The 144,179-nt window shown below is 45.2% G+C and overlaps 1 protein-coding gene across 2 annotated transcripts; it reads left to right on the top strand.

Annotated features, from left to right (window-relative positions):
- The first annotated feature begins 54,144 nt into the window (after positions 1-54,144).
- On the top strand, positions 54,145-143,788 carry LOC139368729 (sema domain, immunoglobulin domain (Ig), short basic domain, secreted, (semaphorin) 3B). 2 transcript variants are annotated; one of them, XR_011627012.1, is made up of 19 exons: positions 54,145-54,422; positions 111,794-112,162; positions 113,272-113,429; positions 114,726-114,788; positions 125,096-125,215; positions 125,709-125,802; positions 126,222-126,341; positions 128,655-128,797; positions 134,019-134,133; positions 134,310-134,379; positions 134,549-134,693; positions 137,532-137,751; positions 138,064-138,155; positions 138,276-138,317; positions 138,543-138,700; positions 139,008-139,063; positions 139,603-139,742; positions 139,924-142,312; positions 142,411-143,788. XR_011627012.1 is itself a non-coding variant. In XM_071108022.1 (18 exons), exons 2-18 carry the CDS (start codon positions 111,976-111,978, stop codon positions 140,422-140,424), a joined length of 2,424 nt encoding a protein of 807 aa, XP_070964123.1. In that variant the 5' UTR covers positions 54,193-54,422; positions 111,794-111,975; the 3' UTR covers positions 140,425-143,788. The 2 variants fall into 2 exon arrangements, 1 of the variants encoding a protein (XP_070964123.1); XM_071108022.1 differs by having other exon boundaries at positions 54,193-54,422; positions 139,924-143,788.
- Positions 143,789-144,179: the final 391 nt, after the last annotated feature.

Genomic DNA, 144,179 nt, shown 5'->3' with positions numbered 1-144,179 from the left:
GGACAGCCCCATCAAGAGAATCCTCCTGGATGATGTATTTTGGGAGAGAGTAGTTAGCAGCCTGAAACTCCTGAAACCTATAGCAGTAGCCATTGCACGGATTGAGGGAGACAATGCTATCCTGTCTGATGTTCAGACTCTGCTTGCAGATGTAAGAGAAGATATCCGTACTGCCCTGCCCACCTCACTATTGCTGCAATCAGAGGAAACTGCAGTTCTGAAATACATCAAAAAGAATGAAGCCCATACAGTATGCATGCTGGCAAGAGCATCCTGTCTGGCGCAGAGATCAACAAGGCCTATGGTGTCATCACTACCGTGTCTCACCACCTTGGCCTGGACGAGGGCAAGGTTCTTGGCAGTCTGGCGAAGTACACTTCCAAGCAAGGGCTTTGGGATGGAGATGCAATATGGCAGTCGTGCCAACATATCTCATTAGCCACCTGGTGGAAAGGGCTTTGTGGATCTGAGGCTCTTTCCCCTGTTGCCTCCATCATCCTCCAAACCCCACCAACATCAGCCACCTCAGAGCGCAACTGGTCCTTGTTTGGGAACACACACACCAAAGCACGCAACAGGCTGACCAATCAAGGGTTGAGAAATTGGTGGCCATCAGGGCAAATCTGAGGCTTTTTGAGCCTGACAACGAGCCATCCTCAACAAGGTTGGACAGTGAAGATGAGGCCTCAGAGTCTGACGTTCAAGCGGTGGTTCAAGAGGAGGTCCATGGAGAAGACATGGAAGCCTGAGAGGAAGACAACCAAAGCTTTAGTTTCTAGACTATCATTTTATAGATGTTTTTTGGAGATAAGATGGATCGTTGGGGATCATTCAATATTCCCTTCTTTTGTTGTTCAGTGAAATCATCCCATGTGAAGAGTCAACTCATTTAATTAAAGTTCAATTCGTAATTAAATTGTTTTTTAAATTCTATTGGAAGGATTTTATAATTTGCAAGTATGTCTACCTATGATAAGGTTAAAGGTTTATGTCTCGGTCTCCATATGATATGGTAAATATATCCATTGAAAAAAACATCTGCATTTAAATGGTATTAATATTATTCGCATATATTCCCGTAAATTCACATACAGTGCTTTGCGAAAGTATTCGGCCCCCTTGAACTTTGCGACCTTTTGCCACATTTCAGGTGGCGCTACAAAGTATTAACTTAAGGGGGCTGAATAATTTTGCACGCCCGATTTTTCAGTTTTTGATTTGTTAAAAAAGTTAGAAATATCCAATAAATGTCGTTCCACTTCATGATTGTGTCCCACTTGTTGTTGATTCTTCACAAAAAAATACAGTTTTATATCTTTATGTTTGAAGCCTGAAATGTGGCAAAAGGTCGCAAAGTTCAAGGGGGCCGAATACTTTCGCAAGGCACTTTATATTCCCACAGAAAGTTTCCACCTCTGAATATACCCCAAAACGTGCAACCCTACTCTAAACCCACTATAATTTGTATTGCGTCCCAGCATATCCATGGATGGTGCAACTGTAGTTGCACTGCACACTGCACTATCCCACCTGGACAAGAGGAATACCTATGTGAGAATGCTGTTCATCGACTACAGCTCAGCCTTCAACACCATAGTACCCTCCAAGCTCATCACTAAGCTCAGGGCGCTGGGTCTGAACCCATCCCTGTGCAACTGGGTCCTAGACTTCATGACGGGCGAACTCCAGATGGTGAAGGTAGGTAACAATACCTCTGCCACGCTGATCCTCAACACAGGGCCCCACAGAGGTTCGTGATCAGCCCTCTCATATATTCCCTGTTCACCCATGACTGCGTGGCTATGCACACATCAAGTTTGCTGATGGCATAACATTGATAGGCCTGATTACCAACAACGATGAAACAGCCCACAGAGAGGAGGTGAGAGCCCTGGTGGAGTGGTTCCAGTAAAATAACATCTCACTCAACATCAACAAAAAAAAGGAGCTGATCGTGGACTACAGGAGACAGCAGAGAGAGCACAGACCAATCCACATCGATGGGGCCGTATTGGAGAGCGTCAAAAGCTTCAAGGTCTTTGGAGTGCACATCACTAACGACCTGAAATGGTCCTTCCACACGGACAGCGTGATGAAGAAGGTGCAACAGCGCCTCTTCGACCTCAGGAAGCTGAAGAAATTTGGTTTGGCCCTTAAAACCCTCAGGTACTTCTACCGATGCACCATCGACAGCAATCTGTCAGGCTGTATCACCGCCTGGTACGGCAACTGCACCGCCCACAACTCCAGGGTTCTCCAGCGGTCAACCCAACACATCAGTGAGGGCACACTATCTGCCCTCAAGGACATCAACAGCTCCCGGTGTCACAGGAAGGCCAAGACGATCATCAAGGACCTCCCAGCCGAGTCACGGCCTGCTCACCCCGCTACTATCTAGGTGCCTCAAAGCTTGGACTGAGAGACTGAAAAACAGCTTCTATCTCCAGGCCATCAGACTGTTAAACAGTCATCACTAGCCAGCTCCCGCCCAGTACCCTGCCCTGAACCTTAGACACTGCCACTACCACTCTGTACTCTACCCTGCACCTTAGAGACAGGACACACCCTTTCTATTCATATACTGTCCATACTGTCCAGTGTTGTGGACACGAGTCACGTGACTTGGACTCAAGTCTGACACAAGTCACATTTGTCAAGTCACATGACTTGAGACTCGGCTTGATAGAAAATAAAGTAACTTGAGACTTTACTTACACTTGGAGCCTCAAGACTTGAGACTGATGACTTGAGCTTATATGTTTTGTCACTCATTTTGTGGCACAGAGTCTATGTGGATTACTCTACAGGCATCCAGAGACAGTAGCCGCTGCATTGCCCTTGCAAAAATACCAGCAAAAAATTGGCTAGTTATGCGCACACTCTGCACTCTGATTGGACTATAAAACTGTCAATCAATACAAGTCAGGTGGTGAGCTAGCCAACAGTTTGCTGATTTGTTGTACAGCTAGCATCGGGTGCAGCACACATGTCAAATTATAAGAAGAGAGGATTGCCATAATAAATATGCAGCTCCAAAACTTGTTTGGTGATCAAGAATATTAACTGTTTACTTTGCAAGCTCATCAGCAATGGGGCAACAATTACTAGCATAGGCCTACTGGTCTTTTGAAATGTAACAATTACTTAAAATGTATCATTTACTTATGAAGCTTGCATTTGGAATTTGTTTAAAATGAATTATTACCGTTGCAAGACGCACCATAGGCACGGCTCTTCACTTGTGCTCTCCAATCTCCCTCCAGTGGTTGAAATATTTGCTGTTGCTTTCACACGTTTAAATTTCCTAGGCCCTATGTGGTAAATCTATATCCCATCTAATACTACGATAATTGCTAGCATTTCGTCATTACATCCCCTACTGTGTATTGCAATACGTAGACATTTTTGTTTTATGTTTGATAGGCCTACGATACATTTTTATTTAGCCAACCATTTCTTACCTCTGAGTGGGCCCGATGTTTATTGTGCAAATTAATGTTCACAAGACTCATGGGGTAGAAGTTCTGCTTATTTAATTCAATGTATGTTTTCCTTTGTTCATATTTCTTAGGTTATGTCGGAGTTCCGTGTGTCTGTGTCCTATGTCTCTGTCATTCTGTAACAACGGATGTGGAAATGGCCTTTTACATTGTAGATCGATGGTTCTATGGTCCTGGGGGCCAAGTGCTTATATTATGTAGGCCTACCTGTTTGTGCTCCTGTTAGACAGATTAGATTTGGTTTCTCAAGTGGAGGCTGTACATTCTTGCCCTCTACCGGTGTCCATTGAGATAGGACAGGTTAAACCTGATAGAGAGGCTATTACTTTTGGGCTGTTGCCTGTGTATATTTGGTAAATCTACTTGTATATTTTGTATGATATGGCACTTTCACCATTGTTTCACCGAGACCTGTAAATAAATCTACACTCTGAGCACATCAACACTCTGAGTACAAGATCCATATTTTACAATTACATCATCAAAATGTGTTGTAGACAAAATAATGAAAAGGGCTGTCTGGTAGCCTCAATAAATAAAAAATAAAAATCTTTGTCTATATTTTTAAATTTCACCTTTATTTCACCAGGTAGGCGAGTAGAGAACAAGTTCGCATTTACAACTGCGACCTGGCCAAGATAAATCAAAGCAGTTCGACACAAACAACAACACAGAGTTACACATGGAATAAACAAACAGTTAATAATACAATAGAAAAAAAAGTATATATAAATGAGGTGAGGTAAGGGAGGTAAGGCAATAAATAGGCCATAGTGGCGGTAATTACGATTTAGCAATTAAATACTGGAGTGATAGATGTGCAGAACATGAATGTGCAAGTAGAGATACTGGGGTGCAAAGGAGCAAAAATAAATAAATAAATGCAGTATGGGGATGAGGGAGTTGGATGGGCTATTTACAGATTGGCTATGTACATGTGCAATAATCTGTGAGCTGCTCTGACAGCTGGTGCTTGAAGTTAGTGAGGTAGATATGAGTCTCCAGCTTCAGTGATTTTTGCAGTTCGTTCCAGTCATTGGCAGCAGAGAACTGGAAGGAAAGGCGGCCAAATTAGGAATTGGCTTTGGGGGTGACCAGTGAAATATACCTGCTGGAGTGCCTGCTACGAGTGGGTGCTGCTATGATGACCAGTGAGCTGAGACGAGGTGGGGCATTACCTAGCAATTACTTGTAGGAACCTGGAGCCAGTGGGTTTGGCAAAGAGTATGAAGCGAGGGCCAGCCAACGAGAGTGTACAGGACGCAGTGGTGGGTAGTATATGTGGCTTTGGTGACAAAACGGATGGCACTGTGATAGACTGCATCCAATTTGTTGAGTAGAGTGTTGGAGGCTATTTTGTAAATGACATCGTCAAAGTTAAGGATCGGCAGGATAGTGCGTTTTACGATGGTATGTCTGGCAGCATGAGCGAAGGATGCTTTGTTGCGAAATAGGAAGCTGATTCTAGATTTAATTTTGAATTGGAAATGCTTCATGTGGGTCTGGAAGGAGAGTTTACAGTCTAACCAGACACCTAGGTATTTGTAGTTGTCCACATATTCTAAGTCAGAACCGTCTAGAGTAGTGATGCTTTGAAGCTCGAAGTATACAGAATGATGTTGTCTGCATAGAGGTGGATCAGAGAATCACCAGCAGCAAGAGCAACATCATTGATGTATACAGAGAAGAGAGTCGGCCCGAGAATTGAACCCTATGGCACCCCCATAGAGACTGCCAGAGGTCCAGACAAGGCCCTCTGTTTTGACACATCGAGAAGTAGTTGGTGAACCAGTCGAGGCAGTCATTTGAGAAACCAAGGCTGTTGAGTCTTCCGATAGGAATGTGGTGATTGACAGAGTCGAAATCCTTGGCCAGGTCGATGAATACGGCTGCACAGTATTGTCTCTTATCGATGGCAGATATGATATCGTTTAGGACCATGAGCTTGGCTGAGGTGCACCCATGACCAGCTCGGAAACCAGATTGCATAGCGGAGAAGGTACGGTGGGATTCGAAATGATCGGTGATCTGTTTGTTCACTTGGCTTTCGAAGACTTTAGAAAGGCAGTGTAGGATGGATATGGGCCTGTAGTAGTTTGGGTCTAGTGTCTCCCCCTTTGAAGAGAGGGATGACCGTGGCAGCTTTCCAATCTTTGTGGATCTCAGACAATATGAAAGAGAGATTGAACAGGCTAGTAATAGGGGTTGCAACAATTTGGGCGGATAATTTTTGAAAGAGAGTGTCTAGATTGTCTAGCACGGCTCTTTTGTAGGGGTCCAGATATTGCAGCTCTTTCAGAACATCAGCTAGCTGGATTTGGGTAAAGGAGAAATGGGGGAGGCTTGGGCGAGTTGCTGTGGGGGGTGCAGGGCAGTTGACCGGGGTAGGGGTAGCCAGGTGGAAAGCATGGCCAGGCCTAGAAAAATGCTTATTGAAATTCGCAATTATAGTGGATTTATCGGTGGTGACAGTGTTTCCTAGCCTCAGTGCAGTGGGCAGCTGGGAAGAGGTGCTCTTATTCTCCATGGACTTTACAGTGTCCCAGAACCTTTTTGAGTTTGTGCTACAGGATGCAAATTTAGCCTTAGTTTTCCTAACTGCCTGTGTATATTGGTTCCTAACTTCCCTGAAAAGTTGCATATCACAGGGGCTATTTGATGCTAATGCAGTACGCCACAGTATGTGTTTGTGCTGGTCAAGGGCAGTCAGGTCTGGAGTGAACCAAGGGCTATATCTGTTCCTGGTTCTACATTTTTTGAATGGGGCATGCTTATTTAAGATGGTGAGGAAGGCACTTTTAAAGAAAGACTCTACTCCACTGGCCGGAGTGGGCAGCGTTCATCCCCTGGGCAGAGATGGCCCAAAACTCACTCCGCCACTCCTCCACCTACCTCTCTCCCTTCCAGTGCGTACTGGGGTATTAGCCGGTTCTGGCACCTTGGCATCAGAGCCAGATCGAAGCTCCTGCGGTGGACGAATGGTTTAACATCTTGGTGACAGAGGGGCAGTATCGAGTAGCTTGGATCAATAAGGTGCCCAGAGTAAACTGCCTGCTACTCTGTCCCAGATGCTAATATATGCATATTATTAGTAGTATTGGATAGAACACTGAAGTTTCTTTAACTGTTTGAATAATGTCTGTGAGTCTGTCAGATTATTGCATGGTTTGCATGTAATAATAAAGTAAAGTTTTTTTTAAATCTGACACAGCGGTTGCATTAAGGAGAAGTACAGTGGGGCAAAAAAGTATTTAGTCAGCCACCAATTGTGCCAGTTCTCCCACTTAAAAAGATGAGAGAGGCCTGTAATTTTCATCATAGGTACACTTCAACTATGACAGACAAAATGAGAAAAAAAAATCCAGAAAATCACATTGTAGGATTTTTAATGAATTTATTTGCAAATTATGGTGGAAAATAAGTATTTGGTCACCTACAAACAAGCAAGATTTCCGGCTCTCACAGACCTGTAACTTCTTCTTTAAGAGGCTTCTCTGTCCTCCACTCGTTACCTGTATTAATGGCACCTGTTGAACTTGTTATCAGTATAAAAGACACCTGTCCACAACCTCAAACAGTCACACTCCAAACTCCACTATGGCCAAGACCAAAGAGCTGTCAAAGGACACCAGAAACAAAATTGTAGACCTGCACCAGGCTGGGAAGACTGAATCTGCAATAGGTAAGCAGCTTGGTTTGAAGAAATCAACTGTGGGAGCAATTATTAGGAAATGGAAGACATACAAGACCACTGATAATCTCCCTCGATCTGGGGCTCCACGCAAGATTTCACCCCGTGGGGTCAAAATGATCACAAGAACGGCGAGCAAAAATCCTGAACGAGGTATGCTACAGGTTACAATTTCCCCCAGATTACCGTATTAATCCCTCGTTCCATGTGTCTCTCCTCAGGCCGGTGGTGGCTGGTCCACTCCAGGAGTCTGAGGTGCGGGAGGTTTGTCCGCCCCCTCTGGACATCAAGGGGGCCCCTGCGTATGCTGTTCGAGCCATCCTGACTTGAGGCGTCGGGCGAGGGGCCTTCAGTACCTCGTGGAGTGGGAGGGTTACGGTCCGGAGGAGAGATGCTAGGTGCCGGTGGAGGACGTCTTGGACCCTTCGTTGCTGCGGGAGTTCCACCGTCTCCATCCGGATAGCCCTGCGCCTCATCCTCCGGGTCGTCCCCGAGGCCGGTGTCGGCGTGCTGCTGGAGCCGCGCGTCAAGGGGTTGGGGGGGGGCTATTTTCACGACTTCCGCTGAAGTCGGTCCCTGTCCTTGTTCAGGCGGCGTTCGGCGGTCGACGTCGCCAGCCTTCTAGCCATCGCCGATCCACTTTTCATTTTCCATTTGTTTTGTCTTTGTCTTACACACTTGGTTTCAATTCCCCAATTACTTGTTCATTATTTAACCCTCTGTTCCCCCATGTTTGTTTGCGAGTAATTGTTTATTGTATTGCAGACCTTATTTGTGGCCTTGTATTTATACTACGTGTATTGTGATATTATTGAGTAAAATTGCTTTCATTACTCTTATCTGCTGTCCTGCGCCTGACTCATGTCACCAGCTACACTCAGACGCTTTACAGTTAGAGCGTTGGACTAGGCCCAGATTCCAACTAGCTGAAGAGGTCCATCAGCCACTCCTTGGACTACAATACCTATTTTGCCAATTGGCCTGGACCCCTTTTACTACACGAAGCCCTGCAAATCCATCATGACTGGACTATCGACCTAATCTGCCCGAGGGTTCTTTTTCCAACAGGCCCCTCTTTCGCAATGTCCCCTGAATGCCCATATGCTAGCCTGCTAGCCGTCTAGAGCATATCGGACTGTTAGCTGAATAGGTCCATCGGCCAATTTGTTGTGCCACTATACCTATTTTGCCAATTGGACTGGGCCCCTTTACTACACGGAACCCTCTCAGCGATAACTGGCTCATTGCCTGCATCCGTAATAGGTCTGCGGTCAAACGACCACCCCTCATTTATTTATTTTTTAATTTTATTTCACCTTTATGTTTAAGAACAAATTCTTATTTACAATGACGGCCTAGGAACAGTGGGTTAACTGCCTTGTTCAGGGGCAGAATGACCGATTTTTACATTGTCAGCCCGGGGACTTGATCTTGCAACTTTTCGGTTATTAGTCCAATGCTCTAACCGATTGGTTGAAGACAACAGAGGTGTATTTGGAGGGCAAGTTGGTTAGGATGATATGTATGAGGGTGCCCGTGTTTACGGATTTGGGGTTGTACCTGGAAGGTTCATTGATAATTTGTGTGAGATTGAGGGCATCAAGCTTAGATTGTAGAATAGCAGGGGTGTTAAGCATGTCCCAGTTTAGGTCACTTAGCAGCACGTGCTCTGCAGATAGATTGGGGCAATCAATTCACATATGGTGTCCAGGGCAGAGGGTGGTCTATAGCAAGCGGCAACGGTGAGAGACTTGTTTCTGGAAAGGTGGGTTTTTAGAAGTAGAAGCTTGAATTGTTTGGGCACAGACCTGGATAGTATGACAGAACTCTGCAGGCTATCTCTGCAGTAGATTGCCACTCCGCCCCCTTGTCGGAAAATGTTATAGTTAGGGATGGACATTTCAGGGTTTTTGGTGGTCTTCCTAAGCCAGGATTCAGACACGGCTAGGACATCCGGGTTGGCAGAGTGTGCTAAGGCAGTGAATAAAACAAACTTGGGGAGGAGACTTCTAATGTTAACATGCATGAAACAAAGGCTTTTATGGTTACAGAAGTCAACAAATGAGAGCGCCTGGGGAATGGGAGTGGAGCTAGGCACTGCAGGGCCTGGATTAGCATCTACACCACCAGAGGAACAAAGGAGGAGTAGGATAAGGGTACGGCTAAAGGCTATGAGAACTGCTTGTCTAGTATGTTCGGAACAGAGGGTAAAAGGAGCAGGTTTTTGGATGCGATAGAATAGATTCAAGGCATAATGTACAGACAAATGTATGATAGGATGTGAATACAGTGAAGGTAAACCTGTGCATAGAGTGACAATGAGAGAGATATTGTCTCTAGAAACATCATTTAAACTAGGTGATGTCACTGCATGTGTGGGAGGTGGAACTGAAGGGTTATTGAGGTATATTGAGCAGGGCTAGAGGCTCTACAGTGAAATAAGACAATAATCACTAACCAGAACAGCAATGGAGAAGGCATATTGACATTAGGGAGAGGCATGAGCAGCCGAGTGATCATAGGGGTCCAGTGAGTAGTTAAGCTGGCTGGAGACACAGCGATTCAGACAGCTAGCGGGCCGGGGCTAGCAAGCTAGCAGAAGGGCCTTAGAGGGACGTCGCGACAAAATAAGTCTGTTGTAGCCTCCTCGTGCGGAGCCTCCTCGTGCAGTTCCGTCGGCAGACCAGCCATGATGGATTAGTAGGGTTCCGTGTCGTAAAGGGGCCCAGTCCAATTGGCAAAATAGGTATAGTGGCACAAGAAATTGGCCAATGGACCTTTTCAGCTAACAGTCCGATATGCTCTAGACAGCTAGCAGGCTGCGGCTAGCAGATGGGCATTCAGGGGACGTCGCGACGGAGGGGCCTGTTAGAAAAAGAACCCTCGGGCAGATTAGGTCGGTAGTCCAGTCGTGATGGATTAGCAGGGCTTCGTGTAGTAAAAGGGGTCCAGGCCAATTGGCAAAATAGGTATTGTAGTCCAATGAGTGGCTGATGGACCTCTTCAGCTAGCTGGGAGATGGGCCTAGCATGGGCTAGCTCCAGGCTAATTGGTGCTTGCTTCGGGACAGAGACGGTAGCCAGGAGGAGCCATTCGGATTGCAGCTAGCTAGCTGCGATGGTCCAGGTGAAAAGGTTCAGAGCTTACGGTAGGGATCCGGGGATATGGAGAGAAAATAATTCCGGTATGCTCTGGTTTGAATCGCGTTGTGCAAACTGGCGAGAGATTTCTGAGCTAGAGGTTAGCTGATGACCGCTAGCAGTGGTTCGCTGACCTCTAGCTAGATAGCTGGCTGTCTGTTGGGCGATTCCGGTTCGAAAGTAAAGAAAAATACTTTAGAAACAGCAGATCCACACCACATTGGGTGAGGCAGGTTGCAGGAGACTATTTTGAAGTTGAGGTTTAGAAAAATCAAAAAAAATGCGAAGAAAAAAATATATAAAAATATATATTCACGACGAGGCGAAGGACAAATACGTCTGACTGCTACGTCATCTTGGATGCTGATCGTAGTTGAACAAGTTGTACCTTGTATAGATTTTTTTTAACTTGACTTGAGACTTGACTTGAAAACTAAGGACTGGACTTGACTTGCTCTTAGAATGCACAACTTGGACTTGACTCAAGTCTTGACCCGTTCTACTTGGGACCTTGTGACTTGCTTGTGACTCAAATCATAGTGATTTGGTCCCACCTCTGATACTGTCTATACACACCATTTATATCAGCCAGGTCACCCGTGATCTAAGCCAGTACTCGACATCCATTCATGTCTGAGTCGTCGGGACATGATGTGGAAACTAGCCGCTACGGGCAACAGTGAGCGATGTTACCTTCCAGTAGGTTTCGGTTTTGCTAGGGCGTTGTGGACGGGGTTGGCGTCAAAAGTTGCATGTTCAAATCCAGATATTTTTGTTTTAAGCCTATCCCAAACCTTAACCCTTACCTTAACCATTTAGAGTTAATGCCTAACCTTAAGATTTGAGTTAAACTCAACCCTAAGCTTAAAAATGTTGAGTTAATGTTTGGAAGAACTTCAAAATGTAACTTTGGAGATACATGGATGAACAGACATGAGACTGTGAGAGCTAGTTGATTTAAATATTTATATTCCGGACTCTGATACTTCTTGATCTGATATTTCAGATGTAGATTTATTTTTGTGTGGATTGTTTTTGAATTGCTAGATATTAATGCTCTGTTGGAGCTAGAAACATAAGCCTTTAGCTGCACCTGCGATAACAACCGAACATCTGTTTACATGACCAGTAAACTTTGATTTGATTTGTATTTCGAATCTGGTTCCATTGGATGGAGCCATAGTGTTACGAATCCCTTTTGGCCCGACAGTCTAGGGGGGATGGTAATGAGACCCGTAACATAACTCATGTAAATTATAATAGTGACAAAGTAAAAGTGAACGAAATAACCACGACAACTGAAATAATACCGTCAAACTCAGGGTTTATTTATAAGCACACGGTAATGGGGGGAGCAGGAAAAGGGGCTGAGCTGGACCCAAGGAAAGAAACAATAAATATGCAAAAACACCCCTAAGCTAGACTAGCCTATTTCAACAACAGCTAACTAACTAACCAAAATACAGTGGGTGGTCCGCCCAGTTCTAACTAGTGTATTTAACAAAGTTCACCTACGGGTAGTGTATGCCCATGGGCGACTTGTCTTGGTTTCCCCCTTTTCCCACCAGCAACAAACAAACACCATAACCAAAACAATACTCACAGGAGATGACAAAGTGATTTGGAGGTGCTCAAACAAAAGAAGAGGTTAAGACGCAAAGAGAGAGATCTACATACATGGCATTTACAAAGAGATTGAGCTACTGAAATCTATAAAGAACAGAGATCTACCAACATGGCATTACAAAGAGATTGAGAGCCTGAAATCTACAAAGAACAGAGATCTACCAACATGGCATTTACAAAGAGATTGAGCTCCTGAAATCTACAAAGAACAGAGATCTACCATCATGGCATTTACAAAGAGATTGAGCTCTAGAGCAAACAAATGATGGGGTTTTTAAACCATGGGGAAGGAACTGTGATAGGGTAGGAAACAGGAGGAGGTGTGTCTTCTGATTGATGGGTTGATTGTTGACTGATTGGGGAGTGATGATTTTCACCTGTGAGGGGAGAAGGAGAGAAAAGAAACACACACACACACAGGATACACACACAGGATACTTGTATCCGTAACACATAGCATGGAAAAGGCCATTTAACCTAAATTACCCTTGAGAAGTTTCCACCCCTACAAAGGGAGTGTGGAGTAATCCCCCTAAATTGCAGGGGATAAGGGCATCTACTAAACAAAGACATAATAATAATAGCAATATAATAACACAATTTCGCTGAACAAATTCCCCTAAGCTCCACGGAATCCGCTTACTTCTCCGTCATACAGTTTGTCTATGTTTTTATGCCCCTGTCCCCAATCTCCTTTACCCTTTCACCCCTCCTGATCATTGGATCAGCCCATACTCTGCATCCCGCCCCTTCCCTCTGGACCAAAGGTGGGCATACACAGAAAAAGGTAATGACCTTTTGTCCCATTGGTCAGCTCCAGCCACAAGGTATGAAGCCACTACTGGCCCTCCACTGAGTGGCCTGGTGTGTTAACCACCCCTCCCAGAAGCCATTCGTCTCATTCTCTTCTGTCTTTTGGGGGGTTTAGTACAACTTAAACGCTCCGGATTAGTTAAGACGTGAAGGATTTTCACCAACAAATAATTCTTTATTTTCTGTGGACATTATTCCTCTCCCTCAGCAGAAAGGAAAGACGGAATTAGAGAGGCAAGGAGGGAGAGAGGGGAGTTAGAGGAAGGAGAGCAGAGTGTGTCAGACATGCTTAAGTTTGGTGTGTTAGGTTAGTTTTGTCAGGAGCGCTGGTATTGTGTAGATGAGCCAGGTTATGGCTTGTGTGTTTTTGGGGTTGGCCTTATCATAGAGTGGGACTTGGGATGTCAGTCACACCCTTTTGAAAACAGGCTCACCTGTTTTAGCACACACACTGCTGTCAAGTGTAAAAAAAAGGAGCAGTGCCAGGTTGTGCAGAAGTTCACTAGAAGTCTCTGACCTACAAATGCAACAGCTATAACGCAGATTGGGTGATTGTGGTTTAAGTGTCGAATCTGACTGTTAATATTAATCTCTGCTCTTTCCATGGTTCAGTCCATTCACACATTCCCCATTGTGTGTCTGTCATTGCCTGTCAGCTTCCGGGCGACACGTTCACCTGTCTGTCACTCAGCTCTGTTTATTTAGTTATGATGATCTCTCTCTAAGTGTTTTTAGACCCATCACTAGGCACAAGGTCAACCACCTCTCATGCATTCTGACCCTCTCCAAAAGCATATCTGTCTGTCCATCCGTCTGCCCATCTGTCCGTCTAGGTTTTACAGAGATATGGTACATATGCTTATACTGTAGCAGCTGTACTTGTCTTTCTTGGTGTACCTGAGTGTGTGTGTTCTGTGTGACAAATGTGTTTAATATACTGCATGTGACAGTAGGTTTTTATGAAGCTGTTTATTAATGTGTCAGCCAGATATCCAGAGCATAGCTTGGCCATGACTACTTGCAGGTAGCTTGTAATAACATGAAGCCGCATGCACACTCCCAGGCCATCGTTCACCTCTCTCTCTCTCACTTGCCCCCCCCCTTCCCTAGACCTCAGGTGAGTCATAAAACCAAGGTGGGTTGAAAGATACGGAGAGTAAAGGATGAAGAAGCCAGGGATCGGGAGGTGTATTGAGGGATGAGTGTAATGAAAGAGAGAAGGAGAGAGAGAGAATTCTCCCACCTCTCAATGGTGTAATTTAGATTGCTGTATTGGAGAGCAGTGGGTTCTAGTCAGAGCTGAGCGCGTGTGTTAAGGAAACAAACCTTCTGAACACACCCCGAGGCATACTACAGGCTTGTATGGATCTGTCCATGTTTAGTGCCAGCTCAGCTCACTCTGACCCCTTAGAGTATGGACGCCAGTTCGACGGTTAAAAAAACTGAAGATTGTCTGTGTGCGTATTTATTAATGTACACAGTGAATGTATATTTATGTATTTATTTGTTTACTCCTGTATGGAATCTTTTGTATGGAGATTTTCAGTGTAACTCTGACATATCCCACCTAGCACATTTGGTTCCTTGGAAGTTGTGGGAATGTATGTTTTTGGTTTCACATTGGTTGTGGGAACAAAGCCAACGTTTTAAAATATTCTGAGAACAGAAGTGAAAATTTCCCTCGTTCTTTGGACAATTTGAGAGCATGACTTTAAATAGAACCATAAGGAAACCTGCAGAAAAGGTTATGCTGAAGTACTGAAATTCCCACAGAAGAATGCTGTTTCTTAACATTCTCTGAACTATTTGAGAACATTCGCAATGTCAAACCAGTTGGAGAACGTTCCTAGAACTAATAAAATGTAACCATGTTTGAACTTTTAGGAAATGTTCTGTTAAAGTAATGAAATACCAATAATTACTTTTTTTTTTGTCAAGTTCCATAAAATTTGCTGATAATGTTCCAAAGCCAAGCATCTATCCTATAACATTCGCAGAAAGTTGTAGAAAGGTTGTATGCAAAATAACAGGACAACCATGATCTCACCAAGTTCTGAGAAACATATGGTTCTCAGAACGTTACATGTTAACTTTTTACAGATCATTGGGATGCTAGCGTCCCACCTCGACTTTATCCGGTGAAATTGCAGAGCGCCAAATTCAAATGACAGAAATCGTAATATTAAACATTCATGAAAATAGAAGTGTCATACATCATTTAAAAGCTTAATTACCGCTTAACTGCCGCTTTGTCCGATTTCAAAAAGTCTTTACGGCGAAAGCACACCATGTGATTATCTGAGGACAGCACCCCGCACACAAAATCACGAAAGGCGTCACGAAAGTCAGAAATAGCAATAAAATAAATCCCTTACCTCATATTTCAAAAAACAAGCTTGAAATTCTTTCTAAAGACTGTTGACATCTAGTGGAAGCCCTAGTGGAAGCCCTAGGAACTGCAATCTGTCAGGTCTTCCTTTTATATTCCCATTCCCAGCCATTGTAATCAGTGGTGAGCTGAAAAAAAAATTCTGGATGGATTGTCCTTGTGTTTTCGCCTGCCATATCAGTTCTGTTATACTCACATACATTATTTTAACCGTTTTGGAAACTTTAGAGTGTTTTCTATCCAATACTACCATTATATGCATATCCTAGCTTCTGGGCCTGAGTAACAGACAGTTTACTTTGGGCACCTCATTCATCCAAACTTCTGAATACTGCCCCCTAGCCCGAAGAAGTTAACTGGGATACAATTGTGTTTGTCCACTGGTGTTTTTATGTGGTACAGTGCTTTAGTTTAGCCTACATGATGCAGACGGAGTCGGACAGTACAAGAACTACAACCAGGTCAGCCCCAGCCACCATTCCACCACCCTCCTCTCACCCATTCTCTCCCTTCAAGCCCATCTCCAGGGCCACACTGAGATTGATATCCCTGTCAGTACCACATGGGACGTAAAGGAGGACAGGTTGGTATCCTCTTCCCCCTGATGAAATGAGCTGGTTGAGTAACAGGAGTGGTTTAATATACATGCTGCAGAGAGACCGAGGAGAAAACACAGAGAGGTGAAGGGCTGCCTGCAGGCATGCTACTGTATGGATTGTAGGCAAAGGAACATACATAGGTTACATACCAGTAGGACATCCTGTTACTGAGACTCCATGGTTTAAAGACAAGCTCGGGAACTTTGGTGACTACTAAGTATTTTTTAAACGTCCTGCTTTGGGCTAGATGTGTCAATGTGTAGTTCATGCATGCATAATCTATGAGCAGAATTACTGTCTTACCTCAATTAGCCATGAAATCCCTAAAATCAAACATAATAAAATGTTATTGGTCGCATATACATACAGTATTTAGGAGATGTTATTGCGGGTGTAGAGAAATGCTTGTGTTAGGCTGGACAATAGAACAAGTCAAAATTCACCCAAGGCGGAAAAATGGCAAAAGAACGTTGGCTAAGCTGGAACACTAGCGCGAGCCCATAACAAATGAATGGAAGTGTACGTGTGTGTGTGTGTGTGTGTGTGTGTGACTGCTAAGCTTGCACATTGGCCTTTGAGCTACTGGGGCAGGGCATTGGGTTGAGGCTGGGAGAAGGACAGGGGCAGAGCAGGAACATAACTGTGAGAGTGAGGCAGTGAGTTTGTCATCCATCACTCCTGGCAGCCTGTTTACTGTATATAGTAGAGAGGTCTGACATGCAGTGCATGCTGGAACTGGCATAATGGGCTACCAGGGGGAATAAAAAAACTGTTAACCATGTTAAAGCCAACGTAAACTGATCAACCAAACTGAAGCTCTCTCAAGCCCTATCCCTTCCACTCTCTCACTCCTCTTCTCTGGCCTCTTTCACCCTCTCTCACTCTTCTTCTCAGTCCTCTTTCTCCATCCCCCTCTGTATCATTAACTCTCCTTCTCTTCCTCCCGCTCCTCTCTCTCCATCTCATTGCGTGGTACGGGCTGCTAGCCCGGGGGCAGAGGAGACAGGGAATACTCAGCATTTCTGAGCCTGCGGAAGCTGCCAAGCCTGCCTGTAATCTGTCCTGGGCCGCAGGGAGAGAGGGAAGGAGAGATTGAGGGAGGGAGGGAAAGAAGTTGAGAGGGAGTGAGGAGTGAGGGAGGAAGGAATGCCCAGGATTTACTAACAGGATGGAGTGAAGCCAACCAGATACTCTCTCACTCTCTCTGTCTCTGTCTCTCCTTATCCATGTCAAATCCATCTGTCTGTCTCCCCTCTCTCTTGTCCTTCCTCCACACTCATCATCCTAATTCTTCCACATAAGTATGCCTACACACACACACACACACACACACACACACACACACACAAACAAACACTACTAATGCCCGTCTTTTCTTGTGTCTAGGTCCTGACCTAAGATGCCCTTGTCTGTAGTGGCAGTACTTTCTCTCCTCTGCTGAATCCTTTGCCAGCCTGCCAGTTTCTGTGCCAGCTGTGACTCCTCGCAGTGCCCATTTAAAGAACTGCTTACAGAACGACTGATGTGGGCTGGAAGGTCACCATATCCAAACAGAGTCAGAACTTACTGCATGTGCTGCATGAGAGAGAGAGAGAGAGAGAGAGAGAGACTCTGAATCATCTTTTCCTGTGTTTTCAACATAAGTCTATCTAGCTGGTGTAATCCTTCATCCTCATCAGACAAAAGTTTCCTCTGCACTCCAGCGATGTCACTGGCTGCTTAGAACTGACGCTGCTGGAAAAGTCTGACCTATTTGTAGATCCATAGAGTTCTATATCTTAAACAGCTCATCCAGGAAGACAGGCTGCTGATAGACACACTTAGTAGAGGGAAGGCTGTGGAGGAACAGCTCAGTAGGACAGTGACACACACACACACACACACACACACACACACACACACACTCCTGTGGGCCTTGCTTAATGAACTTGGTCTCTGGTAGGGGGCGCGCAGTGTGACCGGTAAACATACAGGTGGTGAGGTACCCACTCACTGTCCCTTTCACATGTCACAATCAGGGGTCACATGGAAAGACTCCAACCCTTCCCTTCCCTGGGCAGGTGTGATGGCTGCCTTTGCTAATTTGAGATATTGTGAGCCATTTGCGGTTCAGTGCACATACACACTCAGTAAGGCAACGGACCCCTGAGAAAAAGTTTATTCTCAACAAAACGTCTGAAAAGCAGAAAGGAGACCCATCATGTTTGTTTGGAAAGGCAGAGAATCGGGGCAGAACCCCTGGAGGAAGAGGACAAGAAAAGAGTGTGGGGGAGAAAGGAGGGATGGAAAGGAAAATAAAAGAAAACAGGTTGGGACAAAGGCGGGGTTTGAGATATGGGAATGCTGTCGGAATGTGTTGGCCTGGAATCCAACTGGATACAGAGACCCAGTCCACTTGGTTTACACTAATGCCTTAGACATCCATGCACACACACACAGTATATCTATTGACACACCAGAGACACTTCCGTTTCGCATAAGGGAAACATAAACTTGTTTAGGTCAGCAAAATGTCCATTCAATCTCAGTTGCACTTCAGGCTCTATAGTCTTTTCCATAGAAGTGAGTGATGGCCAGACCTCACCTGTATCTGAACAGTAGCTGAATGCCATGTAGCTCTCACTACTAAGGATCACTCCTGCCTAGCTCCAGACACAACCTGTGTGTGAGTGTGTTTGGTCAGGTGTGTCAGTGTGTCTGGTCAGGTGTGTGAGTGAGCGTCTATGTGTGCGTCTGTGAGTGTGTGTGGTCAGGTGTGTGAGTGTGCGTCTGTGTGTGTGTGTGTGTGTGTGTGTGGTCAGGTGTGTGAGAGTGTGTGTGGTCAGGTGTGTGAGTGTGTGTGGTCAGGTGTGTGTGTGTGTGTGTGTGTGGTCAGGTGTGTGAGAGTGTGTGTGGTCAGGTGTGTGAGTGTGTGTGGTCAGGTGTGTGGTCAGGTGTGTGAATGTGTGTGGTCAGGTTAGCCATATCTCTGCACCTGCACAGGTTACTTTGACACTTAACCGTCAGTTAACATTGTATGTGTGTGATTGAATGTGTGTGTGTGTCCATGTTCAACGGTTGCGTGACGAAATGTAGAGATGATGAGAGCGAGAGTATGGTGATTAATGTATGTATTAAGGATTAAGAGACAGATGCATTCATGTAAAAACCATCATTTATTTATCTGTGTTCTACATGTTTCAGCTGTACTGGAGGCCCTTGCCTTCTTAAACCAGGCAATGCAGAGATAGATGAAATGTGTGAAAGAGGAGTACATAGTGAAAGAAGGATGGTTAATGGTTGTGAACAAAGGGGAGAGGTGTGGATTGAAGAGGGGATCAAAGAGGAAAGAAGAGATGGCTGTATGTTCATCTTCTTCAGGGTCGAGACAGGGGATTATGGACTAAAGAATTATTATTATCACACACACACACGCGCACACACACTCCCTCCATACCCCCCTTTCCCTCACAAACACAAATAGCTTGTTATTTTCTCTCTCTCTCTTCATTTATTTACTTGTTACATTGCCTGTCGGTTCATCAAGGATTTACCCCAAAGGGCCATGAACCCAAACACTGTGGAGCTGATGCACGTATCAAGGCCAGTCAGATGGTGCATGTGTCAAATGCACATACACTATATGGATTATAAATGAGCATGGGGAGGATGGTGGGGGGGGGGGGCTTCACTGGAAGTTCACATGGTTCTACTCTCATGCCTAGACCAGCACTCCCTACTCCCTCCCCAGCCTGCCTGCTCTGCCTGCTAACTGACTAACTGCTAACTGAATACGTACTTTTTTACATAGCAAGGATGTTTTTGACGTAAACAGATGATGATTTTGAATAATAAGATAAATCTTAGCTATCAAGATAGCTATTATTTAAAATAGCTATGTGTGATGTGTGTGGTATTGTTTGTCATGTGTATGGGATTGTTTGTCATGTGTGTGGGATTGTTTGTCATGTGTGTGTGTGTCACGTTCTGACCTTAGTTCCTTTATTAAAACTTTGTGTTAGTTTGATCAGGGCGTGAGTTGGGGTGGGTAGTCTATGTTCTTTTTTCTATGTTGTATTTCTGTGTTTGGCCTGGTATGGTTCTCAATCAGAGGCAGCTGTCAATCGTTGTCTCTGATTGAGAATCATACTTAGGTAGCCTGTTTTCCCCATCTGTCCTGAGCTGCCAGAGCCGCCCGTCTGTCCTGAGCTGCCAGAGCCGCCCGTCTGTCCTGAGCTGCCAGAGCCGCCCGTCTGTCCTGAGTGCCAGAGCCGCCCGTCTGTCCTGAGCTTCCAGAGCCGCCCGTCTGTCCTGAGCTTCCAGAGCCGCCCGTCAGTCAGGAGCTGCCAGAGCCGCCCGTCTGTCCTGAGCTGCCAGAGCCACCCGTCTGTCCTGAACTGCCAGAGCCGCCCGTCAGTCAGGAGCTGCCAGAGCCGCCCGTCAGTCAGGGGATGCCGGAGTCGCCCTTCACTCCGGCGCTGCCGGTATGGCCTGGTATGGTTCTCAATCAGAGGCAGCTGTCGATCGTTGTCTCTGATTGAGAATCATACTTAGGTAGCCTGTTTTACCCATTTTGGTTGTGGGTGATTATTTTCTGTGTCTGTGTTTTCCACACAGAACTGTTTCATTTTCATTTTGTGTAGTGTTCAGTTTGTTCAATTAAAAATATGACTTACCACGCTGCGTATTGGTCCGATCCTACCTACTCCTCCTCAGAAGAGGAGGACGAAAAGCGTTAGTGTGGTGTGTGAGGGATTGTTTGTCATGTGTGTGGTGTGTGAGGGATTGTTTGTCATGTGTGTGGTGTGTGAGGGATTGTTTGTCATGTGTGTGGTGTGTATGGGATTGTTTGTCATGTGTGTGGGATTGTTTGTCATGTGTGTGGGATTGTTTCATGTGTGTGATGTGTGTAAGGGATTGTTTGTCATGTGTGTGGTGTGTATGGGATTGTTTGTCATGTGTATGGGATTGTTTGTCATGTGTGTATGGGATTGTTTGTCATGTGTGTATGGGATTGTTTGTCATGTGTGTGGTGTGTATGGGGTTGTTTGTCATGTGTGTATGGGATTGTTTGTCATGTGTGTGGTGTGTGTATGGGATTATTTGTCATGTGTGTATGGGATTGTTTGTCATGTGTGTATGGGATTATTTGTCATGTGTGTATGGGATTATTTGTCATGTGTGTATGGGATTGTTTGTCATGTGTGTATGGGATTGTTTGTCATGTGTGTATGGGATTGTTTGTCATGTGTGTATGGGATTGTTTGTCATGTGTGTATGGGATTGTTTGTCATGTGTGTGGGATTGTTTCATGTGTGTGATGTGTGTATGGGATTGTTTGTCATGTGTGTATGGGATTGTTTGTCATGTGTGTATGGGATTGTTTGTCATGTGTGTGGTGTGTATGGGATTGTTTGTCATGTGTGTGGTGTGTATGGGATTGTTTGTCATGTGTGTATGGGATTGTTTGTCATGTGTGTGGTGTGTATGGGGTTGTTTGTCATGTGTGTGGTGTGTGTATGGGATTATTTGTCATGTGTGTATGGGATTGTTTGTCATGTGTGTATGGGATTGTTTGTCATGTGTGTATGGGATTGTTTGTCATGTGTGTGGGATTGTTTGTCATGTGTATGGGATTGTTTGTCATGTGTGTGGGATTGTTTCATGTGTGTGATGTGTGTAAGGGATTGTTTGTCATGTGTGTATGGGATTGTTTGTCATGTGTGTGGTGTGTATGGGATTGTTTGTCATGTGTGTATGGGATTGTTTGTCATGTGTGTGGTGTGTATGGGGTTGTTTGTCATGTGTGTGGTGTGTGTATGGGATTATTTGTCATGTGTGTATGGGATTGTTTGTCATGTGTGTATGGGATTGTTTGTCATGTGTGTATGGGATTGTTTGTCATGTGTGTGGTGTGTATGGGGTTGTTTGTCATGTGTGTATTGGATTGTTTGTCATGTGTGTGGTGTGTGTATGGGATTATTTGTCATGTGTGTATGGGATTGTTTGTCATGTGTGTATGGGATTGTTTGTCATGTGTGTATGGGATTGTTTGTCATGTGTGTATGGGATTGTTTGTCATGTGTGTGGTGTGTGTAAGGGATTGTTTGTCATGTGTGTGGTGTGTGTATGGGATTGTTTCATATGTGTGGTGTGTGTACGGGATTGTTTGTCATGTGTGTATGGGATTGTTTGTCATGTGTGTATGGGATTGTTTGTCATGTGTGTACGGGATTGTTTGTCATGTGTGTACGGGATTGTTTGTCATGTGTGTATGGGATTGTTTGTCATGTGTGTACAGGATTGTTTGTCATGTGTGTACAGGATTGTTTGTCATGTGTGTACAGGATTGTTTGTCATGTGTGTATGGGATTGTTTGTCATGTGTGTATGGGATCGTTTGACGTGTGTGGTGTGTGTATGGAATTGTTTGTCATGTGTGAGGTGTGTCTAAGGGATTTGTTTGTCATGTGTGTGTGGGGGGGTTGTTTGTCATGTGTGAGGTGTGTCTAAGGGATTGTTTGTCATGTGTGTGTGGGGGATTGTTTGTCATGTATGAGGTGTGTCTAAGGGATTGTTTGTCATGTGAGGTGTGTCTAAGGGATTGTTTGTCATGTGTGTGTGTGGGATTGTTTGTCATGTGTGAGGTGTGTCTAAGGGATTGTTTGTCATGTGTGAGGTGTGTCTAAGGGATTGTTTGTCGTGTGTGAGGTGTGTGTGGTAGAACATGTGGAGCTCATACTTCTGATTCACCTCCTCCACTGGGCACCGCAGCCAGTCAGTTCAGACAATTACACATGGTCCATGACACGGTGACAAGCATCATAGTTTGTCCCGGCCCTGTGTGTGTGTATGTGCGTGTGTGTGTTTGAGTGATATGTAATACACCTTACATTTAGCTTTATACCTGCCCTTCGGGCTGAACAACACACTCTTGTGAAGAGAAAAGATGTGTGACTGTAGTGTATAGCTTTGGGGTTAGATGGCAGGCTCTTTATTCCGGGCCACGCGAGGCTCACGGAAATGTAATATCCTGCTGTTTATTTGGCCTGATTGGTCACAGATGATTCACCCTGCTAATACTCAGCACATGCATCCACTGACACAGCTAGGGACATACGGAGACACAGCTATAGGGACATCACTCTGATGAATAGACCCTGTGGACAGGGGCAGGGTTCCCAGTGTACTATTAGTTCTACTGTGGTGGCAGTCACTATGCTCCCATTTACTATGTAGTCAAGAGGGGCAGAGAGGAATTGAAATGGGGTTAGCACAGAGGCTACAGCACTGAAGTGATTCCCCTATAAGATGCATTTACCGTCCATTCAGTCCATTCAGCAGAATATAGTGCTCAAGCAGAACGTAGTGCTTCAGCGACGTGTCACCTTGTATCTGGGCTTCTGATTTTCAGAACCCAGACAGTAGCAGTGACAGGACTGTGCATGTTTAAAGGCAAATCGGTATGTGTGTGTGTGTTTAATGACACTATGCTGCATTCATGTCTGTGTTGTTACAGTATGTGTTAATAACATTTAGACTACGTTACCCAGCAGGCTGTGCGGGAGGGAGATGGTTAAAGAATGCCTTGCATGGCTAAACATGGAGTTTTCTAGCTGAAGGATATGTTCATTAAAAGTAGTTCAACCTACGTCCCGGTTTGTCATTGTATAAGGAACAAACATAACGATGTCCACTTTAAATGGAGAATGTATGAATATATACAGTGCCTTCAGTAAGTTTTCTGAACACCACATTCTGTTGTGATACAGCCTGAATTCAAAATGGATTACATATGTTTTTTCTCAAACATCTACACACAATACTCCATACATGATTTTAGACATTGTAGCACATTTATTGAAAGTGAAATACAGAAATATCTCATTTACATGTGTTGGTTCTCAGTGATGTGTTGTGTTGGATTTGCCTCATACCTAACGCTGTCACGCCCTGACCTTAGTATTCTTTGTTTTCTTTATTGTTTTGGTTAGGTCAGGGTGTGACATGGGTGATGTATGTGTTTTTGTCTATGTCTAGTTGCCTGTGTCTGCACTAGTTTTATATAGCTTCACGTTCGGTTTGTTGTTTTGTATCGTTTGTTAAGTGTTCTTCGTCTTCATTAAAAAACATGTATTCATCTTACCTTGGTCTCCTCCATACGACGAACGTGACAAACGCTTTGTATTCAGGACATAAAGAGTAGACTACATTACCCAGTTTAATGGCTTAAACTTTGTAACTGTTTTAAACTCACCATTGGCCTCGTTGTGAATTCCCTGAGCGGTTTCCTTCCTATCCGGCAACTGAGTAAGACGGGTGCCTGTATGTTTGTAGTGACTGGGTGTATTGATACACCATGCAAAGTGTATTTAATAACTTCACCATGCTCAAAGGGATATTCAATGTCTGTTTTTGTTTTTTTACCCATCTACCAATGGGTGCCCTTCTTTGCGAGACATTGGAAAACCTCCCTGGTCTTTGTGGTTGAATCTGTGTTTGAAATTCACTGCTCAACTGAGGGATGCTAAATATAATTGTATGTGTGGGGTACAGAGATGAAGTAGTCATTTGAAAATCATGGCAAACAATATTATTGCACAGAGAGTGAGTCCATGCAACTTATTATGTGACTTGTTAAGCACATTTTTACTCCTGAACTTAAGCTTGCCATAACAAAGTGTTTGAATACTTATTGGCTCAAGACATTTCAGCTTTTCATTTTTTATTCATTTCTTAAAACATAATTCCAATGAGACTTTATGGGGTATTGTGTAGTAGGCCAGTGACACAAAATCTCAATTGAATCTATTTTAAATTCAGGCTGTAACACAACAAAATGTGGAACAAGTCAAGGGCTGTGAATACTTTCTGAAAACACTTCAAATATTGCAGAATGACCTGTGATAGGACTGCACTTACACCCATCACTCGCTCCACACACACACACACACACACACACACACACACACACACACACACACACACACACACACACACACACACGGAAGGAGATAAATATGGAGAGGGTTAAGACCTGCTATTAATGGAGGGTCCAGGCACACATCTGCTTTACCAATGTGGGTCAGACAGAGAGAGAGTTTAACTGCTTCAACACAGAGACACCATATACACCCATCACAGCTAACCACAGAGGGTGTGGAGAAGAGAAAGGGGAAGGAAAATGGGAAGGAGAGGAGAGTAGGAAGGGTGGGAAAGAGGGAGACAAGGGGAAGGAGAGGGAAGGTGGAGCCAGAGAGAGATGGGAAGGGAGGAAAAGACGAGCACGATTGCAAAAAACAAAGAAAAAGTGGCCAAGAAGAAGGAACTACTAAGTTTATGGAAGGGTCCCAAAAAAGACTAATCAAAACAAAGAAAGAATAGGAAATACAGCAAATGTTTAAATTATGACGCAGATTCCTATCAATGTGGAGGACATGTGATGCTCTAGTCATTTGTGTATCATTGGTTTCACCTTGCCGGCCATCTGGTGGGAAGTATTTGCCAGACAGGAGCAGGGTCTTCCTCTTGATAGGAGCAGCATGTCTCCCTGGCTTCTGATTGGCTGACAGACAGGAAGTGTAGCAGAGGAATGTGTCTGGTTTGAGGATGGAGACCAAGTGCTCAGTGTTCAGCTCTACAGTTATTGAGTTATTATTATGGAGTAATGGAGGCTGGTCTGCCAGGAAGGACTAGGCATAAACTGTGGATGAAACTCAGGGAACCTTCCCAGGTGTGTGTGTTTACTGTGTTTGTGCGCGTGTGCATGTGTGTGTGTGTGTGTGTGTGTGTGTGTGTGTGTGTGTGTGTGTGTGTGTGTGTGTGTGTGTGTGTGTGTGTGTGTGTCGGGCGGGGATGTGTTGATGTGGGTTGTGTTAGAGTGTTTGGAGTGCTGACAGGTCCAGATGGACCCATAAGTAGGAGGCTCCCCAGTAATCTAAAGGAGATCAAGGGGGTAGAGTGGTGGTAAGGTGGTGGTTGGGTGCGGGGCTGGGGCTAAGGCTGGGGATAAGACTGGGATAAGGCTGGGGCTAAGGCTGGGGATAAGACTGGGATAAGGCTGGGGCTAAGGCAGGGGATAAGACTGGGATAAGGCTGGGGATAAGGCTGGGCTAAGGCTGGGATAAGGCTGGGGCTAAGACGGGGGTTAAGGCTGAAGGCTGGGGCTAAGGCTGGGGCTGGGGATAACGCCAGGGCTGGGGTGAAGGCTGGGGCTGTGGCTAAGCCTAGGGCTAAGACTGGGCTGAGGTTGGGGCTGGGGCTGGGGCTAAGACTGGGCTAAGGTTGGGGCTGGGGATAACGCCAGGGCTGGGGTGAAGGCTGGGGCTGGGGCTAAGCCTAAGGCTAAGACTGGGCTAAGGTTGGGATAAGGCTAAGGCTGTGGCTGGGGCTAAGGCTATGGCTGGGGCTAAGGCTGTGGCTGGGGCTAAGGCTGGGGCTGGGGATAAGGCTGTGGTTAAGGCTGGGGATAAGGCTTGGGCTAAGGCTGGGGGTTAAGACTAGGGCTGGGGATAAGACTGGGGCTAAGACTGGAGCTGAGGACAGGGCTGGGGATATGGCTGTGGCTGGGGACAAAGCTGGGGCTGGGGATAAGGCTGTGGCTAAGACAAAGGCTAAGGCCGGGGATAAAGCTGTGGCTGTGGATGGGGATAAGGCTAGGGCTAAGGCTGGGGCTGGGACTGAGAGTAAGGATGAGGCTGAGACTGGGGCTGGGACTGTGTGAGGCTGTTTGTGTCAGGCAGAAGGTGCTGAGTGGTGTGTGTTGGTAGAGAAACAGCACCAGGTTAGGATTGGTATCAGGAACAGGTCAGGAAAACAGATTAAAGAGCAGAGAAGAAAAGTTTGTACAATGTGATCGAAAAAGACGGGGGGGGGAGGGAGGGGGAGAAAGAAAGAGAATGATGAGGAAAGCAAGGTGGGTAGAGGGATTAAAGTGAGAGAAAATGGGATGGGGATGGATAGATAGAGGAATGAATTTGAGGCGTTTGATATCATTGGTCCTTTCCCCCTGCTGTCATGATGCAGGTAATGTGCAAGTAAGGAAAGAAGGAAGGGAGAGAGGAGGGTAGAGTAAGGGGGAGAGGGGTCAGGGATGTGATTTCTGGGTGTCTGAAGTCTGGATTTGAGGTTGAGAAATAAAAGCAGCTGTAGTCTTTTAAAGCAGCACATTAAAACACATAGCAGCACTGGTTCCGAGGGGCGAGGAGGGTAAAAGAAACCTTGAAGTAACGAAAGAGAGAGAAAATACCTTATAAGACAGTGTTTCCCAACTCCAGTCCCTCAGTACCCCCAATAGCACACCTTTCTGTTGTAGCCCCAGACAAGCACACCTGACTCAACCTTTTGAGGGCCTGATGATTCGTTGTCCAGGGTTACGATAAAAATGTTGAGCCATTGGGGTACTGGTGGACTGGAGTTGGGAAACACTGGTATAAGAGGTTAAAGGTAGGAGCAGGGGAAACAAGTCAAAATAAAGAGGATTAGAGAGGAATATACTGGAGTTAAATGGATCCTTTTTTATTTAACAGTAATGTAGAGAATACGGTACATGTACTGTATGGTTGGAGCTGATTGCTCAGATATTAACAATGAAGTGAGTGGCTCATTGATTGTGGTTGAAACCACATTTAAAGCATCACGTGTCTTTCAGTGTTCCTTTTCTAACTCTTGTTTATTGACTTGCTATTGGTGGTTTCACTATGAGTCACCCTCTTACATCAGAGTCACTCGTTAAACACGTTGGGTTTCATTTACTATGCAATGAGCTCACCAGTGTGTGTGTGTGTGTGTGTGTGTGTGTGTGTGTGTGTGTGTGTGTGTGTGTGTGTGTGTGTGTGTGTGTGTGTGTGTGTGTGTGTGTGTGTACTATAAGTGAGGGGAAGTCACAGGGCAAGTCACTGTGTGGTCTAGTTGTGGTCCAGTTGAGTGGGTGTCACGATCCATGGTTCCACTGATCAACAGAATAAAACCATGCAAACAGACGCTGTGTTCTCTGAGGGGTGACAGGACAGTGGGAGGAGGTGACAGTAGTATTCCTCAGAACAGACAGACCACCAGTGTGTGTGTGTATGTATGTGTGTGTGTGTGGACGTGTTTAACTATTCTTGTGGGGATCAGAAGTCCCCACAAGAATAGTAAACAAACAAACATTTGACCAATTGGGGACATTTGGTTGGTCCTCACAAGGTCAAATGCTATTTATAGTGGGTTTAGGGTTAAGGTTAGAATTAGGGTTAGGGTTAGGAGCTAGGGTTAGATTTAGGGTTAGGGTTAGGGATAGGGTAAGAGTACGGGTTAGGGTTAGTTTTAGGGTTAAGGGTCAGGGAAAATAGGATTTTGAATGGGACTTTTTATTTTTTATTTCACATTTATTTAACCAGGTAGGCTAGTTGAGAACAAGTTCTCATTTACAACTGCGACCTGTCCAAGATAAAGCAAAGCAGTTCGACACAAACAACAACACAGAGTTACACATGGAATAAACAAGCGTACAGTCAATAACACAATAGAAAAAAAGAAAGTCTATATACAGTGTGTACAAATGGTGTGAGGAGGTAAGGCAATAAATAGGCCATAGTAGTGAAGTAATTACAATTTAGCAAATTAACACTGGAGTGATAGATGAGCAAATGGTGATGTGCAAGTAGAAATACTGGTGTGCAAAAGAGCAGAAAGTAAATAAAAACTATGGGGATGAGGTAGGTAGATTGTGTGGGCTATTTACAGATGGGCTATGTACAGCTACAGCGATTAGTTTGCTGCTCAGATAGCTGATGTTTAAAGTTAGTGAGGGAAATATGTCTCCAGCTTCAGCAATTTTTGCAATTCGTTCCAATCATTGGCAGCAGAGAACTGTAAGGAAAGGCGGCCAAAGGAGGTGTTTGGGGATGACCAGTGAGATATACCTGCTGGAGCACGTGCTACTGGTGGGTGTTGTTATCGTGACCAGGGAGCTGAGATAAGGAGGAGCTTTACCTAGTAAAGACTTATAGATGACCTGGAGCCAGTGGGTCTGGCGACGAATATGTAGCGAGGGAGAGCCAAAGAGAGCATACAGGTCGCAGTGGTGGGTGGTATAAGGGGCTTTGGTGACAAAACGGATGGCACTGTGATAGACTGCATCCAGTTTGCTGGGTAGAGTATTGGAAGCAATTTTGTAAATGACATCGCCGAAGTCGAGGATCGGTAGGATAGTCAGTTTTACGAAGGGTATGTTTGGCGGCGTGAGTGAAAGATGCTTTGTTGCGAAATAGGAAGCCGATTCTAGATTTCATTTTGGATTGGAGATGTTTAATATGAGTCTGGAAGGAGAGTTTACAGTCTAGCCAGACCCCTAGGTATTTGTAGTTGTCCACATATTCTAAGTCAGAACCGTCCAGAGTAGTGATGCTAGTCGGGTGGGCGGATGCGGGCAGCGAACGGTTGAAGAGCATGCATTTGGGTTTACTAGCGTTTAAGCAGTTGGAGGCCACGGAAGGAGTGTTGTATGGCATTGAAGCTCGTTTTGAGGTTAATTAACACAGTGTCCAACGAAGGGCCAGATGTATACAGAATGGTGTTGTCTGCAAAGAGGTGGATCAGGGAATCATCCGCAGCAAGAGCGACATCGTTGATATATACAGAGAAAAGAGTCGGCCTGAGAATTGAACCCTGTGGTTCCCCATAGAGACTGCCAGAGGTCCGGACAACAGGCTCTCCGATTTGACACACTGAACTCTGTCTGAGAAGTAGTGGGTGAACCAGGCGAGGCAGTCATTAGAGAAACCTAGAATGTTGAGTCTGCCGATAAGAATGTGGCGACTGACAGAGTCAAAAGCCTTGGCCAGGTCGATGAAGACAGCTGCACAGTTCTGTCTTTTATCGATAGCGATCATGATATTGTTTAGTACCTTGAGCGTGGCTGAGGTGCACCCGTGACCAGCTCGAAAACCGGATTGCATAGCGAATGAAGGTACGGTGGGATTCGAAATGGTCAGTGATCTGTTTGTTAACTTGGCTTTCAAAGACTTTAGAAAGGCAGGACAGGATGGATATAGGTCTGTAACAGTTTGGGTCTAGAGTGTCACCCCCTTTGAAGAGGGGGATGACCGCGGCAGCTTTCCAATCTTTAGGAATCTCAGACGATACGAAAGAGAGGTTGAACAGGCTAGTAATAGGTGTTGCAACAATGGCGCCGGAAAACTTTAGAAAAGGGTCCAGATTGTTTAGCCCAGCTGATTTGTAAGGGTCCAGGTTTTGCAGCATTTTCAGAACATCAGCTATCTGGATTTGGGTGAAGGAGAAGCTGGGGAAGCTCGGGCAAGTAGCTGCGGGGGGTGAGGAGCTGTTGGCCAGGATTGGGGTAGCCAGGAGGAAAGCATGGCCAGCCGTGCTTTAGCCAGGACTAAATTGTGTGGTTCCACAAGGTTAGCTGTACAAGAATATGTGTGTGAGTGCACACGCGTGTGTGTAAAACAAAGATCAATCAGGATGATAATGTACCTTCATACATACATCTTTGATCTTTGTATCATACATACACTCACTCACTCACTCACTCACTCACTCACTCACTCACTCGCTCACTCACTCACTCGCTCGCTCCCTCCCTCTCTCTTTCTCATGGCATGACATCATTACACACAAACATGTGGACAAAATACCCATTCTCCCCCTCACACACCCATGATGGTGCCTCTGTGGGTAACTGATGGTCCGTCTTCTCTCTGTGTCTTTGTTGCGTCTGTATCAGGTCTGTATCAGGTCTGTATCAGGTCTGTATCAGGGTTGATGTGAATAGTTGTGTGACTGGCAGCCTACAACATACTGCCTTCTCTTACACAGCACATGGTAGTATTTACCTTCTCTAATCATTCCCAGTCCTTCTCTTCTCTCCTCTTCCCCTCTATCTACATGAATGGAATGATGTCATCCGCTCCCGTTTTGGCTTTTGTGGCCAGTCTGTGTGAGTGCAGCAATTCAAGTGTTCAAGTGTGGTGGGCAGTATGGGTGTGTGTGTATGTGTGTTTTGGATTTAGACAACATTAATAATTATGATAGAGCACTGATCTTCAGGACTGGGGAGTGATGGGGTGTAGTATAGAGGTAGTTGGGTTGGGGTCTAGTATAGAGGTAGTTGTGATGGGGTCTAGTATAGAGGTAGTTGGTTTGGGGTGTGATAGGTGTGTAGTATAGAGGTAGTTGTGATGGGGTCTAGTATAGAGGTAGTTGGGTTGGGGTGTGATGGGGTGTAGTATAGAGGTAGTTGGGTTGGGGTGTGATAGGGGTGTAGTATAGAGGTAGTTGGGTTGGGGTGTAGTATAGAGGTAGTTGGGTTAGGGTGTGATGGGGTGTAGTATAGAGGTAGTTGGGTTGGGGTGTGATAGGGGTGTAGTATAGAGGTAGTTGGGTTGGGGTGTGATAGGGGTGTAGTATAGAGGTAGTTGTGATGGGGTCTAGTATAGAGGTAGTTGGGTTAGGGTGTGATAGGGGTGTAGTATAGAGGTAGTTGTGATGGGGTGTAGTATAGAGGTAGTTGGGTTGGGGTGTGATAAGGGTGTAGTATAGAGGTAGTTGTGATGGGGTGTAGTATAGAGGTAGTTGTGATGGAGTGTAGTATAGAGGTAGTTGGGTTGGGGTGTAGTATAGAGGTAGTTGTGATGGGGTGTAGTATAGAGGTAGTTGGTTTGGGGTGTGATAGGGGTGTAGTATAGAGGTAGTTGTGATGGGGTCTAGTATAGAGGTAGTTGGTTTGGGGTGTGATAGGGGTCTAGTATAGAGGTAGTTGGTTTGGGGTGTGATAGGGGTGTAGTATAGAGGTAGTTGGGGTGGGGTGTGATAGGGGTGTAGTATAGAGGTAGTTGTGATGGGGTCTAGTATAGAGGTAGTTGGGTTGGGGTGTGATGGGGTGTAGTATAGAGGTAGTTGGGGTGGGGTGTGATAGGGGTGTAGTATAGAGGTAGTTGTGATGGGGTCTAGTATAGAGGTAGTTGGGTTAGGGTGTGATGGGGTGTATTATAGAGGTAGTTGGGTTGGGGTGTGATAGGGGTGTAGTATAGAGGTAGTTGTGATGGGGTGTAGTATAGAGGTAGTTGGGTTGGGGTGTGATAAGGGTGTAGTATAGAGGTAGTTGGGTTGGGGTGTGATAAGGGTGTAGTATAGAGGTAGTTGTGATGGGGTGTAGTATAGAGGTAGTTGTGATGGGGTGTAGTATAGAGGTAGTTGGGTTGGGGTGTAGTATAGAGGTAGTTGTGATGGGGGGGTGTAGTATAGAGGTAGTTGGGTTAGGGTGTGATGGGGTGTATTATAGAGGTAGTTGGGTTGGGGTGTGATAGGGGTGTAGTATAGAGGTAGTTGTGATGGGGTGTAGTATAGAGGTAGTTGGGTTGGGGTGTGATAAGGGTGTAGTATAGAGGTAGTTGGGTTGGGGTGTGATAAGGGTGTAGTATAGAGGTAGTTGTGATGGGGTGTAGTATAGAGGTAGTTGTGATGGAGTGTAGTATAGAGGTAGTTGGGTTGGGGTGTAGTATAGAGGTAGTTGTGATGGGGTGTAGTATAGAGGTAGTTGGTTTGGGGTGTGATAGGGGTGTAGTATAGAGGTAGTTGTGATGGGGTCTAGTATAGAGGTAGTTGGTTTGGGGTGTGATAGGGGTCTAGTATAGAGGTAGTTGGTTTGGGGTGTGATAGGGGTGTAGTATAGAGGTAGTTGGGGTGGGGTGTGATAGGGGTGTAGTATAGAGGTAGTTGTGATGGGGTCTAGTATAGAGGTAGTTGGGTTGGGGTGTGATGGGGTGTAGTATAGAGGTAGTTGGGGTGGGGTGTGATAGGGGTGTAGTATAGAGGTAGTTGTGATGGGGTCTAGTATAGAGGTAGTTGGGTTAGGGTGTGATGGGGTGTATTATAGAGGTAGTTGGGTTGGGGTGTGATAGGGGTGTAGTATAGAGGTAGTTGTGATGGGGTGTAGTATAGAGGTAGTTGGGTTGGGGTGTGATAAGGGTGTAGTATAGAGGTAGTTGGGTTGGGGTGTGATAAGGGTGTAGTATAGAGGTAGTTGTGATGGGGTGTAGTATAGAGGTAGTTGTGATGGGGTGTAGTATAGAGGTAGTTGGGTTGGGGTGTAGTATAGAGGTAGTTGTGATGGGGTGTAGTATAGAGGTAGTTGGTTTGGGGTGTGATAGGGGTGTAGTATAGAGGTAGTTGTGATGGGGTCTAGTATAGAGGTAGTTGGTTTGGGGTGTGATAGGGGTCTAGTATAGAGGTAGTTGGTTTGGGGTGTGATAGGGGTGTAGTATAGAGGTAGTTGGGGTGGGGTGTGATAGGGGTGTAGTATAGAGGTAGTTGTGATGGGGTCTAGTATAGAGGTAGTTGGGTTGGGGTGTGATGGGGTGTAGTATAGAGGTAGTTGGGGTGGGGTGTGATAGGGGTGTAGTATAGAGGTAGTTGTGATGGGGTCTAGTATAGAGGTAGTTGGGTTGGGGTGTGATGGGGTGTAGTATAGAGGTAGTTGGGTTGGGGTGTGATAGGGGTGTAGTATAGAGGTAGTTGGGTTGGGGTGTAGTATAGAGGTAGTTGGGTTAGGGTGTGATGGGGTGTAGTATAGAGGTAGTTGGGTTGGGGTGTGATAGGGGTGTAGTATAGAGGTAGTTGGGTTGGGGTGTGATAGGGGTGTAGTATAGAGGTAGTTGTGATGGGGTCTAGTATAGAGGTAGTTGGGTTAGGGTGTGATGGGGTGTATTATAGAGGTAGTTGGGTTGGGGTGTGATAGGGGTGTAGTATAGAGGTAGTTGTGATGGGGTGTAGTATAGAGGTAGTTGGGTTGGGGTGTGATAAGGGTGTAGTATAGAGGTAGTTGGGTTGGGGTGTGATAAGGGTGTAGTATAGAGGTAGTTGTGATGGGTTCTAGTATAGAGGTAGTTGTGATGGAGTGTAGTATAGAGGTAGTTGGGTTGGGGTGTAGTATAGAGGTAGTTGTGATGGGGTGTAGTATAGAGGTAGTTGGTTTGGGGTGTGATAGGGGTGTAGTATAGAGGTAGTTGTGATGGGGTCTAGTATAGAGGTAGTTGGTTTGGGGTGTGATAGGGGTCTAGTATAGAGGTAGTTGGTTTGGGGTGTGATAGGGGTGTAGTATAGAGGTAGTTGGGGTGGGGTGTGATAGGGGTGTAGTATAGAGGTAGTTGTGATGGGGTCTAGTATAGAGGTAGTTGGGTTGGGGTGTGATGGGGTGTAGTATAGAGGTAGTTGGGGTGGGGTGTGATAGGGGTGTAGTATAGAGGTAGTTGTGATGGGGTCTAGTATAGAGGTAGTTGGGTTAGGGTGTGATGGGGTGTATTATAGAGGTAGTTGGGTTGGGGTGTGATAGGGGTGTAGTATAGAGGTAGTTGTGATGGGGTCTAGTATAGAGGTAGTTGGTTTGGGGTGTGATAGGGGTCTAGTATAGAGGTAGTTGGGTTAGGGTGTGATGGGGTGTATTATAGAGGTAGTTGGGTTGGGGTGTGATAGGGGTGTAGTATAGAGGTAGTTGTGATGGGGTGTAGTATAGAGGTAGTTTGGTTGGGGTGTGATAAGGGTGTAGTATAGAGGTAGTTGGGTTGGGGTGTGATAAGGGTGTAGTATAGAGGTAGTTGTGATGGGGTGTAGTATAGAGGTAGTTGTGATGGGGTGTAGTATAGAGGTAGTTGGTTTGGGGTGTGATAGGGGTGTAGTATAGAGGTAGTTGTGATGGGGTGTAGTATAGAGGTAGTTGGGTTGGGGTGTGATAAGGGTGTAGTATAGAGGTAGTTGTGATGGGGTCTAGTATAGAGGTAGTTGGTTTGGGGTGTGATAGGGGTCTAGTATAGAGGTAGTTGGTTTGGGGTGTGATAGGGGTGTAGTATAGAGGTAGTTGGGGTGGGGTGTGATAGGGGTGTAGTATAGAGGTAGTTGTGATGGGGTCTAGTATAGAGGTAGTTGGGTTAGGGTGTGATGGGGTGTATTATAGAGGTAGTTGGGTTGGGGTGTGATAGGGGTGTAGTATAGAGGTAGTTGTGATGGGGTCTAGTATAGAGGTAGTTGGTTTGGGGTGTGATAGGGGTCTAGTATAGAGGTAGTTGGGTTAGGGTGTGATGGGGTGTATTATAGAGGTAGTTGGGTTGGGGTGTGATAGGGGTGTAGTATAGAGGTAGTTGTGATGGGGTGTAGTATAGAGGTAGTTTGGTTGGGGTGTGATAAGGGTGTAGTATAGAGGTAGTTGGGTTGGGGTGTGATAAGGGTGTAGTATAGAGGTAGTTGTGATGGGGTGTAGTATAGAGGTAGTTGTGATGGGGTGTAGTATAGAGGTAGTTGGTTTGGGGTGTGATAGGGGTGTAGTATAGAGGTAGTTGTGATGGGGTGTAGTATAGAGGTAGTTGGGTTGGGGTGTGATAAGGGTGTAGTATAGAGGTAGTTGGGTTGGGGTGTGATAAGGGTGTAGTATAGAGGTAGTTGTGATGGGTCTAGTATAGAGGTAGTTGGGTTGGGGTGTGATAGGGGTGTATGATGTTGTATGATGTATGATGTTGGCCATCATCACTGTTGTCTCTGTGTGTGTCGGTGTCTCTGAGTATGTCTGTGTGTGTCGGTGTCTCTGAGTGTGTATGTGCATTAGTGTGTGTGTGTAGACTCGGGGTAGTTGTCTGGCATGTTGGCCATCATCACTGTTGTCTCTGTGTGTGTCGGTGTCTCTGAGTGTGTATGTGCATTAGTGTGTGTGTGTAGACTCAGGGATGTTGTCTGGGATGTTGGTCATCATCACTGTTGTCTCTGTGTGTGTCGGTGTCTCTGAGTGTGTATGTGCATTAGTGTGTGTGTGTAGACTCAGGGATGTTGGTCATCATCACTGTTGTCTCTGTGTGTGTGTCGGTCTCTAAGTGTGTTTGTGTGTGTCGGTGTCACTGAGTGTGTCTATGTGTCTCGGTGTCTCTAAGTGTGTCTGTGTGTGTCGGTGTCTCTAAGTGTGTCTGTGATAAGGGTGTAGTATAGAGGTAGTTGGGTTGGGGTGTGATAAGGGTGTAGTATAGAGGTAGTTGTGATGGGTCTAGTATAGAGGTAGTTGGGTTGGGGTGTGATAGGGGTGTATGATGTTGTATGATGTATGATGTTGGCCATCATCACTGTTGTCTCTGTGTGTGTCGGTGTCTCTGAGTATGTCTGTGTGTGTCGGTGTCTCTGAGTGTGTATGTGCATTAGTGTGTGTGTGTAGACTCAGGGTAGTTGTCTGGCATGTTGGCCATCATCACCGTTGTCTCTGTGTGTGTCGGTGTCTCTGAGTGTGTATGTGCATTAGTGTGTGTGTGTAGACTCAGGGATGTTGTCTGGGATGTTGGTCATCATCACTGTTGTCTCTGTGTGTGTCGGTGTCTCTGAGTGTGTATGTGCATTAGTGTGTGTGTGTAGACTCAGGGATGTTGGTCATCATCACTGTTGTCTCTGTGTGTGTGTCGGTCTCTAAGTGTGTTTGTGTGTGTCGGTGTCACTGAGTGTGTCTGTGTGTCTCGGTGTCTCTAAGTGTGTGTCGGTGTCTCTAAGTGTGTCTGTGTGTGTCGGTGTCTCTAAGTGTGTCTGTGTGTGTCGGTGTCTCTGAGTGTGTCTGTGTGTGTCGGTGTCTCTGAGTGTGTATGTGCATTAGTGTGTGTGTGTAGACTCAGGGATGTTGTCTGGGATGTTGGTCATCATCACTGTTGTCTCTGTGTGTGTCGGTGTCTCTAAGTGTGTCTGTGTGTGTCGGTGTCTCTGAGTGTGTGTGTGTGGACTCAGGGGAGTTGTCTGGGATGTTGGCCGTCATCACTGTTGTCTCTGTGCTCATTTCAACAGAAGTAACCGTCTGTGACTGGCTGCTCTTCTTTCGTCTGCTAGGCTGGGGGGCTTACATAAGCCTTTTTACTGTCCCTAGGGGATCCCCCCATCTTCCTCCTCTCCTCCTCATCCTCCCTCCATCCAACACACCCCTCCCTTATCCCTCTAACACGCATACTCATCTCTAGCACATTCTCTCCATCCCTCCAGCAGGCTTACCTATCCTTACAACACAGCTCTCTGTTCTGTCCCTCTGGCACACATCCTTATCCCCCCGAGGAGCGTTCCTTATCCCCCCGAGGAGCATTCCTTATCCCCCCGAGGAGCATTCCTTATCCCCCGACAAGCGTTCCTTATCCCCCCCGAGGAGCGTTCCTTATCCCCCCTGAGGAGCGTTCCTTATCCCCCCGAGGAGCGTTACTTATTCCCATAACACACTCTCTCCCCCCCTGCAACATACCCATTAATTCCGAACGAATACTTTCATCCCTCTCCCCTACAGTGTTTTCTGTAGTTAATGAATCTCTGTGCATTGAGATGTGTCTGTATTCCCCCCCCCCCCCCCCCCCCGGGTATGACGTAGTAAATATATCTTACCTTTCCTTTTTATCATTGTTCCACATTCCTCTATTTCTGCTCCTCTTTTCCTGTTCCTGTTATAGTCTATTTTCTCCTCCATCTTCATATCCAGCCCAGTCACTGTCACCGTATGAAGGCCAGCTCTGATAGATAGGAAGTAGTCAATGTGTAGAAGTGGTCCGTGTGTAGAAGTGTTGCTCAAGGACACTCAAACACTGATAAGTGACAGGACAAAACAATCTTACAGGGCCCACGCCCAGAAGAACCTTGAACACACACACACACACACACACACACACACAATGTTATACCCACACACTCTCCTACATTGTAGCTGGCCTCTCTTTTCCCATGGCCCTATGAGTGTGTTTGGTCTGAGAGCGGCAGGGCTTATCTCTGTCGTGTCACAACAGCCCCGTTTGTGTTGGAGGGGATTTGCAACCTGTAGGGCAACAGGGCCACCAGGGCAGGGCCAGGCAGGGCAAGGACAAGGGGACCACAGGAGCAAAGGTTAAGACTGCAGCACTCAAACAATACAGCCACATCACACGCAACAATGTTAGAGAAAGAGTGTGCAGAAGAGATGCCACACTGTCATACCCTGATCTGTTTCACCTGTCCCTGTGATTGTCTCCACCCCCTCCAGGTGTTGCTTATTTCCCCCAGTGTATTTATCCCTGTGTTTCCTGTCTCTCTGTGCCAGTTCGTCTGGTATGTTCAGTCAAGTGAACCAGCGTGTTTTTTCCCGTACTCTATTCTCTTTTGCTAGTCTTCCCGGTTCTGACCACCGCCTGACTCTGCCTGATCATCCTTCCTGCCCTGACCTTGAATCTGCCTGCTCTTCAGGACCTATTGGACTCTGAAATGGTTTTGACCTTTTGCCTGTACATGACCCTTCTCTTGCCTATCCCTTTTTGTATTAATAAACAGTGTAAGACTCCAACCATCTGCCTCCTGTGTCTACATCTGGGTCTCGCCTTGTGCCTTTGATACACACCCACTTCTACGTACCGTAAAGACGCTCTCACCCAAACATCTTGTCCACTGAAATGTTGCATTTTTTCACATGGATTTAGGCAATCTTATCTCTTCATCTATTCCCTTGAGAACAAGGATAGGAGTCACTTCCGCTGCCTTTTGAGGTATTATTCAGTTAGCAGTTTGACAGGACACCATGATAGTGTGTAGTGTTTCTTTGGGGCTTTCTTTGGGTCTGAAGTGGCACCTGATTCCCTATGGGTCCTGGTCAAAAGTAATGCACTATATACGGATTAGGGTGCCATTTCGGTAGCGCCGAGTGATTAACCAAAATGTTGGTTATTTCTCGCTTTTTAAACAACTAATTGACCGATGACAGTTCCATTTTTTTAATTCCACTTAATTCATTTTTTTTCTGTGAGTTCAATGTGCACATTGCACAGTTTCTCTAGAGATAAATCAGATCAAGCCCGAACTGTGTAATGTAGTAGGGAGTTGTAGTTTCCAACAGGCAAATATTCTACATAGTTTAGCGCAGGAAACTTGGAAATTAACTACAGTGTCCATAATCCATTGCGCGCCTACTTGTCCTGTCTGTGTTTCTTTTAGGCCTGCTATGGAAGAGATGGATAAATATGCGTTCGAGAGAGATAGAGAGCAGTTGTTTGGTGAGGTATCACTACCTGAAAATACATGATCTAAGTGATTGATTATTGGTATTCAGCAGTCATAAAAGGATGCCTTATTTACTTTGAAGAACTACTAAAATAGTGAATTTGTCAGACAGCATAGGCAGCAGCTTTATACAGATGATATGATGACTTGGAAGTAAATAATAAAGTCATAAAATAAATTAAATGTAATACACACAACAACTGAAATATTTTATTAAAGTAAAGTAATGTGAATAAATGATGGTTATTAATAAGTGAGGCAGTCACTACCGTCATGGGGCTTTTATTCATTGTTTTATTCTGTGTTATTAAAGCACTCAACCCACATAATGCAGTGCTTTTAATATACAGTGCATTTAGAAAGCATTCAGACCCCTTCTCTTTTTCCACATTTTGTTACATTCTAGCCTCCACCGATCTACATTTCTTTTTCCATTTGTTTTGTTTTGATTGTACACACCTGGTTCCCATTACATTTGAATTATTTCCCTATTTAACCCTCTGGAGCCATCATGGTTTTGTGTGTGTTTATTGTTGTCAGTTGTCTCATTTATGTAATTATGGATATTCGTTCCCCTTGTTGGAAGATTATTTTTGAGTAAAGTTACTATTATTACTCATCTCTGTGTCCTGCGCCTGACTCCGCCTTACCCACATCACCTAGACTCTGACAGAAACACACACCATCAAATGGATTCAGCAGGTGCACACAGCCCTCTGCCTATGGAGGAGCGCGTCCACCAGCACGCGACTATGTTGCAAAGTCTCTGCACAGCCATGGATCGCGTGCTGCAAACCATGGAGAGATGGGAGAGAGGGGATTTTCCAGCAAACCCATCATCATAACCCCAGCTCCCAAAACAACCCACACCGCTGTCCACCCCTCCTTCACCTGGATCCAGTGAGATTCGGCTCGCGCTCCCGAGGGTATACGATGGAACGGGTGCCAGGGGTTCCTACTCCAGCTGGGGCTCTATCTGGCAACCGTTCACCCAGCTCCTTCGGGATGCGAAAGTGTGAACGCCCTCATCTCCTGTCTGACTAGTAGAGCACTCGAATGGGCGAACGCAGTCTGGTGAAGGGAAGGACAGATGTTGGACAATTATGAGGATTTTACACTCCGCTTCCGGGCGGTTTTCGATCATCCAATTGAAGGTAGAGGGGCGGGGGAACGCTTGTATCATCTCAGACAGGGGATGAGGACTTTCGAACTCACGGGATGGAATGAGCGGGCCCTGATCGGACACTACATGTGTGGTCTACGCGAGGATGTTCGTAGGGAGCTAGCCTGCAGGGACACCACCCTTACCTTTGACCAGCTGGTAGACCTATCCATCAGGCTGGATAACCTGTTGGTCTCCCGCGGACATCCAGATCGGGGTCCGTCAGTTCCATCCCCCAGCACATCAGATCCGACACCAATGGAGCTAGGAGGTGCTGCTATGAGGGGAACCGGAGGGGGGGGGGCATTCCCTGCACCACCTTTGGCCACAGAGGACACACTGGTGGTCGGTGCTGGGGAGGTTCTCCAGCGAGTCGAGGCAGCAGGCAGGGCACTAGTGGATCATCCCAGGTGACTAGGCACCCGACTCACCCAGAGCTTCCTGTTTCGCACATGTGTGTATAAAAACATTTCCTGAGATTTCCCCGCATTCCCAGCATAAGGCGCTAGTAGATTCAGGTGCAGCTGGGAACTTTATTGATCGGTCATTTGCAATTAGATTAGGGATCCCTATTGTTCCTGTTGATGTGCCCTTCCCTGTACATGCCTTAGATAGTCGTCCTTTAGGGTCGGGACCGATCAGGGAGGTCACAGCTCCACTATGTATGATAACGCAGGGGAATCATAAGGAGAGAATTGGTCTCTTCCTGATCGATCCACCTGCATTTCCTGTGGTGTTAGGGCATCGCTGGTTGGCCGATCATGATCCCACTATTTCGTGGAAACAGGGGACTCTCAAGGGATGGTCACGTCAGTGCTCAGGGAGGTGTGTAGGTGTTTCCATAGGTTCAACTAAGGTCCAAACCAGGTCTCCACTATGCACAGCCACTCTGAATATGCCAATTTGGCTCTCGTCTTCTGTAAAAAGAAGATGACTCAATTACCACCCCTTCGACTGGGGGTGGAGATGGAGAAGGACCGCATTTCAGCCGTGCGTAATTGTCAGACTCCAACCACGGTAAAGGAGGTGCAGCGGTTCATAGTGTTTGCCTACTACTACCGGAGGTTATTCCGGGGCTTTGGTCAGGTGGCGGCTCCCATTACCTCTTTGCTAAAGGGGGGACCAGTGCGACTGCAGTGGTCAGCTGGGGCGGACAGGGCTTTTGGTGATTGGGAGCTGTTGGCTGTTGTCAAGGCTCTGAAGGCGTGGAGGCATTGACTTGAGGGGGCTAAACACCCTATCCTCATCTGGACTGACCACCTCAATCTGGAGTACATCCGGGCACGAGGAGACTGAACCCTCGTCAGGCAAGGTGGGCCATGTTTTTCACCCGTTTTGTTTTCACCCTTTCCTACAGACCAGGTTCCCAGAACGCTAAGGCATACGCACTGTCCCGGATGTATGACACAGAGGATTGGTCCACGGATCCCACTCCCATACTTCCGGCTTCTTGCCTGGTGGCACTGGTGGTATGGGGGGTGGACGAGGACATCGAGCGGGCAGAGCCCACTACCAACCAGTGTCCAGTTGAGCATCTGTATGTTCCGTCTGCTGTCCGTGATCGTTTGATCTGTTGGGCTCACACGTCACCCTTCTGGCATCGGTCGGACAGTGTGCTATCTTAGTGGGAAGTACTGGTAGCCCACTTTAGCTAAGGACGTGAGGGTTTATGTTTCTTTCTGCTTGGTGTGCGCCCAGTGCAAGGCACCTAGACACCTGCCGAGAGGGAAATTACAACCCCTACCCATTCCACAGCGGCCGTGGTCACACCTATCGGTGGATTTCGTGACGGATCTTCCTCCGTCACAGCGAAACACCACGATCCTGGTTGTTGTGGATTGGTTTTCTAAGTCCTGCCGTCTCCTCCCTTTGCCCGGTCTCCCTACGGCTCTACAGACTGCGAAGGCCCTATTAACCCACATCTTCCGGCACTACGGGGTGCCTGAGGATATAGTTTCTGATCGGGGTCCCCAATTCACGTCTATGGTCTGGAGGGCGTTTATGGAACGCCTGGGGGTCTCGGTCAGTCTCACCTGGTTTTCACCCTGAGAGTAACGGGCAGGTGGAGAGAGTTAACCAGGATGTGGGTAGGTTTCTGCGGTCCTATTGCCAGGACCGGCCGGGGGAGTGGGTGGCTTTCATCCCCTGTGCAGAGATGGCCCAAAACTCCCTCCGCCACTCCTCCACTAACCTATCTCCTTTTCAATGTGTACTAGGTTATCAGCCGGTCCTGACACCGTGGCATCAGAGCCAGATTGAAGCACCTGCGGTGGACGAATGGTTTCGGTGCTCGGAAGAAACATGGGACGCTGCCCATGTGCGCCCGCAATGGGCCATCAGGCGGCAGAAGGCGAGCGCCCTGCAGGAAGCTGGGTCCGCGGTTTGTGGGGCCATTTAAAGTCCTGAGGAGACGGAACAAGGTTTGTTATAGGTTACAGCTCCCTCCTGATTACAGTATTAACCCCTCGTTCCATGTGTCTCTCCTCAGGCCGGTGGTGGCTGGTCTGTTCCAGCAGTCTGAGGTGCGGGAGGTTCCCCCACCCCCCTGGACATCGAGGGGTCCCCGGCGTATACTGTGCGAGCCATCATGGACTCAAGGCGTTGGGAGGTCCGTAGGAGATGGAGGACAACCTGGATCCTTCCTTACTGCAGGAATTTCACCGTCTCCACCCGGATCGTCCTGCACCTCGTCCTACGGGTCGTCCCCGAGGCCGGCGTCAGCGCGCTGCTGGAGCCGCGTGTCAAGGGGGGAGGTTACTGTCACGACTTCCACCGAAGTTGGTGCTTCTCCTTGTTCGTTCGGCGGTCGACGTCACCGGCTTTCTAGCCTCCACCGATCTACATTTATTTTTCCATTTGTTTTGATTGTACACACCTGGTTCCCATTACGTTTGAATTAATTCCCTATTTAACCCTCTGGAGCCTTCATGGTTTTGTATATGTTTATTGTTCTCAGTTGTCTCGTTTATGTGATTCTGGATTTTAAAATGTATTAAAATGGATTAAATAATTTTTTCCCCTCGTCAATCTACAGACAAAACCCCATAATGACAAAGCAAAAACAGTTTTGCTTTGTCATGTACCTTTCACTGAGGAGTGGCTTCCGTTTGCCCACTCTACCATAAAGGTCTGATTGGTGGAGTACTGCAGAGATGGTTGTCCTTCCGGAAGGTTCTCCCATCTCCACAGATTAACTCTGGAGCCCTGTCAGAGTGACCATTGGGTTCTTGGTCATCTCCCTGACCATGGCCCTTCTCCCCCGATTGCTCAATTTGGCCAGGTGGCCAACTATAGGAAGAGTCTTGGTGGTTACAAACTTCTTCCATTTAAGAATGATGGAGGCTACTGTGTTCTTGGGGGATCTTCAATGCTGCAGAAACCTTTAGTACCCTTCCCCAGATCTGTGCCTCGACACAATCCTGTCTCAGAGCTCTATGGACAATTCCTTCGACCTCATGGCTTGGTTTTTGACCTGACATGCACTGTCAGCTGTGGGACCTTTATATAAGGTCCTACAGTTTTGTGCCTTTCCAAATCAGGTTTGTGCCTTTCCAAATCATGTCCAATCAATTGAATTTACCACAGGTGGACTCCAATCATGTTCTGGAAACATCTCAAGGATGATCAATGGAAACAGGATGCACCCTGAGCTCAATTTCGAGTCTCATAGCAAAGGGTCTGATTACTTGTAAGGTGTATTTATGTATATAAATAAATAAATAAGATTTGTATGTATTTTTTATATATCCATTTGCAAAAATGTCTAAAAACCTGTTTTTGATTGGTCATTATGAGCTATTATTTGTAGATTGATGAGGATTTTTAAAAATGTAATCCATTTTAGAATAAGACTGTAATGTAACAAAATGTGGATGAAGTAAATGGGTGTAAATACTTTCCGAATGCCCTGTATATACTTACAGTGCCAGTCAAATCTGTTGAGCTCACAGGCAATGAAATAATATATTATTATGGTGGGAGATTATAATATGGTTTTATGTACCTCAATGGATCGTAAAGGAAATGACTCTGTAAACTATCACCCTCAAGCATTTAAGGATATCACAAAGGTCATGGATACATTAGAACTAGTGGATATATGGAGGTTGAAACCCCTGACCTAGTGAGATATACATGGAGGAGGCTTAATCAAGCTAGCCATCTTGATTACTTCCTAGTGTCATTCTCCTGGCATCAAAAGTTTAAAAAAAGTATTAATAGGAGAACGAATGCGATCGGACCACCATCTAATTGGCTTCCATGTAACTCTTACAGAATTTTCCCTGTGGACGTGGATATTAGATATTTTATCAAAGTCTATTGGATGGCAATTTGTTCTTAACTAAGACAAAATAATTCATAATTTACTTTTTTTGTACAACATAGGTACAGCAGATCCCAGTATTGTATGTGACACTTTCAAATGTACTTTTAGAGGTCATTCAATACAATACTCATCATTAAAACAAAAGCAGTTTATGTCAAAAGAGATTTAGACTAATAAAGGAAATAGAGAAGTAACAGCGCAGGTAGATGGTAATGGAAACTGTACTATAGAGGCACAAAATAGGTTAGAGGAAAAACAAAAGAATTGGAGGTACTTATTCAAGAACGATCAAGTATAATTTCCATCTACATAACATTGCAAAAATCAGAAACTTTCCGTCCTAAACTGATACAGAAAAATGTATCCATGCTTTTGTCACTTCTAGGTTAGACTACTGCAATGCTCTACTTTCCGACTACCCGGATAAAGCACTAAATAAACTTCAGTTAGTGCTAAACACGGCTGCTAGAATCTTGACTAGAACCAAAAAAATGTGATCATATTACTCCAGTGCTAGCCTCTCTACACTGGCTTCTTGTTAAGGCAAGGGCTGATTTCAAGGTTTTACTGCTAACCTACAAAACGTTACATGGGCTTGCTCCTACCTATCTTTCCGATTTGGTCCTGCTGTACATACCTACATGTACGCTACGGTCACAAGACACAGGCCTCCTAACTGTCCCTAGAATTTCTAAGCAAACAGCTGGAGGCAGGGCTTTCTCCTATGGCGCTCCATTTTTATGGAATGGTCTGCCTACCCATGTGAGAGACGCAGACTCGGTCTCAACCTTTAAGTCTTTATTGAAGACTCATCACTTCAGTAGGTCCTATGATTGAGTGTAGTCTGGCCCAGAAGTGTGAAAGTGAACGGAAAGGCACTGGAGCAACAAACCGCCCTTGCTGTCTCTGCCTGGCAGGTTCCCCTCTCTCCACTGGGATTCGCTGCCTCTAACCCTATTACAGGGGTTGAGTCACTGACTTACTGGTGCTCTTCCATGCCGTCCCTAGGAGAAGTGCGTCACTTGAGGGGGTTGAGTCGCCGACGTGATCTTCCTGTCTGTGGTGGCACCCCCCCTTGGGTTGTGCCGTGGCGAAGATCTTTGTGGGCTATGCTCGGCCTTGTCTCAGGGTGGTAAGTTGGTGGTTGAAGATATCCCTCTAGTGGTGTGGGGGCTGTGCTTTGGCAAAGTGGGTGGGGTTATATCCTGCCTGTTTGGCCCTGTCCGGGGGTAGCATCGGATGGGGCCACAGTGTCTCTCGACCCCTCCTATCTCAGCCTCCAGTGTTTATGCTGCAGTAGTTTATGTGTCGGGGGGCTGGGTCAGTCTGTTATATCTGGAGTATTTCTCCTGTCTTATCTGGTGTTCTGTGTGTATTTAAGTATGCTCTCTCTAATTCTCTCTCTCTCTCTTTCTTTTTTTCTTTCTTTCTTCCTCTCTCTCTCTCTCGGAGGACCTGAGCCCTAGGACCATGCCTCAGGACTACCTTGCCCGATGACTTCTTGCTGTCCCCAGTCCACTCGGCCGTGCTGTTGTTCCAGTTTCAACTGTTCTGCCTGCGGCTATGGAACCCTGACCTGTTCACCGGACATGCTACCTGTCCCAGACCTGCTGTTTTCAACTCTCTAGAGACAGCAGGAGCGGTAGAGATACTCTGAATGATAGGCTATGAAAAGCCAAATGACATTTACTCCTGAGGTGCTGACCTGTTGCACCCTCGACAACCACTGTGGTTATTATTATTTGACCCTGCTGGTCATCTCTGAACATTTGAACGTCTTGGCCATGTTCTGTTATAATCTCTACCTGGCACAGCCAGAAGAGGACTGGCCACTCCTCATAGCCTGGTTCCTCTCTAAGTTTCTTCCAAGGTTCTGGCATTTGTAGGGAGTTTATCCTAGCCACCGTGCTTCTACACCTGCATTGCTTGCCGTTTGGGTTTTAGGCTGGGTTTCTGTACAGCACTTTGAGATATCAGCTGATGTAAGAAGGGCTTTATAAATATTTTTTATTTTATTTAATTTATTCCAAAAATAAAGTGAATTGGATGGAAAATGTTGAAAAATGCACATTTTTCTTGAATCTTCAACATAGAAATTACACCAAAAATAATTTACAGAAACTCATTACAAATGATGGAGTTATCCATAATTCACCAAATTATATTTCGAAAGAGGAAGCAAAATATTTTAAGCGTATGTTTTATTTTCAGTCTCCTCAATTTCTGCTGAATGGTGTTAACTGTAAGGATTTTTTCCTAATAATAATGTAAAATGAACAAATTTACAGAAAGACCTTTGTGATGTCCAACTTACAGAAGAGGAACTTTTTGAGGCAACAAAATATTTTCAGTCTGGAAAAACATCAGGGCGTGACAGTATACCAGTAGAGGTATATCAGACCTTTTTTTGATGTACTCAAAGATCCATTATTAGCGTGTTCATCTTGGTTTCGCCTGTTGCATTAGTTCTGGGGCACGCACAGATAATATCTTTACAGTTTTGGAGACGTCAGAGTTGTGTCTTTCCAAGGCTGTCAATTCCATGCATAGTCGAGCATATTTTCGTGACAAAATATTGCGCTTAAAACGGGCACTTTTTTAACAAATCAAAAACTGAAAAATTGGGCGTGCAAAATTATTCAGCCCCCTTAAGTTAATACTTTGTAGCGCCACCTTTTGCTGCGATTACAGCTGTAAGTCGCTTGCCTTTGCTTTTCTAACTGATTGTGTGTATTGGTTCCTGACTTCCCTGAAAAGTTGCATTTTGCGGGGACTATTCGAAGCTAAAAGAAAGCAAAGGCTAGCTTTTTCAAACAGAAATTTGCATCCTGCAGCACTTACTCCAAAAAGATTTGGGACACTGTAAAGTCCATGGAGAATAAGAGTACCTCCTCTCAGCTGCCCACTGCACTGAGGCTAAGAAACACTGTCACCACTGATAAATCCACAGTAATCAAAAATTTAAATAAGCATTTCTCCACGGCTGGCCACACTTTCCACCTTGCTACCCCAACCCCGGCCAACAGTGCTGCTCCCCCTGCAGCAACTGTCCCAAGGTGCCTACCCCCCCGCTAAAGTCTTCGAAAGCCAAGTGAACAAACAGATCATGGACCATCTGGAATCCCACCGTACCTCCTCCGCTATGCAATCCGGTTTCCGAGCTGGTCAAGGGTGCACCTCAGGCACGCGATATCATAACTACAATCGATTAAAAAAAGAGGCCAAGGCTTTCGACTCTGTCAATCACCGCATTCTTATCGGCAGACCCAACAGCCTTGGTTTCTCTAATGACTGCCTCGCCTGGTTCATTAACTGCTTCTCAGATAGAGTTCAGTGTGTCAAATCAGAGAGCCTGTTGTCTGGACCTCTGGCAGTCTCTATGGGGGTGCCATAAGGTTAAATTCTCGGGCCGACTCTTTTCTCTGTATACATCAATGATGTCGCTTTTGTTGCTGGTGATTCTTTGATCCACCTCTATGCAGACGACACCATTCTGTATACATCTGGCCTTTCCTTGGACACTGTGTTAATAAGCCTCCAAACGAGCTTCAATGCCATACAACACTCCTTCCGTGGCCTCCAACTGCTCTTAAATGCTAATAAAACTAAATGCATGCTCTTCAACCGATCGTTGCCCGCACCCTCACCCGCTCGCCCTCCTAGCATCACTACTCTGGACGGTTCTGAATATGTGGACAACTACAAATACCTAGGTGTCTGTAAACTCTCCGTCCTGACTCACATTAAGCATCTCTAATCCAAAATTAAATCTAGAATCGGCTTCCTATTTTGCAACAAAGCCTCCTTCACTCATCCTGCCAAACATACCTTCGTAAAACTGGCTATCCTGCCGATCCTCGACTTCGGCAATGTCATTTACAAAATAGCCTCCAACACTCTATTCAGCAAATTGGATGCAGTCGTTCACAGTGCCATCCGTCTTGTCACCAAAGCCCCATATACTACCCACCATTGCAACCTGTATGCTCTCGTTGGCTGGTCCTCGACTACATATTTGTCGCCAAACCCACTGACTCCAGGTCATCTATAAGTCTTTACTAGGTAAAGCTCCGCCTTATCTCAGCTCACTGGTCACCATAGCAACACCCACCCGTAGCACGTGCTCCAGCAGGTGTATTTCACTGGTCATCCCCAAAGCAAACACCTACTTTGGCCGCCTTTCCTTCCAGTTCTCTGCTGCCAATGACTGGATCGAATTGCAAAAATCACTAAAGTTGGAGACTCATATCTCCCTCACTAAATTCAAGCATCGGCTGTCAGAGCAGCTTACCGATCTCTGCAGCTGTACTCAGCCCATCTGTAAATAACCCATCCAACCAACTACCTACATCATCCCCATATTTTTTAAATATTTTTTCTGCTCTTTTACACACCAGTATTTATACTTGCACATCCTCATCTGCACATCTATCACTCCAGTGTTATTTGCTAAATTGTAATTACTTCACCACTATGGCCTATTTATTGCCTTACCGCCTTACTTCATTTGCACACACTGTATACACATGTTCTATTGTGTTATTGACTGTACACTTATTTATTCCATGTGTAACTCTGTGTTGTTGTTTTTGTCGCACTGCTTTGCTTTATCTTGGCCAGGTCTCAATTGTAAGTGAGAATTTGTTCTCATCTGGCCTACCTGGTTAAATAAAGGTGAAATAAATGTTAAAAAATGAAGAGGTGTGGGAGTCAGGGTTGTGATGGTGGTGGTGTTGGGAGGACGGTGTAGAAGGGTGGGCGATTTCATTTGAGTAGAGGGTGGTAACTGTAACTGGCAGTGCACAGGGTGAGTAGAGGAGTTTGGTTAGATGGTAGCAATACGTGGAGGAAGAGAGGATCGTAAACAGAGAGCGGAGGAGTGGATAGGAGTATATCAGTATAGCAGCTCAACAGGCAAGTGAGGGAGGGATGGAGGGAGTTGGAGTGATACTCCCTGGTCTGGCTGATTCCTGGTCCGGGTGCCTGCCTGTCACTCCTGGATCCGCCTCTTGGACAGCCCCCCAGCCTCATCCTGGGAGCATCGCCCAGTCCACAGCACTGGGAACACCCCCCAACCCCCTTCCCAGATCATTGTGTTTTCCATCTCCCAGAGAATGATCTGGACCGCCTGGCTTGGTCCGTGGTTGGCTCAAATGTAGGAATGTAAAGGGTTTCCTAGCCACCCGTTTGTTTTGGTACCATTTAGGACACAACCTTCTTCTCTTAGCAACCACAAACACGTCTCCCACCGTCCGTAGCTATAAGGTTATTGTTCGTTCTGTAGCATTCTGTTGGAGTAGTTGGGATATTATCACTGTGAATGTTTTGGAGGGAAATGGAGGTGAGTTGTAGAGAGTAAATCTGTCTATCCTCTCCTCCATGGTCACCACATTAATCTTTAATGTAAAGTTGTATCTTAGATTCTTATGCGGCTCCTCTCTCTGCTTCTCACTGACCAGGCCTGGGCCTGTAAGGGAGAGACGGGGAAACACGCCCAGGGTAGTCTTTGAAGTGTAAAATACAAGCCTTTTTATGTTCAGATGTTAAATATTCATATATAGGAGGCAAACATGCGTCCTGGAGAGGAGAGTGTGTTCTTTGAGTTTAGAGAAAGGTATTATGCGTAGATGGTTGTCTGTGTGGGGGGAAAGAGGGTAAATGTTAGGTATAAACATGTAAACCGAAATAAATAGGGAAAATAGCTGTGTATTTTTCATACACTGCTTGGGAAGTGGGATGGTATGGGGCAGATATTCAGTGTGAGACTGTCCTCTCTGTACCTCTTCCAATACACCCTCACTCAATAAATTCAGTGTCAGAAAGAGGGCAAGTTTATCTGGGACCTTTGTATATTTCATCTGAATGCATACATGTGTCTGGGAGTCTATAATGTACCAGTGTGTGAAAATGTGGTGTTCTTGAATGAACCACTGTCTTTTTGTGTGTGTGTGTGTGTGTGTGTGTATACGCGTGCACGTATGCACTCAAATCTGTGGTGTTCTTGAATGAACCACTGTCTTTTTGTGTGTGTGTGTGTGTGTCCACGTATAGTGTGTGTAAGAGGTGGAGAGAGAGGGTAGGGTAAGCCATTGTATAGTGTGTGTGTAAGAGGTGGAGAGAGAGGGTAGGGTAAGCCACTGTATAGTGTGTGTAAGAGGTGGAGAGAGAGGGTAGGGTAAGCCACTGTATAGTGTGTGTAAGAGGTGGAGAGAGAGGGTAGGGTAAGCCATTGTATAGTGGGTGTAAGAGGTGGAGAGAGAGGGTAGGGTAAGCCACTGTATAGTGTGTGTAAGAGGTGGAGAGAGAGGGTAGGGTAAGCCACTGTATAGTGTGTGTAAGAGGTGGAGAGAGAGGGTAGGGTAAGCCATTGTATAGTGTGTGTGTAAGAGGTGGAGAGAGAGGGTAGAGTAAGCCACTGTATAGTGTGTGTGTAAGAGGTGGAGAGAGAGGGTAGGGTAAGCCATTGTATAGTGTGTGTGTAAGAGGTGGAGAGAGAGGGTAGGGTAAGCCAATGTATAGTGTGTGTGTAAGAGGTGGAGAGAGAGGGTAGGGTAAGCCATTGTATAGTGTGTGTGTAAGAGGTGGAGAGAGAGGGTAGGGTAAGCCATTGTATAGTGTGTGTGTAAGAGGTGGAGAGAGAGGGTAGGGTAAGCCACTGTATAGTGTGTGTAAGAGGTGGAGAGAGAGGGTAGGGTAAGCCATTGTATAGTGTGTGTAAGAGGTGGAGAGAGAGGGTAGGGTAAGCCATTGTATAGTGTGTGTAAGAGGTGGAGAGAGAGGGTAGGGTAAGCCATTGTATAGTGTGTGTAAGAGGTGGAGAGAGAGGGTAGGGTAAGCCACTGTATAGTGTGTGTAAGAGGTGGAGAGAGAGGGTAGGGTAAGCCACTGTATAGTGTGTGTGTAAGAGGTGGAGAGAGAGGGTAGGGTAAGCCACTGTATAGTGTGTGTAAGAGGTGGAGAGAGAGGGTAGGGTAAGCCATTGTATAGTGTGTGTAAGAGGTGGAGAGAGAGGGTAGGGTAAGCCATTGTATAGTGTGTGTAAGAGGTGGAGAGAGAGGGTAGGGTAAGCCACTGTATAGTGTGTGTAAGAGGTGGAGAGAGAGGGTAGGGTAAGCCACTGTATAGTGTGTGTGTAAGAGGTGGAGAGAGAGGGTAGGGTAAGCCACTGTATAGTGTGTGTAAGAGGTGGAGAGAGAGGGTAGGGTAAGCCATTGTATAGTGTGTGTAAGAGGTGGAGAGAGAGGGTAGGGTAAGCCACTGTATAGTGTGTGTAAGAGGTGGAGAGAGAGGGTAGGGTAAGCCACTGTATAGTGTGTGTAAGAGGTGGAGAGAGAGGGTAGGGTAAGCCACTGTATAGTGTGTGTGTAAGAGGTGGAGAGAGAGGGTAGGGTAAGCCACTGTATAGTGTGTGTAAGAGGTGGAGAGAGAGGGTAGGGTAAGCCACTGTATAGTGTGTGTAAGAGGTGGAGAGAGAGGGTAGGGTAAGCCACTGTATAGTGTGTGTAAGAGGTGGAGAGAGAGGGTAGGGTAAGCCACTGTATAGTGTGTGTGTAAGAGGTGGAGAGAGAGGGTAGGGTAAGCCACTGTATAGTGTGTGTAAGAGGTGGAGAGAGAGGGTAGGGTAAACCACTGTATAGTGTGTGTAAGAGGTGGAGAGAGAGGGTAGGGTAAGCCACTGTATAGTGTGTGTGTAAGAGGTGGAGAGAGAGGGTAGGGTAAGCCACTGTATAGTGTGTGTAAGAGGTGGAGAGAGAGGGTAGGGTAAGCCACTGTATAGTGTGTGTAAGAGGTGGAGAGAGAGGGTAGGGTAAGCCACTGTATAGTGTGTGTGTAAGAGGTGGAGAGAGAGGGTAGGGTAAGCCACTGCGATGCAGAATTAAGGAGTAGCAGTGTGTCAGACAGACAGACATACGGACATACATACATACAGACAGACAGACAGACAGACAGACAGACTTTATAGTTGACAACGGCATGCTAGATGGAGAGGTTTGGGTATAGAGGCCATGCGTAAATAGAGAGGGAGGGAGAGAGCGAGAGAGAGGGAGGGAGAGAGGGAGGGAGAGAGGGAGGAAGAGAGAGAGAGAGAGCGAGAGAGGGAGGGAGGGAGGGAGAGAGGGAGGGAGAGAGAGAGAGAGGGAGTAAGAGAGAGAGGGAGGGAGGGAGGGAGAGGAAAGGTGGTTGAGTGAGATGGAAGGAGGGAGGGTGTCGGTTGAGACTGGCTTCTTTGTTCTAAGGTCATAGTGTGCTGGAGTAGTGAGGGAACATGGGGGTATGGCTGGACTAAAGACATACGGCTTGTTCCTGGTATGGGGAGCATCTGGAACACAGACCATATTAGGACTAAATAAATCTATTCATTAATTAATTAACAGTCACGGCACGGCATACACAAAATACCTCACAAATCCATTCAGAGAAATTTAGCATAATCCACAAAATCTGTAGGAAAAAGTAGAATATGAATCCCACACTACAATTAGCTGTACTAAAAAACAATGTAGGCAATGATGGCTGTGTTTGTGTGTGTGGTCACAATGGACAATGTGGGCCAGGTGCTGTGGTTCTGCTTATGTTATACCTGTGATTGTGTTGATGACAACAGTACCATGACCTTTTCACACGCATATGTCCGGGTTGTGACATCAGAGTAATCCTGACAGTTTATCTGCCCCGAGTCTGGTGTCGGATATCATAGACCTACTTTGACCACACACACACACACACACACACACACACACACACACACACACACACACACACACACACACACACACACACACACACACACACACACAGACACAGACACAGACACACACACACACACACACACACATACACATACACATACACGCACACACACCCACAGACACCTGCTGGTCCAATCATCTGCTAGATGGCAGAGAGACTGATGTCGATACATGAATGTGATCATTGATTGTGTGTCTCATGTTCAAGGCCACTGTTTTTCCTTGTTCAATATTCTATGATTAGCATTCGATGTGTAGCCTCTCTTCCAAGGACCATGTGTGTGTGTGTGTGTGTGTGTGTAATAATGAGTGCTGCTGACTGGCATTACTGACGAGTTCCCTTCCACACCCTCTAGAGATGGACGTCTGCACGGTGCCAGTGAGATGACAGCCTGTCCACAGTGTGTGTACGACCCTGCAGCAGATGTGTGTATGTGTCAGATTGGCTTGCAACTGATGTTCTGCCACACCCCTATGTCTCAGAAATGGTAAATGAGAGTATAGTGTGTGTGCCTTTTCTGTGTGTTATTTTCTCTGTGTGTGTGTGTGTGTGTGTGTGTGTGTGTGTGTGTGTGTGTGTGTGTGTGTGTGTATGTGTGTGTGTGTGTGTGGTTAATATGTTGCTGTGGCTCCAAATCGGTTGTGAACAACCGGGTTAATGATTAACCTCTTTAAATACTTTAAGTGAGACCCAGATCCAGACTCTCAACCTACTGTAGACTACAACCCAGTGTCAGCCACTTACCTAACCCTTACCCTGACCCTCAGCATCAGCCCAACCCAAGAGCCATAGCTAGCCAAAATAGTTCCCACTCTCAGAACCAGTCAAATGAAAGTGAAGCTACAACACACGTAGAGCCACGTAGAGATCACACCACTGAGCAGACACAGAGAGAAGTCAAAGAGCCAGCTGTAATAACAAAACATGTGGGACTTGGGGGGTGGGAGAGGAGAAGAGAGAGAGGGAATGAGAGGAGAGAGAGGGAGAGAGAGGGAATGAAAGAGGAGAGGAGAGAGAGGGAATGAGAGAGAAGGAATAAGAGAGGAGAGGGAGGGAAGGACTTTACCTTTGGACCATTACAGAGGGAGTGGCTTCAAAAGAAGGAGGAGGGTGTGTGTGTGTGTGTGTGTGTGTGTGTGTGTGTAAGAGAGAGAGAGAGAGAGGGAGAGGGAGAGAGCCGTTGAGCAGTGGGAGAGTGATAGAGTATATCAGTCAAAGAAAGAACCAAAAGGCAGAGGGAAAGAGTGTGAGAGAACTACTATGCTCTGTCCCACTCCATGAATGTCTTCCCCTTTTCTACAGCCGAGAGAGAGAGAGAGACTACCTTTCCTTACTCTGGACTCTACTGCTCCACCATGGCACCTGTCACAGACAGAGAGACACGGACCTAGGAGCGCTACAGTACCAGGAACACACAGAGTACAAAGGTAAGACATTCCTTTCCTTATTTCCCAGTGGTTGTTATTGGGGTGTGTTTATCATGTGTGTTTTTTAAACAGTAGTTTGGGAGCAGAGTGTTTGTCAGTGTGGTTGTGTTTGTGTGAGTGAACTGGTCAGTGTTGTTGTAGTGGAGTTAAAGGTTCATGTTTGCCTTGCTCACAGCCTAGTGGCGTTTTTCAGTTGGAAAGTGTGAGAAAGTGGTCCTTTTTCAACATTTCTCACAACAGTTCTCTGAAAAGCCAGTTAGGTGCTTGTGCTAGAGTGTCAGTTTGAAGTAAAAGTAAGCATATTTAGTACATATTTCCATTTGCCTGTTCAGATGATTTTTCCTAATATTGACCAGCGGGACAAAAGAGGATTCTCTCTCTTTACACCTGAAATCCCATACAGCCCAACTCTCTCTCTCTCCCTCCATCCCTCCCCATCTTCCACACGGTCACTTCTGCACTTTCATCTAATTTAGCTCTGGCTTTTATCTCCTTTCTGCACGTTTTGTAAATGGCTAACGAAGGGAGTTTATTCCTCTCTTTCTCTGTCTCTTTCTCTCCTTTCTCTAAAGAAGTGCAGATTACATTGAGAGTCTCCCTCATACAGGCAGCTAATATCTGACACCAATATTGTATTGTATCTGTGTGTCTGTGTCTGTCATCTCCAATAATCCTTGGTAGCTTCAGCCTTTTAACCCAGTGTGTTACTCAAAGACCCCATCTCCCCCTGGATACTGAACGCTCCTGAGCATCTCAGCTTAACAGTATGACTGTGTCTGAGTCTCTATGGAGTGCTCTACTGTAGATATCTGTGGTTCTAGTCAGTCTATTTCTCTGCTTCTCTCTCTCTCTCTCTCTCTCTCTCTCTCTCTCTCTCTCTCTCACTCACTCACTCACTCACTCACTCACTCACTCACTCACTCACTCACTCACTCACTCACTCACTCACTCACTCCTTGTGGTGAGTGCAGGCCAGAGGCTGGGCTACAAAGCGGCGGTGACTTTGGCAGTGTGGTGAGACTCTGTGTCTGTGTGCTTTGGGCTGGACGGGAATGTTACACATCACAGGGAGGGAGGGAGGGAGATGTAGAAAAATAGAGAGAGTGGAATAGGGAGAAAAATAGAGAGAGGAAGTGGGAGAAAAATAGAGAGAGTGGAATAGGGAGAAAAATAGAGAGAGGAAGTGGGAGAAAAATAGAGAGAGTGGAATAGGGAGAAAAATAGAGAGAGTGGAAGTGGGAGAAAAATAGAGAGAGTGGAATAGGGAGAAAAATAGAGAGAGAGTGGAAGTGGGAGAAAAATAGAGAGAGTGGAATAGGGAGAAAAATAGAGAGAGTGGAAGTGGGAGAAAAATAGAGAGAGTGGAATAGGGAGAAAAATAGAGAGAGTGGAATAGGGAGAAAAATAGAGAGAGGAAGTGGGAGAAAAATAGAGAGAGTGAAAAACAGACAGAGAGGAAGAAAGACACAGTAGCAATGCCAGTTTTCTTTGTTTGAAATATTTAATGGATGCTGCTGATCTTTTGAAATATTGACTTGTTTGCTGCAGCTGGAGGGTCTAAAGAGGAGACAAGTTGTTCTGTCATTCACATAAAAAGCTAAATGCTGTCATCATCAACATTTTATCAGATGTATTTTTATTTTCAATCAAGTTGAATAAATGTAACAGTACAGGCATTTGATATGATACTCACCCCTGATGAGTAAGGTATTCCTCTCGCTCTCTCTCGGTGTGTGTGTGTGTGTGTGTGTGTGTGTGTGTGTGTGTGTGTGTGTGTGTGTGTGTGTGTGTGTGTGTGTGTGTGTGTGTGTGTGTGTGTGTGTGTGGTTGTGTGTGTGTGTGGAGACTCCTGTAGACTTACTATGTCACTGTTGACTGCAAAACTAAATCAGATGCTTCATCATTTGATTTACATTGTTAATGATCCCTGGTAATGATACACTGTTAATGATCCCTGTTAATGATCCCTGGTAATGATACACTGTTAATGATCCCTGTTAATGATACACTGTTAATGATCCCCGGTAATGATACACTGTTAATGATACACTGTTAATGATCCCTGGTAATGATACACTGTTAATGATCCCTGGTAATGATACACTGTTAATGATACACTGTTAATGATCCCTGGTAATGATACACTGTTAATGATACACTGTTAATGATCCCTGGTAATGATACACTGTTAATGATCCCTGGTAATGATACACTGTTAATTATACACTGTTAATGATCCCTGGTAATGATACACTGTTAATGATACACTGTTAATGATCCCTGGTAATGATACACTGTTAATGATACACTGTTAATGATCCCATGTAATGATACACTGTTAATGATCCCTGGTAATGTTCACTTGCCCCTTATGTTTTCGCTTGAATTAATCTGTAAAGGAGGAAGAACGGTTTGACAGAAAGGGTTTTAGGAACAGCTAGGCAAAGGGAAACTGTTTATATAAACACAGAGCCTCATACAGTAGGTACAGTGTGGTCAGGAGTGTTCTGACCAGGAACAACTTGGCAAAGGGAAACTGTTTATATAAACACAGAGCCTCATACAGTAGGTACAGTGTGGTCAGGAGTGTTCTGACCAGGAACAACTTGGCAAAGGGAAACTGTTTATATAAACACAGAGCCTCATACAGTAGGTACAGTGTGGTCAGGAGTGTTCTGACCAGGAAAAGCTCCTGATCCTCTAGTTATATAAGATCACAGTGCAACCATGTGGGATTGAATTGCCTGACTAGATCAGTTAGCGTCATCAGGTACAGATAACATGACAACGATACACTGAACCAGGGTTGAAACAGAGGCTAGAAGGGCCAATCTCAGTTCAGCATAAGAAGCTTTAGGGTAAAAGCAGTTCAGAACAGTGTACTAGCAGTGTACCAAACAACAAGGAAGTCCACCTGACCTTTCTCTCTCCTTCAGATGTATATCAGTCATAGCAGCCGATCCCCGTGCTGCGGGCTCAGTGCGAGAGGGAGGGGAGTGACTCTGACATGGACTAAACAGTGTGGAGAGTAGGGGTGGGTGGATCAGAAGCGCTTTGGCAAGCTGAAGCCTCATTCCCTGCTTGTCTTGGACACACTAATGTGTCCTCCTCTCTCTACCTCTGCTTCTCCTTATATTTGCCTTAATGTGCAGAGCCGTGTGTGTGTGTTTGTACCCTGGCATATGTGTCTGCATATACAGTATGTGGCAGAATTTGTGTGTGTGTGTGTGTGATGTGTGTAACGTGTGTGTGTGTGTGTTTGTGTGTGTGTGTGTGTGTGTGACGTGTGTGTGTGTGACGTGTGTGCGCATTTGGGGTTCAGGCTGCAGGTGAGAATCCATCACCTCCACTATGGAGAAAAAGCCAGAGGTGAAGGAGAGGAGAATTAGATAGCTTTACAATAGGAGATGAGAAAATAACGAGTCTCTCCCCCTCTTCTCCTCCCCCCATCGGCCCCTCAGAGCTGAGGTAAAGGGAGCGTTCGCCTGCCTCGGGGGCTTAGAGAGGGGATTTGGCTGTTCTGCCGGGTGCCTGCCTGATAACGAGACAGCCAGGCCTGCTGATACGCTGCTGAGTGCAGTACAGCGCCCCTTACCTGTCACTCCTCACCTGTCACACTCTGGTGCCACCGGCGGCCGAGATGACACACACACACACACACACACACACACACACACACACACACACACACACACACACACACACACACACACACACACACACACACACACACACACACACACACACACACACACACACACAGGGCCTACCACAGAGCTGCACGAGTGTTTGTGTGTGCAACTGCAGCATCTTTACAGTTTGGTGTGTGACAACTCACAGTAAACCTCTCAGTCAACGTAGAGAGGAAATGAATCCAGGCTCTTGTCTGGTATTCCATTCAGTGAGCATCACACTATGCAGTTAAATATTTTCCCCTCACTATACTCACACCTCTCTGTCAGGCTAGTTTAGGATAGGAAAAGCCCATTCACCCTCATTCAGGCCACAGGATGGATATATTGTATAAAGCATGTTATTCCCCCCAGTCCTCTCCCATCTCCTTCTCATCCTGTTGTGGCAGTGCCAGTCAAAGTTACAGCTGTTGGGATACAAGATTCATATTCAAGTCAAAGCCCTTAACTGCACCTAGCCATCAATAACAGAACTCCATGAAGAGAGAGGAGTGGAGGGGAGAGGATAAGGGGAAAGAGGAGGGGAGGGTGATGTAGGAAAAAGAGAGGAGGATAAAGATGGAAAGAGAGAGGGAGAGAAGAGCTGAGAATATGAGAAGAGAAATCAGCAGGTTAGAGGAGGGGGAATAGAAGAAATTAAAAGGGGAGCAGAGCAGATCTCTTCCATTAATGTGATCCTCCCTCCTCCCCTATTCCTCTCCTCCTTTCACCACCTGTGTTCTCACTCACCGCTGTTTACCCACCCTTCCTCCCTTCCTCCCCCCATCCCTTTCTACCCCATTGCCACTTAATCCTCCTCACTCTCTCTCACCCCCATCCTTCTCCCCTACCCCTTATTTCACCTCTCACCCTTCTCACCTCGGTCACTAGCTCTCCCCGCACTCCACTCTCTCACTCCCCTATTCACCCTTCCTGATGCCTACACACCTTCTGGTGCTTAAGTTATTAGCCAGACCTAATCAACCTGCAACCATGCAGTATGGGGTGTGATCTGTGATTTTGTGTGTTTGTGTGTGTGTGTCTATACTGTATGTGTAGGGTGGGTGTGTCTATATGTGTAGGGTGTGTCTATATGTGTAGGGTGGGTGTGTCTATATGTATAGGGTGTGTCTATATGTGTAGGATGGGTGTGTGTCTATATGTGTAGGGTGTGTGTGTGTATGTGTGTAGGGTATGTGTGTGTGTCTATATGTGTAGGGTGTGTGTGTGTCTATATGTGTAGGGTGTGTGTGTGTGTGCGGTGTGTGTGTGTGTGTGTGTGTGTGTGTGTGTGTGTGTGTGTCTATATGTGTAGCGTGTGTGTGTGTGTCCTCACGTGTAGGGTGGGTGTGTGTGCACACGCTTGTGTATGTGTATGTGTGTGTTAGGGCCGGGACAATACCAGTATTGTGATACTCGTTAGTATCGTGGAAAACAGCCTTAATGTTGGAAACAAACATCATTATGTTTTCATCCAGAGTCACATTTATTTATTTTCCAAATTATAACACTCTATATTTTACATACAGCAGTTTTTGAAAGGCCTAAAGAGTTTGGTTTCCTTCGTGTTTTCATTTCGATACTGGTATCGTCCCGGCTCTAGTGTGTATGACTGCCAAATGCACGTGTGTATAGGGTGATGCTGGTGCAGAATGGATGTGGCCAGGCTATGGCTTTTAGCCCATCCTCCCAGTCTCCCAGCTTCTCTCCCAGCCATCTAGCCTGCTAATTGAACCCGTCCCAGGAGGAGGGATCATTCCACATTTTTAATTTGGCTTTTCCTCCTGATAAAGCACCACCCCCACTCCTCCTTCTCTATCACTCTCTACATCGCCCTCTCTCTGTCACAGTCAGACACACACACACACACACACACACACACACACACACACACACACACACACACACACACACACACACACACACACACACACACACACACACACACACACACACACACTCTCTCTCTCACACACACACACACACACACACACACACACACACACACACACACACACACACACACACACACACACACACACACACACACACACACACACACACACACACACACACACACACACACACACATTTATTTCAGTGTAAGCCAAAGCAGCAGTAGAGGGCTTAGTCTACCCAGCTGCAGCCAGCAGAGATAGACTCTCTGAAGGTGAACCCCATAGTGAGGGAGAGGAGGGGACGAAGGGCCCTTTTGAGTTGTGTGTAAGTGTTAGTGTGCTAGTGTGCATGTGTTTGTGGGGAGGGTATGTGCTTTAGATCTGTGGAGAGAGAGGCCTTTAGATCAGAAATGACAATAGAGAACAGGCACATTTATTGATAGTATTATATCTGTGTTTGTTTACCTACATGTGTATTATATTAGATGTGTGCATAGTTTAGGTATTTGTGTTTCTGTTAATAAGAACTTATACTGCAACAACAAAGAAATGCATTGAAAAGCTTTCTGTTAGCAAATTCCACAACAAAAGGATTAACATGAAAAACAATACTTAAGCCAGTTTGCACAGCAGAGACATGGTGAAGCCAATAGGCCGAGGGGTTGGGAGTACAGTAACAACACACTGAACCAGATCCCAGTACAATAAGACTAGAGACTAACGCTTCCTTTGAAGTGGTCCTTATTACAATGTAATTCTGTAGATGGTAATTAGCTAGATAGCTAGCTAGCTAGTTGGTAGACCTAACAAAAATGCCAGAGAAGCTAACGTTAGCTAGCTACTCTAGCTGGCAAATACTACTTATGCTAAATCGTCCAGCAGAATTCATGTATACAAAAAAGCTAAACAAATTGCATGGAAAACTTACTTTATGTCTCATGTGTTGACGTTTTTGTCTTGTCTACAACACTTTGTTTCTTTCACAGCAATCTTTCATGTCTGGATTCTTTTTTAAACATTTTTTTAATCATTTTATTATGAACAAAACAAATACAAAACCAGAAACATACAAAGAAGAGTACATAAACCTAACAGACAGAGTATTACATATCGAGACACATGTTCAATTTGTCAAAAAGTTTGATGGTACGTATTGCTTTTTTGTTTTTACACTTCCTGATCATTTCGAAATAAAGAATGTGAAGAGGGGTTTGTTCTCCGCCCACTTCCTTTTATGGATAAAGAATCTTCCATAAAAAATAACCAAATGAACAATGAAGTTAATTCAGGGTCCATATCATTTGGATCAAAATAAAACATAATATCAGAGTCTTTCAAATGAACATTAACAGGGGTTTCTTTTAAAATCTTCAAACTCACTCCAATATCTTCTGACATGGTAATATCTTGACATAGTTTTCTTATATCCATGCTATTACATTTAATTACATTACATTAATTCTTTCTAACTGAATTGAGAATGCAAAATCTTCAACAGTTGCACTTGGAGTACTGTTATGTTCTCCTAAAAGAAGAATAGCACCTTTAGGGACAGCTCTAACAACAATTTGATACTCCTCGGGAGTGAATATAACATTGTGTGTTCTCATGAATTCTGGATAATCATATAGTTGTCCATCATTATTCAATAGTTGTTTAACCCAGAAAATGCTGTTGTCAAACCAGTTCTGGAAAAAAAGACTTGTTTTTGTATTTTCTGTATTTGTTATTCCAGTATATCTATGTGGGGGAAATTATGTTTGTATATGAGGTTCCAAGTTAGAAGTACTTCTTTATGAAGGTCAGCAAGCTTAATAGGGATCTTACCCACATAAATGTTGCATTTGAGTAAAACCACCAATCGGTTGGAATATTAAATTAGGGATTATATTCCAAATGCAATCCATATTTCTTAAATACTTTTGTATCCATTTGATCTTGAAGATTATATTAGAGGTGTTAAAATCCAGAGCATTCAACCCTCCCTCGCGTTGGGTGCTACGTATTACCGATTTTCTTAAATAATGAGGTGTATTCCTCCATATGAAGTTAAATCATTTAGTATCAACCATTTTAGTTACTGACAGAGGAACATCCAAGGCAAGGCAATAAACTAATCTGGACAAACCTTTAGATTAGTACAAGTCCAGATAAAGAAACATCTCTTAATAACCAGGAGTTAAATCTCTTTCTAATTTTCTCTACAATAGGAGAGAAGCTTAAACTGGTCCTTTCTTTCTGGTCTTTGTTAACTTTAATACCAATATATGTGATCACATCTTTTACAGGGATATGACATACTGAGTTTAAGTCACATCTTTTACAGGGATATGACATACTGAGTTTAAGTCACATCTTTTACAGGGATATGACATACTGAGTTTAAGTCACATCTTTTCAACGCAAATAACTCACAAAAAGAAGAAAAAGAAAAGAAATCAGCCAAGACCTCCGAAACAAAATTGTAGACCTCCGCAAGTCTGGTTCATCCTTCGGAGCAATTTCCAAATGCCTGAAGGTACCACGTTCATCTGTACAAACAATAGTACGCAAGTATAAACACCATGGGACCATGCAGCCGTCATACCACTCAGGAAGGAGACGTGTTCTGTCTCCTAAAGATGAACGTACTTTGGTGCAATAATCCCAGAAAAACAGCAAAGGACCTTGTGAAGATTCTGGAGGAAACAGGTACAAAAATATCTATATCCACAGTAAAACGAGTCCTAAATTGACATAACCTGAAAGGCCGCTGAGCAAGGAAGAAGCCACTGCTCCAAAACCGCCATAAAAAAGCCACACTACGGTTTGCAACTGCACATGGGGACAAAGATCCTACTTTTTGGAGAAATGTCCTCCGATGAAACATAAATAGAACTGTTTGGCCATAATGACCATCGTTATGTTTGGACGAAAAAGAGGGAGGCTTGCAAGCCGAAGAACACCATCCCAACCTTGAAGCACGGGGGTGGCAGCATCATGTTGTGTTGGTGCTTTGCTCCAGGAGGGACTGGTGCACTTCCCAAAATAGATGGCATTATGAAGAGGAAAATTATGTGGGTATATTGAAGCAACATCTCAAGACATCAGTTAAAGTTTGGTCACAAATGGGTCTTCGAAATGGACAATGACCCAAAGCATACTTCAAAGGTTGTGGCAAAATGGCTTAAGGACAACAAAGTCAAGGTGTTGGAGTGGCCATCACAAAGCCCTGACCACAATCCTATAGAACATTTGTGGGCAGAACTGAAAAAGCGTGTGCGAGCAAGGAGGCCTACAAACCTGACTCAGTTACACCAGTTCTGTCAGGAGGAATGGGCCAAAATTCACCCAACTTATTGTGGGAAGCTTGTGGAAGGCTACCCGAAACGTATGACCTAAGTTAAACAATTTCAAGGCAATGCTATCAAATACTAATTGAGTGTATGTAAACTTCTGACCCACTGGGAATGCGATGAAAGAAATGAAAGCTGAAATAAATAATTCTCTCTACTATTATTCTGACATTTCACATTCTTAAAATGAAGTGGTGATCCTAACTGACCTAAGACAGGGACCTTTTACTAGGATTAAATGTCAGGAATTGTGAAAAACTGAGTTTAAATGTATTTGGCTAAAGTGTATGTAAACTTCCGACTTCAACTGTACATGTGAGAAGGCTTTAATACTCTCAATAGCTTTCCTGACTTCTTTATGATCTTTCATAAAAAATGGTGGTGTCGTCAGCCAATTGTGAACATTTTATCTCTTTATTTTGTACCTGAATACCAATGAAACTATCCTTATTGATATGAAGTGCCATAACATAACAATCAAATAATAGAGGAGAAATTGGTCATCCTTTTTAAATCTTTGTCTTATGTCGAATCACTGTGAAGTTCCATGGGATAATTTAACAGAATTGTTTTCGTTACACTTTGAAAAGACTCAAAAATAAAATAATGTATAAAAGCCTTTTACAAATAAAATAAAGTATCTTCCATAATGTGCACCTTGTAGTCTATCATGTCAAATACTAGTCGAAAATGATTACATAATATACACTTCCGTTCAAAAGATTGTGCTCACTTACAAATGTCCTTGTTTTTGAAAGAAATGCAAAAATGTTCTCCATTAAAATAACATCAAATAGATTAGAAATACAGTGTAGACAATGTTGTAAATCACTATTTTAGCTGGAAAGGGCTGATTTTTTATGGAATATCTACATAGGCGTACAGAGGCCCATTATCAGCAACCATCACTCCTGTTTCCAATGGCACGTTGTGTTAGCTAATCCAAGTTTATCATTTTACAAGGTTAATTAATCATTAGAAACAAAACTTTCCTCTGAAACTCGTCAGTCTATTCTTATTCTGAGAAATGAAGGCTATTCCATGCGAGAAATTGCCAAGAAACTGAAGATCTCGTGCAACTCTGTGTAACTAGAATAGAAAGAGGAGTGGGAGGCCCCAGTGCGCAACTTGGCCTAGAAGGCCAGTATCCCGGAGTCGCCTCTTCACTGTTGACGTTGAGACAGGTGTTTGCGGGTACTATTTAATGAAGCTGCCAGTTGAGGACTTGTGAGGCATCTGTTTCTCAAACTAGACACTCTAATATACTTGTCCTCTTGCCTAGTTGTGCACCGGGGCCTCCCACTCTTTCTATTCTGGTTGAGCCAGTTTGCGCTGCTCTGTGAAGGGAGTAGCACACAGCGTTGTATGAGATCTTCAGATTGAGCCTGTAATCGAACCTGCAAATGCAAGCTAAAATAGTAATTTACAACATTAATAATGTCTACACTACATTTCTGATCAATTTGATGTTATTTTAATGGAAAAAATAGCTTATCATTCAAAAACAATTACATTTCTAAGTGACCCCAAACGGTAGTGTGTGTGTGTGTGTGTGTGTGTGTGTGTGTGTGTGTGTGTGTGTGTGTGTGTTTTGGGCTCCGTCCCTGTCATGTTCATAACGTACTCTATTTTTGGAAGAGAAATATAAATAATCATTTCGTATTCCTGCACCTGTCTCCTATCATTATACAACCTGACATCTTCAAATTCTTGAAATAATATCCTGTTTTGTTTGTTGGAAGCATAGATATTCCCTAATAACATTTCACTGTTCAAATTCACTGTTAAAATTAACCAACATCCAGTGGTGAGTCTTGCGACTGATGACCTTCCCTTTAAATGCACCCCTTATAACTGCTATATTGTAGAAAGTCCATGTCTGCATTGAACCATTTGCAATACATGATAATAGCCTTAAGTTTGAGTAAATTACGAATACCCCTGACCTGAATTGAACAAAGAGATAAAGACAAACTTCAACCAACAACCTTGTTATGCTAATATAAGCTTTTCCTAAGGATATGTAACTCAAAAGGATTTCCATCCCATTATTAACCCCTCCAACAAAAAACAAAGAAATACTGGTCATAAAGTTACCAAATTATTCTTACTCCCACAAGGGGGAGACATTGTGCAGACCTTACAATAAGCAGTTATTCACCCATACTTACTGTTAGTTTACCAGTTTTCAGGTCAGCCTTTCTCATTCACTTACTATAAAATGATGCTTTTCACCTGGCAATTAGGCAGTGTTTAGGCCTACGAGTTCTGTCTGAGTCACATTTCTTTCCCATCTTTCCCATCATTTCTTTCCTTCCACACTGACCTTCTCAACCTGTTCTTTGCGAACTGTCACATGACCTCAGTGTCCACAAAACTGGGCCCTTTCAGTGTTGTTTCGAGGGTGTTGCGAACATGGGTAGATGTTGACATAAATAATAAAAAATGTTAAAAATAAATGCACCAATTATTTATTTATTTATTTAACCTTTTTTTAACTAGGCAATGCCAATGCATCCCATCCAAACGGGAGAATGTTCCTCAACAGTGAAACCCTGCAAAGGTTACATGATGGAATAAGAGTTTGTCCTACGAACTTTTGAATTGCATTTATAAACTATTATTCAACCAAGCTTAATAGACTTACAATTTGGAAAGCATGAATGACTGTCTCTCAATTTTAACCATACCTGTTTATTAGTGTATCAACATGTTTTATCGATGGTTAAAGTAATTGACCCTTTGTCAAAATGCACTGTTAATTTATCTAACAATTTAAAGATCTTTTTTCATGTGAACCATTTGTGAACAAGTTTTTGCCATTGGGCCTGGGCATTAGAATCCAGAGCCCTTTATTGCAGCATTGTGAATTGCAGCAGGGTTTTGAATTGGCTGCCACTTGTCCCATGGTTTGTTCAGGCTGAAATGTGCAGGCCCTGAAATATGATGCACTGGGATATATGGTTGGGATGCTATCGGAAACTTTAATATTTGTAACAAGCAAGGTAAAAAGCATTAGTTGTTACACTTATGTAATTATAGACTGCAATTACCACCAGTTACATGATATTACAGTTAATTACAACACTTGTTAGTGTAAGTACATATTTAATTACACTGTAATAAGAACACCTTAAAATGAAGTGTTACCGACTAGGGAAATAAGATGTGTACTGAATGATAAGACACCGGGGCCAGCAGGAGGCCTACGAGGTTATAATAACATTCAGGCAGCCTTAGCTCTTGTTGTGCACATGTGGTATGTGGACAAGGGCGCTGAATTTTCAGAGAACGGGAAAGGATAAATGAATGAAAGCAAGGGAGAGAGATGGAGGGAGAGGTTGTGTAGAAACCTGTCCATTGAGGCAGACTAGAAAAACAAGCGCTGTACTGTACGTAGAGTAACTGCTGCACTGAAACCATACAGGGGTAACTACTGCACTGAAACCATACAGGGGTAACTACTGCACTGAAACCATACAGGGGTAACTGCTGCACTGAAACCATAGAGGGGTAACTACTGCACTGAAACCATACAGGTGTAACTACTGCACTGAAACCATACATGGGTAACTACTGCACTGAAACCATACAGGGGTAACTGCTGCACTGAAACCATACAGGGGTAACTACTGCACTGAAACCATACAGGTGTAACTACTACACTGAAACCATACATGGGTAACTACTGCACTGAAACCATACATGGGTAACTACTGCACTGAAGTCATCTAGGAAGGGTACCCTACTGAGCATCGAGAGGGGGTGAGATGTGGGTGAGTGATGGTACAACACTAGGCCTTACACTTGCCTATTTATGTCCCCTCAGTCATTGCAGTATGAATGTGTGTAGCCTTGGTGCCGGGCTGTGTGTGAAGTGCTGTCAATGTTCCCCAGGGCAGAAAGCATGGCAGGTATACAGCAGGGTATTCACAGATATAAAGATAGTCTGTTCTCCCAGGGTGGAGGCCCAGAGAAGGGAAGGGGTGGGGTGGGGTCTTTCCATGTGGCCCCTGATTGTGATATGTGAAAGGGATGGTGAGTGGGTACTGGGTTGCCAAACACAGGGGCCCTTTGTGTCCTTCACCGCCTGTATGTTTACCAGTCACTCCGCGCGCCCCCTACCAGAGACCAAGTTCATTAAGCAAGGCCCACAGGAGAGTGTGTGTGTTTGGGGCGGAGAGGACGACTGTCTGAAACGTGCATTCCCTGGCTGATTAGAGGGATAGGGAGTGTGTGTGTGTGTGTCTGAGAGAGTGTGTGTATGTACGTGTGACAGCGTCTGCGATGGATTGCGTGTGTGTGGAATGTGGCTGCTGACGAATGCACAGGGGAGTGTTTGGGAGGAAGAAGGGAGGATGAGGAAAGGAACGAGGTAGAACAGAGAGGAGAGGGGACAGTGACAGATTGCTTAGAGATGTGTTGTAGCAGGCCATTTCAGCCTAGCTTATAGCCTTTCCCAGCCTAGCCTCAGTTTGGCCATGGTGTGTCTCGTTCCGGCAGGTTGACATTTGTTGTCATGAGTCTTGGAGGTAGAACTGAGCCATTAGATAGGTCAGCTGCATTCTGGAGGGCAGGGCAAATCAAAATGTGCAAGTCAAAATTGTGGGTCTTCATTTTTGGTATGTTAGGGCTAGGCATGAGGTTTAGCAGTGTGATTAAGTTTAGAGTTAAGGTTGGAGTTAGGTTTAAAATCAGATATAATGACTTTGTGGCTGTGCTAGCTAGTGACCACTCTACAGCGCTACCTCCAGAACAAGATTAATGACAAAAACGCTAACATGCGTCGTTCCGCCTCTTTCTCTGTGGTAATAGGGATGGACAGAGAGGCTGTGGACAGTGACCTGTACATCCTCCTAGGTTTTAGCCAAACATACAGGACTACCCCCCTCTCATCCCCTCAACACCCTCACCTTTAAACTTTCACCTCCGCCCTGATAGGCCATTTAATACCCTGAATTATGACTTCCACTGGAGGCCATGCTATTGGTTCAAATCAAAGGTTAAGCATGACAGACGTCACACAGTATGCTGTGTGTGTGTGTGTGTGTGTGTGTGTGTGTGTGTGTGTGTGTGTGTGTGTGTGTGTGTGTGTGTGTGTGTGTGTGTGTGTGTGTGTGTGTGTGTGTGTGTGAGAGAGAGAGAGAGATAGCTGGGGTAGTGAGTGACCATCAGGCAGAACAGGAGGAAACTCAACGTGGGTAAATGGGCAAGTTGAGACTTGATGTGACACACACCTTATTTGCATTCCCAGGCATATAGTTCTGTAATTACCTCTCGTTACGGTAAGAGTCCATTTGAACAGACGTATGCATACCTGTCCACATGTGCCAACACAGCACACTTAATCACAAACTGTAGGCATACCAGAACACAGAGACACACACCCCCTTCACTAGAGTCCATTGGCCTGGCTTGACACACAGACACCCAAAGCCCTCAATAACCCTTAGCTGTAACCCCTCTTTAATGGAGAAGTGTTGCTTACAGATATGGGAAACAATGTTATGAATAGGTGAGTCAGTGTGTGGTGTGGTGTGTGTGTGTGTGTGTGTGTGTGGTGTGTGTGTTTGGGGCCTCCTTACACACACTGACACACAGCAGAGCCCACCCTGGATATGTGAGAGCCTCACTCCCTCCACTCTGGGGCGCTTCATCACCTGTCAGTCTCACTCACCTGCAGGGAGGGGAAGGGTTAACCCCGGGTTATCATCATCATCATTCCTCTGCTCAGTGTCTCATATTAACCTTACATTGTGTCCAAACCCTGCTCTGATTCAAACCCTGCTCTGATTCAAACCCTGCTCTGATTAAAACCCTGCTCTGGTTCAAACCCTGCTCTGATTCAAACCCTGCTCTGATTCAAACCCTGCTCTGATTCAAACCCTGCTCTGATTCAAACCCTGCTCTTAATTCCAGCCCTCCTTTCAGTGTTGTGCATAATGTTGCTGTGCCGTCTCTATGCATCAGCTAATGCGCGTCAGGGAGCACAGGGCTGTGTGTGTGTGTGCATGTGTGAGTGTCAAGCCCTAACACACACTCTCCACGGGGCTAGGTTCTCATGTCCATGTTTCATAGAAGACAGGTTCTAAATAATGGAATATGGCTGAGGAGCCAGAGAACGAGAGGTGGAATGAACAGAGTAGGAGAATCAAATCAAAATCAAATAAAATGTATTTATATAGCCCTTTGTACATCAGCTGATATCTCAAAGTGCTGTAGAGAAACCCAGCCTAAAACCCCAAACAGCAAGCAATGCAGGTGTAGAAGCACGGTGGCTAGGAAAAACTCCCTAGAAAGGCCAAAACCTAGGAAGAAACCTAGAGAGGAACCAGGCTATGTGGGGTGGCCAGTCCTCTTCTGGCTGTGCCGGGTGGAGATTATAACAGAACATGGCCAAGATGTTCAAATGTTCATAAATGACCAGCATGGTCGAATAATAATAAGGCAGAACAGTTTAAACTGGAGCAGCAGCACGGTCAGGTGGACTGGGGACAGCAAGGAGTCATCATGCCAGGTAGTCCTGGGGCATGGTCCTAGGGCTCAGGTCAGTTGAAACTGGAGCAGCAGCACAGCCAGGTGGACTGGGGACAGCAAGGAGTCATCATGTCAGGTAGTCCTGGGGCATGGTCCTAGGGCTCAGGTCCTCCGAGAGAGAGAAAGAAAGAGAGAAGGAGAGAATTAGAGAACGCACACTTAGATTCACACAGGACACCGAATAGGACAGGAGAAGTACTCCAGATATAACAAACTGACCCTAGCCCCCGACACAAACTACTGCAGCATAAATACTGGAGGCTGAGACAGGAGGGGTCAGGAGACAATGTGGCCCCATCCGAGGACACCCCCGGACAGGGCCAAACAGGAAGGATATAACCCCACCCACTTTGCCAAAGCACAGCCCCCACACCACTAGAGGGATATCTTCAACCACCAACTTACCATCCTGAGACAAGGCCGAGTATAGCCCACAAAGACCTCCGCCACGGCACAACCCAAGGGGGGGGGGGCAACCCCGACAGGATGACCACATCAGTGAATCAACCCACTCAGGTGACGCACCCCCTCCAGGGACGGCATGAGAGAGCCCCAGTAAGCCAGTGACTCAGCCCCTGTAATAGGGTTAGAGGCAGAGAATCCCAGTGGAAAGAGGGGAACCGGCCAGGCAGAGACAGCAAGGGCGGTTCGTTGCTCCAGAGCCTTTCCGTTCACCTTCCCACTCCTGGGCCAGACTACACTCAATCATATGACCCACTGAAGAGATGAGTCTTCAGTAAAGACTTAAAGGTTGAGACCGAGTTTGCGTCTCTGACATGGGTAGGCAGACCGTTCCACAAAAATGGAGCTCTATAGAAAGCCCTGCCTCCAGCTGTTTGCTTAGAAATTCTAGGGACAATTAGGAGGCCTGCGTCTTGTGACCGTAGCGTACGTGTAGGTATGTACGGCAGGACCAAATCAGAGAGATAGGTAGGAGCAAGCCCATGTAATGCTTAGTAGGTTAGCAGTAAAACCTTGAAATCAGCCCTTGCTTTGACAGGAAGCCAGTGTAGAGAGGCTAGCACTGGAGTAATATGATCACATTTTTTGGTTCTAGTCAGGATTCTAGCAGCCGTATTTAGCACTAACTGAAGTTTATTTAGTGCTTTATCCGGGTAGCCGGAAAGTAGAGCATTGCAGTAGTCTAACCTAGAAGTGACAAAAGCATGGATGAATTTTTCTGCATCATTTTTGGACAGAAAGTTTCTGATTTTTGCAATGTTAGAGAACCCATGATGCTGTCACTGCTGACATCCCCCTTCTCACTGTACTGTACATACAGAGATACATAGATGTGGGACAATGGGTTAGGAGGTTAGAGGTTGTGCTATTTGAGAAGTGAATTATTTTGTGGTGTTCTGCATCATGGTTATGAATCAGCTCTTATTTGAGGTGAAATATACACTGTTGTCTCAAAGAGATGGAGGTAGACAGCGTAAATAATTGGTGACATCTGATTTGGGTCTCAGGTGCTGACCTGTCGCCTGTGTGTCTGCGGTCGATGTGTGTGTGCGTGTGTGTATGTGTGTTTGTGTGTATGTATGTGGACACCTGCTCGTCAAACATTTCATTCCAAAATCATGGGCATTAATATGGAGTTGTTCCCCCCTTTGCTGCTATAACAGACTCCACTCTTCAGGGAACGCTTTCCACTAGTTGTTGGAACATTACTGCGGGGGCTTGCTTCTATTCAGACACAAGAGCATTAGTGAGGTCGGGCACTGATGTTGGGAGATTAGGCCTGGCTCGTAGTCGGGGTTCCAATTCATCCCAAAGGTGTTCGATGGGGTTGAGGTCAGTGCCCTGTGCAGACCAGTCAAGCTCTTCCACACTGATCTCCACAAACCATTTCTGTATGGACCTTGCTTTGTGAAACGGGGCATTGTCATGCTAAGTCAGGAAAGGGCCTTCCCCAAACTGTTGCCACAAAGTTGGAAGCACAGAATTGTCTACAAGGTTTGTCTATGGAGATTGCATGGCTGTGTGCTTTATTTTTTTTACACCTGTCAGCAACGGGTGTAGCTGAAATAGCCAAATCCACTAGTTTGAAGGGGTGTCCACATGCTTTTGTTATGTGCGTGTCTGTGTGCGTGCGTGCGTGCGTGCCTGTGTGTGTGTGTGTGTGTGTGTGTGCGTGCGTGCGTGTCTGTGTGTCTGTGTGTGCGTGCGTGCGTGCGCGTGTGTGTGCGTGCGTGCCTGTGTGTGCGTGCGTGCGTGCGTCTGTCTGTCTGTCTGTCTGTCTGTCTGTCTGTCTGTGTGTGTGTGTGCGCGCGCGTGCGCGTGTGTGTGTGTGTCTGTGTTTTCTGTATTGGGCCTTTAATGTGTCTGTGATGATATGATGTATGTGTCTGTCAACGGAGTGTTTAAACTATTCAGGGTCTAATCTCCAAAGCATTTATTCAAAGATGTCTAAGACAGCTAACTCTAACCCTAGAGGCCCCTCTGCAAGCAAATCACTCAAGAGTGACTTCGAAATTGGACATCTATCCATGTCCTGAGGCTGTCGGGAAATGCATTCAAAACCAGTCACTAGGGGCAACAGTGCTATTACCATCAAGTAGGCTTGGGTTTTACTAGTGGGTTGTGAACGGAGGTGGTGGATGGGTTTAATCCAATGACTCTGGATCAATCCCAGTGGTGGACACTTGTTTATAGTTTTTTCTTTTTTTTACCCTTACCTTAACCATTTGGAATGAGTGCAATAAACACAATGTTTTAACCCTATCCAAAACCTTAACCCTTCGAAATTTGACATTTGGAGCAACTTCAAAATTTGATGTTTGGCGAAACGGAACAATGTTGAGCAGGAGGAGTCAACCCATAAACACTTCCAAAACACTTTGACATTTGACGTTTGGAGCAACTTTGAAATTTGATGTCTAATTCTGCAGTGAGACTGTGAGAAAATGTTACCCTCTGTACAACTCAATACATGCCACACGCACACTGCCACCTGAGCAGAGATAGAGGCCTGTCATCCAGCTCTAATGGACCTGTCAGGGAGGCCCAGCCCTGTGGCAGTAGATCTGAGTGTAAGGGGCGGCAGCTGGAAGCATAGCAGGGATTTACAGGGCCAGTAATACTCTGGACACACAACCCCAGCATGAGGCTCATATACAACCAGGCTGAGGGGAAGCTGATGGGAGGTTAAGGGGCCAGAAAGGGCCAGGGAGGGAGAACAAAGGGCAGTGTGATGCATTTTTATGGAGGTGGGCATGAAGGAGGCATTCTGCAGACAGACAGACAGACAGGGGTTGAGGCGGATTGGGGGGGGTTGTTCACTCAGGAGGACTTTAGACAATTAAATGAATTCCAGCCTCCATACTTCTGGAACTTCCATGAAAGCTTCCACACACGTTAGGCATTCTGGAGGGTAGGGCAAGTCTGTGCCACTCTCTGTCTCTCTCTCTCTCTCTCTCTCTCTCTCTCTCTCTCTCTCTCTCTCTCTCTCTCTCTCTCTCTCTCTGTGCTTCCCTCAGTTTTACTGTGGAATCAGCGTTGTCACTGCACCCATCAGCTACTGGTCTCTCTGTGTGTGTTTGTGTCTGTCTCTGTGACACCTGATACCCTCTAATCCTGTCTCTCTGAACAGCCTGCTGGTTTAACCGCTCTTGCTGTTTCTCTCCAAGCTGTCAGACTGTAGTGTGTGTGTGTGTGTGTGTGTGTGTCTTTCAGAAATGAGTACTGTCACAGTGGCAGTCTCACACACAGTCTCATTACATTACCAGTTGCTAAGCAGTCACACTAATCACCTTTATTTATTTATTTATTTATTTTATTTCACCTTTATTTAACCAGGTAGCCAAGTTGAGAACAAGTTCTCATTTACAATTTCGACCTGGCCAAGATAAAGCAAAGCAGTTCGACACATACAACAACACAGAGTTACACATGGAGTAAAACAAACAGACAGTCAATAATACAGTAGAAACAAGTCTATATACGATGTGAGCAAATGAGGTGAGATAAGGGAGGTAAAGGCAAAAAAAGGCCATGGTGGCAAAGTAAATACAATTGGGTGCAAAGGAGCAAAATAAATAAATAAAATAAAATAAATACAGTAGGGAAAGAGGTAGTTGTTTGGACTAAATTATAGATGGGCTATGTACAGGTGCAGTAATCTGTGAGCTGCTCTGACAGCTGGTGCTTAAAGCTAGTGAGGGAGATAAGTGTTTCCAGTTTCAGAGAATTTTGTAGTTCGTTCCAGTCATTGGTAGCAGAGAACTGGAAGGGTAGACGGCCAAAGGAAGAATTGGTTTTGGGGGTGACCAGAGAGATATACCTGCTGGAGCGCGTGCTACAGGTGGGTGCTGCTATGGTGACCAGCGAGCTGAGATAAGGGGGGACTTTACCTAGCAGGGTCTTGTAAATGACCTGGTGCCAGTGGGTTTGGTGACGAGTTTGAAGCGAGGGCCAGCCAACGGGAGCGTACAGGTCGCAGTGGTGGGTAGTATATGGGGCTTTGGTGACAAAACGGATGGCACTGTGATAGACTGCATCCAATTTGTTGAGTAGGGTATTGGAGGCTATTTTGTAAATGACATCGCAGAAGTTGAGGATTGGTAGGATGGTCAGTTTTACAAGGGTATGTTTGGCAGCATGAGTGAAGGATGCTTTGTTGCGAAATAGGAAGCCAATTCTAGATTTAACTTTGGATTGGAGATCTTTGATGTGGGTCTGGAAGGAGAGTTTACAGTCTAACCAGACACCTAGGTATTTGTAGTTGTCCACGTATTCTAAGTCAGAGCCGTCCAGATTAATGATGTTGGACGGGCAGGCAGCGATCGGTTGAAGAGTATGCATTTAGTTTTACTTGTATTTAAGAGCAATTGGAGGCCACAGAAGCAGAGTTGTATGGCATTGAAGCTTGCCTGGAGGGTTGTTAACAGTGTCCAAAGAAGGGCCAGAAGTATACAGAATGGTGTCGTCTGCGTAGAGGTGGATCATAGACTCACCAGCAGCAAGAGCGACATCATTGATGTATACGGAGAAGAGAGTCGGTCCAAGAATTGAACCCTGTGGCACCCCCATAGAGACTGCCAGAGGTCCAGACAACAGACTCTCCGATTTGACACACTGAACTCTATCAGAGAAGTAGTTGGTGAACCTGGCGAGGCAATAATTTGAGAAACCAAGGCTGTCGAGCCTGCCGATGAGGATGTGGTGATTGACAGAGTCGAAAGCCTTGGCCAGATCAATGAATACGGCTGCACAGTAATGTTTCTTATCTATGGCGGTTAAGATATTGTTTAGGACATTGAACGTGGCTGAGGTGCACCCATGACCAGCTCTGAAACAAGATTGCATAGCAGAAAGGGTATGGTGAGATTCGAAATGGTCAGTAATCTGTTTGTTGACTTGGCTTTCGAAGACCTTAGAAAGGCAGGGTAGGATAGAGATAGGTCTGTAGCAGTTTGGGTCAAGAGTGTCCCCCCCTTTGAAGAGGGGGATGACCGCAGATGCTTTCCAATCTTTGGGAATCTCAGAAGACACAAAAGAGAGGTTGAACAGGCTAGTAATTGGGGTGGCAACAAATTCGGGAGATAATTTTAGAAAGAAAGGGTCCAGATTTTCTAGCCTGGCTGATTTGTAGGGGTCCAGATTTTGCAGCTCTTTCTGAACATCAGCTGACTGGATTTGGGAGAAGGAGAAATGGAGAAGGCTTGAGCGAGTTGCTGTGGGGGGTGCAGTGCTGTTGACCGGGGTAGGGGTAGCCAGGTGGAAAGCATGGCCAGCCGTAGAAAAATGCTTATTGAAATTCTCAATTATAGTGGATTTATCAGTGGTGACCGTGTTTCCTATCTTCAGTGCAGTGGGCAGCTGGGAGGAGGTGTTCTTATTCTCCATGGACTTTACAGTGTCCCAGAACTGTTACCCCGGCCAGGACGATTAGAAAGGCCTGCTCGCTGAAGTGTTTCAGGGAGCGTTTGACAGTGATGAGTGGAGGTCGTTTGACCGCTGACCCATTACGGATGCAGGCAATGAGGCAGTGATTGCTGAGATCTTGGTTGAAGACAGCAGATGTGTATTTAGAGGGCAAGTTGGTTAGGATGATATCTATGAGGGTGCCCGTGTTAACGGCTTTGGGGAGGTACCTGGTAGGTTCATTGATAATTTGTGTGAGATTGAGGGCATCAAGCTTAGATTGTAGGATGGCTGGGGTGTTAAGCATGTTCCAGTTTAGGTTGCCAAGCAGCACAAACTCGGAATATAGATGGGGGGCAATCAGTTCACATATGGTGTCCAGAGCACAGCTGGGGGAAGAGGTTGGTCTATAGCAGGCGGCAACGGTGAGAGACTTGTTTTTAGAGAGGTGGATTTTTAAAAGTAGAAGTTCAAATTGACCTGGATAGTAGGACAGAACTCTGCAGGCTATCTTTGCAGTAGATTGCAACACTGCCCCCTTTGGCAGTTCTGAAGATGTTGTAGTTAGGGATGAAAATTTCAGAATTTTTGGTGGTCTTCCTAAGCCAGGATTCAGACACAGCTAGAACATCCGGGTTGGCAGAGTGTGCTAAAGCAGTGAATAAAACAAACTTAGGGAGGAGGCTTCCAATGTTAACATGCATGAAACCAAGGCTATTACGGTTGCAGAAGTCATCAAAAGAGAGCGCCTGGGGAATAGGAGTGGAGCTAAGCACTGCAGGGCCTGGATTCACCTCTACATCACCTCTACATCAAGAGGAGGAGTAGGATAAGGGTTACGGCTAAAAGCAATGAGAATTGGTCGTCTAGAACGTCTGGAACAGAGAGTAAAAGGAGGTTTCTGGGGGCGATGAAATAGCTTCAAGGTATAATGTACAGACAAAGATATGGTAGGATGTGAATACAGTGGAGGTAAAACTAGGTATTGAGTGATGATGAGAGAGATATTGTCTCTAGAAACATCATTGAAACCAGGAGATGTCATCGCATGTGTGGGTGGAGGAACTAATAGGTTGGATAAGGTATAGTGAGCAGGACTAGAGGCTCTACAGTGAAATAAGCCAATAAACACTAACCAGAACAGCAATGGACAAGGCATATTGACATTAAGGAGAGGCATGCTTAGTGATCAAAAGGGTCCAGTGAGTAGTGAGGTTGGTTGGGGTCACGGCAATTCAGACAGCTAGCCGGGCCATCGGTAGCAAGCTAGCATAGGATGGAGGTCTGTTTTGAGCCACCTCGTGCGTTTCCGATTAGCGGGCCGCAGATGGGCGTTCAGGTAACGTCGCGACGAAGGAGCCAGCTGGATAACTCCCTCGGGCAGATAACGTCGGTAGTCCAGTTGTGAAAGCCCGGTGGGGCTCCGCGTTGGCAGTAAAATGGGTCCGGATAGGTGATTGTAGCCCAGGAGAGCTGATGGAACTCCTCAGCTGGCTAGCTCCGGAATAATTGATGTTTGTTCCGGGATCGACGTAAGCCGAGAGTCACACGGATAGCAGCTAGCTAGCCGCGAGATCCAGGTATAAATGTCCAGAGCTTGCGGTTGAAATCCGGGGACATGGAGAGAAAATTAGGTCCGGTATGTTCCGGTCTGAGCCGCACCGTACAAAACGGTAGCTGATGACCACAAACCGTGGTTAGCTGAATACTAACGATTAGCCAATAAAGAAGCTAACTAGCTTCTGGCTAGCTTCTGACTAGCTTCTGGCTAGCTTCTGGTTAGCTTCTGGTTAGCTTCTGGCTAGCTTCTGGCTAGCTGTAGCATAGGTAGGGGGTTTAGGTAGCATATATTTAGCATAGGTAGGGGGTCAATGATCAAATAGACTACGATGACTTTATCTTTACCACATGTTCTTTACTACACTCTATAGTGGTGGTAAACCTTTATGTTATTTACTACACACTCTTAGAGAAGATCTCATGTCAAGATATCATGCCACTATACAATCTGGTTTCCGAGCTGGTCATGGGTGCACCTCAGCCACGCTAAAGGTCCTAAACGATATCATAACCGCCATAGATAAAAGACAGTACTGTGCAGCCGTCTTCATCGATCTGGACAAGGCTTTCGACTCTGTCAATCACCGCATTCTTATTGGCAGATTCAATAGCCTTGGTTTCTCAAATGACTGCCTCGCCTGGTTCACTAACTGCTTCTCAGATAGAGTTCAGTGTGTCAAATCGAAGGGCCTGTTGTCCGGATCTCTGGCAGTCTCTATGGGGGTGCCACAGGGTTCAATTCTCAGGCAGACACTTTTCTCTGTATATATCAATGATGTTGCTCTTGCTGCTCGTGATTCTCTGATCCACCTCTACGCAGACGACATCATTCTGTATACATCGGGCCCTTCCTTGGACACTGTGTTAACAAACCTCCAAATGAGCTTCAATGCCATACAACACTCCTTCCGTGGCTCTTAAATGCTAGTAAAACTGGTTGCTGCCCGCACCTGCCCGCCCGCCTATCATCACGACGGTTCTGACTTAGAATATGTGGACAACTACAAATACCTAGATGTCTGGCTAGACTGTAAACTCTCCTTCCAGACTCACATTAAGCATCTCCAATCCAAAATTAAATCTCTACCACTCTTCTGTTACCCATCTCCCCCATTCCCACCTCCCCCCTCCTCTGTTACCCCTCTCCCCCACACCCCCCCCCCCACTCCTGCTCTGTTACCCCTCTCCCCCCTCCATCCCTGCTCCGCTACCCCTCTCTCTCACTCCCCCCTCCACCCATCCTCCATTACCCTCCACACCTGCTCTGTTACCCCTCCACATCGTAACGTTAGCTAATAGAGGCATAACATCGTAACGTTAGCTAATAGAGGCATAACATCATAACGTTAGCTAATAGAGGCATAACATCGTAACGTTAGCTAATAGAGGCATAACGTTGTAAAGTTAGCTAATAGAGGCATAACATTGTAACGTTAGCTAATAGAGGCATAATTTTGTAACGTTAGCTAATAGAGGCATAATGTTGTAACGTTAGCTAATAGAAGCATAACATCGTAGCGTTAGCTAATAGAGGCATAATGTTGTAACGTTAGCTAATAGAGGCATAACATCGTAACGTTAGCTAATAGAGGCATAACATCGTAACACTAGCTAATAGAGGCATAACGTTGTAACGTTAGCTAATAGAGGCATAACATCGTAACGTTAGCTAATAGAGGCATAACATCGTAACGTTAGCTAATAGAGGCATAACATCGTAACTTTAGCTAATCTTCCTGGGGTCCAACACCAATTAATAAGACATTACAAACAATTACAAATTAAGACTTTACAAACATTTAACAAGGAGACAATACAGACAATTAAAATACCTGACAGGAAACACATTTAACATTCAGTTGATGCTTTCTATTTCCTGTCCAGACATATGGTCTATCACATTAGATGTTCTTGTATATTTTTTTTGAAGGTGGATTTACTTTTTGCCTGAGAAATATAGATTAGTAGAGAGCCCCATTCTGCTATGGCTCTACATAAAACTGTAGATTTATGTCGATTTGTCCTTGGCTTGGGTTGTCTTAGCTGCCCTGAATTTGCCTATCTGGTTCAAATCCATCCTCCCCTCAGCAGCCTCCAGTGGTGTGTGCATGTGATTCTCTCCATTCTATATTTTCCAAACCTGAAGAAAGAGAGAAACTTAACTTCTGGTTTTGTCCTCAGAGAGTAACTGTCTTTCTGAGTCATTAATGTGGAGAGCATCGTTGTCTCTGAACTCCATAGAGCCTCCATAGTTTCTCTAAACGCCATGTTCTCTGATGACACTCTGGTGTGGTGTAGGATTAGAGAGCTGGGGGGGGGGGGGGGGTAGAGGCATGTATTGGGGGTGTGGAGGAGGTATAAGTATGTATTGGGGGTGTAGGGTTAGAGAGCTGGGGTGTGTGGAGGAGGTATAAGTATGTATTGGGGGTGTAGGGTTAGAGAGCTGGGGGGTGTGGAGGAGGTATAAGCATGTATTGGAGGTGTAGGGTTAGAGCTGGGGGGTATGTGGAGGTAAAGGCATGTTTTGGGGGGTGTAGGGTTAGAGAGCTGGGGGGTATGTGGAGGTAAAGGCATGTATTGGGGGAGTAGGGTTAGAGAGCTGGGGGGTATGTGGAGGTAAAGGCATGTATTGGGGGGTGTAGGGTTAGAGAGCTGGGGGGTATGTGGAGGTAAAGGCATGTATTGGGGGGTGTAGGGTTAGAGAGCTGGGGGGTATGTGGAGGTAAAGGCATGTATTGGGGGTGTAGGGTTAGAGAGCTGGGGGGTATGTGGAGGTAAAGGCATGTATTGGGGGAGTAGGGTTGGAGATCTGGGGGGTATGTGGAGGTAAAGGCATGTATTGGGGGAGTAGGGTTAGAGATATGGGGGGTATGTGGAGGTAAAGGCATGTATTGGGGGGTGTAGGGTTAGAGAGCTGGGGGGTATGTGGAGGTAAAGGCATGTATTGGGGGAGTAGGGTTAGAGATCTGGGGGGTATGTGGAGGTAAAGGCATGTATTGGGGGAGTAGGGTTAGAGAGCTGGGGGGTATGTGGATGTAAAGGCATGTATTGGGGGGTGTAGGGTTAGAGATCTGGGGGGTATGTGGAGGTAAAGGCATGTATTGGGGGGTGTAGAGTTAGAGAGCTGGGGGGTATGTGGAGGTAAAGGCATGTATTGGGGGGTGTAGGGTTAGAGATCTGGGGGGTATGTGGAGGTAAAGGCATGTATTGGGGGAGTAGGGTTAGAGATCTGGGGGGTATGTGGAGGTAAAGGCATGTATTGGGGGGTGTAGGGTTAGAGATCTGGGGGGTATGTGGAGGTAAAGGCATGTATTGGGGGGTGTAGGGTTAGAGATCTGGGGGGTATGTGGAGGAGGTATAAGCATGTATTGGGGGGTGTAGGGTTAGAGAGCTGGGGGGTATGTGGAGGTAAAGGCATGTATTGGGGGAGTAGGGTTAGAGAGCTGGGGGGTATGTGGAGGTAAAGGCATGTATTGGGGGGTGTAGTGTTAGAGAGCTGGGGGGTATGTGGAGGTAAAGGCATGTATTGGGGGGTGTAGGGTTAGAGAGCTGGGGGGTATGTGGAGGTAAAGGCATGTATTGGGGGGTGTATGGTTAGAGAGCTGGGGGGTATGTGGAGGTAAAGGCATGTATTGGGGGAGTAGGGTTGGAGATCTGGGGGGTATGTGGAGGTAAAGGCATGTATTGGGGGAGTAGGGTTAGAGATATGGGGGGTATGTGGAGGTAAAGGCATGTATTGGGGGGTGTAGGGTTAGAGAGCTGGGGGGTATGTGGAGGTAAAGGCATGTATTGGGGGAGTAGGGTTAGAGATCTGGGGGGTATGTGGAGGTAAAGGCATGTATTGGGGGAGTAGGGTTAGAGAGCTGGGGGGTATGTGGATGTAAAGGCATGTATTGGGGGGTGTAGGGTTAGAGATCTGGGGGGTATGTGGAGGTAAAGGCATGTATTGGGGGGTGTAGAGTTAGAGAGCTGGGGGGTATGTGGAGGTAAAGGCATGTATTGGGGGGTGTAGGGTTAGAGATCTGGGGGGTATGTGGAGGTAAAGGCATGTATTGGGGGAGTAGGGTTAGAGATCTGGGGGGTATGTGGAGGTAAAGGCATGTATTGGGGGTGTAGGGTTAGAGATCTGGGGGGTATGTGGAGGAGGTATAAGCATGTATTGGGGGGTGTAGGGTTAGAGAGCTGGGGGGTATGTGGAGGTAAAGGCATGTATTGGGGGAGTAGGGTTAGAGATCTGGGGGGTATGTGGAGGTAAAGGCATGTATTGGGGGGTGTAGGGTTAGAGAGCTGGGGGGTATGTGGAGGTAAAGGCATGTATTGGGGGAGTAGGGTTAGAGATCTGGGGGGTATGTGGAGGTAAAGGCATGTATTGGGGGGTGTAGGGTTAGAGAGCTGGGGGGTATGTGGAGGTAAAGGCATGTATTGGGGGAGTAGGGTTAGAGATCTGGGGGGTATGTGGAGGTAAAGGCATGTATTGGGGGAGTAGGGTTAGAGATCTGGGGGGTATGTGGAGGTAAAGGCATGTATTGGGGGAGTAGGGTTAGAGAGCTGGGGGGTATGTGGAGGTAAAGGCATGTATTGGGGGGTGTAGGGTTAGAGAGCTGGGGGGTATGTGGAGGTAAAGGCATGTAGGGGGTTTAGGTGGCGAGTGGTAGGCCTGGCAAAGGGGCCTTAAAGATTTGATACTCCATTGGACTTCCCCTCTCTTCCAGCACACTGCAGGATGCAGCAGGGTGTTTAGTTTTCTGGTTTACCAGTGACCACAGCACCCTGCTGTTCAGCTCCACAATGGTGGTTGAACAGCGGAACGCAAACACACCTCTTCAGGGGAACCATGAGGGTACAACGAGGGGCGGTCTGACCAGACCAGGACAGTAAAGTTGGGGTTGTTCCAGTCATTGCTCACCATAGTCATAGGTAGAGTGCTTGTGTGTGGGGGTATGTGTAAATGGTCCAGTGTGTTAGTGTGTGTAAGCCCAACTTTTCCTCTGTTCCACGTCAGTGCCACTTCACCATAGATTTATTAAGGACCAAACATACAGCTCTCCCATTGTCTTTAACTGAGGCCTTCATTAAATGTGACTGGCTATTGGCAAGTATCTCTTTTATCTTGACTCAATGCACGGACCGACTGGCCGGTGTTGGCCTCAAGGAAAAATATGTGCCGGTTTGTTAGAAATGCCAGGGACGATATTTGGTCCCAGTCTGCCCCTGGCTCAATGGATTGCACAGGTGTTTGTGAGAGGAGAGAGATAAGAGAGAAGAAAATACACAATTTGTGAGCAGAGCTATTCCTCTTTCCTATGCTTATTCCTTTGGGCCATCTTTCTATCTCTCTTTCTCTTTCCCTCCCTGTATCTGTCCATATTTCTCTGTGTGTTCCTCAATGGATATTCCATATGAGGTTGTCTGTCTGTATGCCTGTCTGTCTGGTAATGGACTCCAGTCCCCTCTCCCACAGAGGCTCTTCTGACTCCTCTCTTTCCCAATGAGTCTGTCCTACATGTGTTTCAACACCATTATGTGATGTATTTACTCTGCTTTAGACAGTGTGCTGTCTGCTGCATCTGCCTTACACCAGCAGACCATGTATAAGTGTATGGCCAGATGAGTTCTCCATGTTAGACACAAGATAGAGAGGTGCCCTGTCATTGAGAACCATTACCAATCTCATGCTGAGTTATGCAGCGCTGTGGTTCTCCTGTCAAAAGGGAAGCCAGCAATGCTCACTGTGGGTGGCTCCACAGAGCTAACCCAGAACATCGTCAAGTCGGAGGTTTACATACACTTAGGTTGGAGTCATTAAAACTCATTTTTCAACCACTCCACAAATTTCTTGTTAACCAGCTATAGTTTTGGCAAGTCGGTTAGGACATCTACTTTGTGCATGACACAAGTAATATTTCCAACAATTGTTTACAGACAGATTATTTCACTTATAATTCACTGTATCACAATTCCAGTGGGTAAGAAGTTTACATACACTAAGTTGACTGTGCCTTTAAACAGCTTGGAAAATTCCAGAAAATGATGTCATGGCGTTTTAAGCTTCTGATAGGCTGATTGACATCATTTGAGTCAATTGGAGGTGTACCTGTGGATATATTTTGAGGCCTACCTTCAAAATCAGTGCCTCTGCTTGACATCATGGGAAAATCAAAAGAAATCAGCCAAGATCTCAGAAAAAACATTGTAGACCTCCACAAGTCTGGTTTATCCTTGGGAGCAATTTCCAAACGCCTGAAGGTACCACGTTCATCTGTACAGACAATAGTATGCAAGTATAAACACAATGGGACCACGCAGCCGTCATACCACTCAGGAAGGAGACGCGTTCTGTTTCCTAGAGATGAATGTACTTTGGTGCAAAAAGTGCAAATCATACCTGAAGGAAACAGGTACAAAAGTATCTATATCCACAGTAAAACAAGTCCTATATTGACATAACCTGAAAGGCCGCTCAGCAAGGAAGAAGCCACTGCTTCAAAACCGCCAAAATAAAGCCAGACTACGGTTTGCAACTGCACATGGGGACAAAGATTGTACTTTTTGGAGAAATGTCCTCTGGTCTGATGAAACAAAAATAGAACTGTTTGGCCATAATGACCATCGTTATGTTTGGAGGAAGAAGGGGGAGGCTTGCAAGCCGAAGAACACCATCCCAACCGTGAAGCTCGGGGGTGGCAGCATCATGTTGTGGGGATGCTTTGCTCCAGGAGGGACTGGTGCACTTCACAAAATAGATGGCATTGTGAGGTAGGAAAATTATGTGGATATATTGAAGCAACATCTCAAGACATCAGTCAGGAAGTTAAAGCTTGGTCGCAAATGAGTCTTCCAAATGGACAATGACCCCAAGTATAACTCCAAAGTTGTGGCAAAATGGCTTAAGGACAACAAGTCAAGGTGTTGGAGTGGCCATCACAAAGCCCTGACCTCAATTCTATAGACAATTTGTGGGCAGAACTGAAATAGCGTATGCGAGCAAGGAGGCCTACAAACCTGACTCAGTTACACCAGCTCTGTCAGGAGGAATGGGCCAAAATTCACCCAACTTATTGTGGGAAGCTTGTGGAAGGCTACCCGAAACGTTTGACCCAAGTGAAACAATTTCAAGGCAATGCTACCAAATACTAATTGAGTGTATGTAAACTTCTGACCCACTGTGAATGTGATGAAAGAAATACAAGCTGAAATATATCATTCTCTCTACCATTATTCTGACATTTCACATTCTTAAAATAAAGTGGTGATCCTAACTGACCTAAGACAGGGAATTTTTGCTAGGATTAAATGTCAGGAATTTTGAAAAACTGAGTTTAAATGTATTTGGCTAAGGTGTATGTAAACTTCCGACTTCAACTGTATCTACAGCGCTCGCTCAACATTCCCCCGGCCAGCTTTGTCTTAGTGTTATGTGTCCTGTGCATCCAGTCATATTTTATGGCTAAATAGTGGCTTTATTAGCCTGGAGTCAGAGTCGTGTGCTCTAGGGTTACAGGCATTTACAATGGAAAATAAAACGCTCCTTTCTTCTTTTTCCCCCCAGAAATATTTTTATGTTTGGGTGTGTTGTATTTTTAAACCTCTGGTACCCTTTTGGCACAGCTCATGGTGCAGATCATTCAGAAGAGATAAAGAAAGGGAAGAATGGTGTGAGTAAAAGAGAGAGACAGAGAGAGAGAGAGAGAGAGAGAGAGCCTTGGAGGGAGGGAAAAATAGATGGATAGAGTGAGAATGAAAGAGAAAGAAAAACAGAGAGTCAGAATGGGAGAATCCCACAAATGGACAGCAGCTGTGTGTCTGAGTGAGTGACACATCGGCCAGTTGTGGACGATATTAAAGAGATGGAAGCTCTCCTCTTCCATACATAGTCACTGTATGACAGTAGCAATCCTAGTCAGCTGTGGAATAGCACTTCACGGCTTCAAGCTGGGTTCTTTATAGGTGTAGTGGAATGTAAAGACCTGTCCCATCACACAGTATTTGATGGCTTGATACACTGCATTGGCTGAGGTAAGGTTGTCTTGATAAGTGACAGGTAGATCAGGAATGTTCTAGAATGTTCTCTGAATGTTTTCTGGATGCTCAGGAGGTTCAACTTAACAGTTGAACTTAACAGTCTCTCTCTCTCTCTCTCTCTCTCTCTCTATCTCTCTCTCTCTCTCTCTCTCTCTCTCCCTCCCAACTCCTCTCTCTCTCTCTCTCTCTCTCTCTCCCCTCCTTACTCTTACATCAGCTTCCTGCTGTTAGCGTCCCAAAGTTTGAACAGCTTTGTTTTTCCCTCTGACATATTGGAGCAGAGATCGAGAGGAGAGGAGGTGAGGCTGGGCGGGGTCAGGAGCAGATGCAGAGGGATTGGACTTGTGGATGGAACTAACACTCTTTTACTGAGAACACTCCTCTAAACTAGCCTCTGCTCTTGGCAGGATACCTGCAACCTCAAAGAGGGAGGGAAGGAGGGAGAGAGAGAAAACAGGAGGGAGTGAGAGACAGAAAATTGGGTAAACAGAAAGAGAAGGTGGTAAAGAGAGATTAGAAGAACAATTTGATAGTATTTCTGTAAAATCTAATGCTCTATGAGCAGACTCTATACGTGTTATTTGTGTGCTGTATGTAACTGGACGTGTTTGGTTAAAGTTAAGCTGTTTAATCAGTCTATACTTCAGCTTGGCATCAGATGAAAAAAGCACTGTGTGTCTCTACAAGTCTATATGAGTTCCAGATATCCTTCCAGTTTTTATTTTCTTTGTTTTGTGCGTGTTCTCTTTGATGTTGGGCTATGTTAATGACAACTATTGATACTCTGATATAAGGTGATTTCCCATGGCAGTGTGTAGATGTGGCAGTGTGTAGATGTGGCAGTGTGTACATGTGGCAGTGTGTAGATGTGGCAGTGTGTACATGTGGCAGTGTGTAGATGTGGCAGTGTGTAGATGTGGCAGTGTGTACATGTGGCAGTGTGTACATGTGGCAGTGTGTAGATGTGGCAGTGTGTAGATGTGGCAGTGTGTACATGTGGCAGTGTGTACATGTGGCAGTGTGTAGATGTGGCAGTGTGTACATGTGGCAGTGTGTAGATGTGGCAGTGTGTAGATGTGGCAGTGTGTACATGTGGCAGTGTGTACATGTGGCAGTGTGTAGATGTGGCAGTGTGTAGATGTGGCAGTGTGTACATGTGGCAGTGTGTACATGTGGCAGTGTGTAGATGTGGCAGTGTGTAGATGTGGCAGTGTGTACATGTGGCAGTGTGTACATGTGGCAGTGTGTAGATGTGGCAGTGTGTAGATGTGGCAGTGTGTACATGTGGCAGTGTGTAGATGTGGCAGTGTGTAGATGTGGCAGTGTGTACATGTGGCATTGTGTACATGTGGCAGTGTGTAGATGTGGCAGTGTGTACATGTGGCAGTGTGTACATGTGGCAGTGTGTAGATGTGGCAGTGTGTACATGTGTCAGTGTGTAGATGTGGCAGTGTGTAGATGTGGCAGAGTGTACGTGTGGCAGTGTGTACATGTGGCAGTGTGTACATGTGGCAGTGTGTCTGTCTACTTTGTTTGCATTTGTGCGTTCACATATCTGTACATGGGAAATGTGTTACTGTGCTTTGAAATTCTCTGTGTGGCTGGGCAGATTTCTGATTGCCCTCTTTCATTTAGCTGTATAAAGGTGGAGCTGGAGGTGGATGCAGTGTGGATATGGGAGGTCTGGGCCCCTCCTTTCCCCCAGTCTGCTCTCCTCCTCTGGGCACCTCATCCATCATTGGCTCTGGCCTCTGATTGCCTTCAATTACACTTTAATGGAGGGGATTTCTGCCCCGGCGAGACAGCACTTTATACACACCGCACCTGAGCTCCCTTTCTTATTGTGTGTGTGTGTGTGTGTGTGTGTGTGTGTGTGTGTGTGCGCGCTTGTATGTGGGTGTGTGTGTGTGCGCTTGTATGTGGGTGCGAACGGGCTTTATAGCCCAAATATAAAAACCAAATTGCCTTCAAAACAGAGTTGAAAAGGCTTGAATCAACTATTTCATCTGTTTAAAAGGCTTGAATCAACTATTTCATCTGAGTTTAAAAGGCTTGAATCAACCATTTCATCTGAATTGAAAAGGCTTGAATCAACCATTTCATCTGAATTGAAAAGGCTTGAATCAACCATTTCATCTGAATTGAAAAGGCTTGAATCAACCATTTCATCTGAGTGGAAACGGCTTGAATCAACCATTTCATCTGAATTGAAAAGGCTTGAATCAACCATTTCATCTGAATTGAAAAGGCTTGAATCAACCATTTCATCTGAATTGAAAAGGCTTGAATCAACCATTTCATCTGAGTTGAAAAGGCTTGAATCAACCATTTCATCTGAGTTGAAAAGGCTTGAATCAACCATTTCATCGGAGTTGAAACGGCTTGAATCAACCATTTCATCTGAGTTGAAAAGGCTTGAATCAACCATTTCATCTGAATTGAAAAGGCTTGAATCAACCATTTCATCTGAATTGAAAAGGCTTGAATCAACCATTTCATCTGAGTGGAAACGGCTTGAATCAACCATTTCATCTGAATTGAAAAGGCTTGAATCAACCATTTCATCTGAGTGGAAACGGCTTGAATCAACCATTTCATCTGAGTTGAAAAGGCTTGAATCAACTATTTCATCTGAGTTGAAAAGGCTTGAATCAACCATTTCATCTGAGTTGAAACGGCTTGAATCAACCATTTCATCTGAGTTGAAAAGGCTTGAATCAACTATTTCATCTGAGTTGAAACGGCTTGAATCAACCATTTCATCTGAGTTGAAACGGCTTGAATCAACCATTTCATCTGCCTCAGCTACTATTTAAACACACATGCTTTGATGTATACTGACAGTGAATCTGTTTGCATTTCCTATATGCCTGTCATTTCAAAAAGGGTTTCTGTGGGTACTGTTGGTGGTGTGTGTGTGTAATCACCTGTGTGTGTCCATGGGACTGTTGCTCTGCCCAAACCTTCTGTCGCTGAGCCTGTCTCAGATTTCTCTTGGGTATGTGCGCACATGCACACACACACACACACACACACACACACACACACACACACACACACACACACACACACACACACACACACACACACACACACACACACACACCCACCCCCACCCCCACCCCCACCCCCCTTTCCGGGGTGGCTTGCTGTGGCTCCAGAGCCTGGGGTTATTAATCTGTCTCTGAGTGTTGCTGAAAGCAGCCTGTCTGCCCGGATCACTGCCCATCAGGATGAGCGTCTCGCTGGCCTGCTAGACTAGCCTTGTGCCTGTCTAGTCTGGCCTTAACAAGACAGCTCTGCCTGCCTGCCTGCAGTATGGGGAAGGGGGATAGCTAGGATCATTAGGATCCCTCTGCTGCCTGTGGAGTCTTTGAAGCACCAATTGCGCTACCTGCCTGCATTCCCAGTTCTACACTGCTATGTCAGCACAGCCAGCGGTTTCATTACTAATCTTCATTATGGCTTCGCTGTGTGCTCTGGGCATTTTCTACACAGATATTTCTCACTGTGTGTTTAAATGTGTGTCTGTATGTCATGCTGAGTGTATGCCAGCTGGTTATCCTATAGGTTATGCTCACAGAATGACTTCCACACACTTCATTCTCGACATTCTAACATAGTGAGCGCTGAACATAGACTCAGTGCGTTGATGTTAACCACTCTCCAACGAGGAGGGGTGAGTCTGTGTGCGGGAGTGTGTTTGTGCACGTGTGCATTTGTCAAATCAAATCAGTCTGTGTGTGTGTATGTGTGCATGCGTGCACGTGTCTGTGTGTGTGTTTGTGTGTGCGCGTGTGTGTGTGTTTGTGTGTGCGTCTGCTCCCTGCAGACGTGCATGTGTGTGTGTCTGCTCCCTGCATCAGGGCCACAGAGTTGGCCAGGAGGAGAGAGGGCAGAGGGAGGTTAGGAAGGTCATCACCCTCCCAGATGGAAGGGAATAAATGAGGAGAGCAGGTTACATCCAGAGAGAAACAGATACAATGAGAGAGGGAGAGAGAGAACAAACTTTCCAGCGTCTGTGAGTAAGGGAAAAACAAGTGAAAGGAGGGAAGGGGGGAGATAAGGGAAGAGGGAGAGAAGGAGAGTGATAGAGGAGAAAAAAAAAGAGACAGGAAATAAAACACACAATGAAAGACGAGTGCCGTGCTCTGCTCCTTCCTGAGTGTGTGTGTGTGTGTGAGTGTGTGTGTGAGACAGAGAGAGCGAGAGAGAGGGAGAAAGAGAGCGAGAGAGAGGGAGAGGGAGAGGGAGAAAGAGAGCGAGAGAGAGAGGGAGAAAGAGAGAAAAAGGGAGAGAGTGAGAGACAGAGTGAAACGGAGAAAGAGAGGGAGACAAAGAAAGAGAGAGGGAGAGGGAGAAAGAGAGAGAGAGAGAGATAGAGAGAGAGAGAGAGAGAGAGAGAGAGAGAGAGAGAGAGAGAGAGAGAGAGAGAGAAAGAATAAGTTTGAGGTCGTAGAGCAGAGTACTCGTTCTCCAGTAGGCCTGCCTCAGTGTGGCCTCCAGCTGATGCTGGAGCTGAGGCTGCCATATTAGCATCATTTCACCTGGAGAGGCTCCATCAAACATAATCCCATCTCAAGAGGGTGCCAGAGCTGAGTGGTGGAAGGTGTACAGTGTGTGTGTGTACTGTATGTACTGTATGCGTCCGTGCATGTGTACTTGTGTTTATATGTGGGTGGTAAGAGTGGAAAATCTCTCTCAGGTGATTTCCCCAGTTTCATCTCCATTCCCCGTCAGATCAAAATGCCGTTATCACCTGCTGCAAGGCCCTGTGCTTCAGAGAGAGGAGAACAACCAGGTGTATATTTAATCATCAGTTGTGGGAAAGAGAGAGATCTTTGAATCACATTCCAAAGGGGACCTGCTGCATTTCCCACCCCTGTGACTCTAGGAAAGTAGGGTTTGGGTCTGGTAGAGGGGAGGGGAGGGGGAGGGTGGAGGAAAGTAGGGTTTGGGTCTGGTAGAGGGGAGGGGGAGGGTGGAGGAAAGTAGGGTTTGGGTCTGGTAGAGGGGAGGGGGAGGGTGTGACACTAAACCCCTGCCATGTTTAAAGGTGCTCTAATCCACTCAGTTAACCTCCTTACCTGATCACATCAAAGGGGATAGGGGATTAGTGGTGAGGGAGTGGGCCCTAGGGAGTGGGCCCTCAGTGGACTAGGGGACAGTGGGTCCAGGCTGGGCTCAGAGGCCCGTGACATGGATGACCCCCAGGAGACTCACACCATGGAAGAGAGATAGAGAGAGGGATTGAGAAATGGAGAGAGTGAGGAAGAGGAGATAATGGAAGTCATATCCTGTCACGAACTCGGATACCTCCTGCATCTCAACCTGTTGCTTCAGCCTGTTGTTTCCTGAGCTAAATTTTTTTTGTGTGTGTTTGTGTCATCACCTGCTACCAACTAGCCAGTTAGCTAGTTGCAATGGAGCCCGCTTCGCCTGGAATAGCTAATGAACGTCTCCAGCGCTGTAGAAGCTGTGTTTATTACGCTCTTGTCCGCGAAAGTGTTGACAATCCGGAGTTCCAATGCAGAGATTGTTTGCTAACGGAGGATTACAGGAATGAGGAGGCTTAGCTTCACAAGCAAATCTCGAAAATTGGAACATTCTCGTTCTCAACTCCTATGGCTGGATGCTGCTGGGCCTGATGGATGTTTTCCCGCCTTGTCATCTGTCCCTATCCGAATGGTCTGTGCTACCTGGAACTTGCCTGCCAAGGAAGTCATCTCCATCTGCTTCTCCTCCCCCATCTTGTAGTCCAGTAGACGGAGAACAGCAAAAAGATTGTTCCAATCATAGCTGATCCGATGCCACAAGTCGTGGAAACCGAAGGCAGGGAAATGCTGCTAGGTCGACGGGAGTGACTGCGAGTGGTTTGGACCAGATTGGCCTAAGGAATAGCTTTGCTGCACTGGTGCCTGATCTACCTGCGCCTTCATCGCTGGAATTGCCTGTATCTGCGACGGCAGTGCTGACTCCAACTACGCTGACTCCAGCAGTGGCTTCGTCATGGAGTTTGGTTCCTTTCCACCTCTCTCTGGATCTGACAGGGCACTGCCTGCTGTAGGAGGTCTGGACCTTTCGCCGGGACCAGCGGGCGTACGCTATCCTGTTCCTTATGGGCCTGGGAAAGGTTCAATGAATTGTGTGAGGGGTAGGAATGGGAGGATGTATGTGACATCAACAGAGGTATATTTTCTAGGTGATTTCAATATTGACTGTCTTTCATCAAGCTACCCACTCAAGAAAAACCTTCAAACTGTGACCAGTGCTTGCAACCTGGTTCAGGTTATAATTCAACCTACCAGGGTTACAAAGGAATGAAATAATGAACATATATTGACCACATCTTTAATACTAGTTAGGGATAGGCGGGATGCAAATGTCTCAACTGGCCAATTGCCAGGGAAAATGCAGAGCGCTAGTTTCAAATAAAATACTATAAAATTCAAACTTTCATTAAATCACACATGTAAGATACTCAATTAAAGCTACACTCGTTGTGAATCCAGCCAACATGTCAGATTTTAAAAATGCTTTTCGGCGAAAGCATAATGAGCTATTATCTGATAGCCTTTCCCATCTGCACCAGCAGCAAACAAAGGGGTTAGCATATTTCAACCCTGCAGGCGCTACACAAAACGCTGAAATAAAATATAAAACATGCATTACCTTTGACAAGCTTCTTTTGTTGGCACTCCAATATGTCCCATAAACATCACAATGGGTCCTTTTGTTCGATTAATTCCATCCATATATATCCAAAATGTCCATTTATAAAGCACGTTTTATCCAGAAAAAAACAGCTTACAAAAAACGCAACGTCACTACAAAATATTTCAAAAGTTGCCTATAAGCTTTGACAAAATATTTCAAACTCATTTTGTAATACAACTTTAGGTATTTTTAAACATTAATAATCGATCAAATTGTAGACGGGGCAATCTGTGTTCAATACAGGAATGAAAACATACCAGCACCACCTTTCACGTCTTGCGCAACTCACAAAAGTGTACCCATTTCCGAGTTGGCCTACTTCTTCATTGCACAAAGGAATAACCTCAACCAAATTCCAAAGACTGGTGACATCCAGTGGAAGCGGTAGGAACTGAAAACAAGTTCCTAAGAAATATCCCTTGGCAATGACATGTCAGGGAACAGAGATTCTGAACAGTTAGTCCTCAGGGTTTTGCCTGCTACATAAGTTCTGTTATACTCACAGACATGATTCAAACAGTTTTAGAAACTTCAGAGTGGTTTCCATCCAAATCTATGAATAATATGCATATCTTATATTCTTGGCATGAGTAGCAGGAAGTTGAAATTGGGCACGCTATTTATCCAAAAGTGAAAATTATGCCCCCTAGCCCCAAGAGGTTTTAATAATGCTGCAGAAATTAGCTTTAAAGCAGTATCCAAATCCATTGTATGTAGTGATCACAGTATAGTAGCCTAGGAAAGCCAAAGTTCCAAAGGCTGGGCCTAATATAGTGTATAAAAGGTCAAACAATAACTTTTGTAGTGATTCGTATGTTGATAATGTTAAGAATATTTGCTGGTCTGTGGTGTGTAATGAGGAGCAACCAGACGCTGCACTTGACACATTTATGAAATTGCTTATTCCAGGGACTGTAAAAACTGTTAAATTCTCTTGGATTGATGAGGAATTGAAAAATGGTATGGTTGCGAGGGATGGGGTTAAAGGTATGGTAAATAAGTCTGGCAGCACAGCTGATTTGCAAACTTACTGCAAATTGAGAAATCATGTGACTAAACCGATTAAACTATACTATGAAAACAAAGATAAATTATATAAAGAATGATAGTAAAAAGCTTTGGAGCACCTTGAAAGAAATTTTGGGCAAACTCAGCTCCATCATTCATTGAATCAGATGGCTCATTCATCACAAAACCCACTGATCTTGCCAACTACTTTTATGACTTTTTCATTGGCAAGATTAGCAAATTTAGGCATGACATGCCAGCAACAAATGCTGACACCACACATCCAAGTATATCTGACCAAATTCTGAAAGACATTCCGTGAAGTGAGTGTGAAGAATTATTGTTGTATGCCAACAATGACAATGCACCGGGGTCTGACAATTTGGTTGGAAAATTACTGAGGATAATAGCAGATGATATTGCCACTCCTATTGGCCATATCTTCAATTTAAGCCTACTAGAAAGTGTCTGGAGGGAAGCAAAAGTCATTCCGCTACCCAAGAATAGTAATGCCCCTTTACTGGCTAAAATAGCTGACCAATCAGCCTGTTACCAACCCTTAGTAAACTTTTGGAAAAAAAATGTGTTTGACCAGATACAAAGCCATTTGACAGTAAGCACATTTACTATACTATAGTAAGCAAATTGACTAACTATACTTTCAGCGCACTTATAGGGAAGGACATTCAACAAGCACAGCACTTACACAAATTACTGATGATTGGCTGAGAGAAATTGATAATAAAAAGATTGTGGGGCTGTTTTGTTAGACTTCAGTGCATTATCGATCGTCTGCTGCTGGAAAAACACGTGTCATAGCTTTACACCCCCTGCTATATTGTGGATAACAGAACACAGAGGGTGTTCTTTAATTTATTGGAAGCCTCTCCAACATAATCCATGTAGAATCAGGAATTCCCCAGGGCAGCTGTCTAGGACCCTTATTTATTTTTTAAACTATCTTTACTCACGACATGCCCCTGGCTTTGAGTAAAGCCAGTGCGTCTATGTATGTGGATGACTCAACACTACACAGGTCAGCTTCTACAGTGCTGAAATGACTGCAACACTTAACAAAGAGCTACAGTTAGTTTCATAATGGGCGGCAAGTTAGTCCTACATATTTTGAGCAAGTTGAGGTGACTAAACTGCTTGCAATAACCCTGGATTGTAAACTGTCATGGTCAAAGCATATTGATACAGGGCCTCTCGGGTGGCGTAGCGGTCTAAGGCACTGCATCACACTGCTAGAGGTGTCACTACAGATCTGGGTTGTGTTGGCCCAGTGTCATCTGGGTTAGGGAAGGGTTTGTCCTTGTCCAATCACACTCTAGTGACTCCTTGTGGCGGCCGGGCACATGCACGCTGTACGATGTTTCCTCTGACACATTGGTGTGTCTGACATCCGGGTTAGGGGGGCATTTGGTCAAGAAGCAGTGCGGCTTGGCAGGGTCATGTTTCGGAGGACCCATGGCTCTCAACCTTCACCTCTCCCAAGTTGCAGCGATAGGACAAGACTGCAACTACCAATTGGTTATCACGAAATAGGGGAGAAAAGTAGAAAGTACAAAAAAATACAAAATGAAATAAATAAATAAGACATATTGATACAATAGTAGCTAAAATGTAGAAAAGTCTGTCCATTATAAAGCGGTGTTCTACCTTCTTAACAACACTATCAGCAAGGCAGGTCCTACAGGCCCCAGTTTTGTTGCACCTGGACTACAGTTCAGTTGTGTCGTCAGGTGCCACAAAGAGGAACTTAGTAAAATTACATTTGGCTCCGGACAGGGCAGCACGGGTGGCTCTTAAATGTACACAGAGAGCTAAAATTTATGATAAGCATGTAAATCTCACATTCTCATTGAGATTGACTTCATCACTACTTGTTTTTGTAAGAACTGTTGACAAGCTGAATGCATCGAGCTGTCTGTTTAAACTACTGGCCCACAGCTTGGACACCCATGCTTGGACACCCACAAGACATACCACCAGAGGTCTCTTCACAATCCCCAAGTCCTGACCAGACTATGGGAGGCACACAGTACTACATAGAGACATGACTACATGGAACTCTATTCCACATCAGGTAACTAGTGCAAGCAGTAGAATCAGATTTTGGAACATAGGGGACTGTGAAGACACACACACACACACACACACACACACAGGTACAGACACACGCATACACACACACGCATACACACGCACTCTACACACACGTATTTTGTAATGTTGTTGTATGGTGTTATTATACATTTTGTATTGAAGATATGTAGTGGTGTAATAATGTTATATGATGTACTGTTTTATATTTTGTTTTATGTGTAATGTACAGTAAGTGCCTTAATGTGTTTGGACCCCCTGAAGAGTAGCTGCTGCATTACAGGGATCGTTGATAAATACAAACACAAAATCGTGAGAGATGAGGAAGCGGTATTCAGTGGGGACCACATTTTAACCACAAATTCTGGTGACCTCACCCCACTTCAAATCAAATATCACAACCTTGAAATCTGTAAATGTAGATTGTCACATCAATAAATAACCTTCAATGAATTACATTTTCATCTCAAATTAAGATAATTAATAAATAATACCAATAAATAAATGTACTCAATAAAATTGTATTTTGTCATTTATCTATGTCAAAAACGTTTGTATATTGTCTAAATTTTTGGTTCCCCCTACCCAGTAAAAAAACAAACACTTGGCAACCCCACTGCAATTCCCCCTCGACCTTACTAGTGGTCACGACCCCGACTTTTAATAACATTGATATAGCCTTTATAGCTATCTTTTGTCATGGCTTGCTAATGAAAACAGAGGACTAATTGTTGTGCCAAGTTATAGTCTCTCTGTAAGGGCAGCACACACACTCAGTCACGTCACACTGTCTACCGTGCCTGTTTTATCCTTCAACCCTCCCTGGGCGGCAGTGACCTCATCTAATTTATTCTCTGTGCCCGGCTCTGGCCATAATGAAACAGACACTCATAAAAGTCCTAAGTCATTTATGACCGGACTTTGGCCTGCCTGCCTGGCGGAATGGCCCGGCATCAACCAATCAGTGTTGCTCTGTGTCTTGGGCCAATCGGATGTGGGCTCCGTGATGAGATTAGTGCGAGGTGACACAGCTGGCGGAATAGCTCAGGTCGCCATGGCACTAATGATCCACTTAGTCCTGGAATTTGTTTTATGTCGTGTCACTGTGTCACAGATGTTAGCCACTGCATAGCAAGCCGACCCTGGCAGCCATCTTAGGGAAAAGGTCCACAAGTGCTGGTGTCCCCTTGACTCGTGTTCCTTTGACTAGTGTCCCATTGACTGGTGTCCCCTTGATTGGTGTCCCCTTCTGTCACTCTTTCTCTGCCCTTCCTCTGCCCTCCCTTCCTCTCCCTCTACCCCTCTGTGTATTTGTGCATGTAAGCCTACAGTTGAAGTCGGAAGTTTACATACACTTAGGTTGGAGTCGTTAAAACTTGTTTTTCAACCACTCCACAAATTTCTTGTTAACAAACTATAGTTTTGGCAAGTCGGAAGATTAGTGCGAGGTGACACAGCTGGCGGAATAGCTCAGGTCGCCATGGCACTAATGATCCACTTAGTCCTGGAATTTGTTTTATGTCGTGTCACTGTGTCACGGATGTTAGCCACTGCATAGCAAGCCGACCCTGGCAGCCATCTTAGGGAAAAGGTCCACAAGTGCTGGTGTCCCCTTGACTCGTGTTCCTTTGACTAGTGTCCCATTGACTGGTGTCCCCTTGATTGGTGTCCCCTTCTGTCACTCTTTCTCTGCCCTTCCTCTGTCCCCCCTTCCTCTCCCTCTACCCCTCTGTGTATTTGTGCATGTAAGCCTACAGTTGAAGTCGGAAGTTTACATACACTTAGGTTGGAGTCGTTAAAACTTGTTTTTCAACCACTCCACAAATTTCTTGTTAACAAACTATAGTTTTGGCAAGTCGGTTAGGACATCTACTTTGTGCATGACACAAGTCATTTTTCCAACAATTGTCTACAGACAGATTATTTCACTTAAAACTCACTGTATCACAATACCAGTGGGCCAGAAGTTTACATACACTAAGTTGACTGTGCCTTTAAACAGCTTGGAAAATTCCAGAAAATGATGTCATGACTTTAGAAGCTTCTGATAGGCTAATTGACATCATTTGAGTCAATTGGAGGTGTACCTGTGGATGTATTTCGAGGCCTACCTTCACACTCAGTGCCTCTTTGCTTGACATCATGGGAAAATCAAAAGAAATCAGCCAAGACCTCAGGAAAAAAACATTGTAGACGTCAACAAGTCTGATTCATCCTTAGGAGCAATTTCCAAACGCCTGAAGATACCACATCCATCTGTACAAACAATAGTACGCAAGTATAAACACCACTCAGCCATCATACCGCTCAGGAAGGAGACGCATTCTGTCTCCTAGAGAATAACGTATTTTGGTGCGAAAAGTGCAAATCAATCACCGAACGAACGGGTCTTCCAAATGGACAATGACCCCAAGCATACTTCCAAAGTTGTGGCAAAATGACTTAAGGACAACAAAGTCAAGGTATTGGAGTGGCCATCACAACGCCCTGACCTCAATCCCATAGCAAATTTGTGGGCAGACTGAAAAAGCCTGTGCGAGCAAGGAGGCCTACAAACCTGACTCAGTTACACAAGCTCTGTCAGGAGGAATGGGCCAAAATTTACCCAACTTATTGTAGGAACCCGAATGTTTGACCCAAGTTAAACAATGTAAAGGCAATACACTCAATTAGTATTTGGTAGCATGTGAACTTCTGACCCACTGGGAATGTGATGAAGGCATTTGGTACTGTGAATTTCACAGGCGTCAGAATGTGGCTATTTGAGGGATGTCATAAGGAGGGACACTCCAACTATGCAAGCAGCTGCTGTGCTGATGCAATATTAATGCAACAATTACATCATTCTAAACGTAACAGTAGTATGTGTTCAGTAATCCAGGTCTTGTGAATGAGCTGACCCTTCGGTCAATATGGTCTGTTTGAATTTGACCACATCATATACATTATCACATTGTGAATGATTTTATTTTACCTTTATTTAACTAGGCAAGTCAGTTAAGAACAAGGAACAGTGGGTTAACTGCCTGTTCAGGGGCAGAACGACAGATTTGTACCTTGTCAGCTCAGGGGTTTGAACTTGCAACCTTCTGGTTACTAGTCCAACGCTCTAACCACTAGGCTAACCACTAGGCTACCCTGCCGCCTGTCCGTTATCAACCAGAATCCTAGCAGTCTAACCACATAACTAGCCAATCAACCATCACATTATGATGCTCTGTCTTCTCATTCAGGGAAGTTGCGTACCAAATGTTTTGCAAACATATTACTGCTTGACTGACTGACTACCTGACTTACTGACTGACTGACTACCTGACTGGCTGACTACCTCACTACCTGACTGACCGCTTGGCTGTCAGCCTGACTGGAGGAGTCTTGTTGTGTCTTGGGCATGTGTGACGTGGTGGGAGAATAATTAACAGACTTAATTGGTTGTGACAGTAACCTCAACTCAACGCAATGTCAACACTCACACAACCGAACTGAAAAAAAGATTGTGAAACTTTGAAATAAAGATTTTTTTCCATCCTACAGCAGACATTCTTTTAGATTGGATATAGTTACCCAGTAAGGTTGACCCAATTAAATGCAGAAACAAGGCACTATTTGACAATTTCACGGCATATAATATTGTGTAAAGTCTACCACATAGGTCAGGACTATTTACTCCATGTACCATTGTTAGACCAGGGCTGATTTACTATAAATAATGTAGGGTGGCTATAGGATGACTATAGGATGGCTATAGGAAGGCTATAGGATGGCTATAGGATGGCTATAGGATGACTATAGGATGGCTATAGGAAGGCTATAGGATGGCTATAGGATGACCATAGGATGGCTATAGGATGACTATAGGATGGCTATAGGATGACTATAGGATGACCATAGGATGGCTATAGGATGACTATAGGATGGCTATAGGAAGGCTATAGGATGGCTATAGGATGGCTATAGGATGACTATAGGATGGCTATAGGAAGGCTATAGGATGGCTATAGGATGACCATAGGATGGCTATAGGATGACTATAGGATGGCTATAGGATGACTATAGGATGACCATAGGATGGCTATAGGATGACTATAGGATGGCTATAGGATGACTATAGGAGGGCTATAGGAGGGCTATAGGATGGCTATAGGATGACTATAGGGTGGCTGTAGGATGACTAAAGGATGGCTATAGAATGACTAAAGGATGGCTATAGGATGGCTATAGGATGACTATAGGGTGAGTGGTAAAATAGGTTTATGATGTAGGGGGCAGAAAGTGCTCATGGAACACAAGACAAAAGGAGACCCACAGGAGACCCAGCATCCCTCTCACCAGGGAGGGGTTGTCATGGCCACAGGAAGGGGTCAGGAGGTTGCCCATCAGGGGGTTCATGGGGCAGGGCAGGACAGGGGTGGGGCAGGGGGGATGGGAGCAACTTTGTGCCTGCTGTCTCACCCATTTGTCCCTCATACCATCAGCGGGGGCCACGCCTGGCAACTGTCCTTGGCACTCTGCCAGCCCCCCTGCACGCACGCACAACACACACGCATGCTCACAGACACGCACACACGTCACAGATAGCTCAGAGATGAGCAGACATATCTTACCAGGTTTGTTAAGCATTCTTAAATATATTTGTGTGTTTGTGTTTTTGCGTAAGGAGAACTCCCATCATGTTCATGAATAGTAGAACTTACTAGTAGAAAGCACACCCGTATTCTGTAAATGTGTGTAAATGATCTTATTTACATGTGTCCTGTAGTAGTGGAAGCTCTACTCAGGATTTATTCAAATGACACCGAAGAGAATGGCTGATGGTTCTACATGCCCGTAATCAGTTGTTCTATTTTGTTAAATTTTTTGAGTTGTTTGTAACTTGTTTTTTTAACTTATTTTGTGCATAATGCTGCTGCTACTGTCTCTTATGACCCAAAATAACTTCTGGACATCGGGACTGGGATTACTCACCATGGACTGGAAGATGCTTTTTCATTTAACCAGTCCGACGAGAAAGATATACTGCTCTCCTGGGAACAGTCCCAGATCTGTTTTACGCTGCTGCTACTCTCTGTTCATCATATATGCATAGTCACTTTAACCATATCTACATGTACAAACTACTTCATTAAGCCTGAATAACAGGTGTCTGTATGAAACATGTAGGTATTACAGCGAGTCAATGGTACTCTGCTACTCTTTTTCAAATGTCTTTTTACTGTTGTTTTATTTCTTTACTTACATACACACATACACACACACACACACACACACACACACACACACACACACACACACACACACACCTTTTTTCCCCGCACCATTGGTTAGAGCCTGTAAGTAAGCATTTCTTTGATTTGATTTGATTTGATCCCCGTCATTTGCGTGAAGAAAAGACGGAGGAGAAGAGGAAGCAGATCAGGCTGCCTTTTGAGAATCCGTAGGTGAGCGAGTAAACTCCCATTACCATCAATTCTACTTGCTAAAATGCAATCATTGGAAAAGAAAGTGGATGACCTACGATTATCCTACCAACGGGACCTTAAGAACTGTAATGTCCTATGTTTCACCTAGTCATGTCTGAACGACGAAACGGACAATATAGAGCTGGAGGGATTTTCAATGCACCGGCAGAACAGAGAAGCTACATCTGGTAAGACGAGGGGTGGTGGTGTGTCTTTTTGTCAATAACAGCTGGTCCGTGATGTCTAATATTAAAGAAGTCTCGAGGTATTGCTCGCCTGAGGTAGAGCACCTAATGATAAGCTGTAGACCACACTATCTACATTATTCATAGCCGTCTATTTACCACCACAGACCGATGCTGGCACTAAGAACGCACTCAACCAACTCTATAAGGCCATAAGCAAACAAGAAAATGCTCACCCAGAAGCGCCGCTCCTAGTGGCCGGGGATTTTAATGCAGGCAAACTTAAATCAGTTTTACCAAATTTTACCAGCATGTCACACATGCAACTAGAGGAAAACAATCTCTAGACCACTTTTACTCCACTCACAGAGATGCATACAAAGCTCTCCCCCGCCCTCCATTTGGCAAATCCGACCTTAATTCTATCCTCCTGACCATTGACTCGCTCAATTCGTAAGTGGCCAGATGATGCGAATGCTACGCTACAGGACTGTTTTGCTAACACAGACTGGAATATGTTCCAGGATTCATCCAATGGCATTGAGGAGTATACCACCTCAGTCATTGGCTTCATTGGTAAGTGCATCGATGACGTCGTCCCCACAGTGACCGTACGTACATATCCCAACCAGAAGCCATGGATTACAGACAACATCCGCATTGAGCTAATGGCTAGAGCTGCCGCTTTCAAGGAGCGGGACATTAATCGGGACGCCTATAAGACGAACCACCAAACAAGCAAAGTGTCAATACAGGAGTAAGATTGATTCCTACTACACCAGCTCTGACGCTCGTCGGATGTGGCAGGGCTTGAAAACCATGACAGACTACAAAGGGAAACCCAGACACGAGCTGCCCAGTGACGCGAGCCTACCAGATGAGCTAAATGTATTTTATGCTCACTTCGAGGCAACCAACACTGAAGCATGCACGAGAGCACCAGCTGTTCTGGATGACTGTGTGATAATGCTCTCGGTAGCCGATGTGAGCAAGACCTTTAAACAGGTCAACATTCACAAAGCCACGGGGCCAGATTATTTACCAGGACGTGTACTCAAAGCATACGCAGACCAACTGGCAAGTGTCTTCACTGACATTTTCAACCTCTCCCTGACTGAGTCTGTAATACCTACATGTTTCAAGCAGACCATCATAGTCCCTGTGCCCAAGGAAGTGAAGGTAACATACCTAAATTATTACCTCCCCATAGTACTCACGTTGGAAGCCGTGAAAGATCATGGCTCACATCAACAGCATCCTCCCGGATACCCTAGACCCACTCCAATTCTCATACCGCCCCAACAGATCCACAGATGACGCAATCTCAATCACACTCTACACTGCCCTTTCACACCTGGACAAAATGAACACGTATGTTAGAATGCTGCTCATTGACGACAGCTCAGCATTCAACACCATAGTGCCCACGAAGCTTATCACTAAACTAAGGACCCTGGGACTAAACACCTCCCTCTACAACTAGATCCTAGAGGCAACAACTTGTCTGCCACACTGATCCTCAATACTGGGGCCCCTCAGGGGTGTGTACTTAGTCCCCTCCTGTACTCGACCACGACTGCGTGGCCAAACACGACTCCAACACCATCATTAAGTTTGCTGACGACACAACAGTGGTAACGATGAGACAGCCTGTAGGGAGGAGGTCAGAGAACTGGTAGTGTGGTGCCAGGACAACAACCTCTCCCTCAATGTGAGCAAGACAAAGGAGCTGATCGTGGACTACAAGAAAAGGAGGGCCGAACAGGCCCCCATTAACATCAATGAGGCTGTAGTGGAGTGGGTCCACATCACCAACAAACTATCATGGTCCAAACACACCAAGACAGTTGTGAAGAGGGCACAGCAACACCTTTTCCCCCTCAGGAGACTGACGGGATTTGTCAAAAAGTTCTTCAGCTGCACCATCGAGAGAATCCTGACTGGTTGCATCACCGCCTGGTATGGCAACCCCTCGACATCTGACCGTAAGGCGCTACAGAGGGTAGTGCGTACGACCCAGTACATCACTGGGGCCAAGCTTGCAATAATAGGTGGTGTAAGAGGAATGGCCATAAAATTGTAAGACTCCAGTCACCCAAGTCATAGACTGTTTTCTCTGCTACCGCACGGCAAGCACTAACAGAGCGCCAAATCTAGGACCAAAAGGCTCCTTAAAAGCTTATACCCCAAAGCCATAAGACTGCTGAACAATTAATCAAATACCCCCTGCATATAGCCTCGTTATTGTTATGTGATTGTGTTACTTTTCATAACTTTTAACTTTAGTTTATTTGGTAAATATTTTCTTAACTCTTCTTGAACTGCACTGTTGGTTAAGGGCTTTTAAGTAAACGTTTCACGGTAAGGTCTACACTTGTGGTATTTCTGCCCGTGTGACACACGATTTGATACCTGCATATGACTGCTGTAGGTTATCTATTCATCTTCCCTGTATGAGTGTATGGGATGTGCCAGTCTACCATGTATGTGTGCATTGATCTATATCTAAATTCAGATGCCATCTGACTCGTAGACAGAGGGTTGTGACATGGCTTGTGGTTCCCTTCTATCTGTCCCGGTAGATGTGTTTATATGGGCTTCATGTGTGTACAGCATGTACGAATGGTGTAAATATGAGTACTGGATGGCTAAGATGTCAAATGGAGAACTCCCGCTCTGCCTCTTTAACTTCCCTTACACACACCAGCACATTACCCCACCCCTTTCTTTTCCCCTCCCCTCGTCTTACCTCCCACCTTTTCCTTGCTCACACCCCCCTCCCTCTCTCTCTTTGTGTTCTTGAATTACGTCCATTATTCCTGCTCTTACTCTGAGTCCTTGTGCTTCCTATGTTCCTCTGTATAGTGGAGAGAGTGTATGGTGGAGTTGTGTGCTTTCCTGAGTGGACCGAAGTGCTTGCTATAGCAGCTGACTGGTATACTGACTCTGTCTTCATTTCACCTCCTCACCCACCAGCCCTGTCTGCTTTGACTAACTGACTCACTGGATTTCCCCCAGATGTGATGCTCCTGTCTTGTATTGTTCCCCCCTGAGGCTGTACACCTAGTGTTTCAGAGAGGACTCTACCTTTACTGCTCTGTGGATTCTACTAAAGGATTTTTATCCTACCTCTGGGGTTTGTGTAGTTTTAGTGCAGTATGTCAGACAAAGTGAGTGTGGGGGTATGTGTAAATGTGTGTGAGGATGTGTATGTAGCTGCTATGTGTGAGTGAGTAAATTAGTGTGTAAAAGTGTGTGTGCATCTCGAGGAACAAAAGGAAAATAATAGTTTTTGTTCCTGGTATTGATAGATGGAATAGATAGATGGATACCTTGTTGGACAGTAATAGTGTTGAGGAGGTATCCATGGGACACTTTGCACTTCGGACCATGACTGGGTCAGGTGGACACTGAGAGGGAACGCTGTTGCCTTGGATGCAGAAGGAGAGGTGAGTTCCTTTGGGGGCATTTAGGGATTTTGGACTTTTGGGATTTTGGACTTCTTCCACTCACACAGCTGAAGTCAGTTACTCTCTCAGTGTGTCCAAACTGATCCAAATGGCTGGGAACCAGGTACCAACCAGGCACCAGCTGAGCCCCAGCCTTTCTGCCTCTCTGCCCACAGCCTCCCAACCTCTCTGCCCCCAGCCTCCCTGCCTCTCTCCCCCTGCCTCCCTGCCTCTCCCCTCAGGGCTTATACAAGGGCAAAGACCACCTGCCGTCAGGCTCTCTGTGTCTCTCACCCCTCTAAACCTGTTCATGTGACTGCAGCTGTGTCCTTTTCCATGCTTTATAATCCTCCTTTGCTTTTATTCTCTCTGTTGGCTTTTGGTCGGAGTCCAGTCAGTCTTTCCCCCAAGAACAATTGTCTCCTTTCTCCCTCTCGCTCCTTTTCTCCGTCCCCCCTCTTCCCCCTTCGCATAGCGCAGACAGCCAGGCTGAAATAGTCTCATGACACGCTGCAACTCCAGTAATTGTGTTCTCCTCACTCCCAGCTCTCTCTTCTCTATTGTATTTAGTCACACCTCTCATTGTGTTGGACCACAGGTTAACAGTTGTTGGTATTGATTTGGAATTAATACCCCTCTGACCCTACTTTTTCTCCGACTCTAGCCTGAAGGACGGACTTCGACATTGTCTTTTATTTTTTATTTTTTCTACAGTATTTATACGTCTCTCTCTCCTTCCCTCTCACACTCTCTCTCCTTCCCTCTCACACTCTCTCTCCTTCCCTCTCACACTCTCTCTCCTTCCCTCTCACACTCTCTCTCCTTCCCACTCACACTCTCTCTCCTTCCCTCTCACACTCTCTCTCCTTCCCTCTCACACTCTCTCTCCCTCTCACACTCTCTCTCCTTCCCTCTCACACTCTCTCCCCTTCCCTCTCACACTCTCTCTCCTTCCCTCTCACACACTCTCTCCTTCCCTCTCACACTCTCTCTCCTTCCCTCTCACACTCTCTCCTTCCCTCTCCACTCTCTCTCCTTCCCTCTCACACTCTCTCTCCTTCCCTCTCACACTCTCTCTCCTTCCCTCTCACACTCTCTCTCCTTCCCTCTCACACTCTCTCTCCTTCCCTCTCACACTCTCTCTCTTCCCTCTCACACTCTCTCTCCTTCCCTCTCACACTCTCTCTCCTTCCCTCTCACACTCTCTCTCCTTCCCTCTCACACTCTCTCTCCTTCCCTCTCACACTCTCTCTCCTTCCCTCTCACACTCTCTCTCCCCTCCCTCTCTCTCCTTCCCTCTCACACTCTCTCTCCTTCCCTCTCACACTCTCTCTCCTTCCCTCTCCTCCTCCACTCTCTCTCCTTCCCTCTCACACTCTCTCTCCTTCCCTCTCACACTCTCTCTCCTTCCCTCTCACACTCTCTCTCCTTCCCTCTCACACTCTCTCTCCTTCCCTCTCACACTCTCTCTCCTTCCCTCTCACACTCTCTCTCCTTCCCTCTCACACTCTCTCTCCTTCCCTCTCACACTCTCTCTCCTTCCCTCTCACACTCTCTCTCCTTCCCTCTCACACTCTCTCTCCTTCCTCTCCTCCCTCTCACACTCTCTCTCCTTCCCTCTCACACTCTCTCTCCTTCCCTCTCACACTCTCTCTCCTTCCCTCTCACACTCTCTCTCCTTCCCACTCACACTCTCTCTCCTTCCCTCTCACACTCTCTCTCCTTCCCTCTCACACTCTCTCTCCTTCCCACTCACACTCTCTCTCCTTCCCTCTCACACTCTCTCTCCTTCCCTCTCACACTCTCTCTCCTTCCCTCTCACACTCTCTCTCCTTCCCTCTCACACTCTCTCTCCTTCCCTCTCACACTCTCTCTCCTTCCCTCTCACACTCTCTCTCCTTCCCTCTCACACTCTCTCTCCTTCCCTCTCACACTCTCTCTCCTTCCCTCTCACACTCTCTCTCCTTCCCTCTCACACTCTCTCTCCTTCCCACTCACACTCTCTCTCCTTCCCTCTCACACTCTCTCTCCTTCCCTCTCACACTCTCTCTCCTTCCCTCTCACACTCTCTCTCCTTCCCTCTCACACTCTCTCTCCTTCCCTCTCACACTCTCTCTCCTTCCCACTCACACTCTCTCTCCTTCCCTCTCACACTCTCTCTCCTTCCCACTCACACTCTCTCTCCTTCCCTCTCACACTCTCTCTCCTTCCCTCTCACACTCTCTCTCCTTCCCTCTCACACTCTCTCTCCTTCCCTCTCACACTCTCTCTCCTTCCCTCTCACACTCTCTCTCCTTCCCTCTCACACTCTCTCTCCTTCCCTCTCACACTCTCTCTCCTTCCCTCTCACACTCTCTCTCCTTCCCACTCACACTCTCTCTCCTTCCCTCTCACACTCTCTCTCCTTCCCACTCACACTCTCTCTCCTTCCCTCTCACACTCTCTCTCTCCTTCCCTCTCACACTCTCTCCTTCCCTCTCACACTCTCTCTCCTTCCCTCTCACACTCTCTCTCCTTCCCTCTCACACTCTCTCTCCTTCCCTCTCACACTCTCTCTCCTTCCCTCTCACACTCTTGGCTAATGAAGCTGAAATAAATAAGTGTCAGGCGGCCAATGGTTTTATTAAGACGCATTATGGTGCTTGTGGGGAGGCTCAGAGCTCAGTGAGGATGGGTTGTAGTGCTTTGAGGGGCTGACAATAGTACCCTTCAACTGACGGGAGCTTAAGGAGACATGGGGGACAATGGGACCTGGCCTTTATATCTCAGGACAGGAGCTGCTGACAACCCAACTCTCTCTCTCTCTCTCTCTCTCTCTCTCTCTCTCTCTCTCTCTCTCTCTCTCTCTCTCTCTCTCTCTCTCTCTCTCTCTCTCTCTCTCTCTCTCTCTGTCTGTGTGTGTGCTAGTGTGTGTTTTCGTTTAGACCCTACGCTCCTTCCACTGATGCTCTCTGCAGTCTACTCATTAACATGTAAGGTGCCTCTCCTTTAAACAAATGAATGGGCAATGTTTCTGCTATGGCAGATTTTCTGTGGTAAATCTATATAAAAGCATGTTGGACCGGTAAAGAGAGGTTCCCTGCATAACTTACACGTAGCTGATTGTGAGTAGTGTTCTCTGTGTCAGAGTTAATGTGGCACTTCTGGTCCCTCACTGTTCTGTTCTGCTCTGGGAGCTGGGACTTTATGAGAGCCCTGCTGTCTTAACACCTCAGTAGGTCCATTATTCATGCTCTGCCGTGCCAAGACCATACACTGACTCCTGCACTGATATAGGTCTGTGAGCTGGGACTCAGATATAGGACTGTGAGCTGGGACTCAGATATAGGACTGTGAGTTGGGACTCAGATATAGATCTGTGAGCTGGGACTCAGATATAGAACTGTGAGCTGGGACCAAATATATAGAACTGTGAGCTGGGACTCAGATATAGATCTGTGAGCTGGGACTCAGATATAGATCTGTGAGCTGGGACTCAGATATAGAACAGTGACCTGGGACTCAGATATAGAACTGTGAGCTGGGACCCAGATATAGATCTGTGAGTTGGGACTCAGATATAGAACTGTGAGTTGGGACTCAGATATAGAACACTTATTTTTAGTGCCCAGATTTTAGGCTAAGGACTATGTTGTCGGTTGTGCAGGTATGTTGCGAAGGTCAGTAATATTTCTGCCTCCCTACTCCAAACCATACCACACACACACACACACACACACACACACACACACACACACACACACACACACACACACACACACACACACACACACACACACACACACACACACACACACACACACACACACACACACACACACAGAGCAGCGGATAGGCTGTGATGCTTTTGTGGGTTAGAGAGCCTGTGGATACATTAACTAGACTTAGACATCTGGCCCTCCATCCCTCCCAGCTCTCACATTTAAATGGTCTGTACTGGGACCACACTACCTCCCTACTGTGTAAGCCCAGCCTAATGGGGTCTTGACTGAGGGTAACACTCTAACAGACAGTCGCAGGTAGAGCCAGAGGCAGAGAGGCAGTGATTTAGAGCAGAGTTCAGGCCCACATTAGTCCATCTGAGGACTTCAATATGTCCTGGCTGCTGGTGACGAGCCCTGGGGGAACTGGATATGGGGAAGAGCAACAGATGACTGTGTGCTGGAAGCATGAGGCCACCGACCGTCCATCTCCCCCTCTTCTGTTTTAACATCCCCACTGACCAATAGACAGACTGAGCTCCTCAACACTGCACGCTATTGAGTTTCCTAACCCCTCTCTCTCTCTTTCTCTCTCTCTCTCTCTCTCTCTCTCTCTCTGAGCCACTTCCGCACTCCTCATAGAGAGAAAGAGAGGGGGATGGAGAGAGAGAATGAGACAGATAGGAGAAAGACAGAGGAGAGAGACACAGCTGCACTTCCTAACCTCCTGCCCAATGTATGACCATATTAGAGAGACATATTTCCCTCAGATTACACAGATCCACAAAGAATTCGAAAATAAATCCCCTTTTGATAAACTCCCATATCTACTGGGTGAAATTCCACAGTGTGCCATCACAGCAGCAAGATTTGTGACCTGTTGCCACAAGAAAAGGGCAACCAGTGAATAACAAACACCATTATAAATACAACCCATATTTATGCTTATTTATTTTCCCTTGTGTACTTTAACCATTTGTACATTGTTACAACACTGTATATATATATAATTTGACTTTCTTGTTTTGAAACTTATGTATGTGTAATGTTTACTGTTAATTTTTATTGTTTATTTCACTTTTGCATATTATCTACCTCACTTGCTTTGGCAAAGTTAACACATGTTTCCCATGCCAATAAAGCCCCTTGAATTGAATTGACACAGAGACAGAGACAAATAGGAGAAAGACAAAGGGGATAGAGAGACAGAGACAGATAGGAGAAAGACAGAGGGGATAGAGAGACAGACAGAGACAGATAGGAGAAAGACAGAGGGGATAGAGAGAGAGAGACAGAGACAGATAGGAGAAAGACAGGGGGGATAGAGAGACAGACAGAGACAGATAGGAGAAAGACAGGGGGGATAGAGAGAGAGACAGAAACAGATAGGAGAAAGACAGAGGGGATAGAGAGAGAGACAGAGACAGATAGGAGAAAGACAGAGGGGATAGAGAGAGAGACAGAGACAGATAGGAGAAAGACAGAGGGGATAGAGAGAGAGACAGATAGGAGAAAGACAGAGGGGATAGAGAGACAGAGACAGATAGGAGAAAGACAGAGGGGATAGAGAGAGACAGACAGAGACAGAGACAGATAGGAGAAAGAAAGAGGGGATAGAGAGACAGACAGAGACAGATAGGAGAAAGACAGAGGGGATAGAGAGAAAGACAGAAGAGACAGATAGGAGAAAGTCAGGGGGGATAGAGAGACAGACAGAGACAGATAGGAGAAAGACAGGGGGGATAGAGAGAGAGACAGAGACAGATAGGAGAAAGACAGAGGGGATAGAGAGAAAGACAGAAGAGACAGATAAGAGAAAGTCAGGGGGGATAGAGAGACAGAGACAGAGACAGATAGGAGAAAGACAGGTGGATAGAGACAGATAGGAGAAAGACAGAGGGGATAGAGAGACAGAGACAGATAGGAGAAAGACAGAGGGGGTAGAGAGAGAGACAGATAGGAGAAAGACAGGGGGGATAGAGAGACAGAGACAGATAGGAGAAAGACAGAGGGGATAGAGAGAGAGACATAGACAGATAGGAGAAAGACAGAGGGGATAGAGAGACAGAGACAGATAGGGGAAAGACAGAGGGGATAGAGAGACAGAGACAGATAGGAGAAAGACAGAGGGGATAGAGAGAGAGACAGAGACAGATAGGAGAAAGACAGAGGGGATAGAGAGACAGAGACAGATAGGAGAAAGACAAAGGGGATAGAGAGACAGACAGATAGGAGAAAGACAGGAGGATAGAGAGACAGACAGAGACAAAGACAGATAGGAGAAAGACAGAGGGGATAGAGAGACAGACAGAGACAGAGACAGATAGGAGAAAGACAGAGGGGATAGAGAGAGAGAGAGAGACAGATAGGAGAAAGACAGAGGGGATAGAGAGACAGAGACAGATAGGAGAAAGACAGAGGGGATAGAGAGACAGAGACAGAGACAGATAGGAGAAAGACAGAGGGGATAGAGAGACAGAGACAGATAGGAGAAAGACAGAGGGGATAGAGAGACAGACAGAGACAGATAGGAGAAAGACAGAGGGGATAGAGAGACAGGGACAGAGACAGATAGGAGAAAGACAGGGGGATAGAGAGACAGACAGAGACAGATAGGAGAAAGACAGGGGAATAGAGAGACAGAGACAGAGACAGATAGGAGAAAGACAGGTGGATAGAGACAGATAGGAGAAAGACAGGGGGGATAGAGAGACAGAGACAGATAGGAGAAAGACAGAGGGGATAGAGAGAGAGACAGATAGGAGAAAGACAGGGGGATAGAGAGACAGAGACAGATAGGAGAAAGACAGAGGGGATAGAGAGAGAGACAGAGACAGATAGGAGAAAGACAGAGGGGATAGAGAAACAGACAGAGACAGATAGGAGAATGACAGAGAGAGAGAGAGACAGAGAAAGAGACAGGAGAAAAAATGAGAGTGGAGGTGACAAGGAGAAAGAATGAGAAGGAGAGAGGGAGTCGTATTGTATTGAAGGTGCCAACAGGGAGGTTACTGAGGTACAGTAATGTTGAAGTAGGCTATTTCCAGTGAAACACTTTATTGTTGTGGCTGTCTGAAGAGAGGGTTCAAAGCTGTGAAAGATTTTGATTGTATGTGTGTGATGTGCATTCCTTTGTGGTGTGTGTGCGTGTGTGCTTGTGTGTGCCTGCGTGTGTGTATGTGAGAGTGCATGTCCATTTTCTGTACGCTAGTGCATGTGAAAATGTGCACTGTACAGTATGTGTGTCACATACCAGGAGCCTGGTAAAATAGCTGTAGAAGTGTCCATACACACACATATCCCAGCATCCTATCACTTTGACTGGCCAGTTCATTTGCAGTGCACTTCATTAGTGGTTGCCGGTAATGAGGAAAAGTCATCTGGTGTAAAATGATCTGCCAGTTGGATAGCAGAGACACAGAGAGGAATAAGAAGACATGCCATCCCAGGCCGTGTTGGCGCTGCCACAGAGGGGGCGCTTGTGTTGGGGATTAGACTGGACATGGCACTGGGCCACCCAACATATCTCACCCCACATATCTTTCACTGGGCCCCTACCACACCCAGCTTACCATGTCCTCCCCATCCCCTGCCCCCCATAGAGGTGACCAGGGCTGGGTGTTTGATGGGCCTTGGATGGTGTCCCGTAATGTGAATCGATTACAGCTGGTCTTTATAGAAGCTGGCATTAACAGGACTGGGGCTGGGCATCAGCCATTAGCCTCTGTGCCTGACTAAAATTACCTCCTGGTGCTAGAAGAGGAAGGAGGGGAGGAGTGGAGGAGGGGAGGGTGGGGTAGAGATCTACCTTTGTCGGCCGGCTTTGTAAAGTGTGCCTCTCTGCTTGATTATTTTTAGGTTCCAGTGCCACTGTGAGAAGCTGCTTCAGTCCCATCAGAGCTGAGTGGTGTACGGTACAGCAGACGCAGAACAGGGAACGCCACACTACACAGGAAGGCTGAGAACCGATTGGAGAGGAGCGTGACGACAACATCCCAACCCATTCCAACGCTACTGGCTACTGCCAACCCCAGGACGCCATGATGATGACCGTAATGATGATGATGGCGATGATGGTGACATGTAGCTCCCTGCTCCTCTTGGGGCTCAAGGCCTCCCAGGTCTCGTCCAGCGGAATCCCCAAGACCAGCGACTCCTCTTCACCCTCCTCGTCCTCCTCACACCCATTCTCCTCCTCCTCCCCTCGCATGAAGCTCTCCTACAAAGGTAAGGCCTGCTCCTGCTATGCTCCTGCTATGCTCCAGTTACTATAATATAGAGGCATATCCTTTTCATAAACACCTCTGAACAGTAGCCAGCAGGACTAATGTGGTTACTGTTGTTCTTGGCCGGGCTCCCTGGAACAGGGTTGGGTTCTGTCTCGTGAGTCACTTCAATGTAAGATGTCAGCTCAATGATGAACAAACCCACACAAATTAGGTGCTTTTCTATCCTGCACAAAACACAAGGCCCCAGTGTGTGGGGGGGGGGGGGGGGGGGGTGTATGCGTGACAGGGACATCATCATCCCAATCTTTCTTTTACACAAAGTAGCTACTTTACCAGCAGTTCAGAAACCTACAAGTGTTCCAGAACTACTACTCATCTACATGATGACACAGGCCCTGTTCGGAGAATGTGCCATTAAATCATGGGATATCCCTGTCTCCAGGGTTACAGTTGAACACTGACAGGGTTCCCCAGCGAGAGAGGAGATTAGGCCAAGGAGAGGAGAGCATGACACTTGCAAGGCTAGGGCTGTGGGTTTATATTCATTGAGTCACCCTTACATTACTGTGAGAAGCTTTGGATAAAAGTGTCTGCTAAACGGCATATATTTGTATTATTATATTATGAGAAGAGAAGAGAGAGGAGGCTTCAATTCTCCAGATCTTAGAAGCCCTGCTGAGACAGCTGATTCCAAAGCTGTAACAGAGACCAGGCTGCTGAGGGGAGGACGGCTCATAGTAATGGAAGGAACAGAGCAAATGGAATGACGTAAACCATGTGTTGAATGTATTTGATACCATTCCAAATATTCCGCTCCAGCCATTACCACGAGCCGGTCCTTCCCAATTAAGGTGCCACCAACCTCCTGTGCCATTCTGACGAGTGGAACCACTGCCCTGGACTGACCCTGGCAGTAGAACTAAACAACCACTTCCAGTTGTATGGCCTTGTAAAAAACGTCATAACCATCAAATAGGGACTCATTTATCGACATAAGCAGAGCAAAACACCTATTTGCTCTGATGAAAAATGTACATTTCAGGGCCCTTTTGACTAGGAGAGTTGAATGTAATGTCTGTATGATCCACTGTGTGTGTTGTGTTTCAGAGCTACAGCAGTTCCATGGCGTGCGGCGGTTCGAGCTGGAGCGCTCGTGCTGTTTCAGCGCTCTTTTATTGGATGAGGAGAGAGGACGGCTGTTTGTGGGCGCACGCAACTTCCTCTTGTCACTCAGCCTGGATAACATCGCCAAGCAGGAGCACAAGGTCAGTCTGCCTGTCATCCATGAATCAATCAATCAATGACCAATTTACCCCATGCTATGTGAAAATGTTTACACTAATGTTAGTGAATATCATAAATCTGACATTTTCATGAAACTGAAAAAGTAATTTTACATTGATATTTCCTGTGTGTCATTTGACATACATTCAAATGGTCCAATGATCCATTTTTGTTAAAGATAAGATGACCCAGGTTTGGACACACAGATATCTTTGTTATGGTAGATAATCGTAGAGATAAGACAGCACTCTGCTCTGTCATGGTGAATTAGTGGTGCTCTAGCGTGTCACAGTTGTGCTGACAGACTGATGGATCTCATCTCACTCTTATCCTCTCGGAGCAGACATGGGGATCAAGGGTTACCATGGCGATTTGGGGGTCACACAATCTCTGATTACCTGTCAACACCTCTCTCACACACATGCACACACGTTCAGACACATGCACACACGTTCAGACACATGCACACACGTTCAGACACATGCACACACGTTCAGACACATGCACACACGTTCAGACACATGCACACACACACACATACGTTTGTTTTACTATCCTTGTGGGGACCAAACAATTGACTCCCATTCAAAATCCAGTTTTCCCTCACCCCTAACCATAACCCTATACCCTAATCACAAACCCCTAACCCTAAACCGAACTCCTAATCCTTAACCCTAACCCTAACCCTAACCCTAATTGTAAACCTAAAATGTGCCTATTCCTTGTGAGGACCGTTGAAATGTCCCCACTTTAATTGTTTTAATTGTTTTACTATCCTTGTGAGGACACACGCACGCACGCACGCACGCGCGCACACACACACACACACACACACACACACACACACACACACACGTAACTCACTAACCGATACCCTATAACCAACCTAACATTCACCCTATAACCCTACACTTTACAGGGTCTGTAGGTTCTTCCAGACTGTGTGAAATCTGAGTGCTGAGCAGATTGTTTGACTCTGTTTGTGGTTTGGTGAGATATGATTTACAGCTTGTTTTCGTACTAGTGGCTCTCTTGTCGTTAAAGCTGTTTTCGCTCGTGGTCGTGTGCTTTTCTACTGTGTGACTTGTGGATTCTCAGCTCTATCATGGTGTGGGGGCCTGGAAGAGAGGAAGAGTGATAGAAAGGAGGAGAGAAGAGAGACGCTCCCTCAGAAATGTCCCTCAGGGTGGCGGGCAGGCCTTTCCCTGCTTGAGGTCACGACCCCAGACCTACCTCCATCCTGCTGCCTCCTCTGACCTCTGACCTGTGCATTTCAGATCTATTGGCCAGCCCCGGTGGACTGGAGGGAGGAGTGTAACTGGGCAGGAAAGGACATCAATGTGAGTAACAGCCACTGCTACCATCAAAATACTTTATTTAGAGGTTTTAAACTCTCATGTTTATTCTGATATACAGTATCTCACAGAGGCAGACAGTACATTGTTTCCTGTGACTCTGAGGATGTAAGACTTCTCAGACAGAAATAAACCAGCTGTGAAAGGTCACTTTCCAACACTACTCTCATTCAATATCACCACCCAGTTAAAGCCACAGTATATCCGGACACATCTCACACTCTGATTTCCCAATCCTCCTTTTGTCTTTCACCCACTCACATAGAGCGGAAGTGTTAGTAACTACAGTGTGCTGTATGTCAGTGAACTAAAGGTTTGGTTGACTGGGTTGTTTGTATTGGATGGTGAATGTGTGTGACTGTCCAATCCTCTCCATTGTTCTGACCTGGGGCCTGAACGCTCCTTTCTCTGGCTGTAGGTGGGTACAGACAGGGTAGGGTTCCACTGACACACCCTACAAACTCCTTAGGCCACTCAGACCACCCAAATATACACTTTGCACATCTATCTCTCTCACTTCAAGCTAAATGTGTGTCTGTATGTGAGTGTGTGTATTCACATAATGCATGTTCGTGGATGTGCTTGTGTGTTCGTGCACATTCGTGCGTGCGCAGGATCTGTGTGTGAATGTGTGGAGCTCTGGATAACAGAAATCCCTAATCAGTATGATTACACAGCTGGAGGAGACCGACAACGAGCCCCATTCATAATGCACAACTGGCTCCTGTTTCACCTAAAGAACTGTGTGTGTGTGTGTGTGTGTGTGTGTGTGTGTGTGTGTGTGTGTGTGTGTGTGTGTGTGTGTGTGTGTGTGTGTGTGTGTGTGTGTGTGTTGGAGAGAAAAGAGGTGAGGAAAAGACAGAATGAGCAAAGGAAAGAAGTAAGGTCACATTAGGGCCCAAGATAAATGCTTTCATTGTATTTTCCCTCCTCTTTCTCTCTCCTCCGTTTCCTCCCTTTTCTCAATATCACATGGTGACCCTGACCATGTGTCTCTGACTGTGGACGTGTGCCTACATTCGTCTGTCTGTGTGTGTGTGTGTGTGTGTGTGTGTGTGTGTGTGTGTGTGTGTGTGTGTGTGTGTGTGTGTGTGTGTGTGTGTGTGTGTGTGTGTGTGTGTGTGTGTGTGTGTGTGTGGATTAGGCAGTGTCATTATCTGGTCTCCTGGGTGTTTGCTCTGTGGTGTGTTGTGTTTAAATAAAAACACAGACAGACTACACCAAGCATCACTGATTGACGTGGGTGTCTGAATGCACTGAGAAGGATGAAACCAGCTGTTTGTCCTCTCTCTCTTTCTCTCCTTTCTTTTTCATAAAATATGTAGGTGAGGTTTTGGTCTTCTGTCTGCATTTGTTTTAAGTCCTATTCGGCCGGGATTCGTTTTACTGGGGAGATCAGGTGATGTTGGGGGCGGCAGGTAGCGACAGGTAGCGACAGCCTAGTGGTTAAAGCTGGGCTAGTAATCGAAAGGTTGCTAGATCAAATCCCTGAGCTGAAAAGGTAAAAATCTGTTGTTCTGCCCCTGAGCAAGGTAGTTAACCCACTGTTCCGAGGCCGTAATTGTAAATACCTGCCTAGTTAAATAAAATAAAAATGTAATTTGGAGGTCAGGTAATGTAATTATGTGCACGAGCACAAAACACCACACATGTCATTTTAGTCCTGTATTTCAGTAATTTTTATATGGCAGGAGATTAACAATTCCAGCCAGAATAATTTACAGTTTTTTGGCAAACTCCAAACTCCTCTGGTAACACTAGTCCCATGCCAATCGAAATTCCATGCCAATCCCTGTGTTTTGAAAGAAATGTCGGAGTTTGACAGGTGTTGCTCACGGTTTGAGCAAGAAAAGAATAACTGATTTGGTACATTTTATGACGTGCTGCTCATAGCCTATAAATGAAGGGCCTAAATGTTTTTTACAGTCGATGCTTTTATGACGTACACTGCGGATCGCTAAAATATTCCTCAATTCAAATATAATGGCGACACTTTACAAAACATGGTTTGGTATGGTAAAGAAAGTTGGGAAACAAGCTCGAGTTAACAGTGATGCCCTGTTATCGACCTGAATATCTTCTCTACTAGAATAAAAACCTCCAGGCTTCTATCTTAACTGTACATTTATTGAAAAAAATGAACAATTACAGAAGGCAGTTTGTAAAAAGAAACTATCCCATCCGAATCGTCTGCTGGAATAACGGGGTAAAAATTACATAATCAACGTACTCTAGTAACACTATTCCCGTGCGAATAGGACTTTAGGAGAAAAGGTGGGCTATGCCATAGACAGTGTAACTCCATAAGCTCATAAGTCAGCCGACTGTGTGGTCCTAATATCACCTGAGAGAGACACACACACACACACACACACACACACACACACACACACACACACACACACACACATACACACACACACACACACACACACACACACACACACACACACACACACACACACACACACACACACACACACACACACACACACACACAGTGATCTCACTCTTGACCCCTAATTATAGTGCAGTGTGTCTCTGCAGGGAGTGGCCTGAACCAGGGCAGGAAAGAAAAAAATAGTTGTCTTTAAAACAAGTTCTCTCTCTTTTCCTCTTTCACTATCTGTCCTGTTTTTTTCCCCAGAGAAACAAAGAGACTAATTTCATTTTATGGCTGAGCCAGGACTGTCTTGGTCCTGTCTCTCTGCCTCTCACAAATGTGCTCCGTTTTCACAGGGTGATTCTCAGCCCAATGTAGCCGAGGCACCCAGCAGCTTAGCTCGTTAAGAATCAAAGTAATATTCTGTACGCACTTCACACAGTAAACCGGTCACAAAGGATGAGGACAGATCTATTTCAATGTCTTCGGCTTTCTGCTAGACTGCTTAACCTGCAGTCCTAGCCAAATGTTAACGTGAAATGTTGTCTGGTAATACATAGGATTCATTCCGGACTTGCTAAGTACAATGGCATTGTGTAATGGCAAAATAATTAGCCAGCAAAACTGTCCAAGGGTATGCTTTGGATTTTATTCATTTTTTTTACTGCTCAAAATTATTTCCTTCTACTGTAAAGTGCTTAATTATGGGAGCACCCTGCCACTGTGCACCGTGTTATTCTTAGTCATTAACATTATTAAAGGAAGGAATTTCCTGGATGGTTTCTCTATCCTGGTTCTCACAGAGCTCTATTGTACCAACTGTCAGAGTGCCACTCTCTTACCACAGACCAGCCAAGCGTTCAGCACTCTGAGAGTGAGAGAGAGAGAGAGAGAGAGAGAGGTAGAAGGGGGTGGGGGGTAGAGAGATATAGGCAGTATGTATAGTATAGAAGGATAAAGACAGACAGACAGAGAGAGAGAATAAAGAAGATGAGAGAAATGAATAGGTAGAGACAGAGATAGAGGTGGGAGAGAGAAAGAGAAAGGAAGGGAAAGAGAGAGAGTAGGATAAAAACAGAGAGAGAGAGAGTCACCGGCCCTTGTGTGCTGTAGTAACCTGCCCTGCGTAGCGGCAGTGATGTGCATGTTCTCAGTCAGAGGAGAGGAGTGTTTAATGAATGGGGTCAGGGGTCAGGTGACCCATGTGAGTGGAGTCAGGGAGAACCCTGGCTTCTGACATTGGGATCACTGACTCAATTCCCCCCTCCCTCTCTCTCTTAAAGCCTCTTCTCTTCATACCTTTTTTCTCTTCTCATTCTCTCTCTCTCGCTTCTCACTCTCCCTCGCTTCTCACTCTCTCTCTCGTTTCTCATGTTCTCTCTCACGTTCTCTCTCTTGCTTCTCATGTTCTCTCTCTCGCTTCTCACTCTCTCACTTTCGCTTCTCTCTCTCTCTCTTACAGTATCTTTCTCTCTCTCTCAAACACTCTCGTTCTCTCTCTCTCTTTTATCTCTTTCTGTTTATACCCTTCAACTCATAAGGCTTTATTGACAAGGGAAATGTGTTTAAATTGCCAAAGCAAGTAAAATAGATAATAAACAAAAGTTAAATAATTAACCAAAATGAACAGTGAACATTTCAAAGGAATAGAGGTAATTCAAATGTCATATCATGGCTATGTACAGTGTTGTAACGAAGTGCAAATAGTTAAAGTACAAAAGGCAAGGCTATGCTCAATAGCAAGGCAATGCTCAATAGCAAGGCAATGCTCAATAGCAAGGCAATGCTCAATAGCAAGGCCATGCTCAATAGCAAGGCCATGCTCACTAAATCTGTACACAGTTAAAGCATTTCTTAATTTTGGGTCAGTCACAATGATCAGGTATTCTGTCGCTGTGAACTCTCTGTTTAGGGCCAAATAGCATTCCAGTTTTTGCTCAGTTTTTTGTTAATTCTTTCCAGTGTAACAAATAATTCTCTTTTTGTTTTCTCATGATGTGGTTGGGTCTAATTGTGTTGCTGTCCTGAGGTTCTGTGTGGTCTGTTTGTGTTTGTGATCAGAGCCCCAGGACCAGCTTGCTTAGGGGTCTCTCCTCTAGGTTAATGTCTTTGTAGATGATGGCTTTGTAATGGAAGGTTTGGGAATCGCTTCCTTTAGGGGGTTGTAGAATTGAACAGCTCTTTTTGGATTTTTTATAATTAGTAGGTATCATCTTAATTCTGCTGTGCATGCATTATTTGGTGTTGTATGTTAGTCACGGAGGATGTTTTTACAGAATTATGCATGTTGTCTCAATTTGGTGTTTGTCTCATTTTATGAATTCTTGGTTGGTGAGCGGATCCCAGACCTTACAAACATAAAGGACAATGGGTTCTAGAACTGATTAAAGTGTTTTGATGTTCCTTTTGATGGCGTAGAAGGCCCTTCTTGCCTTGTCTCTCAGATCGTTCACAGCTTTGTGGAAGTTACCTGTGGTGCTGATGTTTAGGTGGAAGTAGGTATGTTTTTTTGGTGTGCTCTAGGGAAATGGTGTCTAGATGGAATTTGTATTTGTGGTCTTGGGAACTGGGCCTTTTTTGGATGACCAGAAGATCTAAGTGCTGCTGTAGACCCTCCATGGTTGGGGAGAGAAGCACCAAATCATCAGCAAACAGTAGACATTTCCCTCACCAATTTGTTGATATACATGTTGAAGAGGGTGGGGCTCAAGCTGCATCCCTCTCTCACCCCACGGCCCTGTGAAAAGAAAGTGTTGTGTTTTTTTTGTTTTGTTTTGTTTTGTTTGTCAATTAGGGTGTGCAGGGTGAATACGTGGTCTGTCGTACGGTAATTTGGTAAAAAGCCAATTTGGCATTTGCTCAGCACATTGTTTTCGCTGAGGAAAGAACTAACCTGCTGTTAATAATAATGTCAAGGATTTTCCCAAGGTTGCTGTTAATGCATATCCCAGGATAGTTATTGAGGTCAAATTTGTCTCCACTTTTGTGGATTGGAATGACCAGTCCTTAGTTCCAAATATTGGGGAAGATACCAGAGCTGAGGATGATGATAAAGAGTTTAAGTATAGCCATTTGGAATTTGTGGTCGTCATGTAAGATACCATCAACACCACAGGCCTTTTTGGGTTGAAGGGTTTGTGTTTTGTCCTGTAGTTCATTCAATGTAATTGAATGGGTTCTGATAGTCTTTAATAGGCTGTGGATCTGTAATTGATCATGTATTTGTTTTTGATGTTTGTTTTTTGTTATAGAGACACATAATGGAGAAGTGGTTTATCCATACATCTCCGTTTTGAATAGATAACTTTTCGTGTTGTTGTTTGTTTAGTGTGTTCCAATTTCCCCAGAAGAGGTTCGATTCTATGGATTTTTCAATTACATTGAGCTGATTTCTGCCATCTTGTTCCTTATTTTTTCCGTAGTGAATTTCTGTATTGTTTTAGTGATTCACCATAGTGAAGGCGTAGGCTCAGATTTTCTGGGGTCTCTATGTCTTTGGTTGGATAGGTTGGATAGGTTTCTCAATTACTTTCTTAGGTTTTTGCATTCTTCATCAAACCATTTTTCATTGTTGTTCAATTTCTTAGATTGGCTGGTTGAATTTTTTTTATTTAATAGGGAAGTTAAAAGTCAAATATAATATTTGGCCTTCCCTGCCAAATTTACACCTTCACTATTACAGTGAAACATTTTGTCCAGGAAGTTGTCTAAATGGGATGGAATTTTTTGTTACCTAATTCATTTCTACACTACTTTCCTTCCATCGATAACATTTCTTAATATTATGCAGTTCCGTTGGCTGTAATGCCTCAGGGTTGAGTATTGCTCTGTTCAGGTAGACTGTGATTTTGCTCCAATCTGATAGGGGTGTCAGTGGGCTGACTGTGAACTCTGAGAGAATCTGGGTTGAGGTCAGTGATAAAGTACTACAGTACTACTGCCAAGGCATGAGCTGTAGGTGTACCTACCATAGGGGTCCCCTCAAAGCCCGTTGACTATGTACAGACCCAGGATACGACAGAGCTGCAGGAGTTGTGACCTGTTTTTGCTGGTTGTTTTGGGGGGGGGTAGGTGTTTGTCCCCCTGTGTGCTGAGAGTGTCAGGTTAATGTCCAGTTCTGGCATTTAGGTCGTCACAGAGTAGTACATCTCTCTGGGTCTGGAAGTGGTTCATCTCTCAATCTAGGATAGAGAAGCTGTCATTGTTAAAGTATTAGTGGAGGTTGGGCCTGTTGCTCTGCTCATGGCCTGGACATATGTGCGGCTGTCATCTTGAGGTCCTTGCTGAGGGGGCGGAGGCATGGGGGGAGGGCAGAAGAGGCATAGGTCTGATCTGGAAGGGTTTGGCCAGGGTTTGTTTGGGGGGGGGGTGTAGGTCTCCTTGCCGCTGGTTCTCCCGGTACAGGTCCTTCGGAAGGGGGTATCGCAGGTCTGGGAGGGTGTCTTGCTGGTCTGGGCGGGGTGTCCGTTGCTCTGTTACTCCTGTGTGAGGTGCTGGGGCTCCAGTTGAGGGTGACGTCACCCTTTCTCTCTCTCTCCTCCACATTGCCACACATCAAAGCCTCCCTCTGTCTGCCCACCAGCCCTGTGTGTGTGCGCGTGTGTGTGTGTGTGTGTGTGTGTGTGTGTGTGTGTGTGTGTGTTAGAGTGTATGCAATAGGGCTGCAATACCAGAGGGTCTGCCTCCCCCCTGGTCTCTGACAGCCCCCCCATTTCTGACCCCCCTTTGGTCTCTGACCCCCATGGTCTCTGACACCCCCGGTCTTTGAAAGCGCCAGGCTCTGTGAAGCCCTTTGTTCCAGACCAGGGCAGCAGGGCTGTGTGTGTCTGGGTTAATGAGGCAGAACTCCGGTTAGCAGGCAGGGCCAGGCTGGGCTACAGCGTCACTGGGTACATAACCCTGTATGTCACTCATTGGGCGGGGCACAGCCAAACAGGGATAAAGACAGAATAGAGAGAATAGAGACGACTGGTTAACAAACATGTCTAAATTCTGGTTCAACATCAAACACTCACATACAGGCTTAAAGTTTAGTGACACGCACATGCACACATACACACACACACACACACACACACACATACATACACATACTTGCCAATGATAGGTGGACTATTCAGTGTATTATATTTATTGAGGAGAAGAAATGACCTCATATATTTTCCCTCCTAGCAATAATAGCTGAAGGGTACAGGCTTTGTAACCCCCCAGATTGACCCAGAGGGACACTGGCTAATCACAGAGAACAGGACTAGGTGGATGAATCAGACACTAAGTTCATGTATGTACACTGACTTATAGGCAAATAGAGACACTGACAGAGAGAGGAGCCGACACACACGAGAAAGAAAAGATACATTGATATCTCCCCAGTGTGGTGTCAGCTCTCTTTGTAAACCTCTTCTCCGGTGTTCCCCCGGGGTCCAGATGGATAAGGGGTGAAACCTGACCCTGGACAGACAGATGTGATGTGTGTGTTCGTGCATGCATACGTACGTGCGTGTGTGTGCCTGTGTCTCCGTGTGTGTTGTTCAATAGCTGGTGTCTGGGGGGTTACTCCACACGCTGGAACCAGTGACCTGCTCAGATGAGCAGATAGAGGAGGGTGGGAGATGGGTGGGGGGATGGCCCCATAGATAATTACAGTACGGGAGTGGAGAACAGAACAGCTGGTGCCGCACTAAGGGACTGAATGAAGGGGCAAGTGTAGAGTGGGGGAGTGGTTGTTAACCTCTCTGGCTGTCTCTATCAGAGGTAAAGGCCTTGGTCTGTCTGGTAGGGGTAAACATGGTTGTATGGAGTAAGATGGGTTCCTTTTAAACCTCTCCTCTCCTTTAACCTCCCTGTGTGTGGCTCAGTCACGGCCTGTAGAGTTTACTCATTAACTCAGGGCCCATTGTGCAAGGTGTCCCACCCTGCCTGCCCTGCCTGCCCTCCCTGCCCTGGGCCTGTGGAGCTTGTGTTTCAGCTGCACACTGTTATTCCTGGGGGTCAAAGGGCACCTAGTGCAGGATGTTACGTCAGGGCTTTGTTTTGTCAGTGACCACCGACTTTCTAGAAACGTTGGTATGCTATAGCAAGCGGCCATTATGGGGGCAACGGGCCGTTGAGGGGTAGGGTTAGGGTTAAGGTTAGGGCTAACCCTAACCCTCTACTATCCTCTATTCCATTCTACTCCCTTCTACTCCCCTCTACTCCTCTCGACTCCCCTCTGCTCCCTTCCGCTCCCCTCCACTCCCCTCTACTCCTCTCTATTCCCCTCTACTCCTCTCTACTCCCATCTACTCCCCTCCACTCCCCTTCCCCCTACTCCCCTCTACTTCACTCTACTCCCCTCTACTCTGCTCGACTCCCCTCGACTCCCCTCTGCTCCCCTCTGCTCCCTTCCGCTCTGCTCCCCTCCGCTACCCTCCACTTCACTCCACTCCCCTCTACTCCCATCTGCTCCACTTTACTCCCCTCTGCGCCGCTCCTCTCCACTCCTCTCCACCCCTCTCCCCTCCTCTCCACTCCCCTCTACTCCCCTCTGCTCCCCTCCGCTCCCCTCCACAACCTCTCCACTCCCCTCTACTCCTCTCTGCTCCGCTCTACTTCCATCTACTCTTCTCTACTCCTCTCTGTTCCCTTCCGCTCCACTCCACTCCCCTCCCCTCCCCTCCCATCCCCTCCCCTCCCCACCCCTCTACTCCACTCTACTCCACTCTTCTCCTATCTGCTCCCCTCTGCTCCCTTCCGCTCCCCTCCCCTCCCCTCCGCTCCCCTCCGCTCCGCTCCCTTCCACTACCCTCTACTCCACTCTAATCCTCTCTACTCCTCTCTGCTCCCCTCTACTCCTCTCTGCTCCCTTCCGCTCCCCTCTGCTCCCCTCTGCTCCCCTCCACTACTAACTAATCCCTTCTACTCCCCTCTGCTCCCCTCCACTACCCTCTATTCCCCTCTGCTCCCTTCTGCTCCCCTCCACTCCCATCGACTCCGCTCTACTCCCATCTGCTCCCCTCTGCTCAACTCTGCTCTACTCTGCTCCCCTCCCCTCCGCTCCCTTCCGCTCCCCTCTGCTCCTTTTTAGGTCTGCTCTTCTTTCCTCTGCCTTGCTCCTCTCTGCTCTCCTCTACTGCTCTCCGCTCTGCTCTGTTCTGCCCTCCTCTGCTCTACTCCACTCTGCTCTGCCTTGCTCCTCTCTGCTCTCCTCTACTGCTCTCCGCTCTGCTCTGTTCTGCCCTCCTCTGCTCTACTCCACTCCGCTCTGCCTTGCTCCTCTCTGCTCTCCTCTACTGCTCTCCGCTCTGCTCTGTTCTGCCCTCCTCTGCTCTTCTCTGCTCTACTCCACTCTGCTCTGCCTTGCTCCTCTCTGCTCTCCTCTACTGCTCTCCGCTCTGCTCTGTTCTGCCCTCCTCTGCTCTTCTCTGCTCTACTCCACTCTGCTCTGCCTTGCTCCTCTCTGCTCTCCTCTACTGCTCTCCGCTCTGCTCTGTTCTGCCCTCCTCTGCTCCTCTCTGCTCTTCTCTGTTCTTCTCTGCTCTCCTCTCCTCTCGCCTCTCCTCTCCTCTCTTCTCTGGCGTCACTGAGGCTGATATCACTGCCAGGAGGCCACTTAGTCATAACTGATGACCAGGATCACTGTGTAATACAACAAGATACCGAAGGGGACAGTTTATGTCAGACAGAACGGCAGCAGTGGATATGAGGAGGGGAAGGAGGGAGGAGGGAGATGTGGTGCAGACAGGAGAAGAGAATAATAATGTTTTACAAGCAGGCAGTGTAAGATATGTGAAGAATGCACATCATTAAATGCATTGTGAAGGTAGAAAGTTAAAGTAAAATGAGGGGATGCTCTGTTGATGGAGCTTGTAACTGAGGGGAGAAGGAAGGGACATTGTTAAACTGGTGTGTGTGTGTGTTTGTATTGCAGACAGACTGTGTGAACTATGTGAAGATAGTGCACCACTACAACCGCACCCACCTATATGCCTGTGGAACCGGGGCTTTCCACCCCACCTGCGCCTTCGTAGAGGTGGGACAGAAGATGGAGGTAAGAGGCACACATACAAGAAAACACACACACACACACCTCCAGCTCATCTGTCATCTTCCTATTTCCCAGTTCTCTCTCTCTTTCATCCACACACAAGTAGAGACCATGGATGAGTTCCTATCTGATCACCTGTTATATATCTATGATGGTTCTACTCTGCACTGTAACCCCCCTCTCCCTCCCCTCTCTCCCCCCTCCCTCTCTCTCCCCCTCCCTCTCTTTCCCCCCTATCTCTCGCTACCTCCCTCTCTCCCCCCTCCCTCTCTTCCCCCCCTCTCTCCCCCTCCCTCTCTTTCTCCCCTCGCTCTCTTTCTACCCCCTCTCTCTCTCCCCCTCTCCCTCTCTCTCCCCCCTCTCTCTCCCCCTCTCTCTCTCCCAACTCTCCCTCTCTCTCCCCCTCTCTCTCCCCCTCTCTCTCCCCCCCTCCCCCCCCCCCCTCTCTCTCTCCACCCTCCCCCCCTCTCCCCCTCTCCCTCTCTCCCCCCTCCAGGACTATGTGTTCAGGATTGACCTGTCCAAGGTGGAGGATGGGAAAGGGAAAAGTCCATATGACCCCCGTCACCCTGCAGCCTCAGTACTGATAGGTGAGTTTTGCATTTCTGTCAGCCTCTCAGACAGAGTAGGTGGAAGTTTCTCCTTATTTGATACAGCGTCAAAAGCTTGTCATCCTCTTAACGGTTTAGAATGGTAAATAGCTTAGGTAATCTGATCCTAGATCTGTGGCTAAGGATACATTCAACCTTTAGGCTATCAGCCTACTCTACTAAATGTACTTCCTATGACTGTGATGTGTGCTTGTCCCACCTAGCTACTTGAAGGAATGCATTAACTGAAAGTCGCTCTGGATTAGAATGTCTGCTAGATGACTAAAATGTACACAAGTACACAAGAGCCTTCAAGGCGTCTTTTGGTGGTACGAGATGGCACCGCAGCCACTTACAAAGGTACTATAAATTCATAGCGTAACAACTGCATGTTGTCCCCCTCTCTTTCTGTCTCTAAGGTGATGAGCTGTATGCGGGTGTGGCCACAGACCTCATGGGACGAGACTTCACCATCTTCCGCAGTCTGGGGGGACGACCATCCATCCGCACTGAACAACACGACTCACGCTGGCTCAACGGTGAGTGTGTGTATGTGTTGAGTGTGTGTGTGTGTTGAGTGTGTGTATGTGGAGTGTGTGTATGTGTTGAGTGTGTATGTGTTGAGTGTGCGTGTGTGTTGAGTGTGTGTGTGTTGAGTGTGTGTGTGTGTGTGTGTTGAGTGTGTGTGTGTGTGTTGAGTGTGTGTGTGTGTGTTGAGTGTGTATATGTGTTGAGTGTGTGTGTGTGTTGAGTGTGTGTATGTGTTGAGTGTGTGTATGTGTTGAGTGTGTGTGTGTTGAGTGTGTGTGTGTGTGTGTTGAGTGTGTGTGTGTGTTGAGTGTGTGTATGTTGAGTGTGTGTATGTGTTGAGTGTGTGTGTGTGTTGAGTGTGTGTGTGTTGAGTGTGTGTGTGTTGAGTGTGTGTGTGTGTGTTGAGTGTGTATGTGTTGAGAGTGTGTGTTTTGAGAGTGTGTATGTGTTGAGTGTGTGTACTGTTTGTCAGTATGGGTGTGTAGCTGCCTATATACAGTGCCTTGCGAAAGTATTCGGCCCCCTTGAACTTTGCGACCTTTTGCCACATTTCAGGCTTCAAACATAAAGATATAAAACTGTATTTTTTTGTGAAGAATCAACAACAAGTGGGACACAATCATGAAGTGGAACGACATTTATTGGATATTTCAAACTTTTTTAACAAATCAAAAACTGAAAAATTGGGCGTGCAAAATTATTCAGCCCCTTTACTTTCAGTGCAGCAAACTCTCTCCAGAAGTTCAGTGAGGATCTCTGAATGATCCAATGTTGACCTAAATGACTAATGATGATAAATACAATCCACCTGTGTGTAATCAAGTCTCCGTATAAATGCACCTGCGCTGTGATAGTCTCAGAGGTCCGTTAAAAGCGCAGAGAGCATCATGAAGAACAAGGAACACACCAGGCAGGTCCGAGATACTGTTGTGAAGAAGTTTAAAGCCGGATTTGGATACAAAAAGATTTCCCAAGCTTTAAACATCCCAAGGAGCACGGTGCAAGCGATAATATTGAAATGGAAGGAGTATCAGACCACTGCAAATCTACCAAGACCTGGCCGTCCCTCTAAACTTTCAGCTCATACAAGGAGAAGACTGATCAGAGATGCAGCCAAGAGGCCCATGATCAATCTGGATGAACTGCAGAGATCTACAGCTGAGGTGGGAGACTCTGTCCATAGGACAACAATCAGTCGTATATTGCACAAATCTGGCCTTTATGGAAGAGTGGCAAGAAGAAAGCCATTTCTTAAAGATATCCATAAAAAGTGTTGTTTAAAGTTTGCCACAAGCCACCTGGGAGACACACCAAACATGTGGAAGAAGGTGCTCTGGTCAGATGAAACCAAAATTGAACTTTTTGGCAACAATGCAAAACGTTATGTTTGGCGTAAAAGCAACACAGCTGAACACACCATCCCCACTGTCAAACATGGTGGTGGCAGCATCATGGTTTGGGCCTGCTTTTCTTCAGCAGGGACAGGGAAGATATTTAAAATTGATGGGAAGATGGATGGAGCCAAATACAGGACCATTCTGGAAGAAAACCTGATGGAGTCTGCAAAAGATCTGAGACTGGGACGGAGATTTGTCTTCCAACAAGACAATGATCCAAAACATAAAGCAAAATCTACAATGGAATGGTTCAAAAATAAACATATCCAGGTGTTAGAATGGCCAAGTCAAAGTCCAGACCTGAATCCAATCGAGAATCTGTGGAAAGAACTGAAAACTGCTGTTCACAAATGCTCTCCATCCAACCTCACTGAGCTCGAGCTGTTTTGCAAGGAGGAATGGGAAAAAATGTCAGTCTCTCGATGTGCAAAACTGATAGAGACATACCCCAAGCGACTTACAGCTGTAATCGCAGCAAAAGGTGGCGCTACAAAGTATTAACTTAAGGGGGCTGAATAATTTTGCACGCCCAATTTTTCAGTTTTTGATTTGTTAAAAAAGTTTGAAATATCCAATAAATGTCGTTCCACTTCATGATTGTGTCCCACTTGTTGTTGATTCTTCACAAAAAAATACAGTTTTATATCTTTATGTTTGAAGCCTGAAATGTGGCAAAAAGTCGCAAAGTTCAAGGGGGCCGAATACTTTCGCAAGGCACTGTAAGTATATGTTGTTGATACTATTAGCACGATTCCTACGAGACCAAGTTTGTCAGCATATCTCCAAATGTGTATGATTGTGTGTGTATCAAGTGGTAACATTTTCTATGAGACACACACACATATAATGGCTCATATAAGTGAATGTATAATACCTATTGTGCCTTATAGTGCATTATAACACATGCAGTGTTTTCTCCTCCAGAGCCTAAGTTTGTGGGTTCGTTCTGGGTGCCAGAGAGTGAGAACCCAGACGATGATAAGATCTTCTTCTTCTTCCGGGAGACGGCGGTGGAGGCTCAGGGTCTGGGGAAGTCCACCTACTCCCGTATCGGACAGCTCTGCAGGGTGAGAACGCCACTCAGATTATACTGTACCTGTACTGTATTACATCTTATACTGTACCACACTGTACCATACTTAATCATACTGTACAATACTGTATCTTACTGTACCATAATGTATCATATTTTATCATACTCTACCATACTTAATCATACTGTATCAGACTACCATACTTAATCATACTGCATCAGACCTGACCATACTTAATCATACTGTATCAGACTACCATACTTAATCATACTGAATCAGACCTGACCATACTTAATCATACTGCATCAGACTGTATCATACTTAATCATACTGTATCAGACTGTACCATACTTAATCATACTGTATCAGACTACCATACTTAATCATACTGCATCAGACCTGACCATACTTAATCATACTGTATCAGACTACCATACTTAATCATACTGAATCAGACCTGACCATACTTAATCATACTGCATCAGACTGTACCATACTGTATCATACTTAATCATACTATATCAGACTGTACCATACTTAATCATACTGTATCAGACTGTACCATACTTAATCATACTTAATCATACTTTATCATACTTAATCATGCTGTATCATAGTGTACTATACTTAACTTCTTATAGGCAGGTGGGACGGTAGCGTCCCACCTGGCCAACATCCGGTGAAATTGCAGAGCGCAAAATTAAAAATTGATTATAAAGAATTATAAAGTATAAATATTTCAGAATTATAAATATTTAACTTTCATAAAATCACAAGTGTAATACATCAAAATAAAGCCTAACTTCTTGTTAATCCAGGCGCTGTGTCAGATTTCAGAAAAGGCTTTACGGTGAATGCACACCATGCAATTATCTGAGGATAGCGCCCTGCATACAAAAGCATGAAAAACATATTTCAAGCAGGCAGGTGTGACACGAAAGTCAGAAATAGCGATATAATAAATGCCTTACCTTTGATGATCTTCTTCTGTTGGCACTCCAAAAGGTCCCAGATACATCACAAAAGGTCCTTTTGTTCTATAATGTCCTTCTTTATATCCATAAAAACTCAGTTTAGCTTCCGCGCTTCAGTCAATAATCCACCCAGTTTCCCTCCATCAAAATGCATACAAAATGAATCCCAAACGTTACTATTAACCTTTTCCAAACAAGTCAAACAACGTTTATAATCAAACCTTAGGTACCCTAATACGTATTAAACAATACAATTTAAGACAGAGAATCGTTATTGTCTTTACCGGAGAAAAATACCAAAGAACACGCTATCTTCCACGAGCTTGGAAACACTACATCCAAAATGGGAGCCACCAAGGAAAACTACAATTTCTGGCTCATTTTTCAAAAAACCAGCATGAAACTCTTTCTAAAGACTGTTGACATCTAGTGGAAGCCCCAGGAACTGCAATCTGGGAGGAGTTCACCTTATAATAAAAGTGACAGCCATTGAAAACGGTGGTAGGCTAAACATTTTCTTTTTTGGTATGGTTTGTCCTCGGGGTTTCGCCTGCCATATCAGTTCTGTTATACTCACAGAGTTTTAACAGTTTTAGAAACTTTAGAGTGTTTTCTATCCAAATCTACCAATTATATGCCTGAGTAACAGGCAGTTTACTTTGGGCACACTTTTTTCACCCGGACGTGAAAATACTGCCCCCTAACCATGAGAGGTTAACCTCACTGGAATATTCGGGACGGTAGCGTCCCACCTCATCAACAGCCAGTGAAAGTGCTGGTCGCCAAATTCAAAACAACAGAAATCTCGCCATTAAAATTCCTCAGCATACAACTACCATTTTAAAGATAAACGTCTCGCTAACCTCTCTAGGGTATGTGGGACACTAGCGTCCCACCTAGCGTCCCACCTGACCAACATCCAGTGAGAGTGCCAAATTCAAATACAGAAATACTCATTATAAAAATTCAGAAAACAAAACATATTTTACATAGGTTTAAAGATGAACTTCTTGTGAATCCAACAACGGTGTCAGATTTTAAAAAATACTTTATGGCGAAAGCATACCTTACGATGATTTGAGAACATAGCCCAGTTGACAAATCATTACAAACAGTAACCAGCCAAGCAGAAGAGTTACACAACTCAGAAATAGAGATAAAATTAATCCCTTACCTTTGATGATCTTCATATTGTTGCACTCAGAAGACATTCATTTACTCAATACATTTTCCTTTTGTTCGATAAAGTCTCTTTATATCCAAAAACCTCAGTTTTGTTCGCGCGTTTTCTTCAGTAATCCACAGGCTCAAACGCAGTCAAAACAGACAGACAAAAAAATCCAAATTGTATCTGTAAAGTTCATAAAAACATGTCAAATGATGTTTATATTCAATCCTCAGGTTATTTTTAGCCTAAATGATCTATAATATTTCAACCGGACAATATCGTCGTCAACATAAAAAGTAAACAAGAAAGGCACTCTCTCGGGATTGCGCATGAAAAAGCTCTGTGACACGTCAGGGTCCACTCATTCAGACTGGTCTTACTCCCTCATTTATCAGAATACAAGCCTGAAACAATTTTGAAAGATGGTTGACATCTAGTGGAAGGCATAGGAACTGCAATTTGAGTCCTAAGTCAATGGATACTGTAATGGCATTGAATAGAAAACTACAAAACCAACAAAAAAAATACTTCCTGAATGGATTTTTCTCAGGTTTTCACCTTCCAAATCAGTTCTGTTATACTCACAGACACTATTTTAACAGTTTTGGAAACTTTATAGTGTTCTCTATCCATATCTACCAATTATATGCATATCATATCTTCTGGGCCCGAGCAGCAGGCTTTTTAATTTGGGCATGCTTTTCATGCAAAATTCCAAATGCTGCCCCCTACCCTAGAGAAGTTAATCCAGCCACAGTGTCCAATTTCAAAAAGGCTTTATGACGAAAGCACACCAAACGATTATGTTAGGTCAGAGCCAAGTCACAGAAAAACACAGCCATTTTTCCAGACAAAGAGAGGAGTCACAAAAAGCAAAAATAGTGAAAAAAATTATCAATAACCTTTGATGATCTTCATCAGATGACACTCATAGGACTTCATGTTACACAATGCATGTTGTTTTGTTCGATAAAGTTAATATTTTTATCAAAAAATCAGTAGTTCCAAAACATCCGGTGATTTTGCAGAAAACCACATCAATTTACAGAAATACCCATCATAAATGTTGATGAAAATACAAATGTTATGCATGGAACTTTAGATAAACTTCTCCTTAATGCAACCGCTGTGTCAGATTTCAAAAAATCTTTACCGAAAATGCACACCATGCAATAATCTGATTACAGCACTCAGAGACCAAAACAAGCCAAACAGATATCCGCCATGTTGTGTGGTCAACAGAAGTCAGAAATAGCATTATAAATATTCACTTACCTTTGATGATCTTCATCAGAATGCACTCCCAGGAATCCCAGTTCCACAATAAATGTTTGATTTGTTCGATAAAGTCCCTCATTTATGTCCAAATACCTCCTTGTGTTAGCGCGTTTAGTGCACAATCCAAAATCACGATGCGCAGGCAAGTCCATGCGAAAGTTCAGACGAAAAGTTATATTACAGTTCGTAGAAATATGTCAAACGAAGTATAGAATCAATCTTTAGGATGTTTTTATCATAAATCTTCAATAATGTTCCAACCGGAGAATTCCTTTGTCTATAGAAAAGCAATGGAACGCGAGCTAACTCTCACTCTCACTCTCTGAACGCGTGTCACGAGCTCATGGCACTCTGCCAGACACCTGGCTCAAACAGCCCTTATGAGCCCCCACTTCACAGTAGAAGCATCAAACAAGGTTCTAAAGACTGTTGACATCTAGTGGAAGCCTTAGGAAGTGCAATATGACCAATATCCAACTGTATCTTTGATAGGGCATAAGTTGAAAAACTACAAACCTCAGATTTCCCACTTCCTGGTTGGATTTTTTTCTTAGGTTTTTGCCTGCCATATGCGTTTTGTTATACTCACAGACATAATTCAAACAGTTTAGAAACTTCAGAGTGTTTTCTATCCAAATCTACTAATAATATGCATATATTAGCAACTGGGCCTGAGTAGCAGGCAGTTTACTCTGGGCACCTTATTCATCCAAGCTACTCAATACTGCCCCCCAGTCCCAAAGAAGTTAATCATACTGTATCAGCCTGAACCATACTGCACCATACTTTATCATACTTAATCATACTGTATCAGACTGTACCATACTGCACCATACTTAATCATACTTAATCATACTGTACCATACTGTACCATACTTAATCGTACTGTACCACACTACACCATACTTAATCATACTTATCATACTGTATCATACTGTACCATACTGTACCATACTTAATCATACTGTACCATACAGTATCATACTTAATCATACCCTACCATACTCTACCATACTTAATCATACTGTATCAGACTGCACCATACTTTATCATACTGTACCATACTGTACCATACTTAATCGTACTGTACCACACTACACCATACTTAATCATACTGTACCATACTGTACCATACTGTACCATACTTAATCATACTGTACCATACTTAATCATACTGTATCACAATGTACCATACTGTATCATGCTTAATCATACTGTACCATACTGTATCATACTTAATCATATCTACCATACTGTATCATGCTGTACCATACTGTATCACACTGTGCCATACTGTATCATGCTTAATCATACTGCACCATACTTAATCATGCTGTACCATACTTTATCATGCTGTACCATACTGTACCATACTGTATCATGCTTAATCATACTGTACCATACTTAATCATGCTGTACCATACTTTATCATACTGTACCATACTTTATCATGCCTACCATACTTATTCATACTGTCCCATACTTTATCATACTGTACCATACCTAATCATGCTGTACCATACTTTATCATACTGTACCATACTTGATCATGCTGTACCATACTTGCATCATACTTAATCATACTGTATCATACTTAATCATACTGTACCATACTTAATCATACTGTACCATACCGTACCCTAGTTAATACTATTCCATACATTCATAACTTTTCCTTCGCCTCTGGTGGACACATCCAGTATACTGTGTCATTGACACTGTTTTGTATACAACATTGTTCAATGTTTATTGTTCATACAACAGTTACATATTATTACGGGTATCTTGACTTTATAACATTGGTCTATAATGTCTATTTGGTTTGTTGTTGCAGAATGATATGGGTGGCCAGCGTAGTCTGGTCAATAAGTGGACCACCTTCCTGAAGACTCGTCTCATCTGTTCTGTGCCAGGCAGTGACGGCAGTGACACCTACTTTGATGAGCTCCGTAAGTAACCGTTAAAGTCTGAGTTTGTTATCTGATCCTAGCTCTCACTCCAGGCTATATCTGGGCAGGGGATATCTACACAACCAATGAAGATTCATCTGAGCTAAATGGACAGAGCGGGAGGTTATGTTTGTGTTTCTCTGACCTTTGACCTCTGACCTGTGTACCTGCCACAGGGGACGTATTCCTGCTGCAGACCAGGGACAGGAAGAACCCTCTGGTCTACACCGTCTTCTCTACCTCTAGGTCAGAGTTTAAACAAGGCGATGTATTGAGTTATTCTGTGTGTGTGTGTGTGTGTGTGTGTGTGTGTGCATGTGTCTTCCCACCCTGTGTGTTACTGTAGTTCCTGACTATGATAGTGTGTTGAATAATAGGCCTTGTCTCTAACTGTGCGTCCCCTGACTCCCAGCAGCAGTGTATTCAAGGGATCAGCTGTGTGTATCTACACCATGAATGACATCCGCAGAGCCTTCCTGGGGCCTTTCGCCCACAAAGAGGGGCCAAACTATCAGTGGGTCCCCTTCCAGGGCAAAGTCCCCTACCCACGCCCTGGCATGGTACGTAGCTCTGTGGAAATTTACTGAACGCAGATGGCTACCCGTTGTTTCCACAATTCACTGAACAGAAAATACATCCACCCCAACTCTGCAGGTTTTGCTGCGAAGACACAAAATCATTTTTTGTCGCAGGTTCAGGAATGGCTGAAGAATTGCAACCTTTACCTGGAGTTAACTCTACCAATAGCACTGCTGGGTGATCTGAAAAGTCATAGTCATTCGATCCATAAAATATTAATACTCTTATCAAAAAATGTCATCGTTAATTTACAATCTGAATAAACTATGAGAATAGAAAGGTTTAGAACTTCTGTCAAATAAATATTTCTGTCAGCTAGGAATCAAAACGGGATGGTCTTCAGAGATAGATGGGAGGGGTTGAGGGGAGCTGAAGATTTGGACTTAAAGCAAACAAAATGTAACTAATGTAAAATATACTGTCCGTAAAATGTATATAGTATGTATAAGATGGTGGTTGGGTTAGGGGACAATAATAAAGAAGTAAAATATATTTAAAAATATATATATTAAAATTATATATTTATTTACTAAATTATATATATATATATATATGTATGGGGGATTGGAAATGATGAAGACAATTGCATTGATAGAAACCACAATATATCTGCAATATTAAAGCTGATCTACCCACAAAAAAATATATATAAAAAATAAACAGGGATATCATAATAGACAATGACTCAAGTAAAAGTGAAAGTCACTCAGTAAAATACTACTTGAGTAAAAGTCTAAAAGTATTTGGTTATAATTATACTTCAGTGTGAAATGTAAAAGTATAAATAATTTCACATTTCTTATATTAAGCATTCCAGACGGCACAATTGTCTTGTTTTTTAAATTTATGGACAGCCAGGGGCAAACTCCAACACTCAGGACATAACTTACAAACAAAGCATTTATGTTTAGTGAGTCTGCCAGATAAGAGGCAGTAGGGATGACCAGGGAAGTTCTCTGTTTAGTGAGTCTGACAGATAAGAGGCAGTAGGAATGACCAGGGAAGTTCTCTGTTTAGTGAGTCTGCCAGATAAGAGGCAGTAGGAATGACCAGGGAAGTTCTCTGTTTAGTGAGTCTGCCAGATAAGAGGCAATAGGGATGACCAGGGAAGTTCTCTGTTTAGTGAGTCTGCCAGATAAGAGGCAGTAGGGATGACCAGGGAAGTTATCTCTGTGTGTGTGTGAATTGGACCATTTTTTGTCCTGCTAAAGCATTCGAAATGTAATGAGTACATTTGGGTGTCAGGGAAAATGCATGGATTAAAAAGTACATTGTTTTCTTTCGGAATGTAGTAGAGTAAAAGTAGTCAAAAATACAAAAAGTAAAATACAGACACCCCCAAAAACAATTTACATAGTACCCTAATGTATTTTTACTTAAGTACTTTACACCACTGCAAACAGACTCCCCAGAAGCAGCATAACTTTACCCCTGGTGTAAACAGACAGGCCTTTTTTCACACTCCTTTTCTCCCATTAGCCCCCATTACTTACAACCTCTCTGGGATATGTGGGACGCTAGCGTCCAACTTGGCCAGAAGCCAGAGAAAATGTAGAGCGCCAAATTCAAATAAATGACTATAAAAATCTAACTTTCATTAAATCACACATGTAAGATACCAAATTAAAGCTACACGTGTTGTGAATCCAGACAACATGTCAGATTTCAAAAAGGCTTTTCGGCGAAAGCAAGCGATGCCATTTTCTGAGCATAGCACCATAGTAAACAAACGAGAGAAAACATTTCAACCCTGCAGGCGCGACACAAAACTCAGAAATAAAAATATAAATCATGCCTTACCTTTGACAAGCTTCTTCTGTTGGCACTCCAATATGTCCCATAAACATCACAAATGGTCCTTTTGTTCGATTAATTCCGTCCATATATCCAAAATGTCAATTTATTTGGCGCGTTTGATCCAGAAAAACACCGGTTCCAACTTGCGCAAGTTGACGACAAAATATCTCAAAAGTTACCTGTAAACTTTGCCAAAACATTTCAAACTACTTTTGTAATACAACTTTAGGTATTTTTTAAAGTAAATAATTGATAAAATTGAAGACGGGATGATCTGTGTTCACTACAGGAAGACAATAAACTCAAGCATGCTTTCTGGTTTTGTACCTCTATCAAACAGTACACATGAAGTGACACTTGTTCAAGATGGCCGTAATTCTTTATTACACAAAGGAATAACCTCAACCAATTTCTAAAGACTAGTGACATCCAGTGGAAGCGGTAGGAACTGCAAGCAAGTCCCTTAGAAATCTGTAAACCCAATGAAAACTCATTGAAAAGAGGGTGACATAAAAATTAAAACATCTGAATGGTTTGTCCTCGGGGTTTCACCTGCTACATAAATTCTGTTATACACACAGACATGATTCAAACAGTTTTAGAAACTTCAGAGTGATTTCTATCCAGATCTACTAATAATATGCATATCTTATCTTCTGCGGATGAGTAGCAGGCAGTTGAAATTGGGCATGCTTTTCATCCAAAATTCCAAATGCTGCCCCCTATCCTAGAGAAGTTTTAAAGATACAGCATTTGACAGCGCAGTCAATGAAAATAATAAACATTAAGTTCATAGATCATAGAAACGCATATTCTCTACATACAATGTTTGGTCTAGGAATGACCTTTTACCCTTTTAACCTTTAGTTAGAGGACCATGTCTGTTTTTCACTTCAGACTCATTTAGATAGGCCTATATGTGTAACGTTTGTTACAGCCTGTTTTAACTCATTTTAACCTCCCGATAACCTCATAATAACCTTATAATAACCGCTGTGCTGTTACTCTGTTTGACCCCTTAGTGCCCCAGCAAGACGTTCGGCAGTTTCGAGTCCACGAAGGGTTTCCCTGACGACGTGATCCAGTTTGCGCGTCACCACCCTCTGATGTTTAACCCTGTATACCCCCTGAACCGCCGGCCAGTCTTCCTGAGGACCAACGTAGACTACAGCTTCACCCAGATCGCTGTGGACCGGGTGGGCGCCGCCGACGGGCAGTATGACGTCATGTTCATTGGCACAGGTAACTACTTATATGTAGCCCTTACTCGTTATGCTTAGATCTGTTTGTGCTCTTGCCAACTTCATTGCTGTCATTTTCAATCCAAACATTTTGCATGACAATTCCATTAGAAGTTGTCAAGAGAGCAGAAACAAACTGGCATCCACACTTATACACACTTATACTGATAACAGTGTAAGTGTGCTTTGTTTTCCCCACATTGGCACTTCTGTGTGTTATACTAAGTAGAGTGTATAAAATGAGCCGTGTGTATATGGAATAGTAAGCAGGGATAGAGTGTGTGATCCAGTCTGAAACCTGTCTGTGTTGTAGACAAAGGGACAGTGCTGAAGGTGATCTCTGTACCTAAAGAGAGCTGGAAGAACATGGAGGACCTGCTACTGGAAGAGCTAGAGGTGTTCAAGGTGAGAGGACCCATCCATCATGCGGCCTCCGTATGTAGAAATTATTGAGTATATTATGGAAGTATATAGTTGTGTTTATATTTAGGAGTGGGATAATTAACCATTTATTATTCTCTGCAGGATGCCTCATCCATCATTAACATGCAGATCTCCTCAAAGCGGGTAAGAGACACTTACCTCTAAAGAATCTGTTAAGCATCTTCTTAGGGGCATAGAAAGGTGGGGGAGAAAATACATTTGAAATGAGAAAAGAGCTAAGAGCTAACATAACATCCGAAGGATAGGCACCAATGTACGAGCTCTCCAAGATGAATTCCAATATATTTAATATCCATTTGACTGTATGTCACTAACATTGCTCCTCTATCTCTCTCTCTCTGCCCATAGCAACAGCTGTATGTGGGTTCAGACACGGGTCTGGTCCAGGTTCCTCTGCATCGCTGCAGTGTCTATGGGAAGGCCTGTGCTGAGTGCTGCCTGGCCAGAGACCCATACTGCGCCTGGGACGGCACCTCTTGCACCCGCTACCTTCCCAACACCAAACGGTACACAAATTTCCAAATTCTAACGTACAACCTAACATGCTATCTTCCCAACACCAGATTTTAAACAACCTACAGTATATGCTATTTGCCCAACAATAGACCCTAACCAACCTTACCCACTACCTTTAAAACTGTGAACATCACCAAACCTGATCCTCTACCCAGTCAACTCTAAACTCCCCAACCCTACTCTTAGTGTACATACCCCAATGGATTACTGCCCTAGTCATTATAATCACAAGAGATCCGACATAGCAACGCTTTGTACTATGTTCTATCAACACTTCACTTTGTTCTTATTTTCCAGACGTTTCCGTCGTCAGGACGTGAGGAATGGAGACCCCAACACCCTGTGTTCAGGAGGTAAGACTCTTTCACTCTGCTGTAACTCCCGAACTCAGACTTTCACAGAAATTAGGCGGATGTCAATAGGAGATTTGCAGAAAAGTTTTAGTTACACACTCTGATCTCAAGTTAGCAGTCAGCGCACTGTGACCAGGATCTAAGTCCCTCTCCCATGCTCCCACTCATAGAGGGCAGGGTGATTAGTGGGATTCTGTGCCATAATCTCTCTTTGGCCCGTGCCAAAGCCACATCCTGACCTCACTCACCCCTACATCCCAGACTACAATAGAGCATTCTGTCACTCACAATGACATGAATTATTATACAAATTACCCAAATGGCACGACATGGTGATTTCACACAATTATGTCATATCATGTGCTCAGTGAGGGTGTTGCACAAGAAAGGGAAAGGTCTGTGTGATTATCTCAGAGTTTGGATGGCATAGTAACACCCATGCACTTTTACTTACACTACTGGAAATAATAATTTGTCAACCTCAAGATAAAATAAATGTTGAATAAAATTGCAATCTCACATTATCTGATGGGGTACAGACCACCACAAGCACCGCGTGGCAGAGAGGAGGCTGTTTGGGGTGGAGGGGAGCAGTACCTTCCTGGAGTGTATCCCCAAATCCCTGCAGGCCAGAGTTACCTGGACCTTCCAGAAACACCCCCACAACCCCAGGGAAGAGGTGAGAGCACATAGAGGGAGGTATGAAACTACTAGGCAAAATTACAGTTAACGGCTGTACAGTCGAGAGGTCATTCATAGTAACTCTTTCCCCTCCAATAATTATTTTTTTTAAGTGATTTTTGGTTCACATGGACTGTTTCAAGCTCTAATCTTCAGTTGTGTGTGCTTTAATCATCCAGCTGCGTCTAGATGACCGTGTCCTGCACACAGAGCGGGGACTGTTGGTAAGGAGGGTACTGAAACGTGACACGGGCCTCTACCAGTGCCACGCCATGGAGCACGGCTTCACCCAGACCCTACTGGACATCACACTGGAGGTAGTACCCTCCTCTTCCTCCTCCCCCTCTCCACCCGCTGACCCTCTCCTCCGATTGGACCCCCGTAGCGGCGGCCCACCCTCCACCAGTCAGAAGATGTGGTACCGGGACTTCATGCAGCTGGTGGACCACCCCAATCTTAGCACCGTGGACCAGATCTGCGAGCAGGTCTGGGCGCGCAAGAATGCCCAATCGGGAAAGAGCTTCCCGGCTTCTCCTGCCAAACAGGCCCCGCCCCTCGGCCCTGTGGTCCAGGCCCCTAACAAGAAGTGGAAGCATCTTCAGGACATCCGCAAGGGGAGGAACCGCCGAACCCACGATGGGAAGCCCTCCCCACGAGCACCGCGAAGCGCAGGGGAGTAACAACAGTCAGAGAGAGGAGAAGGAGAGGGACTGATACAGACAGAGTTTAGGGAGAGAGGAAAACAGAGGAGGAAAAGATAGGGACAGAGACTGATAGAGACCAAGGACTTATGGAGGGGGTCAACCACACACACACAGCACCTCCTTCTTTGTGAATATTTACCTTCCGACACCCCACTATCTACTGCCCCATGATGCTTCACTCTTCCCTGACAACTGACTCCTGACTACCACCCCTTGCTTGTATTGCCTCCTATTAATACACCATCCTAATTCTATCTGCCCCAGCTGTCAGTCACTTTGTATGCACTCTGCTGGAGAGCTTCTGATAGAGACCTCACCACAGCAGAATAAACTGAACAGACAGCCAGACAGACAGACAGACAGCCAGACAGACAGCCAGACAGACAGACAAGTTAAAGGATGGCTCAGTGTGTGTAACTCAATCTCTCAACGGAAATACAACTGGCTCGTAACTGGAATATCAGAACGGAAACAGACATACACACATTTACAACCCATGATGACAAGGAATTTGATGATGATGTGGATGACAAATCGTGAGATGGACAAAAACAATGGGATCAAGACAGAATACACATAACTCCAAATGCAGATTGATCCACGTAGATATAATCACATTTCACGTGTTTTATATGCAAAGATAACATAATGTAGACGTGTGCTTTGTGGTAGAGCTAGGCTTTGATATACTTCTTAGCATTTTGGTCCAAACAACTACAGATTGGAGAAGGCACTATACTGTCATTCCAGTGTATATAGAGTACTCACCATGAGGGTAGATTCTGAAGCAGAGAGAGTGTACAGGATCAATAGAATGGTTCTATTGTGATTTTGTTTTACAAAATGGCTGACAAGGTAGAGCAAGTGGAAGGTATTCTACATATATGTTCATGGGGTGACAAGAAACATGTTTTGTGTTTTATTTAGTCTTTTATTTAAATGACCTGTGTGTATTTTCTGATTGTAATGACTTGTGTTGTGTGCTGACACAATTACATGTGGGAGTTGAGATGGTACTAGTGACAGACTGCACAACATCAATGTGTAGGTGGGATTGCAAGGCCTTGTGAAAGAATAGTAGACTTTAAATACGACATCCCATCTTTGGGCTAAAAGCATGATATTTATGTGTGAAAACATCTTGATTCTTACTCTAAATGGTACCTACTTTGTTCTTTTACACTGTTTATGTAGATGTGTGTGTCTGTGTGCATGTGTGTGTGTGCGTGTGTGTGTGAGTGTGTGCATGTGTGCGTGTTGGCAAGAGAGCTGAAGAGTGTTTCTGGTCAATTCCCTGCTATGTAATATGTCCATCATATCATCAACACATACAGACAAATATCACCACTGAGGTGCCAAGAATTGCAAAAAATGACAGTTTTGTCTGAATTCAAGGACAATAATCAGGTACAATAAAACAAAATGATAAAGTACAGACATAAGAACTCCCCTCCTTGCTGCTTTTTCTGTAGGCCCGTCTCTGTGTGTCAATTACACAGGATACTGTTGCTGCCTTGTGTTCAGCAAAACCTGTTTGTCCTCTGTGAAGTGGTGTGAGTAGAGCGCAACCTAGTGATTTTTCCGTGTACAGACCTGGCCTGGTTCAAGGACGTTCTGTGGTGATTCAATATACTGACATATAGTCTGTTGTGAAAGACAAGTGGCTTTGTAATATAAAACATGCTTTTACTTTTTCCCTTATCCCAATGGAATCTACGAGAGCGTTTAGATGTATTAAATCCTGTCTGTTATTTATACCTGCTTTATAAACATGTCATTATTAATAAGTTAAGTGGACTGTAGTTTTGTGCTCTTTAATTGCATGACCAATGTTAGTGGCTACATATGGACATTGGAGACTTTGGCTGCCTCCCTAAATGGTACCCTATTCCCTAAAGTGCACTGCTTTTGACCAAGGCCTACAGGGTTCTGGTCAAAAGCAGTGCACTATGTAGGGAATAGGGTGCCATTTGGGACATACTCTTTGAGATAGCCCAAAGGTCTGCAGATGGCGATATTGAGTCATTTCATCTTACCGTCCAAATGGAATGGAATGCAGCCGGCTGTACACTCATGTCCCACGTCGACCTGTTCCTACATAAAACATTCTCCATTCAGGCTACAAATGTATACATTTCATCCTTAACTTGACTTAATGGTGAGAAAGCAGATAGAAATAGGGAAAATATGCATACTTTATGAAACACCATTTTAATGCTAGTGCTGGATATCGTGTTTAGCCAATCAGGTTGCAGCAATACGCAACATCCAAATATAATAAAATCAAATTGTATTGGTCACATAAACATATTTAGCAGATGTTATTGTGGGTGTAGCTAAATGCTTGCGTTTCTAGCTCCAACAGTGCAGTAGTATCTCACAATTCACAACAATACACACAAATCTAAAAGGAAAATAATGGAATTAAGGAATATATAAATATTAGTACTAATATTTAGCTACTCTACCATGATGGTGGAAAATAGTGTTTCATAGTGAAAGTACGCATATTTTCCCTGTTTTTTCTCTCTACCTTCTCGCAATTAAATTGGGTTAAGGAGCAAATGGACGCCTTAGCAGCCTGAATGGAGAATGTTTTATGTACGATCCGTTGCAGGGGGATGGGAGTGTGTACATTCCCTTTGGATGGTAGGATGAAACGACTCAATATCGCCATGTGCCGGCCTTTGGGCTACTTCTGAGAGGTGCGACTGAGTTGAGAAAGCACAATGTCAATATGGTTATGCTATGTATTTATGTGTGCAGATAAGCTAATATGATGTGGAGGATTTGTTTTGTTTTCTTGTAGAGACTAAGGGCTCTATTCAATCTGTATTGCTGAAGCGGTAGAGTTTGCACACTAGAAATGTTAAGGCAGTTTCCGATTGAGCTGCCTTTAAATTTCAATCACGCTGTAATGCTGAACTTCTGTGATACGGATTGAATAGAGCGCTTATATTTGTACCATAGGCCTACACATTCTCCCAAAAATACCATCATTTAAAAAATCTTTCTGTAAATGTTGATCCGGTTGTCCAATTAGCATCATTGTTCTTTACACTGCCCTCCAATCGCTGATCCTTTCTATTCCTTGCTATGTTACGCACCCCAACATTATTTCTGAGAGAGAAAGAGCGTGTGTGTCTGTGTGCGTGCGTGAGTGTTTTGTGTATATTTGGGGGAAAGGAGAGCTGATATTGGTTAAAGAGGAGAGGTGGTCTGTGAAGACAGTTCAAAGTTCAAGGCCAAAGTTGACATGGTGCACTGTATTACTTCCAAAGTTCTTTGTGGATTGTTATGTCAGATTGTTTTTAACACAATAAAATACCCAGTTACTTTACATCTGAGGAGTTTATTGTCATATGTCGTCTACTATGTTTTACACTACTACTGAGTATTACAGCACAACAATGGTATTTAGGCCTGCAGCCTTACATCAACAGCCAACAACTATGCAATTCCTATTTCGTACACAGGATGGCATCCCTGTATCGACAGAGGAGAGGGGGGGCTCTGTGCCTGTACTGTGGGGAAGTGGGAGCCCCGTTTCACTCTCCTCTTCCCATTATCTACAAACCAATCTGTGCCTTCATGTCCCCCAACCCCTTATAGGCCACCACTGCCCCTTAACCCCTTCATATCACTGGGCCCTTGACATTCTCCAGGAGTGGTTTTTGTGGAAAAGGGGGGTTAGTGGAGCAACCATACCAACATTTTGCTTCACATTCTTC

The sequence above is a fragment of the Oncorhynchus clarkii genome, chromosome 16 (genome assembly GCF_045791955.1).
Source record: "Oncorhynchus clarkii lewisi isolate Uvic-CL-2024 chromosome 16, UVic_Ocla_1.0, whole genome shotgun sequence".
Lineage (NCBI taxonomy): Eukaryota > Metazoa > Chordata > Actinopteri > Salmoniformes > Salmonidae > Oncorhynchus > Oncorhynchus clarkii.
The sequence above is the reverse complement of the archived record's forward strand: the minus strand, read 5'-3'. Positions and strand labels throughout refer to the sequence as shown.

Coding starts and splice junctions, on each gene's coding strand:
- LOC139368729 (XM_071108022.1), top strand. CDS start 111,976: ATGATGATGACCGTAATGATGATGATGGCGATGATGGTGACATGTAGC. Junction 137,752..138,063: donor CGTCATGTTCATTGGCACAG/GTAACTACTTAT, acceptor TCTGTGTTGTAG/ACAAAGGGACAGTGCTGAAG. Junction 138,701..139,007: donor TACCTTCCCAACACCAAACG/GTACACAAATTT, acceptor CTTATTTTCCAG/ACGTTTCCGTCGTCAGGACG.